This window comes from Daucus carota, chromosome 9, assembly GCF_001625215.2.
Source record: "Daucus carota subsp. sativus chromosome 9, DH1 v3.0, whole genome shotgun sequence".
In the NCBI taxonomy this organism is placed as follows: Eukaryota; Viridiplantae; Streptophyta; class Magnoliopsida; order Apiales; family Apiaceae; genus Daucus; species Daucus carota.
This window is the reverse complement of record NC_030389.2, coordinates 3,478,101-3,620,233: the sequence shown is the minus strand read 5'-3', so window position 1 is coordinate 3,620,233 and position 142,133 is coordinate 3,478,101. Positions and strand designations below refer to the sequence as shown.

Genomic DNA, 142,133 nt, shown 5'->3' with positions numbered 1-142,133 from the left:
ATGCCTTATCTTTAGGTAACCTCTCTCCTCTCCTAAATCTTATTTTATAATAAATTTTGAATACAAACATGTTCTCTCTCTTCATCTATTGCAATAATGGTAACTTTTAATAATAAAATAGTATATAAGGAATGAATATAAGGAATATTGTTGGAGATGAGAATAGCTATTATTATCTTAAATCACTAGGATCCAATATTTTATATTATATTTAAGGAATGGGATAAGATGCTGCTGGAGATGCTCTTAGCAATGAGATACTATCACCCCCAATCTCTGTTTTACACTGAATAAGTGTTTATATTTTGACTTAAACTCCCAAGTCCATTCTGATAAATATGGTTATCAACAAGCCAACTTTAACATCACCACCGCAAATTACAAAGATTTGGAAGTATGATTCTACAATCAAACAAATAAACGAACATCACAACTCCTAATTGTAGATAATATATATTACAGAGCAATGACAGAAAAAACGAATTATACGGACTCTTTGAACGTTAATTTGGATATGGACACCCGATTTCTATGTGATCCCAAGACTTTGTATTGTCTAACATATTTCCCCCATGCAACAGAAACCCCCTCTAATGTACATGTAATGCATATACATGAAACATGACATGTTTCAACCCTTGAACCGAACGACAATGCAAGATATGTCATCTTTACTTTCTCTATACAATGCTTCAAGTGATAGCTGTTTTGCTGCTTTCTGTGGGTTCTTAATCTTTATAGCAATGTCAACAGCCTCTTGATTAGACATTACCTAGAATAAAAGTATAAGACTAGATGGTTCGATTTGCAATAAGAGGAATCTGGTAAATGTACAAAGAGATCATTTATATTCCTTTCCAAATAAAAGCTCAGTATAACTAGGGTAGAGGTACCTTCCACACACCGTCACTTGCGAGGACCAGAAGATCTGTATCCCCGTCAATATTAGCATTGGTTACATCAGGATCAGACCGCAGATGGTTTTTTAAGTTCTTGTCTCCAAAAGCACGGGAAACAGCCAACTGACCATTCACTCTTGCAACATCCCCTGATCAGTTGCCAAATGACAGTTTGTTATAAACAAAATAAACAACCTAATTACCAGTAGTCATTATCACAACCCATGTATAGTTGATATAATATGCCACATTAAGCTAATGTGAACAGTTGAACTCGAGCAACCAGCAAACTTTAAGAGCTAAATTTAGTGACTCAGTAACAATGCACATGCATAGTATATTGAATATTGCAAGGACGTAAAATTTTCTTCCTCAAAATAATCCATCCTCTGATCCATCACATCTAATCTAGCTGAGTCTAAAAGATATGGCCCTGTCCCTTAGACTATAATATAATTAAAAAGAAACAAGTAATCACAACATATCCCCGAATCTGAGTCCAAAAGCTAATATCACGTCCGCTATCCATCATCAGGTTTTCTTCCAAGAACAGGCTATTTTCAGCAATCGCTAAAAAAGAATCAAATGACACTGCTAGCAATATTCTATATTGTAAGGGTGTGTAATTGACAGTTCTAAGAAACTAAAGGATTAATTCAGATGTAAATCCAGTACAAATCTTTGGTGTCTATCACAATTTTTTATAACCCAGAACTTCTATAATTACAAGCATTTTTTTCATAGTTCAATACTTGGACTTGCACTTGTATAATTTATTTAATCAGTCAGAATTATAAGTTTAAGTCAACTTCTAATGAGAGAAACTGAAAATTGGTCAACCAGAACCAAAAGTATACATCTGGGTAATATGCTGGTATAGAATCACCCACATTTAAAGAACTCTATATGCTTACTACAATTATTTATTAATCATAAGATAAGACCAGTGCAAAAGCTAGAATTTACAGTTGCATTGTAATTATATCTATTATTCAACTCTCCAAGCATTAGTAACAGGGAAAGGATCAAAACAGTTTTTCTTGAAGCACCTGGCATGTTTGAGACAAAGCCACCTTTGTTTTCAATGCTTCCACGCTCTGTATTAGGCTCATGATCGACACTCATCTGTATTGCTTGCCCTCTCCTGGAAAGAACTGCTCGTGAATCTCCAACATTGGCTACCCAGAGAATTTGACCATTTATAAGAATTGCAGTCACCGCAGTTGACCCACCTCTTCCCAAGTCTGGATTGTGGGATAGAATAGCCTGATCTGTTCTTTCATAAGCCTTCGAAATTGACCTGCCTGGATCAGTCCAAAACTCTTCCTGAAGTAATCAGTGATATATGGGTCAGAGAAATATTTCTGGCTAGATCATACCGAGGTGTATAACATTTTGTAAAGTTTATATTAATTATTATTACTTAACAGAAAACAAGAATAACAGCTTTCACATAGTTTCTGGAAAGTGAAAACATTCATTATTTTTAAAGTTGCGAAAAGGAACCCTCAAAAGACAAAAAAAAAATATTCTAAAAGTTAACAAGTCATAAGAATTTTAATATATCTGAATTTGATTTGATAATTATAGTAAAACTATGGTATAGGAGTGGCACACCAACCATGTATTATAATGTCACATCACAGATTCCGTTGACACCACTCCTATGGTATAGGAGTGGCACACCAACCATGTATTATCTATATGGACTGTGTAACAAGACCACATACTTGTACCAAAACTTCTTAAGTAGCACCGCCTTATCCCATGGGGACGCGTAAAAGGGTAGTGCAAGATCCATAGATGAAGTGTACATATTTCAATGGAGTTGTGGACAACTCACCTCCTTTATTATATTATGAAACAAGTGCTTTTGCAGATATGCAGGAACACTATCTCCGAGATGCCCATCATAAATCGCAAAAAGTCCGAGCTCATGTCCCTGGTGCTGAACAAATTTAGCTACATGATAATCCTCCATGGGATGACTTGCTTTCCCTTTTACCAGGTTATACCCAAACTTAATAGGTCCCTGACTGCCTTTTCCCTTGCCAGCTCCATGCGTAGAATTGCCTCCTGAAGCCTTAGGTGATAGAAGATAACTCATCATTAAGTGTAATTTATGTAATCATTGACATAAATTTACCAATAGGGCAATACCTAACCAAATAAAACACATCCAATATATCCCTATACAGGAGTAAGGTTTGCCGGGGTGAGATGTACTTAAACCTCATCCCTACTTCTAGTAGGGAGACAATGAATTCAATGTGGAAATAGAACCCTATGCATTGTATTAATACTGTTCCATTTGTATGGAAGTACCAACCAAATGCTTATCGCAACTCACGAAATAAACAAATTAAAATACCAAAAAAATATATTAGGGATATTAAAAATCCATAGGATACAACAAACGAAGGTAATTTTAATTACTTAAAAACCCACCTACTACAACCCAAATATGTGAATATTATGTATAACGTAAAATAATTAGTTCTGAACTCTGTTAACTAAGCGCGAAAAGGTCAAAATAATATTTTTTATGAGGAACCTGTACAGGTAAACTCTTGGGACGTGAACCAACCAAATAATCACGTCTGTCAGACCATTCATAGCTTGAAAACACAATCCCCAAACCCATCCAATCATGGATTCATGTCCGCCATACATAATTGGGACCCAAAGGAAACTTGCACATTTATTACTTGGATCGTATTTGCAGTTTAGTTACATAGAACCAATACAAATTTACAAGTTGAAAATTCCGCAATTGTGGCGTCTATGGGCTTTCTTATAATTTGGATACTTGACAACACATTCACTGAATCAAACCAAAAGCACTAAATTTTACATGGGAAATAGAGTCAAAAAGGGCAATCACCGAATCTGCCAAAAACACAATCTCTTCCACTCCAAAAGACAATTTTGTCGCAATTAGACATCACGCCAACAAGAGTGGTTCAATTCCCACATATCTGATAGGTTCTGAGAAACAAATATTTTTATCGAAGCAAACTAGCAACTAACACCAGATCATCAGCTAATTCACCAACAAACAAAAATAAACTCCATAGAAATACCTAAATTCAGCACAAAGAAATCTCAAAAAAACATCATAGTTAATATTCTCACCTGAGAACCAAAGCAACACAATTTATCCATCAAATTCAGCTTCAGCTCAGCACCTTACACTATACCCCAACATCTACTTCCACCAAAAATTTAAATCATACACAACCTGTTCATCAACACAACAAAAAATCATAATCTTGAAAATTTCAAATATACCCTAAACCAAAAAAAAAAAAAAAAAAACACTTTTTTACACAAGAATCAATTTTGATCAAGAAAATAATCATATCAACAGATGGGTATTTCAAAATATTTACATACCGATCTACAAGAATTTACAATTTACATACAAGTACAGAAATAGTAGCCTTAAATAAAGATGACATACATACAAACAGTGAGATATACATACAAAAAAGAAAGAATGGAGAGTTTGCAAGCGTGTAAACTGTAGATTAACAAGAGGGTGTGAGAAATGGGTGCAAAAAGGCTGAGTCTTTGGGCTTCACTTGTTGACTTTGTTGTCTTTATTGCAGCTGCTTTCTTTATTAGCAATGCCGTATGAGGAGTAGTTGAATGCATTTCGTATTGGACGTATTGTGGCGGGTCCGCTCTCATAAGTTAACGATTTTTTTCTTTTTAAGCTTATAAGTATACTAGCCTTTAACCCCGGCGAGTATAGAATTCGTAATTTATTAATTATAATTTAAAATTTTAACATCATCTTATTAGTATTTTTGTATTAATGAATTGGATTTTAACCGGATTATATTTATCAACTTATTATATTTTTTAGACAACTACAAATTATACCAATATCGTTTATTATAATATAGTCTATGAACAGTATATAAATTATATTTAAAAGAATAATGGTGGAGTTTATATCTTGTACTACATCATAAGTGTTTGTAATTTGAACCATATAAAACTCTTTAATATTGTAAGAGTAAGAGAAGTTTACATGTGACAAACTTGTAGTTAAAAAGGAGATGACCAAACCAAAATTTTGTACGACTACAAATTATACCCATGTTTGCTTTTTATAGTACTACTCCCTCTGTCCCTCTCATTTCTTTACAGTTACTATTCTGGGATGTCCCTCTCATTTCTTTACATTACCATAAATAGTAAGTTTTTTCCATCATTACACCCACTATCTTCCCCCACTATCTCATATTTAACAATAAAAACTACTATTACACCCACTACTTTCCTCCACTATCTCAAATCTATTATTAAAAATTGATGGGTCCCATCACTTTACCCACTTTTCATCTAACTAACTCATTTTTCATACATTGTCTTGGTCTCCGTGTCCCCCTCCAATGTAAACAATTGAGGGGGACGGAGGGAGTAGCTTATAGCCCGTGCAAGGCACGGGAGCTTTTTAATTATTTATAAATTTTTAAAATATATTTTAAATGGTGTGAAAAATTAAATTTATAAATAATAAATTAAAATTATATATATCATGTCAAAGTATTAAATTCTTTCTATCAAATTTTAAAATTTTTTAAGTAGAATATGTGACGCCAACTCCTATTAGATTATATTTATAAATATATTTTATATTAGAATTATTATACTGTGATTCAAATATTTTTCTAAAAATTTTTATGGTTCGAGATTAAAATTGATAAACACAATTTATTTTGAACTAAGAAGATGAATCATAAACATGCAATAAGATAGTAGAATTTGTTTTGGATTAAGAAAACGTTTTAGTATTCGTTCCTCACATAAATCGGGCATATTAATTTTAAAATATATTAGATAAAAATAATTTTGTGACGGTGCGATTTATACGATTCTTCAATTAAAATTGGGAGGAAACATTTATTTTGGATTAAAAAAAACCAAAAAGACATGAAAGACAGAATTTGTTTTGGATTTAGAAAAAGAATCATGAACATGCAAGTAGATATCAGTTTCCTTGTAGAACGGAAGTAAATTTTGTTCTAATCTAACGGTGCTTATTTGTTCAATATACGATCCAACGGATGATAAGCTTTTGAATCATAGGACCATGCGACCAAATTATCTCCCTTACGCTTATTATATATATATATATATATATATATAAGTATATAATAGTATAGATGTTTTGGGAAAATTAATTGTAAAGTCCCTGAATTATAGGCACTTTTTTTTCTAGATCCCTAAACTATAAATGTCAATTCATAAATAATTCAACTCTTGATTTTTTCCTACCTGGTCCTTCCGTTAGATCTGATTTGACGCCGTTAGTTTTTCCGGCGAACTTGGTCGGAAAAGCTCAAATCCGGTGAGCTCGAATTTTCCGACGAGGCTAATTTGAACACTAAAAATCACGAAAATTATATGAACATGCTCATAATCACACGATCTATCAATCTACATCATTATAATTCGAAAAAAAGCTATTAAAATGAAAACTAATATTCAACTCAAAATTCGAAAATTACCAAACTAAATTTTGATGGTATAGATGGATAGGGGATTGAAAAACGAGCAATTTGATTACTCAAGCTTCAAATTTGGATACCGGAATCACCTTCAAAGTTATCTTTGATTCTCATGAACTTAAGAAGAACTAATGGCGTCAAACCAAATCTAACGGAAGGACCCAGATAGAAAAAAATCAAAAGTTGAATTACTTATGAATTGACATTTATAGTTCAGGGACCTAGAAAAAAAAGTGCATGTAGTTCAGGGACTTTAGAATTAATTTTCCCTATATGTTTTGATATTTCTTGAAGTCGAACTCGATATCCCGAGAAAACAGAAGATAATCTCATTTGTGGGCTATTTCATAAGTTAACGATTTAATAATTTCTCCATTCATTTTCATACAATTTTTCTTACTTGCTGGCATATATTTTTACTCTCTTTATACCTCTCATAACTTTACAGTTTTTTTTACACTGCTCGACATGCGTTTTAAGACACATATAAAACATAGTATTATAAATTATTTTAAAAAGTTTCTTTTTTATAAAAAATTAAACATCAAAATTTTATTCAGGTGAAAAAAATGTTCAAAATAATTTATCAAACTTTAGAATGCGTGTCGAGCACCCGTCCCCCAATGTAAACAAATGAGGGGACGGAGGGAGTAATAGTTTTATAAAATATATTTTTATAACTTATTTCTAAAATATTATATTTTTCAATATAAATTTGAATATTATAGTTTTATTTTTAACAAGTTATTAAACTATAACTTAACTATCAATTATAAACCTACTCGCAATAAATTTGAAAGTAAAAAATAATTTTCATATTTCTATGTTGTCATCTATGTCATTTGAAAACTTTCTTCAAATAAATATATTTCACTATTATTTTTCTTACTATTTAAAAATTTTCGTTTAACTAAGTTCGTAAAAAAGTGTAGTTTTGATTTCCTATATTATCTTTCTAATTCATTATAAACTTCCTTCCAATATATTCGTAATAAAAAAAGATAATTTTATTTTTCATATTTAAAATTCAAATATTCAAGAAAATTAGAAAATTAGATTAGAGTTATTTGAGAGTCCCTGCACCAACACCTCTAGCGCATATATATATATATATATATATATATATGTGTGTGTGTGTGTGTGTGTGTGTGTGTGTGTGTGTGTGTGTGTGTATGTGTTGTGTGTGTGTGTATATATATATATATATATATATATTTGATTTATCATCGGACTTCTCATGTTAAAAAATATTAATCTAAACCAATTTATGTGAACATAAATTTATACTAATAATTATAAATTCTATTATTTATTTAAAAGTTTTATTTCTTAATCTAAACCCCGTTATTGATATAAGCAAAAGAGGAATCCAAATCCCGTTATTAATATAAGAGTATCTCCCGCAAATAGTTATATGATGTCCTAAACTATAATTTTGTAGATGCCCTGCTTATTCCCTGGATACTAAGGATTCACTTTTCATTTCTCATGAATTGGAAATGCCTAACTCATTCCTCATATAATTTTTAATTATTAAATATTCAACTTTATTTTTTACACATTTTTTAATTATTATTTTATTAAAAAAGTTGAATTTATACTATAATAATATGAAACACAAATATGAATTATTATTGAAGGTCAACCAATATAGAGTCCTACTTTTTACAAATTGAATTATTTATCATTCGTGTTTAGGACACTATTAGAGATGCTCAAATTAAAACCCCTATTGTTTATAGAGTAAAGTGCATTTTGTGTGCATGCATTTTAAGTGAGACATCACTTGTAATAATGCATTTCTAAAACCATCACATGCAATATCATAGTTCATAACCTGATACAGTTTATGTAGTCTCATCTATAATTCTTAACGTCGTTAACAGACAAAGAGTTATTTGTGTAATTTCACTTCTGTAACAGCTTTTTTGTGCTATTTAATGAAGCTGCCACCCTGCCAAATCATTCTATAGCCTCACGCAACCCTAATTTTCCGACCTTTGTCTCATATGCTAGCTGAAAAACCAGGGTTGCGTGAGCCAGTAAAATAATTTGGGGTTGCATCTTCGTTAAATAGCAAAAAGAAGTACAAAAAAGCCATTACAAATGTGAAATTACACAAATACCCCTTTGTCTATTAGCAGTGTTAGGAATTATAGACAGAACTGCATAAATTAATAGACAGAACTGCATAAATTATTTCGGGTTCTAATGCATGATATTGCATATGATGATTTTAGAAGTGTAGTGTTGTAAAAAAATATTTCGCTTAAAATGCATGTACACATAATGCATTTTCCTCTTGTTTATATTTTGATTTGTTGTTTGCATGCCGTCAAGAGTCCGTTTGATTATTTCTGATAAAGTATTACATTCTTCATGGTCAGCTCTTTGCCTTTTTTTCAACAAAGAGCTCATGCGATGACTGAAGAACTATTTAGATGCTTTTTACTTTAAACTTTTACAAAATTTTAGAATTTTAAATCATGAGTACTCGTTGATTCGTAAATTTTGTATTCGATTATATATGTTGTCATTGTATTTTATTTAATATTGTCAGCATATTTAATATAATTATAAAGCTGATTATATTGCACCGACTTAGGTATAACTTTAGTTCTTAAAGCTTGACACGCTCTATACATAAATTCTTAGATGAAAACGGAGTAGTTTAGGGTTCATTTGGCAAGTCTGAATTGAATGATTAATATATTTGAATGATTTGAACAAATGAATTATCTGAATTCTGAAAGAATAATATTATTTGATGAAAAATATTTAAATTATCTGAATAATATATCAGAAATATGATATATTTGTTTGAATAAAACAAATTTATACATGTTTGAATAAATTATATATCACTTGAATCTTGATAAGATGAAAACTTATTTAAACATATATAAAAAGAATACTACATATGTTATTATTCAAAATAATTATAAAGTTAAAATTTATATTGATTTACTAGTATTATTTTCATATTTTTTTTTGAAAAATCATAGTATTTTCAGTTAATTACAAGCAAAATTTAAAATAAAATCCATATATATATATAAAATGTAGCAAACAAATAGAATGTCACTAGATTCTCTCACAACCCCACTTTTTCCTCCAACCCAGCCTTCTTCCATCTTCACTTCCAGCAACTTCATGCCGCCACCCATCCATGTCTGCCACCGCTCCATGTCCGCCTCCACCGTATCTACAACCAACGAATTCAACCCACCTCCACCTTCTCCTTCTTCATCTTCTCCTCCTCCACCACTTCCAGCTGCGTCACCTCCACCTCTGTCGTCCTTACCTTCATCTCCACTGCCTCCTCCACCATCTCCACCACCGCCACCGCCACCAGAATCAAATACAGGAACATATCTGCAAATTTCCCCAATTTCTGAAGCGCATTTCACTAATTTGTACAGCAGAAATCATCAATTTTTGTAAATATATCAACGATCAAAACTTTAACAACATTATAATATATGACAGAGTCTAGTCGTTCACGAGATTAAGGGAGAAAGATCGTCGAAAAATTATTAGGAGAGGGGAAGGGAAAGGACGGAGGTGGTGGTGATGGAGAGAAGACGGAGTTGGTGATGGTGGAGAGAGAGAGAGAGAGAGCGAGGATAATGATGACGGGGAGAGGGAGAGACAGAATTGGTACTTCAGATGATGGCAGTGAGGTGGGGGTTGTGTTGTTGGCTGGGATGATTTGATCGGGGCAGATCTGGGTGGCCAGGTGTGTAGATTTGTTTTGGCTGAGTGCATTTAGTAATTACAAGAGTGTAAATAGTGGTTTTTAGTTTTTATTTTAAGAGTGGATCCTATTTGATCATGAGCCTATATATATATATATATATATATATATATATATATATATATATATATATATATATAGGGATAGGATCAAATAAAAACTTTTTTAAGTTACAAACTTACAAACTTTTTTTTATTCTCCCATCGTGTTAATCCTTAGTTATAGAAAATATCTATGTTGAAATTTTTTGAAAAAACATCACAATTTTTAAAAATAACGCATAAATAAATCGTGCTTTCAACACATTCGTAACTGGGGTTCAACATCAGGTGTAGAACACAAATTATCATTGTGTTGAATATATCTATAAAGATACTTAAACTATACCTCTGGGGTTGGGGTAGGGTCTAGAAACATAAATATTAGTTATATAATACGTTTAACTTAGTTCTTACATTGAAAAATTAGTTTATGTACTTTTGCAACACAATTTTAATCGATATTCAACAAAAAAATATTAAAAAAAGGTTGAACTCAAATTATATACGTGTTGAACCTATAAAATTTGTAAGTTTGTAAGTTTGTACCAGAACCCACCCCTATATATATATATATATATATATATATATATATATATATATATATATATATATATATATAGGGTCAAGTTCCGTGGAGACGCAGCTTATCAAGAGACAAGAGAGACATAACATCAACCGTTGATTCCATCAGTATTCTTGCAACAACTACAGGGGCACGCTGGGAAAAAAAATAATTTATACGCTGATGTAAATTGGAAACATACGATCTGTATACGTTCTTTATAAGGTAACGTGAATATACTATTGATTTGGAGCTTCAATCATGGATTTTATATTTTTGGAAGCTTTCTAAGTCTTAATATATAAGACATATATAACTCAGAATCAAGAATGTAAGCGCTGGAAAGATTTGCAGAGGTTTGTAATAGCAATGTCAATGGAAGCTAACATGGGCGAACCAAGGTTTTGTTCTTGCTTTTGATCTCATTGATTCACAGTATTTTTACGAATTTCTTATAGAACACTCTATGGAACCCTAACTCTTGATTCTTTATTTGGTTCAGGCGTCAAAACGGTAGCGAACAGTTGTAGAACACCATAAGGTCGAATTCAATTCATCCTAAAGTTCATCTCTCAAGGTTATTTGTTTAAAGAACAGTATAAAGAACAAATTGTTTGCATGGGCGAGAAGGCAATCCATCAAGGTTAAAGTGTTCTTGGCTGCTCTTGTTTCCTCACTGCTGGCTCTCAAATCACTCGTTAAGATTCATGGATTTGTGGCTACCCAGTGCATCTTTTCAATGATATTTGAATTGGACATCTTAATTTTTTCTATTTTTGGTGTTCTGAGTGTTCTTAAAATATACTATTGAGGGAGAGATTGTGAATACGGAAGGGAGGAGGATGGGCCCTGTTGAGACAATTGATTTAACTAGGGAAGATGGTGATACGGGGAACATAACTGCTGATAAAGGTAAACAGAAGGTTGGGATTAAGCAAGAAGTTGGCACCAGTGGATTTGTTGGGGGTGCACGAGGCAGACAGGGAAGACATGGAAGGGTTTGACAGGTGCTTGATGTTCTGAAGAATTCAATGGCGTGTTCTCCCTCTTTAGTGCCTCATTAGTGTTGGCTTATTTTGCTTGTAGAGTTATTTATATTACTATGGCTTATCTAAAAAAAAGATATAGAATTATTGTTGTCCAGTGTTCTTGAAATTCATACGTGATTGCAAATTCTTCATTATTTTGAATTCTTTATTGTGTTCCATTCCGTTTTTGGATGTGCAAAGATATTTAAGATCAATATTTAATTATGAGTCATAATTTATTAACAATTAATGCATATTATTATATAGTAATGGAAATCGTAACGTACATATATCTATCCATATTTAACAAAATCTTTATGTTTTGACAATACATGTTGATTTAAAGATCTCTAATTACAAAAGAATCTTTATATTTTTGCTAATAAATTTATTGCAATCTATATATTTTTGGTAATGTGTTCATGCCCGGTAAACTACGTTTCAAATCCTTAAATATTTTGTAACTCATATACTTAGTTGTATTTAACGAGCTAATACTAAAATTCATGGGAGAAAAAACTAAACAACAAGATTCATAAGTTCCATTCTACTAAAATATATAATGTATGTAGATCACTTAAAAAACTCAAAATAATTATAATAAATTTTGCTGGATGTTAGGCCGAATAAACTCACTATATATGTTATAATATAGTGAACACAATCCAAGACAAACACAAGTATAAGAGAATAAATCAATAATCTCTTATTCACAAATCACAGTAGCTTACAAATAATCTCTTAGTGATTTATATCTTATCACTAAGAGCTGCTAGGTTACACGAATGATACTCAATCGATAACTCATCTAGAGTAAACCCTAAGCTGTGTTTATATACACAGTTACATGATATCTACTGATTGATTTATAATTATCTGCTTCCTAAAATAATCTAATCAGTAGCTATCCTTCTGCTGTCCTGATTTGCACAATCTCTCTTGATATTTATCTTCCTTATTTAGTCAGATATGCTCCTGAAAATCAGCCGCCTGCAAACTCTGATCATCGCTTAAACTCTGATCCAGCTGGCAGTCGTTAAACTCTGATTTCCAGCTAAACTCTGATATTTGCTTCTGCACACTAAACAAGTTAGATACCTGTGACATCATCAAATATGTAACAATCTCCCCCAACTTGTACATTAGACAGAATGAACAAGTTCTATATATTTACTGATGATGTCAAAAACAATCAAGGACAAATGCAAGAAATAATTAATCTGCATAAATGAATTATAACTTACAGATTGAGCAGAACTAATTACAACTTACAGTACATATCAGAACTTAGTCAGCCAATCAGTCTATACCCATAGCTCTCCTTAACAAACTTGGTAATCAGATCTTCTTCAATTTGCTTCAGAGTCTGTATCATTTGAGCTTTGACAGTCTTGAGTTCTTCATCTTCATCTCCTGTCTGGTATATGGCTGATCTCAAAGCATTTGCTTTGCTTCTTTTCATTTCTTCTCCAAGCTGAATAACTCTTGGCCTGTCTGCTTCATTGTTATAACCCAAGATTCTGGTGTTTGCAATAGTCTCCATCACAGAGCTATTCTTTTCCATGCTAATTTCAGAACCATCATCTTGAGCTATTTGTGGAATGTATTCATCATCAGACTTTACTCCATAGAATCTTCTCTTTTCACTGATTGTTCTCTTCATAAGATCTGACCACCTCTGAGTAGCTTCATTCTTGATCTCCAACAAGTAGTGAAAATGTTCCAGCTCCCTCAGAGATTTCAGTAACAAATCAGCTTCTGAGATTCTATACACTCTGCCAGATTCCAAAAATATAGCAATCTTTTCTTTATCTTCTGGTCCATCATGAGTGTCCATTAAAATCTGTACTGACTCAACTTTGTCAAGATCTTTCTGTGTAACAGCTTCTCCTACTTTTTCAGTCAGAGGATAAGGATCTCTGAAAGTAGTTGCTGAACCCGTTTGAATCTTTTCTTTTCTGTGACCAAGGCCAGTCCAGTCATAAGCTTCTTTTCCTCTGGTTCCATGAGATCTGATTCTGGTGAGCAGTTGGCTTTCTTTGTACAGATTTGTACCAAGACTTCCATATAAACTCTTTTTCTTCTTCTGATCTTGAGTCTTCTCAGAATTTAACTTTAACCAAGAGACTCTAGTGTCTTCAACTTTCTCTTCTTCAGCTGAAACTTTAACTTGAGCATTGTCAGAGGTTAAAGCTGTATCAGATATTGGCTTGCTTTCACTTCTTCTTCTTCTGATTAACCCAGCTTCTCTTTCTACAGCTTGATCAGATACATCAGTGATTATATTTGCATTTCTGCTCAGCTCTAACATCCTCTTAGAAGGATTCTCTGATGCTATCTTGATCATTGACTTCTTTATCACAGGAGGAGCTGAAGGAACTCCATCAACAGGTTTCTTACCTTTATCTGCTATATCAGATTCAGATTGAGTCTGAGATCTAGTTCTTGGTCTGTTGATATCAGTGTAGTTTACTTCACTGATTACTATTCCCTTTTGTTTTGGAATTTTCTGTTTCTGAGAGGAATCAGTAATCTGTCTTGGCTCATCAGACTTTGTTTTGCTGACCTTCTTCTTCTCAGCAGCCAATCTTTCTTCTTCAAGTCTGATGGCCTCAATGTCAACTCCTGGATTCTCTTTTTCAAAAATTTTCCTTGCCATGGCTTCATCAATTGCTTGCAAGGAAGGAGATTTATAGAAGAGAGTGGTTTCTTTGCCTCTGAATTTCAGAGTTTGACAAAATTTCTGAGACTCAGGGTCTCCAGCTTCAATCAGCTTTTCAGCTTCAGCAACCAAGTTTTCTTTCTTCTTTTCCACCTCAGAGTTCACAAAATCAATTTCTTTGGATAATGCATCTGAATCTCTGACTGCTTTGGTTATGTTCTGAGCTTGAGTTACAACAGTCAGTTCCATTGATCTGTGTTTTTGAGATTCTCTGGGTGGTCTCTCAGAGCTTGCTGCTTCTCTACTGTTCTTCTTTGTTTCTTTACTTTGCAGCAGCTTCAGCTTTTGCTGTTTGTTTATTTCCCCTTTTTCTGCCTCATCATCATCTGGCTTTTTCCTTTTTAATTGCTGATCAGGTTTGCATTTGTCTTTGGATGTTTTCTCCCCCTTTTTGACATCAGCAGAGGTGAGAACCTGTACCAGCTGTGCCACAGAAGCACTCAAATCTGCCAGAGTATAATTCATTGAAGCCTGAGTGGCTTCAATAGAGGTAAGCCTATCTTCCACAGAAGGTGATGTGGTTCTGCACATCCTGTGATTATATGACAAGTGGCAAATTTTCCTTCTAGCAGGCTCAGAAAATGGAATTGGAGAGCTTGGAACTGCAGGTGCTGTAAATGGAGTGGATTCCCTAACTGGTGACAGTATCTTAACTGGGGAATCAACCCTTTCTGGTGAATTTTCTCTGACTGGCTCAGAGATTATAGGGGTTGATGTGACTTCTGTTCCTTCATCATCATCAATGTCTGCAAGACAAATACTCAGAGTATGTGACTCTAGAGCTTCAGTAGCTGCATCAGAGTTTGCAGCTTCAGTAATCTCCTGAGCAGGAGCTGCAACAAGAACTTCAGGTTGAAGCAGAGAATCCTGAATCATTTGCAAGACCAACTCTATCTGTGCATCTTCTGATTGATTGGGGACATCAGGAACTGTTTCTGACACAAGAATATCAGCTGCTAATTTTTCTTCAACAGACTTTGTCCCTTCAGATTGATCATTGTGATCAGAGGTTGACTCTGACATTTGTTGGTCAGCTGCAGCAATATCAAGTGGCACTGCAGAGATAGGTTCTATCAACAGTGGCTCTGCAGATTGATCAGAGAAAGGAATCAAAGGTTGTTTAGGTTCCTCTGATTGTGGTGGGTCCACAGTCAGATCAGTAATAGAGGTTGCCTTTATTTTCTTTCTCAGTTTCTTTGCTGGTGGAGGAGAAGGAATGTCTTCTTCTGATTCAGAATCTGAAATCTTCTGAAGGAATCTTCTTTTCCTGGGAAGAGGAGATGGCTGTTTGGATGGGGATCTAGAAGACCTCAGTACCCTTTTTGGTGAAGATATTACAACTGGTCCTTGTTGGGAAGAACCAGAGGTTGGTTTGGGATCAGCAGTTGGTATTGGGTTTTGAACTTGAGATGGAGGCTGTGGGATATTATCATCAGAGAATAGGGCTCCATACTTGTCTGGTAGAGCTAACTTCAGCTTATCCTGTACAGTCACAGGAATAGCAAATATAGGTGCAGCATTCTTTTTACTATCCTTTTTAATCAGATCAGTAAAAGCTCTTTTGGTGATTTTAAAAGGGAGTTCATTTCCTTCTTCAGGAAGGGGCACATCAGGGAAGCAGTAAGAAAATATAAGCTGACAAAATCTTGAGTAGTAGACAATATTCATATTTTCTTTTCTCCTATCACCAATGAATCTCAAGATAGATGTAGCAATATCAAATTTGAGATTGTGGATTAGAAAATACCCAATCTGCTGGCTGAAGATGGGGATGGCATCAAAGTTGCTACATTTGTTGCCGAAAGCCCTGGTGATGCAATCATAAAAGAAGCTCCACTCCTTGCAAAGATGTGGACGCTTAAGTTCTCCCATCTTGTCAGTACTTGCTGTGTACCCAAGAAAAATCATCATGTCCCTCAGAGTTTGAGTAGGAACTGATGAATCAAACTTCTTTTCTTCAGGAAGATGAAGAGCCTTCCTGATAGTTGCAGGTGAGATAGCATACTCTTGGCCTTCATAATTGCATGTAAGAGATGGAGAACCCTTTTCACCGCCATCATCGTAGTTTGCTGATCTCCAGAGGGTTAGGACTTGAGAAGGGGAGATTTGCTCTGGCTGAGTTAGAGCATACATAAGCTCACTGTGAGCCAGGAAATCTTGAATAAGATGAAACTCCTTGGGTGCTTCATCATTAGCCAGAATAGCTGAGTAGTTGTTGGTGACAAATTTTGCTCCATTGTACTCGAAGGCAGTAGTCGACATGATTTCTGAAAAAAATGAGAGTTTGAGGTTATGCAGGTGTGGTGTTTGACAAAATGCTTGAGAGAAATCGTGAAGAGGGTTTGAGAGAGAGAGAGAGAGTAAAGATCGTGTGTGAGAAATGAAAAATTTCAATTTCTGACAACATATATATGTATACGCATGCTGGTGAGAGATAAAAGCTGTAGTGGGGCACGTGGCAAGCGCTTAACGGTAAGAAAAATGGTAGTGGAGCAGTAATAATGACTTGCGTGTGAATCTGAACAATTGTGCACCATTTACCAATAAAACACAAATAATTACCGTGTTTTTCTCCACTCAGGAATACCAATGGATTTTCTACCGTTTGATAATTAAAACTAATATTATCTGACCAATATAATTATTTTAACTCGGACTTTGATCAGAGACTGACCATTGACCAGAGTTTAAATAATTGACTTATAAAATGACAAATCAAGGAGTGATCATTGAATCTTGTAATGATGAAAGATAAATATTCAAGATCTAAAACGACACTTGCTCCTCAGAATTTGCAAATATTTATTGAACTCTAGTCAAAAATTACTCGAAGCCAAGAAAAATCGTTAATCACAGAAGTGGAGTGGGGTGTGTGATAACATGAATATTCTAATGTCACAGAGATTGTCAAATTTCTTAACTAATATTAGAAAGACTCAGATTATTAGAAAATTGTTTAACCATCTCATAAGCCGAGTTTCTCAAGTTGTGGATCAGAGTAACTTATTTCTTCTCTTTGAAATCACAAATGTCTTTTGAAAGGGAACTCCTCATGGTAAGTGAGTCATAACCTTTATTTGACTTTTTGTTTTCTCAGAGTATTTCTCCAGTAATCAGAGAATGTGAAAAGTCACCAAAAAATTGTTTCAATTTTTGATGCATTTGCTTGATACCAGCAGTGCACTTGGTTCTTTCCTTTCACAAGTTTTCTAAGATCTCAAAGGAGTACCTGAGATTATTTCTTTTGCTTTTCTTTTCTTTTGATTTTCTTTACTGAGAAGAAATTTCTTGAGGACCCATAACTGAGTTGTCTTAACTCTTAGCTTAGAAGAGGAATAAATCAGATTCTTTTCTGAGTACATGTCTAATATTTAAGAAGTAAGACAATCTAGGTGACAAAATTAACTCATGTGTTATGTGTTAAAGATTTCCACAGCTGTAATGTCACAAAATTCAGACTTTAGAGAGGCTTAAGACTAAATTCAGTTAAGTGCAACATATTCTTCACAGGAATCTCTTTCATCATGAAAAATTCAAGTCATCAGAGTTTGTCGGGTCAGAGTTTAAATATCAGAGTTTATCAAATCAGAGTATGATCATCAGAGTCTGAATGGAGAAGAACAGATGCAGTTGCAGATAAGATTTATAACAACAAATACTAACAGATAAAGTGTTTGTGCAATGTGTCAGAGTTTAGAGAGGACCAGAGATCATCCCTAATTCGTTTACAAGCTTTGTAAATGTTGCTTCAGCCAATGGTTTGGTGAATATATCTGCCAACTGCTGATCTGTTGGAACAAAGTGAAGCTCTACTGTTCCTTCCATCACATGTTCTCTGATAAAATGATACCTTATGCTGATATGCTTGGTCATAGAATGCTGTACTGGATTTCCTGTCATGGCAATAGCACTTTGGTTATCACAATAAATAGGAATTTGAGTCAGAGTTAACCCATAGTCCAGTAGCTGATTCTTCATCCATAAAATCTGAGCACAGCAGCTTCCTGCAGCAATGTACTCTGCTTCTGCAGTGGATGTGGAAATAGATTTTTGTTTCTTACTAAACCAAGAAACTAATCTTCCTCCTAGAAATTGACAGCTCCCACTTGTACTTTTCCTGTCTATTTTGCATCCTGCAAAATCTGCATCAGAGTAACCAATCAGTGTAAAGTCTGATTCTCTGGGATACCAGAGTCCCATCTCAATTGTTCCTTTGAGATATTTGAAAATCCTTTTGACTGCTACAAGATGTGGTTCTCTTGGATCTGCTTGAAATCTTGCACAGAGACAGGTTGCAAACATGATATCAGGTCTACTAGCAGTCAGATATAGAAGTGAGCCTATCATACCTCTGTAGTTAGTAATTTCTACTGGTGAACCAGTATCTTTATCTAACTTAGTAGCAGTTGCCATTGGAGTGGTGGCAGCTGAGCTATCCTGCATGCCAAATTTCTTTAGCAAGTTCCTGGTATATTTAGACTGATTAATGAAAATACCCTCATCAGTCTGTTTGACTTGAAGTCCCAAAAAGTAGCTCATCTCTCCCATCATGCTCATTTGATATCTGGACTGCATAAGCTTAGAGAATCTCTCACAGAGTTTAGGATTAGTAGACCCAAAAATAATATCATCTACATAGACTTGAACTAGCAGCAGATCATTACCATGGTTGAGATAAAATAGAGTTTTATCAATTGTACCTCTGTTGAAACCACTGTCCAAAAGAAATTGAGCCAGAGTTTCATACCATGCTCTTGGTGCTTGTTTTAGTCCATACAGTGCTTTATCCAATCTGTAGACATGATCTGGAAATTTTGTGTCCACAAACCCTGGAGGTTGTTCAACATATACTTCTTCCTCCAGCTCCCCATTGAGAAAAGCACTTTTTACATCCATCTGAAACACTTTGAATTTCTTGTGTGCTGCATAAGCCAAGAAAATTCTGATTGCTTCCAATCTGGCAACTGGGGCAAAAGTCTCATCATAGTCAATTCCTTCTTGTTGAGAGTATCCCTTAGCTACCAGTCTTGCTTTATTTCTGGTAATTACACCATTACTGTCTGTTTTGTTCCTGAAAACCCATTTAGTACCAACTATTGATCTGTTCTTTGGTCTAGGTACAAGTGTCCAGACTTTATTTCTCTCAAATTCATTTAACTCCTCCTGCATTGCTGTTACCCAGTCTGCATCCTTTAAGGCTTCTTCCACTTTCTTTGGCTCTGTTTGAGATAAAAATGAATGAAATAAACACTCATTTGCTGTTGCAGTTCTGGTTTGTACTCCAGCATCTGGATCCCCAATGATCAGATCTGGTGTATGAGACTTTGTCCATTTTCTTTCATGTGGCAGTTGATTTCTGGAACTAGATCCTCCCCCATGATCCATGCCAGTATCATTTTGATTCTCTGATGCCTCTCCCCCATTATACGTGCTATCTCCATGAGCATTCTGAGTTTCTGATGCTCCCCCTGAAGATGTGTTCTCCTGATTCTCTGATGCAGAATGATCAGAGTTTGAGGAGTCAGAATCAGAGTTTGTGTTTTCTGCCGAGTCTTCAACATTTTCATCCAGATTTTCATCTTGAAGGTGCTCCCCCTCAACATGTGCTTGAGGTTGGTGAGTTGAAGTGACATGCTCTGATATTATTTCAGAATCAGAGTTTATCCCTAAATCAGAGAATGCATCTTCATCTTCAAATCTCAGTTGCTCATGATCTTCAAAATCTTCCATCCCAGTAATTTTCTTATCATCAAAGGACACATGAATGGATTCCATGACTACCCTTGTTCTCAGATTGTAAACTCTGAAGGCTTTTGTTGATAAAGGATACCCAACAAAGATTCCTTCATCAGCTTTTAAATCAAACTTGGTTAACTGTTCAGGATGATTCTTCAGAACAAAACATTTACACCCAAATATGTGGAAGTACTTGAAATTTGGTTTTCTGCCTTTGACCATCTCAAATGGAGTTTTCCCATGCTTGTTTATTAATGATGCATTCTGTGTGAAACAAGCAGTTTGCACAGCTTCAGCCCAGAAGTAGGTTGGTAGCTTTGCTTCCTCCAACATGGTTCTAGCAGCTTCAATCAGAGTTCTGTTTTTCCTTTCTACAACACCATTTTGTTGAGGTGTTCCAGGTGCTGAAAATTCCTGTTTAATGCCATTAGCTTTACAGAACTCCTCCATTTTAAAATTCTTGAACTCAGTGCCATTATCACTTCTGATGATCTTTACTGCATCTTTAGAGATTTTGTCCAGCTGTCTGACATGATCAGTCAATAAAGATGGTGTTTCATCCTTGCTGTGTAAAAAGTATACCCATGTATATCTGGTAAATTCATCAACAATGACCAGAGTATATCTTTTCTTCGCAATGGACATTATATTTACTGGTCCAAAAAGATCAACATGCAGCAGATGATATGGCTCAAGAATTGAGGACTCAGTTTTACTTTTGAAGGAAGACTTCCTCTGTTTTGCCTTCTGACAGGAGTCACAGAGTCCATCTGGAGTAAAAACTGATTTTGGAAGTCCTTTCACAAGATCTTTCTTCACAAGCTCATTTATATTATTGAAGTTCAGGTGAGATAATTTCTTGTGCCAGTTCCAGCTTTCTTCAATACTGGCTCTGCCAAGTAGACAGATTGCAGAGCTTTCAGAGTTTAAAGATAGCTTAGCTTCATAGATGTTGCCATGTCTGTATCCTTTCAGAACAACTTTTCCAGTTCTTTTGCTAATGACTTCACAGTGTTCTTCTAGGAAATTGACATGATAACCTCTGTCACAGATTTGACTTATGCTCAGCAGATTGTGCTTAAGTCCTGAGACAAGAGCTACAGATTGAATGATGACATTTCCAAGATTGATATTGCCATATCCCAAAGTTTTCCCTATGTTGCCATCTCCATAAGAAACATTTGGGCCAGCCTTCTCCACAAAGTCTGATAGCAGGGCTTTATTTCCTGTCATATGTCCTGAGCATCCACTGTCCAGAACTAGGATGTTTTTCCTGTTGCCCTGCAATCACATACACAATTAATGATTAGTTTTAAGGACCCAGACTTGCTTGGATCCTTTGTTCTTGTTAAGTTTGTTAACACTAGCAGCGGAAGATTTATCAGAGTTTATATCAGAGTTTGTGCTAACAGACTTTTTAACAGATGCTGAACTAGGAGAATCAATCTTTTTCCTCAAAGAAGGTTTTAATTCATAATAATCATAATATAAACTATGGTATTCCTTACAAGTGTAAATGGAATGCCATAAACTACCACAATGAAAACAAGGATTCTCTGGTCTAAATCTAGTATTCCTAGTCTTAACTTCTGATTTTGGAGACATAGCATTTATGTCCTTATTTTTCCTGCAAAAAGAAGCAAGATGGTTAGGATTACCACAATTATGACAAGTTTTCCTAGGAGCATTTGGAACAGGCATGTAATTGTTGCTTTTGTTTATTCCAACCTTTCCATTCCTGTTTTTCCTAGGTTCCTTAATCCTGTTTTCTTTCTTAACCTCCTTGAGTTTATGCTTAAGCTGTTTCTGAGTCATTAAACCAATATTAACCTGTTTAGGAGTATCAGTCTTTGATTTGTCCTTAGTCTTTGATTCTGAAACAAATCTTACTGGAACTACCTTAGGTTTTTCAATTTTAATGGTTTCTTGTTTATATGACTCAGCTTCATTTTTATCAGAGTAACCTAACCCTTTCTTCCAGTTCCCACTTTCTAAGATATTCTGAGTAGTCTTCCCTGAGTTAGTCCAAGTTCTGATTATCTCTCTTTCCTTAGCAAGTTCTGATTCAAGAGAAGCATTTTTCTTTAAAAGTTCATTTTTAACAAAGATAGCATCATCCCTTTCCTTCTGAACTTCTAGCATCAGAACTAATTCCTTTTCAAGATAATCATTCCTTTTCTTGACATTTAAGTTCTCAGATTTTAGTCTTTCATTTTCTAAAGTCTGATCTCTATAACTAACATGCAGAGTTTTAAGAAACAATCTTAACTCAGTTATATCTTCAGTATCAAAAGCAAGAGTGGAATGAGGTACCTTAGTTTCAACAGTCTCAGTGCTGTTGTCCATGTTTGCCATCAAGGCATAGTTGACTTCATCTTCTGATTCTGATGTGTCTGCCCAGCTTTCTTTCTTTGTGATAAAGGCCTGTTCCTTTTCTTTCTTAGCTTTCTTGCACTCAGTTGCAAAGTGGCCTTTTTCTCCACAATTGAAGCAGGTGTACTTAGACTTATCAGATTTTCCAGATTTTTCTTCTTTTCTTTCATTCTTTTTGAAGACCTTTTTGTCAGAGTTTCTGTCTTTGGTTGAGAACTTCTTCCCTTTGTTGAAGTTCTTGTAAGCCATCTTCTTGAAGCTTTTTACCATTAGTGCTGCCAGCTGCATCATCTCAGTATCACTGTCATCAGAGTCTGAAGGCATATCAGAGTCTGAGTCAACATCAGAGTTTGATGACTCAGTATCAGACTTTTTGACATGAGCTTTTCCCTTGCTTTTCACAGTTGATTCTTCTTGAACTTTTAGGGCAACTGGTTTGGGTTTTCCACCATGTCTTTTGCTCCTTTGTTCCATTTCAAGTTCATGAGTTTTCAACCTTCCAAAAATTTCATCCAGGGACATCTCTTCAAGATCATGATTGTCTCTTATAGTGGTTACTTTCAAATCCCACTTTTCAGGAAGAGCAAGCAGAAATTTGAGATTTGAATCTTCCAAATCATATTCTTTGTCCACAAGAGACAAGTCATTCAGCAGCTTGACAAACCTATCATAAAGATCAGTCAGTGATTCACCAGACTTTGAATCAAAGTGTTCATACTCTTGAGTGAGTATGGTTCTTCTGTTCTTTTTGATGGCTTTGGTACCTTGACATCTGACTTCCAAAGCATCCCATATCTCCTTTGCAGTTTTGCACCCAATTACTCTATTTGACATTGCATTGTCCAGAGCACTATGCAACAGATGCTTCACCTTTGCATCTTTACTGATAGATGAGATGTCTTCTGGAGTATAGTCCTTCTTCTCTTTAGGAATCATCTTCTGGGGTTCATCTCCCACTGCAACAGAGAGCTTTGTTGGCATGTGTGGACCATCATAAATTCTATCCAGATATTCTGGATCTGTGGATTCCAGAAACATGATCATTCTTACTTTCCAGACAGAATATTCAGATGCCCTGAGGACCGGAACCCTAAGAGACTCATATCTACTGTTTTGTGATTTCTCAGACATGATTGTGTGATTAAGATCTCACTGTAGGTATATCAACAAACCTCGCTCTGATACCACTTGTTAGGCCGAATAAACTCACTATATATGTTATAATATAGTGAACACAATCCAAGACAAACACAAGTATAAGAGAATAAATCAATAATCTCTTATTCACAAATCACAGTAGCTTACAAATAATCTCTTAGTGATTTATATCTTATCACTAAGAGCTGCTAGGTTACACGAATGATACTCAATCGATAACTCATCTAGAGTAAACCCTAAGCTGTGTTTATATACACAGTTACATGATATCTACTGATTGATTTATAATTATCTGCTTCCTAAAATAATCTAATCAGTAGCTATCCTTCTGCTGTCCTGATTTGCACAATCTCTCTTGATATTTATCTTCCTTATTTAGTCAGATATGCTCCTGAAAATCAGCCGCCTGCAAACTCTGATCATCGCTTAAACTCTGATCCAGCTGGCAGTCGTTAAACTCTGATTTCCAGCTAAACTCTGATATTTGCTTCTGCACACTAAACAAGTTAGATACCTGTGACATCATCAAATATGTAACACTGGAAAATAATAAAAAAATTATATTAAATTTTTAGAATACTTATTCGATTAAAAATTTAATAATAAAATTTAGTTGTCACTTTTTAGAAATAAAAAGATATTATAAAATATTTTCAATTAAAAAAATATTTACTCGATTTTAAATCTTATACGGTAATTTGATCAAATAGTAGAACACAATATTTAAATACAGATCATATGTTAAAATTCACTATAAATTTTAAATATTAATAATAACTCCTTAAAAACTATAATATAACTTTCAAAAAATAATTTTATATTCGATATTCAATTTAAAGTGATATATTGAAATATTTGAATAAACACTTTTTTTTGTGATATACTTGAATAAACACTTAATAGATTCTTAAATAGTAAATGCTTACTTAGGCAAGCAATTGATATCTTGATAAGTAATAAAATAATATTCCTAAAGGTGTTCTTATACAACTAAAAAATTTTAAGAATGAAATGTTTAATTTAAATACAAAATTTCAAAAAATATATTATTTTAAATTCAGACTTTGAATCTATCATACTAACTCAACATATGTGACAGTTTTAGAAATTTAATCTCTAAAATATTCATTACAGTATTCCTCCAAATAACTTTTCATTTATTTTATTAAGTAGAATTTAATAATATATCCTTCCTTAAGACACGTTAATAAAACTGAAGAATCCACGATCACTTATGAGATTAAAGAATTAAAAACACTTTAAATAATCATAATTTATATAAAAAATTTATTTGACATGAATAATAAATTAATAATTAAAAGATATCTAAGAGAATCACAAATAAAGTAATATAAAAAACATTTCGAGAATTTATCGAAACCATATAGGAAATTATTCTCCAAATTACATCACTATGTTTTAATTTTTCTGATTTCATAATGTATTTTATTTTTTAAATGAGATTCTTTAAAATGTTTTATTAGCATTATATATCTCTTTCATAACAACATTATCTTGGAAAAAGTAGTAGAAATATGAAATTTTCCAAAAATTGTAAAAATTTCTTAAACATAATTTTCAGTAAAATTTCATTTAATACAGTATATAGTAAAACACTTAAAAGAATCTCAATAAATATTTTTATTATAGAGTAATTAATTAATATTATTAAAACATAATTAGATAATTTGGAGCATATGTTTACAATATTTAGTAAGAGATTTTTCATATATCTTTATTACATATTCGAGATTATCAATTATATTAATAAAATATTAATAGAGAATCTAATAACAAATTTTGGAAAATAATAAATCAATAATTTATTATTTAAACATCAGATATGATTGGGAGATTCCTTAAGATGTTCATGGGAGATTCTTTAAGGTGTTCATGAAGAGATTGTTAAAATAATATTTGAAATAATCTTTATTATAGTGAGTTCTTAGAATTCCTTATTAAAAATTCTTTAAGAGATTCTCAATAGTGTTCTTTAATGTGAACTAATAACTTGAAATTTAAAACAGATAAAAATTCTTTATAATGAAATTCATAAAAGATAAAACAATCACTATTCTTAGAATTTGTTTTATTTAGTAACAACCATTCCATTGATGAAGAATCATTTTTCCACTGTATATTCATGCAACAAATAATAATTTAATATTTTTTGTCCAATGTTCTTTTTGTTAATAAATCAAATCGATGTTGGATTTTCAATCGATTAGTGATATAGTTTAAATTGATTACATAATGTTTCATAGAATTTTTGATTTTTGTTTCGAAAAAAATACTTCGATGATATAAAGATAGTAGAACTCTAAGAGAATCACTATAATTTATGGTAATATATTAATTGTAGAATTTTTAATTTATGTTAATAGTGCACCCAATCTTCATACAATCTATTTAAAAATGGTTAGAAATGATGTAAAATATGTAACATTGACATATCATTATATGTATCATTAATGGTAATATTTCTAATATCTCAACATACATGGAAACAATTTGAATAGTATATTATATGGAATTGTAACAATGAATTTGATGGCAATAAAGATTCAATCTTTTTAATTATTGAAATACAATTAACAAAATCGTATCACTGATATGTATATAACGATAATTACAATATGTTAATTAGATCAGTGATATCATCATATTGGAATCAATTAAGGGGAGTAAATTATATTCATTATCTCCCTAATAAAGGAAAGTTATGTAATAATTCTGCACTCGATACACTTAAGGATACGTACAAAATATTTAATAGTGCAAAACTTTCCATGTACTGCCCTTGTACATAAATTGATTGTATTTATACAGTATGTAGTATATTTAATTTGATCACAAGATCAAGACTAATCCAACGGATGGAAATCGCGTCTCTCATGTCTCTCGCTAAGACTCCGTCTCTTTTGAACCTCCCCCTATATATATATATATATATATTTACTCGGCATACTACCTTCAGTAACTTCATTTATAATTTTTATATATTTTTAAAATTTCTTATTATATAATTTTTAATTAATAATTCATTATATATATCCCGACATGAATTAAGTGGAGGCCGGTTATGTGCCCTCGGTGGGTGATGTCGTATAAGGGTTTGTGATTTTTAGGGGGTGTATGATGTCAGGTGGTTTTGCTTAATTTGTATTTTAGTTTTGATTGTACATGTAGGCAATTGCTCAAATAAAACTTATTAAATTAAAATAAAATACATATAAAGAGATACCGTCTGTAAATGACATCACCCATCTCATATATGATATGACTCATCTCGGGCTCACCCTCGCCCCAGTCAATGCACCACTGACTAATTAGAACCTCATCAAGACTCTGAACATGGTTTGGACAAACCACTGGCTCATTAAAACCTCACCAAGACTCTGAACATGAACATGCCCCAGACAAATTCTAGACAATTTAATAGTCCAAACTTAGTCCCGATTTCACCACGCCCACCCCGATACCACTACGCTATATCTAGACCTAACTCAAGGTCCATCCAGACTCCACAACACTTCCCATTTTCCAATGCAAAATAATAAAAATTAAATATAAATCAATGCAATTACGAACAATTTGAAAGGTTATGAGGTCCGAGGATGGATCTTAAGATAGGTTTAGACGGATCATAGGTCGGGTCTAGTATAGGATCTAATAAGACCGAGGTGGAACTAAATTTGAGATATGGGTCATAATGGCTCAAGTGAGATCGAGGTGGACTAAACGCGCAATGATGAGTGATATTAGGGGTGCCCGCGGGTTACAAGCAATTTAGAGCATCTCCAACAGCATCTTAGCCCATTCCTTAAATATAATATAAAATATTGGATCCTAGTGACTTAAGATAATAATAGCTATTCTCACCTCCAACAATATTCCTTATATTCATTCCTTATATACTATTTTATTATTAAAAGTTACCATTATTGCAATAGGTGAAGAAAGAGAACATATTTGTATTCAAAATTTATTATAAAATAAGATTTAGGAGAGGAGAGAGGTTACCTAAAGATAAGGCATGGCTAGTGGATCTTAGTGATTTAGGGAATCACTAAGATACTGTTGGAGTGGATTATTTTCCCATATTCCTCATATTTTGATTTAAGACTCCAAATAGGGAAGCTGCTGGAGTTGCTCTTAGTAACCTAACTCAATTAGGTTGGTGTTATAAAATTTAAACACGTCGTAAATCTTACTAAAGTCGCATTGGATTGGTTCGGCTAGATTGGGTTGATCGAGTTAAATATAAAATAGAATTTAGTGCAACACATATTTGTATTTGTTAGTTAATGACAAAATAATTCAGGAGTCCGGATATCAAAATCACGTACAACTTAATCTAGTATTATACAACGCATACGCAAACTACAATACACTATAATCTAAATTACGTTACACATAAGTATAAAATCCTTATATTAAATAAAATTCATAATTTCAGTGTGTAACATATAATATATATAAAAAAAAATTTAAATTAAAGTCAAGTAATAAACTAGATAACTCAAATAATATATGTCGCGTTGGATTGGGTTAAATTATCGTTGTGTAATATATAATAATATATCAAAAAATTTTAACTATGAGTCAAGTAAAAACCAGTAATATGGCTCATCATTGCATACTATATGTTGCGTTAGATTGAGTTAAAATTAACAAAACCCTAACCCCTATCCATTTAATTCGTTTTTTCAATATTTAATCTATTCAAAATTCGAGTTAAGTGATATCGGGTTTGGTCGACTCAAAATATTAGCGGATTATCGGTTTAATTGATTTGGTCGGATCATGGGCACCTCTAAGTGATTATATATAATAGATGAGTGATGTCATAGGATTGATGTGATTTAATTTATTTTTATTTATATTTTAGTAATTTGTATCTTTGTCGCTGTGTATATGTGTATATTATTTCAAAATAAAAAATTATGATTAAAAGTAAAAGTTTCAAAATTTGAATAGAACGGCACTGAGAAAACGTGGTATGTCGTATGTAACAAATTTATGATGTATATGCAGATTTTTTCTTCCCTCAATATTGATTATAGGCTACACAAACTCCTCAATTTATTGGTAAACTACACATGAAATGTCATGCTTGTCTATTTGAGTGGCTATATGCCTATATATATCAAACAATTGTCTACACCTAACATTAGACTTGTCCCATTGTGCCCACAATACTACGGTGATGGTTTTGGTCGTCTATGGACTTCTGCTTCTCTGCCGTGCTATTTGGAGGGAAATTGTCTCAATTTTAATCTATTTGAAGTAGAATAATAATTATGGAACACATGTAATGCATGTTTCGCCACCAAGTTCTTCGATAATAATTGGGTTTCTACTTTTTATGTCTCATTTATATTAAAAATCAGAAGCATTTGTAAGAAACTAACAATGTTAACTTTTGTTTTCAGAGCTTTTATCATTTTTTTCAAACTGTTCAATTATTTGTAAGTCCTAATTTACTTCTCACTTCTAGTTTTTTTTTTGAAACAAAGCACTTGCTTATATTATATTGCTTCAGAAATAAGATTACAACGAATGATTTCAGGAGCTGCACCGAACCGCTTCCTTGGACCTGACATAGAAAACGCATCCCGTGCTAACAAGTGAGCTACCAAAAGTACAGGAAGTATATTTTTTAAGTTTACCCAAACGGTTCCATAATATAATGTTCTATATATTTTCAAATTATGAAATTATATTTAGAAAATAATACATCTCGTGGAATAATTGAATATACCGCCAATATATTAAGAATCTGTGTCGTATTCGTTATTTTCAGAAAATTATATATTTTTATTTTATTTTCTAAAAATAAAGGTCACGTCAGACACCAATAATTTCTTATTGAATATTTTTATGAAAATTTAAATTTATTATGACTTCATTTTTCCTAGGTTGATTTATTATAAATTTCTTACATGAGAGGAATGAGCCAGCAATCACCATTTTTGCTGCGAAAATAACGAATCAACAAGTTATACAGTTCATTTTTCACTCCACGTGTGACACCCCATCTTCTTGCCACGTGTCCCCTCACCATCATCTTTTTTGATTTTATTGGCATTGATCTGATCGATACCTTATTTTTTTACAGGGGCTCAGTAAATTATTTAGAGATTTTTGTTGGGTTTCTTCCATTGATTTTGATCAATGGAGTTGATGAAGAAAATTGAACATATTGTTTTTACTAGCTATGATGAAGGATTTAGTGGCAGTGATAGCTTCTTGCAATGGTGGAGCCAGATCAAGTCCTCCAAACATTGGCAATTTGCCATTTTTTATGCTCTTTGTGCAGCTTATGCACTCATTTCTACAATTGCACTGGTATGAATTTACACACATGCACATGCATATCCGAACACGGAGGTCAGCCTATACTATAGTCCCGACCGATATTAAAATATGAGTAGAAAATTTAATGGTGTGTTGTTTTAGCCTCGACTATTTCGAAATCCTGGTTTCTTTGTTGGAATAGTTTTTGTTAGGACTGGTGGTAGAGGCATTTGTATGAAATTGTTGTTGATTGGTTAGCTGCATTTGTATTTTAATATGCCACATTGAAGGCTAGGTTTTTTCTTATGATTATGTTGTCCAAAACCATTTGACTTTGATATCATGATTGATTTAAGAGAGTGAGTGCTTACTCTTGGGTAATGTCTAACATTATAGTTTTAGGAAATTAGTGTAGTGAGGTTGGCTCTGGCTTGCGTATGCGCAATCCTTGCGCCTTTTTTCTGTTTAATAAACTGGTAGAGCTCTTATTCGTCTCAACCCGCTTGTCTTTCAGAAAATCATAGTTCTTAGCTACTTTGGTTTTATTAAGCAATTAATAGTTTGGCTAGGGTATGTAGAGTTAGACATAGTGTCAGTGATGTGTGAAGATTTCGTAATAATAAGGCTTGACACGTGATGGAGAAAAGCTAATGCAATTAGGTTGTATCCTGCAAAAATTTAATTTGGGTAAGAAAGACTTGACGAGTTATAAAACTTAACTATAAAGAGGAACAAAGAAGCATAAGAGAGTTTTGTCCTAGGAACCGTATAGCGGGTACCTTCTTCACTAAGTAAAATAGGTTGATGATTCGAGTTGGTGTAGGTGTATGGGTGTAAATAAACTTTTGCAACTGACAGTAATAATTATTTAAAAAAAGAACTTCTAAAAAGGTATGTGATGCAGTCATGATTTGTATGTGAATTTTGCTTAATTACAAATATTTCTGCCAAGTTTATGCGAGGTTATTCAGGTATATTCACAATTTAAAAAAGAAAAATGTATTTGGAAGGAGGAGGGATAAAAACAAGATTAACTAGTGATGGGAAGAAATTAAGTTCCTGCCAAGCAACTTAATGGGCTAAGACCTATTAAAGTTCAATTTAAGTTCTGTGCTATTTTGATCTAGATCGGTTACTGGCATAAGTTCACAGACTCCGACTGGAAAAAAAAATGAAGTAGATTGGTTCACCTGAATCTAACTGTTTGTTTCCATATCCAGGTGCAATTAGTTCGCATTCAACTGAGAGTACCAGAATATGGTTGGACAACACAAAAAGTTTTCCACATGATGAATTTTGCTGTTAATGGAAGTAAGGTTGCATATTTTATATCTACAATTATACTTAATTAGGGTGTAGGTAAATTATTTAACCTTTACTAAATAGAAATTTCTTGTGCGTCAGTAAGGGCTGTCCAATTTGGACTCTACAAGATTGTGTTCCACATTAAACCAAAAGTAAGTTATATTTAGCTTAATACTGCTCATGCAATTTACTGCAACATGTTTCAGCAAATTTTCCATTGTTTCTTACAGCTTGTCACATAGATCACACAATTCAGTATGTATCGTATATCATCCATTAATCTTTGGCTCCTTTTGGTTGGGAGGGTGATATATGAACAGAACGAAAATCTTTAGACAAATTTATAGGGGAGAAGGTTGCAAGAGGAATGAATTAAATAAAAATGAAACAGTGAACTTTTTCTGCGAAGATCATAGAATGTAACTGGATAGTCTACTTATTGATTATTATATGTTTGATGTTCAAGTTGATTTTCAATTCTAAGACTCGAGCTATCCTCTTTATCGAATGGAGAGTGTAACTTTTTATATGTACACAGGCATTTGATATAATAATTTTGGATCTTCCCGGTCTTCTCTTTTTCTCGACATACACGTTACTTGTCTTGTTTTGGGCAGAGATATACCATCAGGTATTAGTTTCCCCAGGCTGGACGTTCTTTTAATCTTACATTTCACATCAGGTAGAAAAAAGAGCGTATATTTATAATTTCGTCCTATTTATATTTCAGGCAAGAAGTCTTCCAATTGATAAACTCAGACCTGCGTACTTCATCATCAATGCATTTATATATTTTATACAGGTCAGAATTTCAAATGATCTTAGTTTATGTGGCATTTAATAATATATAAAGTAATTGAAAAAACATTCACCTCGAGCCATCCATTTCAATTGTTTATGTAAGAGAAAATTTTGGACTTTTAGGTTTGTATCTGGACTTATATGAGAATTAGTCGAAGTGCTGCTGCAGTTGAATTGGCCAGACTCTTCTTTGCAGGTCTGATTATTAATAATTATTCAATATTTACGTGTTACGTAGCTCTTTTTTTATAACTGTTACTGACATAGGACATTTGTCTTAATATAAAACAAAACATAGAAAGGCTAATGTTCTAAATTCCTTTTTTAGAACTTGATGGCTTTAAAAATCCAATTTCACTCTTGCAGTTATGTCACTTTGTGCTGCTCTTGGATTCATGGTATATGGTGGGAGGTACAAATCACTCCCTACTTGCAAGTTTCATTACATTCTCAAAAGGTTGCAATCATATTACTTTTCAATGTCCATGCAGGTTATTTATCATGCTACGGAGGTTCCCAATTGAATCAAGAGGCCGCCAGAAAAAGCTCCACGAGGTATGTCACTTACGCAAATGAGTGGAGCAATAATTGGAGTGCCCGTGGCCCCAAAAGTTTCTTGTGATATCTAGTTTACTCGTTTTTCTAAACTTAGATCATCTACGTACTAGTTAAAATGTGAAACAATCAGAACTGGATGTGTCAATGTTTGTGTCCGGTGAACGTACAGAATGAGTGAATTGATAGATCCAAAAAAAAAATTGCTATCAGCACAATTTATCTCATCAAAATAAGTATTACATTAAAAGCAAACTTCAAGCATTAAAAATCTCATGGACTTGAGTATGGTGATTTATTGCATTAGATTAGATGATGTTTTAGAGCATGTTGCTACTTTCTGTAACAGAATTTTGCGGCTAGTCTAAACCTTCTCTACGTTTGGCAGGTTGGCTTTGTCACTGGAATTTGTTGCACTTGTTTCTTGATAAGATGTTTAATGGTGAGTGTCCAGTAATCCTGATGTCTAAATGCATGTCATCTATATCTAATATCCTCATACCTACGATATACAACATAGTTTTGTTTTGTATTCAGGCTACTGTTTCTGCATTTGACGAGGATGCCGATTATGATGTGTTGAACCATCCCATTGTAGACCTTATATATTACACAGTAAGTAATCTTCTGAACTGTAAATTTAGCATTTTACTCCCAGCTGTCGTCTTGTAAACCGTGATAACATATATGCGTTTTGCCTCTCATTGCAAATCACAGTATTAAGAAACCAGAAAATCAACTAAGTGTCGTGCACAACAAAAAGTTTTTCCATTGGAAACAAGATAATAGTTTAGTCTGTAGCAGGGGTGATGCTATTTAATTATAGGGTTAATTATCTGATTGGGTACTCACTTCACACCAATATATCATCTGGGACACTCTCGACTTTTCGGTCTCATTTGGAACACTATTTTCAGGAATTGTATCAATCTTAAAAGTAAAAAAGTTAAATTCCAAAACAAATCGACAATTTGAGAAATGTTACTCATGGGGATTTAACACAGTAGGCTATAGGGATTATGTAGGTACGATTAATTGAATTTCTGTGTCCAAAAAATTGCTATATATGGATTATTAAGGTTCTTCCTAACCATCCTCTTCCACCATCAATTTTACCCCTTTTTTGGACACGGAAATTCAATTAATTGTACCCACATAATCTCTATAGCCTATTGTGTTAAAACCCTATGAGTAACACTTCTTATACTGTCGATTTGTTTTCGAATTTAACATTTTATTTTTAAGACTGATACAATTTCTGAAAACGGAGTTTCAAATGAGACTGAAAGTTCGAGAGTGCCCCGGATGATATATTGGTGTGAAGTGAGTGCCCAATTAGATAATTAACCCTTTAATTATACTATATAATTTGCAAACACTTGTATTTCAGATGGTGGAGATCTTGCCATCTGCGCTAGTCCTATTTATCCTACGAAAACTGCCCCCAAAACGCGTGTCAGAGCAATATCACCCTATAAGGTAATGAGTTGCTACCTGCAGCAATTTGGAGAGATTCACTTGGAGGATCTGCCACCTTGGCATCCGTATTGCTTCTAAACGTTGAGAACCTCGCTGTTAGCTGAAATGGATATTCTGTTTTCCTTATATATGTTCATGGCATCAATCTCCGTGATTTACTGTGACCTGGAATAGTGATGCTATATCAGAAATAGTGTTGAGCCTTGCCCCTCCTCTTTCTCCCACACGCTATGTACTCGAGCTTTCTTGTATTTAAGTTTTGTAGACCCGCATTTGGCTACTATGTCCATATAATTCTACAACTTCGCATTTGTTAATTGATTCATAATTCCAATGAAAACCTTTGAACGAAACATGTACATATAATTTGATGTTTTTATGTAGAAGTACAGTGTTTGATCATACCCTATGCTTAATACTGTACATTTCACATTTACAGTAAAATTATAGCGTGAAATATGTATAGATATAATGCTTAATGATCTTCTGGAATGCGGCAATGGGTTTCGTGAGCGTAACTTGAGTTGAACTAATAACTTCTAGATGATAATGGATACAATATTTCGTGCTGGTAGTTAACTTGTGTTGAACCACCGACTCTTAGATGATAATGGATACATTATTTCGTGCTGGTAATTAACTTGGAAATTTGACTAATCTCAGTAGTGAAGTTTATTTTGAGGCCTTGCATGAACAATAAATGATGAGGAAGGCCCTTGTATTTATCAGAAATATGGTTTTGCTGAAGGTGTAACTTTTGATAAGCAAGAAGATGAAACTTAGGACAAGATTTTGTCTTGTGATGATGCATATTGATTTAGCCTGTGTAGTTGTCTGAGTAACACTAAGCAAGAAAGCTTTCATTTATCTAACTTGAATTTACCTATTGTTTTTGGTGAATCATACAAGGATTGGACATGAAGAGTAAATGCATTCATCTACTGTACCATGATTCCCTCAGAAAGTTCATTATACATGTAGAATGAGAAGATCAAGTACATCATTCTTGTAGTGTTCTTGAGCTCTGCTGCGATTTTCTGGACACATAAGACAGCAGCAATTTCTTCTGCCTCAGCCTGTCGTTTTTATGTGCTTGTGCTGCTGTATTCATAACTAAATTTCTTCAGTGGTAGCCAAGCGGAGCTGGTGCATCCCTCAGTTCCTTTCCTTCGAAGTGGATATCCTGTTCGTAGAAAGCAAGAGAACAATCATACTTGACAGAAGTATAGGTTAACAGAATCGACATGAAAGGTAAGATCAAGACTTACAGATGCAAAATGGTTTACATCTCGATGATGAGCCTCATCTGCGCGAATAACTAGTATAACATCTCTCAGTTTAGCATCCTGAGGCAGTCTCCAGTAATCAATGGATATAGCTGGAGCCGGAACATTTTCTATCAGACCTCTATCGATGTCTTTCAAGTACTCTGTATACGAATGTATGGCCTCTTCTTCCAAGTATCCGACAATTCTATGTGCCAGCTTTGGTGACAGTATGTATAAGACGAAGAAAGCATTGAAGAAAACTCCCTGCACGGCTAAAACCAGGAGCCTCTCGTGCCATTTGGGCTGCACGAGCTCCACCATTGTCATCAAATGCATTCTTTCGTTTTCTGCTTCTTCAAGCAATGCTTTGATCCAACCTCCACTGTGCTGAAACTTTCTCAGAGATTTCAGGTGTAAAAGCATCCCTCCAACCATGCCAGGGACCGCTGCCACGGTTTCTAACATCATAGCGCGACATCCATATCGTCTCTGGTACATTATTTCATACAATTTCATCAAATGATCTCTGTGGCTTCTATTAAGATAAATCTTTCAATGTGATTCAGACATATGCTAGTACCTTGAACAGTATATCCGTCGGAAGTCTCAGAATTTTCACAGTCTTGTAAGCCACTTTATCAAGAAAACCCTTAGGTTTATGGTGTTTCTTCAGATCAATGGACACGTCTGCTTGATAAGTCTCCCATGGCTGCCAGAAAGGAACAGGGAATAGGTATTAATATGAACATGCATTAACTGAGAAGAACCAGAATACCAAAAGATACACACTACTTATGAACTCGAAACTGAAGTAATACACTTGCAATGTTAATGATGTATTGCAGATTGCAGTATTTCCCAGACTGTTTAAATTAATGAGTTGAGGAGCTCGTTTGTATGAAAATGTTTGCTCGATTCTGAAGTCATATTACTAGCTAACGGGCCTCGAATCATCAATAAGCTATATTACTCTGAATTGGATATGACGTGTTGGACATGACACAATTCAAGTAAGATACTCAAAAAATGTAAAGCGAATCATCAGTAAGCTAGTAAGCTATATTACTCTGAATGATATGACGTGTAAGATACTCATAAAATTTAAAGATCGGGGACATGACACTCATAATAGATTAATAAACAAGTATTATAGGTAGATGATTTAACAAAATGTAACAATCAAAGTTATGATGAAAATGAAACACAATTTGGTAAGAAATTCTACACATTAGGATCTTATCTACTTAATATTTTTTGTTTTCTTTGTTTGCACTGAGTGTTTACACTTCGACACACAATAAATGTCGTGTCACATCATTCAAGTGTCAGATACAACTACTCAGATGGAAGAGTCGGAGTAACATAGGAGGTATCAAGAGACATCATTTCCTCTCGATAACAAGAGATTGATCATCTGAGCCTCGTTACTCGCGAGGTGAAGAAGTGTAAGAGCAAGTATTGAAAGGAGATTGGGGCCGTTTGGCTGAACTTAAAATAAGTGCTTTTTGCTTAAAGTAAATAAGTGAAATAGAAGTTAGAAGCAAGTTGAGACTTATAAGTGATTAAAATGTTTGGGAAATAAGCAGAAGTCATGAAACAAAAGCTAGCATTCTCAGCTTTTTATAAGTGCTTCTTGACTTATTACACAAACAGTACGAAATAAGTGCTTCTAACTTATAAGCCTAGAAGTCTTAAAAGCGGTGGCCAAACACCACCATTGTTTCTTACCATAAAACAGTTCCAAGGCCAGTCACTTCCATCCTCCCTCTTAACTTTAGGCCGCGCAACTCCCCAATAACTCGTAACACTGACCTTATTCTCCTTCGCCGCCTCATCCCCCCCTTCTGCGCTCATCATCCTTGTCCCCAAAACACGAGCTCCGCCACCAATAATCCCCAGCCTCTGCCTATTCGTTATCGCGATATCATCATGACTCCGAAATGTACTAATAGGTGACTTCTGGCTGTTGATCAGCCGTCGAATAACAGACCTAGCTACCACTTGATTCATTTTCTCTTTTGTGAAGTTAAAGATTGTGAATGAAATTATGTAATAATGCAAGTTTATCAGAGTGAAAAATAAGGGAGGACACATGCATGCAGATTGAAATAGATCTGAAGCGTGTGATTTGTGGAGTAATGTTGATGTGAAGCCATTCGTTAGTTTCGGAACTTATGCACTAAGCCAAGTCTGATGGCTGTCAGTTTTCTCCGCATAATAATACCCTGTGCAAAAATAACGTAAATATAGGTTGCTTGACTTTTTGGCACACATTTTTAAGTCTTTTGACCGTGTAGTTAAAATTATTATTCTTAAGATATTTTTTTACGAATTATAATATTAGTCATATATTTTTATTCACAAAAAAAAGTTCTAAAAATATTGATTTAAACTTTGCGGTCAAAGGATTTAGAAATGTGTGCCAAAAAGTCAAACGACTTATATTTCAAAACAGAGGGAATATCATTTATAAAATTAATGATCATGGTATAGAGCATGTTTGGTGGGGCTTTGTTTATGTTAGAATTAACTTCTGATTCCTACTTATTATTTCTTAATTGAAAATCTTAATATTTTTTAATGACGCATTTTTACTGTTAAAATTTAATTTTATTATGAAAAATGTCTTTAAAAACTAATTTATAATATTTTGATAAATTGTACATATTAAAATATTTATCCAAACACATAAATTAAAATTTACATTTTACTAATAAATGTCAGGCTAGTGATTGGTGCCTCAATTGGCACTTCTAGGACTTTCAGATCCAACACCGACATGGCATGAGATGCTTTGAGTTGAGTTTGTTGTAATATTATAAATTTTGTAATGCATATATGTGTCAGGATTAATGTTTAATTACGATGAGTTCAGTTTATCCGTCAAAATGTTAATACAAATTCAACATAATTAGCTTTATCAATATGTCACTATTGATATATATGTTGTGTAGAATGTTTTTTTAGTTAGTTTTGTGGAACAAATAGTTGTAAGAATATATATATATAGGCCAACATTCCATAGAGGGACTCCTTATATGGAGTTACATAGTGCGCCACTATAAATCATCAATTTTATTATAAATTTTGTTATAGAATACATATAAAACGTGATTCTAATATAGAATACGATAAAATAAATCTATTTTAAGTACTTTAACACTTAAAATTTGATTCAAAAAAGTATATTTTCGAAACTAATTCTACAACAGAATAATTCTGGATGATTATTATTCTGTTATAGAATCATGTTGAGATATTGCATAATTTTAGATGATCTTTGGAATAAAAAAATTGTATAACTTCATTTTCGGTTTAATAATCAAAATTTGCAATTATATTTCATAAAAAATATAATAGAATATATATTATGTATATATTTATAATGGTGTGCTATGTAACTCCATATAAGAGGGTATGCTATGGAGTGCTACCCTATATATATATATATATATATATATATATATATATATATATATATATATATATATATATATATATATTATTTATAATTTCAAGTTGTAGTAGTCATAGTAAAAATTCTGGTTAGCGGTATGAATATTTAAAAGTAGTATTTTTAATTATTTTTTTTGATATCAGATTATTTTATGAGAATTAAGAAAGTTGACGAGCTCATCAAACAAAATTATGATAGCGAGGAAACAATTAATTTCTTAATTTATTCTATAAATACGGATACGTTTTTCATTTGTATAACCATAATTAAAATAGACAATTGTAAGATATATATTTTTCTTTGGCAAGAGTTACAAAACTTTTTATAAATTAATTTGCGCTATTCAAAGTAAGAACGGTAAAAATTGTCTTCGTGATTAAGAAAATTGTAATAATGAGTATAATATTAATATGTGAATAATTTCACAAATACATATATCATTCTCAGTAGATTTTAATGAAAAAAACCAAGTGAGTCTTTTGTTAATTATTAAAAAAATAGTGAAAGCTCGCGTGATGCGGATATAATTTCCTAATAAAGTACGTAGTAAAAATTTAAAAGAGTAATTTTGGTAAGAATGAAATATGATTTATCGGTTATTGTATACAAAAGACAAAGAGCCTGTGTTCCTGGGTTTAAAGCCCAGATTTTAAGTCATTTCCGGCTTTAAACTGAAAAATGTCTGTTTGTGTAATAAGTCAGAAGTCGGCTTAAAATCAGAATAAGACGGAAGCAAGTCAGAAGTTAGTTTGAGGTACTTTTTTCAATGACTAATTTTTTTTCAAACTATTTTTTGATAGAAATTACTACTAAGTCATAAATTACTCATAAATTATTTTAATTTATATTATCGTATTTTTAATAACTCATAAATCATTAATAAGTCAAAATTATTTAAATAGACATTTTAAACTCACAACTTATCAAAAAAATCACATTAAATCATAAATCATAAGCTAAGCTAAACGCGCCTCGTCAAGCACAGATTCATTTGAATTGGAATCACAATTTTTAAATGCATTACCAACGATACAAAATGCAAAAGAAACGTTACTTTACAAGCAGCACTCACCTTTAAAGAAACAGCACAGGAGCAGAGTTTCTAACAAGGGCAAGCGCAAGACGATGATAATGAGGAGGGCTTTCACTACTTGCTTCACTTCAAACACTCTCCTTCCATTCCCAAGACTAGGTATTACTACTATTACTTCTACTACTACTATTGCGTTGCTTCGATTGCATTCACTTTCTCAGCCATCCACTTACCCTAACCCTAATCACATACCCAATCATCTTACGAAATTTGAACAATTACTTTTGGAGAAATCTAGAGTTGGTTTTGATAAGCTCGACGATGCTCTTCGAGTGTTTGATAAAATGCTCCGTATGAAGCCTCTTCCTACTGTCATGCAATTTAATCAGCTCTTGGCCGCCCTTGTCAAGATGAAACATTACTCCGTGGCTGTCTCCGTCTTTTCAGATATGTGCTCTTTTAGCATTCCTGTTGACATAATTACCTATAACACCACCATCAACTGTTGTTCCCATTTGAAACGAGTTGATTATGGCTTTGCGCTCTTGGCTGCCATCTTTAAGCGAGGTTTTGTCCCGGATGTTGTTACCTACACAACTCTTCTCAGGGGACTCATTTCCCAGGACAAGTTTCTTGAGGCTGAGCTTCTCTTTAAGAACCTTCTCAAGCACAATCAAGTTGAGCCCAATGCAGTTATCTTTAACACCATTATTAATGGCCAATGCAAAACAGGCAACACTTCCCAGGCTATGATGTTGCTTAGATACATGGAGAAGAAAGGTTGTATGCCGGATGTAGTAAATTACAACACTGTTATTGATAGTTTGTCCAAAGACAGATTAGTTGATGACGCTTTGGGTCTTCTTGCCGAAATGAGTGACAAAAGCATTCCACCAAGTGTTGTATCCTATAACTCATTAATTCATGGTATGTGCAACCTCAATCGATGGGAAGATATAACACTATTGTTAAAAGATATGGACAGACACAAAATTTCTCCAAATAACCGTACCTATAATATATTGGTTGATGCACATGCCAGAGATGGAAAGGTCAAAGATGCTGAATATTTGATAGAGTTAATGATTCAAAGAGGCCAACATCCGGACGTAGTCACATATAGTACGCTAATGGATGGGTACAGCTTGCGGGGAGAATTGGATAAAGCGTTAGGTGTGCTTGAAATAATGAGAAATGAGGGGATTTTGCCAGGAGCTCATACCTATAATATATTAATCAATGGTTATTGTAAGAAAATGAAAGTAGACACAGCGATACATCTCTTAGAAGAAATGCCAAGGGCAGGTTTAACACCTACAGTTGAAACGTACAATACTATTTTGGATGGGTTATTTCGTACGCGTAGGCTTGATGAAGCACATAAGTTTTATAAGAAGATGCTAAAACAAGGTGTCAAACTAAATATAGTGACAAGCCGGATCTTGTTGTATGGACTTTGCTGGAATGGACTTCTTGTTGAAGCAATGTTCATGTTTCACAAGATGGAGTCATGTGGCTTAGTTCCTGACATATGCATTTATAATATTCTGATTAATGGGTTATTCAGGGACAACAAGGTTGACAAGGCAAGAAACCTTTATCATAATCTTCTTTTGAAGGGTTTACAGCCTACTGTCATAACCTACAACATTATGATACAAGGATTCTGTCATGAAGGGTTGCTGGAAGAAGCATATAAAACACTTTTGGAAATGGAAGAAAACAATTGCTTGCCTAATGGAGTTACATACAATACTCTTATTCGCGGCTGCTTTAAGAATAAGATGTATAATGGAGGTTGTGAGCTTATAGATGAGATGGTTGCTCATGGTTTCAAAGCAGATGCCTCTACCGCCTCCATGCTATTCGATTTGCTGCAATTAAAAGAGCAGGACCCTGCGCTCCTTGCTTTGCAGAAGAAGTTCATGCCTTGACTACATCAATGAGCGAGTTTATTAAGGTACAAAATACTTTTAAATTTCCAGAACTTTGTAATATTTTGCTATGATATATAATGTCAATAGCAATTTTGATATTGGAGTTAATTATATGTAATTATGTTGAATATCAATTTTCAAGATGGTGGTCATGTTGTATCTGCATCTTTTTACAAAATTAGAATCATGAAAAAGCATGTGTTTTCTTTGACAAAATGCAGGAAGCTGGTTTCTTGGGAGATCCATACCACCTGTATATTACAGGACCTTCCTGGAACAAATAAATAGGAAACTTCTATTCTTGCTCCGTGTAACAGTTTTATACCTGAATTTGTTGATCCAGTGTGGAACATTATTATTTACTTGCACTCTCTTCTAAGTTTCTTATCTATTCTCGTAGTTAGCTTGGATCTTTCTTTACTTTAGGGTTAGTTTATAGTTGCATAAAGTAGTGATCTGTGCAGCAAACATAAAGTACAGGAACCATTACAATTTTTTCTTGATATATTAGTTCTTAATATATGTATTTTTTTCGTCGTCTCTATGTAGTTTTTAATTTTTCTTCTAAAAGAAAGGGAATCAATCAGAACTACTGTTCATATATTATTAAACTTGTTTTCTCTGCATAAAAGTTGTTTTGTCATGCATACTTAAAGATGTTGATTCAGTCTGCAACATTATTGTTTATTTGCACTCTCTTGTCAGTTTATTATCTCTTGTCATAGTCCACTAGCACTTCTCTTTACTGTAAGGTTCGTTTATAATTGCATAAAGGAGCCTCAAGTGCTGCAGATTCGAAGTACAATCAGATTAAGGGCAATTGCTTGCGGATGATTCTACCACCTTTATGCTATTGGACTTGCTCAAAACAAATGGTCTGGAGTCTGGACCCGTGAAGAGTAATTGGTGTTGGCCCTGCTAGGCAGCTAGCCTAACTCCACAACAGTAACAGTATGATATTGTACATGCACACTAATTTATATTTTTGAGTACTGGAAGCTTTATTCATTGTTTATCCTCAAGTTCTTATGTTTCATCAAGTCCTTGGTGGTACAGAGTGACTACAATCTTCTTGTAATTCTATTAGCTCTAGAGAGTGATAGAAATTGGCTAAGTCATTAAAGAATACCTGGTGGGACTCAATTTGTTTAACATGGTTGCTTATCCAATATAAATATTTGTTATAATTTTACACTAATTCACCCAAGGGGCTGGTTTTGAAAATGTCAGTTGTCATTTCTTTGTAGTAATCTAACCACTTTTGCTTGCATTGTATAAAATGTTGATTCATTTTCTTTGTCGTGATTCGACTACTTCTTCTTCCATTTTATAAATGTTAATTCGTTGTGTGGCTAAATGATATTTCCCATCTCAACTTCCAAATGATTATACTGTAGCTGCTAATAGCTTACTACATTCAAACCTGTTTTCTTTCGATCAAGAATTGATGTTGACTTGGTTCATCAGATTGTGGTCAGACATAGTGAGATTAGATTTAGAGAAACCAAGAAAGTTCTTTTAATTAAGTGTGGTAGTCTTGGTGTAGTAGACATGTTTTGAATGAATCACGTTCTCCTGTCAACTATCCTTACAAATCTGACACAAATTATGTTACTGAAATCAATTTCCGCACAGGGTTTCCACTAATAGTACTGTGTAAGCCATGGTTGTCATGTCGGTCGACTAGTCGACGACTAGTCGACTAAGCGGTGAATGGATGTCGACTCAACATGTCGACTAGGTGAATGTCAATATTTCGGTCGCTTGGTCGACTAAGCGGTCGACTAGTCAACGACTAGTCGACTAGTCGAGTTTGGGCCACCGACTAGTCGACTGCTTTTCTGCAATTTGCATTCTACATAATTAATTCTGCATAAATTTTGTATAGTGGGTATAGTGGTGGGACCCATTTATATTTAATAATGGATTTGAGATATTGGAGGAAAGTAGTGGGTGTAATAGTGTTTATATTATTATAAAATGGAAATAGTGGAAGAAAGTAGTTGGTGTAATGATGTTTTATATTATAAAACTTTACTACTTTTGGAATGTATACAACTGGTCGGACGTCCCAAAAAGGAAACTGTATACAGTTCATTGGGACGAAGGGAGTATTTGTTTACTGTACTGCCACATCACATCACATCAGTATCACATAATTGATATTTATCGATTGTTAGCTTGATACATATTTTACATGATCGTGTGTACTTTGCTTTGTTGCTAACTATTTTCGCTTTTCCATCATTCTCTTTAAGTGTCCGATTCTTAATTCCTTAGAATCTGCATAAAATTTTATGGAAGGTACATAATACAAATATATGTATGTGTTTATATGTATATAATATATCTTTAATTTATAATAAATATATATATATTTTTTAGGGACCAGTCTACGACTAGTCCACGACTAGTCGACTAGTCAACTAGCAGGAGGTCTATCGACGCACCTCGACTCATCGACGTGACAACCATGGTGTAAGCCTGTAATTTTCTTCATGCCAATTAATCGTGACAACTGCAAGTTGCTGGTGGTTCTCCAGGCTCTGGCACAGGTTGGTGGTGTGGTCATGTTGCAACCAAAAGTTGGAGGCTCTCGTCAAATTTCTTCTTTGCTGGAACTGACAAAGTGAGGTTCCGAAGCCGGTAGTTACAGCAGACACCTGGGTTATGAAGATGACACTCTGGCATAGCAATGATGGAGTTGAATTCTTGATGGCTATGGGTTAGCGAACAACTTTTTTTGATATTACTTGAATGCTCAAAATTTACTAGCAAACCTTGTGTCTGTTTTGCAGTTCTAGTTTATATCAGAATTCATTGTTGTGGTATTCAGTATTAGGACAGAATCACTAAGACAATATAACTCCACTGGTTTAATACCCGGATGTTTTATAGATGTGCAAGAAAACCAGTGTTTGCAAATACACATCTATAACTCAAAATTTTCTTGTCCGGGTTTCTATATTCCTTGTTAATTCCCAGAAACTAGTTTCCGGACATCAGAATATGTACTGTTTAATTGTTATTGAGGGGGTTTAGTCTATTTGACAGAAGAAAGATGCTGGTGACATCTATAATTCTTCAGTAAGCTTTGCAAATATTACATTGCTCTGCCAGTGATTTACTGAGGGATGCAAAATAGAAATCAACACCATAAGAATCTGAATTTAATTGTAGTCCGAATCAAAGCTTGAGGACTATTGTATTCAGCTTTGTAGGTTTCTCTAAATCAACATAATTTTTACATATTGTTTCAGTTACAAGACCGCTTACAAACCAAGAGCACCAAGGGGTGTCTTTCCTTGACCTGCCTCAAAGTAGAAAATTAACATAGCCAACATAGCAAGTCTGGAATGCTTGATCTCTGCGAGCTTCAATCTTTCAAGTTTGTCAGTGTCAGGAATGTAAACTCCATTTTGAATTGTTCCTGCAAATCCCAAAGGGTCAAAGAATTTGCCACCAGGGTATCCTTGTTCACCTGTGGCATTCGCAAAGTTCTCAGCCGTCTTGGACCATGGAGTCGCCCATTCGACAGACTGGGATTCAGGGTTGAAGAAATCCACCCATCTTTTGCTCTCAACCCATCCCATGAGAATGAGTTGGGTTCCGAGGAGTGTACCGAAAGAGAAAGGTGCAATGGCACCAGGGTCTGCACCAGCTTCAAACCATGGGATGCCACTGTATGCCTGGCCAACAAAGATTCCAAGAACTGCTGCCATCGCCCATCGCCCGTGGATTAGCTCAGCTTCTCGGTACCACTTCAAGAATGCTGGATCCTTGCCAAGTCCTAGTGGGTCAAAACCAAAGTCACCAGGGAGCCTGCAGTTCATAACAGGCACAAATTCAATTAGTTAAGCTTCTACCATACTCAGCATCATCTTATAAACAACAGAAGTTTGGATTTCTTCCGGAAAAGAAAGAGAAATGGTAGAGAGAGCTTACGAGCCATCGAGCCACTCAGGGTCAACCAAGTTGCCACCACCTTTAACAGCAGGGATCCAGGACTTCTTAGCAGCAGCAGCAACTACAGTCAGCCTTTTAGGAGCCACAGAACCACCAGTCCTAGCACTAGTGGTTGCAGCCAACAAAGATTGGCTCCTCTTGCCACCACTCAAAAAAGATGAACCCAGACCATTGAGCAAAGCAGCAGCAGCAGCAGATGTAGCAGCCATTCTTAGTCTTATGATATGTTGGAGAAGTTAGAAAACACACCAGGGAGTTTATATCTGAGAAGATAAGAGATGGAATCAAAAGGATAGATTTTAGAGGAGGCAGGTGGGGCAAGAGAAATCTAGAAAAGAGATAAAAACCACTCTCCTGGATAGATTCTGGACCAATCAAATGATCCCATGCATCTTTCACCATACCACCTGTATTAGCTTCTCACCTCAAGTTTCACTCTATCCCCTAAAACTTGAATATGTTTTCTTCAAAACATCGGGGCTGTCTGGAACCGGAAGCAATTTCTGCCTTTGCCTTCTTTTTTTCTTGACCCGTTTGTGTAAAAAAGTAGAAATATTTTTAAAAAGCTGAGAATGCTAACTTCTCTCTCACAACTTCTGCTTTTTTTCCAAACACTTTATTTACTTATTTACATCTCACTTGTACTCCACTTTTTTACTGCATGGAATCACTTTTTTAAGCATGGCCAAACGGCCCCATCATATGCATGGTATGAAGCCTACCAAAATTTATTAGCCATTACCAGCATTCTTCGATGGACAGTTTATCTTAAATTTTAAAATATCACGAAGTCTATCAAAAATCTTAACATGACATTTCACCATGATTTTTTATCCTTGAACATTTGCGAGACGTTATTCTAGGAATATATCTGGAATTTATGCACACCGAAGATTATTAGATTTATCTGTTTATTAAAATTTAACTCAAGTTTAGATTTCTGTCTCTTAATATCATTAAATTTCACCAATTAATCTGATTTTTAATTACATTTAATAAATTAAAAAATTGTAAATTTCTTATTTAACTTATAAAATAATTATCAAAATATATAGATGTCGAAATTTACATATTCTTTTGAATTAGAGAATCATAAATTTTAAATGCATTACCAGCAATTCAAAATGCAGAGGATATGTTGCTTTAGAAGCAGCACTCCCCTTTAAAGAAACAACACTGGAGCAGAGTTTCTAAAAAAAAAGGGCAAGCACAAGACGATGAAGATGATAATGAGGAGGGCTTTCACTAGTTGCTTCACTTCAAACACTCTCCTTCCATCCCCAAGACTAGGTATTACTACTGTTACTGCTACTACTCCTTGCTCTCGTTTTATTGCATTGCTTCCATTTCTCAGACACGGTATTACCACTAGTCCTTTCTGTCGTGTTATTACTTGCCCTAACCCTAATCACATACCCAATCGTCTTACAAAACTTCAACAATTACTGTTGGAGAAATCTAAGGTTGGTTTTGATAAGATCGAAGATGCTCTTGTTGTGTTTGATAAAATGCTCCGTATGAAGCCTCTTCCTAGTGTTATCGACTTTACTCAACTCTTGGCCGCCCTTGTCAAAATGAAACATTACTCTGTGGCTGTCTCCGTCTTTTCAAAGATGTGCTCTTGTAGCATTCCTGTTAATATAATTACTTATAACACCGCCATCAACTGTTGTTGCCACTTCAAACGAGTTGATTGTGGCTTTGCGCTGTTGGCTGCCATCTTTAAGCGAGGTTTTGTCCCGGATGTTGTTACCTACACAACTCTTCTCAGGGGACTCATTTCCCAGGACAAGTTTCTCGAGGCTGAGCTTATGTTCAAGAACCTTCTCAAGTGCAATCAGATTCAGCCTAATGCAGTTATCTTTAACACCATTATTAATGGCCAGTGCAAAACAGGCAACACTTCCCAGGCTATGATGTTGCTTAGATACATGGAGAAGAAAGGTTGTATGCCGAACGTAGTAAATTACAACACTGTTATTGATAGTTTGTCCAAAGACAGATTAGTCGATGATGCTCTGGGTCTTCTTGCCGAAATGAGTGACAGAGGCATTCAACCAGATGTTGTAACCTACAGCTCGTTAATTCAAGGTCTGTGCAACCTTAACCGATGGGATGATATAACACAATTGTTAAAAGATATGGGCAGACACAAAATTTCTCCAAATAAGCATACCTACAGTATATTGGTTGATGCACATGCCAGAGATGGAAAGGTCAAAGATGCTGAATATTTGATAGAGTTAATGATTCAAAGGGGCCAACCTCCAGATGTAGTCACGTATAGTGCACTCATGGATGGATACTGCTTGCGTGGAGAATTGGATAAAGCGTTAGCAGTGCTCAGAACCATGACAAGTGAGGGGATTTTGCCCGACAGTCAGACCTATAATATATTGATTAATGGTTATTGCAAGAAGATGAAAGTAGACACGGCAATACACCTCTTAGAAGAAATGCCCCTGAAAGGTTTAACACCTACAATCGAAACGTACAGTACTATTTTGGATGGGTTACTTCGTACACGTAGGCTTGATGAAGCACATAAGTTTTATAAGAAGATGTTAAACCAAGGTGTTAAACTGAATGTTGTGACATGCAGGATATTGTTGCATGGACTTTGCTGGAATGGACTTGTTGGTGAAGCAATGTCCATGTTTCACAATATGGAGTCTTGTGGCTTAGTTCCTGACATACACATTTATAGTATTCTGATTCATGGATTGTTCAAGGACAGCAAGGTTGACAAGGCAAGGAACCTTTTTCATAATCTTCTTTTGAAGGGTTTACAGCCTAGTGTCAAAACCTACACCATTATGATCCATGGATTCTGCCAAGAAGGGTTGCTGGAAGAAGCATATAAAATACTTTTGGAAATGGAAGAGCACAATTGCTTGCCTACTGAAGCTACCTACAACATTCTTATCCGCGGCTGCTTTAAGAATAAGATGTATGATGGAGGTTGTCTGCTTATAGATGACATGGTTGCTCATGGTTTCAAAGCAGATGCCTCTACCGCCTCCATTGTATTCGATTTGCTGCAATTGAAAGACCAGGACCCTGCGCTCCTTGCTTTGCAGAAGAAGTTCATGCCTTGACTACATCAATGAGCGAGTTTATTAAGGTACAAAATACCTTTAAATTTCCAGAACTTTGTCATAATTTGCTACGATATATAATGCCAATAGCAATTGTGATATTGGAGTGAATAATATGTAATTTTGTTGAATATCAAATTTCGAGATGGTGGTCATGTTGTATCGGCATGAAGGCATCTTTTTACAAAATGAGAATCATGAAAAAGCATGTGTTTTCTTTGACAAAATGCAGGAAGCTGGTTTCTCAGGAGATGCATACCACCTGTATATTGCAGGACCTGCTATTTTTGCTCTGTGAAAGTTTTTGTCATACACACTGGAATGAGTCAGTGTGGAAACTTATTATTTACTTGCACTCTTGTAAGTTTTTTTTATCTATTCTCGTAATTAACTTGGATTGTTCTTTACTGGAGGCTTAGTTTAGAGTTGCATAAAGCAGTGTTCAGCGCACTGCGCAGCAAAAGTTAAGTACAAGAACCATTACAATTATTTTTTGATATATTAGTTCTTAATATATGTATTTTTTTGTCGTCTCTATGTAGTTTTGAACTTTCTTCTAAAGAAAGTGAATCCATCAGAACTACTATTCATATATTATTAAACTTGTATTCTCTGCATAATAATTGTTTTGTCTTGCATACTTAAATATGATGATTCAGTCTGCAACATTATTATTTACTTGCACTCTCTTGTCAGTTTGTTATCTTTTGTCGCAGTCCACTAGGACTTCTATTTACTGCAAGGTTAGTTTAAATTAGTATAAAGTAGAGTTTAAGTGCATCAGAGTTGAAGTTCAACCGTTAAGGTGCTTGTTTCCTGAAGTTATATACAACACTCTTATCCGCGGCTTCTTTAAGAATAAGATGTACTTATACATGAGGTGTGTGCTCATGGTTTCAAAACAGATGCCTCTACCGCCTCCATGCTATTCGATTTGCTGCAATTGAAAGAGCAGTACCCCGTGCTCCTTGCTTTGCAGAAGTTCATGCCTTGAGTACATCAAGGAGAGAGTTTATTAAAGTACAAAATACTTTTAAATTGCCAAAACTTCGTAATAGTGTGCTAAATTTCTTTAAATCAATAGCAATTATGATATTGGAGATAATAGAATGTAATTGTTGAATATCAAATTTCGAACTGGTGGCCGTGTTGTTGTATTTGCATCTTTTCACAAAACGAGAAGTGTGGTAGAGCATCTATTTTTCTTTAACAAAGAGTTGGTTTCTTAGGAGATGCATACCACCTGTATATTACCGGACCTTCTATTTTTGCTTTGCATGGTACATACTGGAATCTGTTGATCCGGTGTAAAAATTGTTATATACTCGGACCTTCGTGGAACTACCTTTGATATATTATTAAACTTGTTTTCAGACTGTAGTCACAAATTTGTTTTTAAAAAATGCCTCCAGTCAAGTTTGTTTATTCAGAAATATCCTATGCAACTACGTATATACATATCTGCAACTATTATTGTAAAACTCTAAGAACATTGTGGAGATGGTAGATTATGGTTGAAGAAAGTAGAAGACAATGAGCAAGGCTATCACTACTTCCATAAGATTAATCCACTCTCTCTTTTCTCCACTTAATCAGACCCTGATCCCGAAACCCCCTAAACTTCTTCATGGATACCTCATCCGCAACTTCAACAGTTACTTCATAAGAAAAATGGTCGGTTATATGAGTTCCGTGGTGCTATTCTTGTGTTGAACAAAATGCTCCAAGTGAGACCTCGTACTATTGTTATCGACTTCAATTAACTGTTATCCACCATCATTACAATGAAACAATACTATGTTGCTGACTCTTTTTACTGATACTTATGCTTTTACCATTCCAGTTATTGTAGATGCCAGTCATCAAAAGGTTAGCAGCTGCTATTAATCATCCATCTTCTGACAAATTCCCCTACTTTTGCAATAGTAATTTAGCTTTAATTTCTACATCAATTTTTTAGCGGCTTATTTATACTCTGATCATTCAGATTTGTACTGAAATACACACGTACCTCTAATGATGGAGGTTGTTTACTTATTGATGAGATGTGTGCCCATGGTTTCAAAGCAGATGCATCTACCACCTCCATGCTATTCAATTTGCTGCAATCAAAAGAGCAGGACCCCGCTCCTTGCTTTGCTAGAGAAGTTCATGCCTTGACTACATCAATGAGCGAGTTTATTAAGGTACAAAATATTTTTAAATTTCCAAAAATTTGTATAATTCGCTATGATGTTTAATCTCAATAGCAATTGTGTTATCAGAGTTAATATATGTAATTTTATTGTATATCAAATTCGAAATGGTGGTCGCGTTATATTCTTGTGACAGACAATATTCTCCAAATGAGACCTGGTACTACGGTTATTAACTTCAATCGAATGTAATCTGCCATTGTTAAAATGAAACAATACTATTTTGCATGCTTATTGAGTCGACGACTAGTCGTCGACTAGTCGCCGAGTCGGTTCAGCAGGTTAAGTCGAGCACTGTCTTTAAAAGTCGTCCACGGGTAAAACCCGACCCGACCCGGTACCAACCCGGCCCAATTGGATTTTACCCGACCCAATTAGGGTTTTTAAAAGCAATACAACACTTACCGTTACCTGGATGTGAATGTTTTGTTGTTTGTTTTACACTACGGAGCGGCGGAGCGGCGGATCAAAAAGCAGCGGATCACCCGTAAGTTCTCTTCTCTCTCTCTCTCTCCTCTTCCTGGGCTTTTTGTTTTTATTTCGCGACTGTGTATATACACACAGTCTTGTGTGTATATATACTCAGCACGTGAACGAACACCGATGTGTGTACTACCTTTATTTATAGACATGGGCGTGTTCTTCAAGCAATGAGGGAGCACACTAATGGGATGGATTTAGTGAGAACGGGAGCTACAAGGTTTGCCACTGCTTTTCTTACATTACAACGCTTGCATAAGCTTAGGCCGGCGTTGCGAAAATTGTTTGGGTCAGAATATTGGATTGTGTCAAAGCTATCAAAAACAGAAAATGAGAGGATAGTTTATGAGATTGTATTCTCAATAGCCTTTTGGGAAGGTTTAGAGGATTGCTTGAATGCATCACAACCACTTCTTCAAGTTTTGCGAATTGCAGATGGTGATGAAAGGCCTGCTCTCGCAGAGGTTGCAGCTGCTATGGATTATGTAAGAGTCCAATTTTCAAAGGCATTTGTTGGTCCAAAAACGCAACTTCGAAACAAAGTATTGAAAATTATTGATGACCGTTGGAATACACAAATGGGGAAACCTTTGTATGGGGCGGCCTTGTTTCTTAATCCCGGGAAGTACTTTGACATAGTTGAAAGGAATCCTTCATGTGCCTCCCGGATAAGAGAAGACTTTAATGATGTACTTGAGAAGATGGTTAAGGATCGGACTACAAGGATCCTTATAAGTAACTCCGCGGATGACTACAAAAATACAAGAGGAGGATTCGCTAGAGAGATGGCAATTGAGCACCGAAAGGAAAAAAGTCCTAGTAAGCTCACTTGTGTTAGTCTTACTTCCGTATTAGCTATTTTTATATTCTTATTACTTATTAGTATTATTTTTATTTTTATATTAGTTGATTGGTGGGATGCTTATGGAGGTCATGCAATTGAGCTTCAATCATTTGCAAAGCGTATCGTTGGTTTATGTTGTTCATCTTCCGGTTGTGAACGGAATTGGAGTACATTTGAATTCGTATGTGCCTACACTTTTATTATTATTATTATTATTATTATTATTATTATTATTATTATTATTATTATTATTATTATTATTATTATTATTGTTATTGTTATCAATTCACAACTACTAAAGTACTAATACTTGCTATGTTAATTAATTTTTATATTTGATTAATTTAGATACATACAAAGAAGAGGAATAGGTTGGAACATCAACGTTTAAATGATTTGGTGTATGTTCAATACAACCGGAAGATTGATTCCCGATTCAAAAAGATGCGTGAACTTGGAGAAAAATATAATCCACCAATATTTGAAGACTTGGAGTGGACTAATGATTGGATGAATGATATTGATGATAGGTTTTGGAGTGTGGTGGATATAGCTTCGGGTGCCTCACAAGGACTTGAGGGACGCACTTTACCAAGAAAAGCTAAAGGTGGTTCAACTAGTGATTTGCTTACCTACAATCGACGTGGCACTAGTTCGACACTACATGATGATGATGATGATGATGGATGGGGGGAAGATGAAGACCATACTCCTATTGATGATATGGAAGTGGAAGATGACTATGGTGTTCCTCCCGATCCATCCTTGAAGAATACTCAAGAGGGAGATGAAGATTTCATGCTTGATCAGTTTATATCACTCGTATATTATGTTTTTATTTGCTTAGGGATGCTTAACTTTTGGTATTTGAACTTACTGTCTCTTTCCTATTTAAAATATTGAATGATGTGTTTTTATCTATATTATATAATCTTTACTATATATATATATATATATATATATATATATATATATATATATATATTTATTTATGTATATCACAACTTGTCGACTTATTTCGACTAGTCGGGCGACTTGTCGACTAGTCGATTCCAAGGTGTCCGGGCGCCGAGGCTCGACTTGTCGACTTAATAAGCATGCTATTTTGCTGTCTTTCTTTACTGAAACTTGTGCTTTTACCATTCATTTTGATTAACGAAAGTAGCAGACAATGCGAAAGGCATTTGTTTTGTTCCGTAAAATGCTAAAAATAAGACCTATAGTACAGCTCCAATCCATTAAAAGACTTCTACTACTACTATTGCGTTGCATCGATTGCATTCACTTTCTCAATATCCCACTTGCCCTAACCCTAATCACATACCCAATCATCTTACGGAATTTCAACAATTACTGTTGGAAAAATCTAAGGTTGGTTTTGATAAGCCTGATGATGCTCTTCAAGTGTTCGATAAAATGCTCCGTATGAAACCTCTGCCTAGGGTTATCGACTTTAATCAACTCTTGGCCGCCCTTGTCAAGATGAAACATTACTCCGTGGCTGTCTCCGTCTTTTCAAAGATGTGCTCTTTTACCATTCCTGTTAATGTAGTCACTTATAGTACTGTCATCAACTGTTGTTCCCATTTGAAACGCGTTGATTATGGCTTTGCGCTGTTGGCTGCCATCTTTAAGCGTGGTTTTGTCCCGGATGTTGTTACCTACACAACTCTTCTCAGGGGACTCATTTCCCAGGACAAGTTTCTTGAGGCTGAGCTTCTCTTTAAGAACCTTCTCAAGCACAATCAAGTTGAGCCCAATGCAGTTATCTTTAACACCATTATTAATGGCCAATGCAAAACAGGCAACACTTCCCAGGCTATGATGTTGCTTAGATACATGGAGAAGAAAGGTTGTATGCCGAACGTTGTAAATTATAGCACTATTATTGATAGTTTGTCCAAAGACAGATTAGTCGATGATGCTCTGGGTCTTCTTGCCGAAATGAGAGACAAAGGCATTCAACCAGATGTTGTAACCTACAGCTCGTTAATTCAAGGTCTGTGCAACCTTAACCGATGGGATGATATAACACAATTGTTAAAAGATATGGGCAGACACAAAATTTCTCCAAATAACCATACCTATAGTATATTGGTTGATGCACATACGAGAGATGGAAAGGTCAAAGATGCTGAATATCTGATAGAGTTAATGATTCAAAGAGGCCAAAATCCTGACGTAGTCACGTATAATATGCTAATGGATGGATACTTCTTGCGGGGAGAATTGGATAAAGCATCAGCGGTGCTCAGAACCATGACAAGTAAGGGGATTTTCCCCAACACTCGTACCTATAATATATTCATCAATGGTTTTTGTAAGAAGTCGAAACTAGACAAAGCGATCCATCTCTTAGAAGAAATGAACCTGAAAGGCTTAACACCTACAGTTGAAACATACAATACTATTTTGGATGGGTTATTTCGTACGCTTAGGCTTGATGAAGCACATAAGTTTTATAAGAAGATGTTAAACCAAGGTGTTAAACTGGATGTTGTGACATCCAGGATATTATTGCATGGACTTTGCTGGAATGGACTTGTTGGTGAAGCAATGTCCATGTTTCACAAGATGGAGTCATGTGGCTTAGTTCCTGACATACACATTTATAATATTCTGATTCATGGATTTTTCAAGGACGGCAAAGTTGATGAAGCAAGAAACCTTTTTCATAATCTTCTTTTAAAGGGTTTACAGCCTGATGTCAAAACCTACACCATTATGATCCATGGATTCTGTCAAGAAGGGTTGCTGGAAGAAGCATATAAAATACTTTTGGAAATGGAAGAACACAATTGCTTGCCTGATGAAGTTACCTACAACACTCTTATCCGCGGCTGCTTTAAGAATAAGATGTATGATGGAGGTTGTGTGCTTATAGATGAGATGGTTGCTCATGGTTTCAAAGCAGACGCCTCTACTGCCTCCATGCTATTCGATTTGCTGCAATTAAAAGAGCAGGACCCCGCGCTCCTTGCTTTGCAGAAGAAGTTCATGCCTTGACTACATCATTGAGCGAGTTTATTAAGGTACAAAATACTTTTAAATTTCCAGAACTTTGTAATAAGTTGCTATGATATATAATGTCAATAGAAATTGTGATATTGGAGTTAATAATATGTAATTTTATTGAATATCAACTTTCAATATGGCGGTCATGTTGTATCTGCATCTTTTTACAAAATGAGAATCATGAAAAAGCATGTGTTTTCTTTGACAAAATGCAGGATGCTGGTTTCTCAGGAGATGCATACCACCTGTATATTACAGGACCTGCTATAAATAGGACACTGCTATGCTTGCTCTGTAAAAGTTTTTGTCATACATACTGGAATGATCCAGTGTGGAAACTTATTATTTACTTGCACTCTTGTAAGTTTCTTATCTATTCTCATAATTAACTTGGATTGTTCTTTACTGTAGGCTTAGTTTAGAGTTGCATAAAGCAGTGTTCAGCGCAGCAAAAGCAAAGAACAAGAACCATTACAATTATTTCTTGATATATTAGTTCTTATATATGTATTTTTTCGTCGTCTCTATGTAGTTTTGAACTTTCTTCTAAAGAAAGGGAATCCATTAGAACTACTATTCATATATTATTAAACTTGTTTTCTCTGCATAAAAGTTGTTTTGTCATGCATACTTATTTTCGTTGTCTCTATGTAGTTTTGAACTTTCTTCTAAAGAAAGGGAATCCATCAGAACTACTATTCATATATTATTAAACTTGTTTTCTCTGCATAAAAGTTATTTTGTCATGCATACTTAAATATGATGATTCAGTCTGCAACATTATTATTTACCTACAGTCTCTTGTCAGTTTGTTATCTTTTGTCGTAGTCCACTAGGACTTCTCTTTACTGTAAGGTTAGTTTAAATTTGCATAAAGTAGTGTTAAGTGCAGCAGACTTGAAGTACAATCGTTACAGTCATGACTTGATATTTTAGCTATTAATATTATGTATTCTACTCATTGACATTATGTGTTTTTAACCTTTTCTGAAAAAAGATAAATTATCCCAACAACTATTCATTTATTATCAAACTTGTTTTCTATTTCATTCGCGCTCTTTTCTCCACTGAATTTCAACCCTGATCCCAAACCCCCCTATATTCCTCCTTCATTGACACCTCATCCGCTACCTGAACAGTTACTTCATAGGAAATAAGGTTAGTTATAATAAGCTCCATGTTGCTATTCTTGTGTTAGACAATGTTTATTAACCTCAATTAACTGTAATCCACTATTGTTAAAATGAAACAGTACTAGCTGTCTTTCTTTACTGTTACGTGTGCTTTTACTGTTCCAGTTGAAGTATATGCCATTAAAACTGTCATCAATTCTTCTTGTCACTTGAATAGAGTTTATTGTGCTTTTTCATTGCTTTGTGGGATCATGAAACGTTGTTTTTTTTGCCAATGTTGTTACCTACATCTCTCACTGTTTAGCTCCGAAAACAAACCCCTTGAGGTTGAGCACTTATTTGGGAAGCTCATCATAAATTGAACATGGTGCTTTACATTGAGCAAATATATGGACAGGAAAGGTTGTAAACCCAATATAGTAACGTTTGGAGTTACAAGTTACTATATGCTGACTTGTGACTCAATCTCTTAAGCAGAAGCACTTTTGGGGTTAGGCAAGGCTTTTTAGAGCTAAAAGTTAATGAGGTGAGAAATCTTATAAATGATCTTTTAATGGCGTCTAGAGTCATATATTATTATACAACGTTATGATCTTTTTGTTGTATTTGCATGGTGTGGTCTCTAAAATATAACTTCCTACAATTGCTCAATCGGTTCAGGGTGTTTATATAGTGGCCGAACTTTTTTATCAATCAAATTAGACCTCTGTTTCTTGCCTCAACTTTGATCAAATATTTGCCGCCCTGGTCAGAACCAAAAAGTGTTTCAATATAATAGTCACATACAATTCACCCGTGGATGGATATTGCTTGTGTGAAGAAGTTGATAAAGCTTTAGCAGTGGTAGAAACCATAAAGAGTAAAAAATCACTATACTTAAACACATTTATTCGTGGCTGCTTTGAGAATATAATGAAGAATGTGTGCTTATAGACAAGATGGCTACTGCACTTGCTTGAATTACAAGGGCAGGGTTGGCTCTCCTTGCTTTACACAAGAAGTTTTCTGCTTCATTATATCAAGGAGAGAGTTTGTCAGGGTACTAAATACTTTTTAATTGCCAGCACTCTGTAAGGGTGACATGTTACATGTTAATGAATACTGCATATCATTAACTTAGTTGGCATGGTTTTATAATACTACTTGTTGTGTTGTTACATTGTTTCAATTTCACTGTCTCTCTCACTTGTCCACTTACTCTAACCCTAATTACAAACCTTAAACATTAATCCAAAACTTCAACAATTACTGTCAAAGAAATCTATGATTAGTTTTGATAAGCCTGATGATGCTCTTACATTGTTTGATAAAATGCTCAATATGTGAGACCTCTGCCTAATGTTATCGACTTTTCTCAATTGTTGGCCGCCCTTGTTATGAGCAGGACTACTTTGTAGCGCACTCTATTTAGACGTATGTGTGTTTTAAGCTTCCCTTTTGATGTATCAACTTTCAGTACTGTAATTAACTGTTGTTGTCACTTAAAAGTTAAAACGAGGAGTTGGATATGGGTTTGCCTTGTTGGCTGGCATATTTAAGCGTGTTTTTGTCCCAGATGTTGTTACCTACAACTCTCCTAAGGGGACTCATTTTCCAGGAAAAGTTTATGGAGGCTGAGTTTTTGTTCAAGAACCTTCTCAAGTACAATCAGATTAAGCGCAATTGCTTGCCAAACAATACCATCTACCTGTGACACACTTCTCCTTTGCTGCACACTTATCCGTGGCCAGTGGCGGAACTAGAAAGGAGGGGCGTCATGTAAATACTTCCTTTATACCGACACGTTTTTTACGTTATTTTTTGGAACACATTTTGAGGCTCTTATAAAGTTAGTTCTATAATATTTTATTTTAAAACTTTTTCCTGAATAAAAGTTTGATGTTTAAAATTTTATTCAAAAAAGATAAATAAATTAGAAAAATGTTATGAAACTATACTTTATAGGAGGCTCAAAATACGTGCAAATAGTGAATGTAAACTATCTGGTGGGACGGATGAAACATAATATTATAATGGTCAAACTTTCATTACATGAAAATTTATACTACTAATTAATCGACCTCTTTATATTTTAGTATATTGTTCATTTTTCACTGAGTGTATTACTTTTTCTATTCTATATATTACTTTTTGTTTCATGAGAACAAGGTAGAGGGTTTGGGTCAGTTTTATTTTTTAAAGCAGGGGCAGGAAACAACATTAATCCACAAGATTATACCTATAAAAAAAAATTTATATTTGAATTAAGCGGGGCAGCGGATCCCCAGCCACAAGGCTCCTTCCGCCACTGACCGTGGCTGCTTTGATAATAAGAAATATGATCAAGCATGTGTGCTTATAGACGAGATGGTAAATGTCAAAAGCAAATTTCTATTAAGTACGGATTAGATATACTTACAACATGTGGGAATATAAAATAGATGTATACGACTTCTCATGAAGGACACATTTTTTGTATATATAATATACGAAAATTCTGATATATAGAGACAAACACATTAAAAATAATATAAAATTATAGTTATTCTAATTTCACAAAATAATAATGCCCATCACATGAAACACACACTAATACCATGCACTCACCCAAGCCACCGACCAATCATTATCAATTTAACATGATATTCAAGTTTTACAACTTAAGCAATCACAATCCACATAGCCCGTTTCACGCTAGCCATTTCAACTCAAATTATTTATAAATTTCACTAAAAATATGTCTCGCATCTAAACATGAAAATTTAAGTTTTCCTAATAAGAACCAAGACAAACCAAGGAAGGTCTTTTAATTGTGGCAGTTTTGGTGTAGTGGACATGTTTTGTATGAATCACTTTCTCATGTCAACCATACTTACAAATCTGACACAAATTATGTTACGTAAATTTCCGCACAGGGTTTCCACTATAGTACTGTGTAAGCATTTGATATAGTCCCCTTCATTCCAATTAATCGTGATAATGTTGTCGAGTATTTTTAAGAGTATCGTTCGCAGGGAAGGACTGATATCAATATCAATTTGAAGTCTTTTATCTCTTGTAATTCAGAAGTGTTGGAGAAGAATTTTGTGGATTTTTCTATCAACTAATTAATATAATAAATAAATAAATATAATAAATATGAGAGAAAACAACCCAAGAATTAGAGTTCTTCAATGACTACCATGAATGTCTAATTTGTGTCTCTTGATTGATAAAAACAATCCTTCTGATATTTATAAAATCCTCTCCCAAAGTAGATTAATGCCTACAATTATCTATTAACAGCCACTCCCATGGTCAATCAAGCAACACTTCTAAACTATTAAGAACCAAGGATTTTAAGTCTCACAATTCTCATATCAATCTCCCGATCTAATACTCAAATGTGTCCATCATATCATGTACTAGAATTATAACTCCTCTCCCAAATTAGATTTTAATTCCTAGAGATTCAATTACAAGTTAGCTACTCCTGTAATTGTATAAAGAGCTCAATGACAGATTAACAAATTAAGAAAAAACACAATCCAACTAAACAAACATAATAAGCCAAAGAATACTACCTAACTCTTGGATTAAAGGATTAGCTCCTCATGATAAGATGAAACAAATATATATATATTTATACCACAAACCATGAGAATAAGAATTTAAGTACGAAGAATACAACTTGATGAAAGTGCTTGACGTCCGGATGAATCCCTTCACTCCTTCTTCCAATCTCTCTCACAAGTGTCTCTCTCCCTTTTCTCTCTAAAAAGGCTATCTCTATATTATTCTATATGATACAAGTTCTGTTCAGGCCTGATTCTGGGCTGATCCAGTTGGATGTAGATATCTGGACCACTTCAGACTTGTAGAAAATTCCAATATCTACGCGTGGGCTGTTGAATCGCCCAATTCTGATGTCCAGAACTCAAGTTATGGCCCAAACAAGATTTGCTGCATAGGTAGGCCATAAAGTCCGAATTTCCATCTAATTAAGCCCAAATAAACTTGATTTAATCCAACTTTAAGAATATTTATTATCCTGCCACTAAACACTTAAAATCAATTAGTAAACCCCGATTATTTACAAAATACTAAAATTATGGGAATAAAATCATATAAAAACATATATAAATATATGCTCAATCAAATATCCCCACACTTAGTATTTTGCACGTTCTCGGACAAATAAAATAAATAAAACTAACACCTAATAAATATATACCACTTCCGTAGGTGATCACAGTTGCATTTGGCATATGCAACAAGCCTTTTAAACCCCTAAGCAGTTTTAGTGGACGAGTAAGGTCTCGTGAGGGCCTATAGCAAATGTACCCACAAAATCTATTTTTTTTTCCGCCTAATCTCATGAATGCAAACTAAATGAATATGCATAGATTCCAATCATAAATATCAACCTTGTCAACACATACTCCTAAAAAATTGCAACAATCAAGGAAACACATATGTATGTATGCGGGGTTTCATATTATTATTAATGAAGTTATCATTCATGTACTAACAACTCAATCTTTAACGGAATTTTTGGGGTGGGTTATCCAACAATTCTCATTAATACATAAATAATTATATATATTAATAAAACATGTCAACATTAATTACAAGTCTAATTATGAATTAATTATTATTTTATATAAATTAATCACAAATTGTTAATTATATTTATTAATTTAGTAAAAAGTAATTTTCCAAAGACTTTTTTTATGAAGATTTAAAATAAGTAAAATATGATAAAAATATTATGAAATTAAATAATCTTTCTTCTCCCTAGAAAACACCACACTCACATTAAGCATTTAATATTTAATACTCCCTCCATCCATTTTTAGTTGTCACATTTGGTTTCGTACCGATCAAATTGACCAAAGTTTGACTGAAATTTATTAATATTTTATTAATTGAAAAAAAAATATGTCATCGAAAATAACTTTTAATCTACTTTGACATGTAATTTTTAATATTATCAAATAATAAAAGAGAGACTTATAATCTTTAGTCAAAACTTAATTAATTTGAGTAACAAATATAAAAATTTGACAACCCAAATAGGCGGAGGAGGGAGTATATATTAATCGTAGTAAAAGGTTATGGTGGTAGTTTCATTGAAAAGAAACAAGTAAACAACACTCGAGCAGAGCAGACAAAATGCAGGAAGCTGGTTTCTTGGGAGATCCATACCACCTGTATATTACAGGACCTTCCTGGAACAAATAAATAGGAAACTTCTATTCTTGCTCCGTGTAAAAGTTTTATACCTGAATTTGTTGATCCAGTGTGGAACATTATTATTTACTTGCACTCTCTTCTAAGTTTCTTATCTATTCTCGCAGTTAGCTTGGATCTTTCTTTACTTTAGGGTTAGTTTATAGTTGCATAAAGTAGTGATCTGTGCAACAAACATAAAGTACAGGAACCATTACAATTTTTTCTTGATATATTAGTTCTTAATATATGTATTTTTTCGTCGTCTCTATGTAGTTTTTAATTTTTCTTCTAAAAGAAAGGGAATCAATCAGAACTACTATTCATATATTATTAAACTTGTTTTCTCTACATAAAAGTTGTTTTGTCATGCATACTTAAAGATGTTCATTCAGTCTGCAACATTATTGTTTATTTGCACTCTCTTGTCAGTTTATTATCTTTTGTCATAGTCCACTAGCACTTCTCTTTACTGTAAGGTTCGTTTATAATTGCATAAAGGAGCCTCAAGTGCTGCAGATTCGAAGTACAATCAGATTAAGGGCAATTGCTTGCGGATGATTCTACCACCTTCATGCTATTGGACTTGCTCAAAACAAATGGCCTGGAGTCTGGACCCGTGAAGAGTAATTGATGTTGGCCCTGCTAGGCAGCTAGCCTAACTCCACAACAGTAACAGTATGATATTGTACATGCACACTAATTTATATTTTTGAGTACTGGAAGCTTTATTTATTGTTTATCCTCAAGTTCTTATGTTTCATCAAGTCCTTGGTGGTACAGAGTGACTACAATCTTCTTGTAATTCTATTAGCTCTAGAGAGTGATAGAAATTGGCTAAGTCATTAAAGAATACCTGGTGGGACTCAATTTGTTTAACATGGTTGCATATCCAATATAAATATTTGTTATAATTTTACACTAATTCACCCAAGGGGCTGGTTTTGAAAATGTCAGTTGTCTTTTCTTTGTAGTAATCTGACCACTTTTGCTTGCATTGTATAAAATGTTGATTCATTTTCTTTGTCGTGATTCGACTACTTCTTCTTCCATTTTATAAATGTTAATTCATTATGTGGCTAAATGATATTTCCCATCTCAACTTCCAAATAATTATAGCTGCTAATAGCTTACTACATTCAAACCTGTTTTCTTTCGATCAAGAATTGATGTTGACTTGGTTCATCAGATTGTGGTCAGACATAGTGAGATTAGATTTAGAGAAACCAAGAAAGTTCTTTTAATTAAGCGTGGTAGTCTTGGTGTAGTAGACATGTTTTGAATGAATCACGTTCTCATGTCAACTATCCTTACAAATCTGACACAAATTATGTTACTGAAATCAATTTCCGCACAGGGTTTCCACTAATAGTACTGTGTAAGCCTGTTATTTTCTTCATGCCAATTAATCGTGACAGCTGCAAGTTGCTGGTGGTTCTCCAGGCTCTGGCACAGGTTGGTGGTGTGGTCATGTTGCAACCAAAAGTTGGAGGCTCTCGTCAAATTTCTTCTTTGCTGGAACTGACAAAGTGAGGTTCCGAAGCCGGTAGTTACAGCAGACACCTGGGTTATGAAGATGACACTCTGGCATAGCAAAGATGGAGTTGAATTCTTGATGGCTATGGGTTAGCGAACAACTTTTTTTGACATTACTTGAATGCTCAAAATTTACTAGCAAACCTTGTGTCTGTTTTGCAGTTCTAGTTTATATCAGAATTCATTGTTGTGGTATTCAGTATTAGGACAGAATCACTAAGACAATATAACTCCACTGGTTTAATACCCGGATGTTTTATAGATGTGCAAGAAAACCAGTGTTTGCAAATACACATCTATAACTCAAAATTTTCTTGTCCGGGTTTCTATATTCCGTGTTAATTCCCAGAAACTAGTTTCCGGACATCAGAATATGTACTGTTTAATTGTTATTGAGGGGTTTTGTCTATTTGACAGAAGAAAGATGCTGGTGACATCTATAGTTCTTCAGTAAGCTTTGCAAATATGACATTGCTCTGGCAGTGATGTCCGGAGGGATGCAAAATAGAAATTAACACCATAAGAATTTGAATTGAATTGTAGGCCGAATCAAAGCTTGAGGACTATTGTATTCAGCTTTGTAGGTTTCTCTAAATCAGCATAATTTTTACATATTGTTTCAGTTACAAGACCGCTTACAAACCAAGAGCACCAAGGGGTGTCTTTCCTTGACCTGCCTCAAAGTAGAAAATTAACATAGCCAACATAGCAAGTCTGGAATGCTTGATCTCTGCGAGCTTCAATCTTTCAAGTTTGTCAGTGTCAGGAATGTAAACTCCATTTTGAATTGTTCCTGCAAATCCCAAAGGGTCAAAGAATTTGCCACCAGGGTATCCTTGTTCACCTGTGGCATTCGCAAAGTTCTCAGCCGTCTTGGACCATGGAGTCGCCCATTCGACAGACTGGGATTCAGGGTTGAAGAAATCCACCCATCTTTTGCTCTCAACCCATCCCATGAGAATGAGTTGGGTTCCGAGGAGTGTACCGAAAGAGAAAGGTGCAATGGCACCAGGGTCTGCACCAGCTTCAAACCATGGGATGCCACTGTATGCCTGGCCAACAAAGATTCCAAGAACTGCTGCCATCGCCCATCGCCCGTGGATTAGCTCAGCTTCTCGGTACCACTTCAAGAATGCTGGATCCTTGCCAAGTCCTAGTGGGTCAAAACCAAAGTCACCAGGGAGCCTGCAGTTCATAACAGGCACAAATTCAATTAGTTAAGCTTCTACCATACTCAGCATCATCTTATAAACAACAGAAGTTTGGATTTCTTCCGGAAAAGAAAGAGAAATGGTAGAGAGAGCTTACGAGCCATCGAGCCACTCAGGGTCAACCAAGTTGCCACCACCTTTAACAGCAGGGATCCAGGACTTCTTAGCAGCAGCAGCAACTACAGTCAGCCTTTTAGGAGCCACAGAACCACCAGTCCTAGCACTAGTGGTTGCAGCCAACAAAGATTGGCTCCTCTTGCCACCACTCAAAAAAGATGAACCCAGACCATTGAGCAAAGCAGCAGCAGCAGCAGATGTAGCAGCCATTCTTAGTCTTATGATATGTTGGAGAAGTTAGAAAACACACCAGGGAGTTTATATCTGAGAAGATAAGAGATGGAATCAAAAGGATAGATTTTAGAGGAGGCAGGTGGGGCAAGAGAAATCTAGAAAAGAGATAAAAACCACTCTCCTGGATAGATTCTGGACCAATCAAATGATCCCATGCATCTTTCACCATACCACCTGTATTAGCTTCTCACCTCAAGTTTCACTCTATCCCCTAAAACTTGAATATGTTTTCTTCAAAACATCGGGGCTGTCTGGAACCGGAAGCAATTTCTGCCTTTGCCTTCTTTTTTTCTTGACCCGTTTGTGTAAAAAAGTAGAAATATTTTTAAAAAGCTGAGAATGCTAACTTCTCTCTCACAACTTCTGCTTTTTTTCCAAACACTTTATTTACTTATTTACATCTCACTTGTACTCCACTTTTTTACTGCATGGAATCACTTTTTTAAGCATGGCCAAACGGCCCCATCATATGCATGGTATGAAGCCTACCAAAATTTATTAGCCATTACCAGCATTCTTCGATGGACAGTTTATCTTAAATTTTAAAATATCACGAAGTCTATCAAAAATCTTAACATGACATTTCACCATGATTTTTTATCCTTGAACATTTGCGAGACGTTATTCTAGGAATATATCTGGAATTTATGCACACCGAAGATTATTAGATTTATCTGTTTATTAAAATTTAACTCAAGTTTAGATTTCTGTCTCTTAATATCATTAAATTTCACCAATTAATCTGATTTTTAATTACATTTAATAAATTAAAAAATTGTAAATTTCTTATTTAACTTATAAAATAATTATCAAAATATATAGATGTCGAAATTTACATATTCTTTTGAATTAGAGAATCATAAATTTTAAATGCATTACCAGCAATTCAAAATGCAGAGGATATGTTGCTTTAGAAGCAGCACTCCCCTTTAAAGAAACAACACTGGAGCAGAGTTTCTAAAAAAAAAGGGCAAGCACAAGACGATGAAGATGATAATGAGGAGGGCTTTCACTAGTTGCTTCACTTCAAACACTCTCCTTCCATCCCCAAGACTAGGTATTACTACTGTTACTGCTACTACTCCTTGCTCTCGTTTTATTGCATTGCTTCCATTTCTCAGACACGGTATTACCACTAGTCCTTTCTGTCGTGTTATTACTTGCCCTAACCCTAATCACATACCCAATCGTCTTACAAAACTTCAACAATTACTGTTGGAGAAATCTAAGGTTGGTTTTGATAAGATCGAAGATGCTCTTGTTGTGTTTGATAAAATGCTCCGTATGAAGCCTCTTCCTAGTGTTATCGACTTTACTCAACTCTTGGCCGCCCTTGTCAAAATGAAACATTACTCTGTGGCTGTCTCCGTCTTTTCAAAGATGTGCTCTTGTAGCATTCCTGTTAATATAATTACTTATAACACCGCCATCAACTGTTGTTGCCACTTCAAACGAGTTGATTGTGGCTTTGCGCTGTTGGCTGCCATCTTTAAGCGAGGTTTTGTCCCGGATGTTGTTACCTACACAACTCTTCTCAGGGGACTCATTTCCCAGGACAAGTTTCTCGAGGCTGAGCTTATGTTCAAGAACCTTCTCAAGTGCAATCAGATTCAGCCTAATGCAGTTATCTTTAACACCATTATTAATGGCCAGTGCAAAACAGGCAACACTTCCCAGGCTATGATGTTGCTTAGATACATGGAGAAGAAAGGTTGTATGCCGAACGTAGTAAATTACAACACTGTTATTGATAGTTTGTCCAAAGACAGATTAGTCGATGATGCTCTGGGTCTTCTTGCCGAAATGAGTGACAGAGGCATTCAACCAGATGTTGTAACCTACAGCTCGTTAATTCAAGGTCTGTGCAACCTTAACCGATGGGATGATATAACACAATTGTTAAAAGATATGGGCAGACACAAAATTTCTCCAAATAAGCATACCTACAGTATATTGGTTGATGCACATGCCAGAGATGGAAAGGTCAAAGATGCTGAATATTTGATAGAGTTAATGATTCAAAGGGGCCAACCTCCAGATGTAGTCACGTATAGTGCACTCATGGATGGATACTGCTTGCGTGGAGAATTGGATAAAGCGTTAGCAGTGCTCAGAACCATGACAAGTGAGGGGATTTTGCCCGACAGTCAGACCTATAATATATTGATTAATGGTTATTGCAAGAAGATGAAAGTAGACACGGCAATACACCTCTTAGAAGAAATGCCCCTGAAAGGTTTAACACCTACAATCGAAACGTACAGTACTATTTTGGATGGGTTACTTCGTACACGTAGGCTTGATGAAGCACATAAGTTTTATAAGAAGATGTTAAACCAAGGTGTTAAACTGAATGTTGTGACATGCAGGATATTGTTGCATGGACTTTGCTGGAATGGACTTGTTGGTGAAGCAATGTCCATGTTTCACAATATGGAGTCTTGTGGCTTAGTTCCTGACATACACATTTATAGTATTCTGATTCATGGATTGTTCAAGGACAGCAAGGTTGACAAGGCAAGGAACCTTTTTCATAATCTTCTTTTGAAGGGTTTACAGCCTAGTGTCAAAACCTACACCATTATGATCCATGGATTCTGCCAAGAAGGGTTGCTGGAAGAAGCATATAAAATACTTTTGGAAATGGAAGAGCACAATTGCTTGCCTACTGAAGCTACCTACAACATTCTTATCCGCGGCTGCTTTAAGAATAAGATGTATGATGGAGGTTGTCTGCTTATAGATGACATGGTTGCTCATGGTTTCAAAGCAGATGCCTCTACCGCCTCCATTGTATTCGATTTGCTGCAATTGAAAGACCAGGACCCTGCGCTCCTTGCTTTGCAGAAGAAGTTCATGCCTTGACTACATCAATGAGCGAGTTTATTAAGGTACAAAATACCTTTAAATTTCCAGAACTTTGTCATAATTTGCTACGATATATAATGCCAATAGCAATTGTGATATTGGAGTGAATAATATGTAATTTTGTTGAATATCAAATTTCGAGATGGTGGTCATGTTGTATCGGCATGAAGGCATCTTTTTACAAAATGAGAATCATGAAAAAGCATGTGTTTTCTTTGACAAAATGCAGGAAGCTGGTTTCTCAGGAGATGCATACCACCTGTATATTGCAGGACCTGCTATTTTTGCTCTGTGAAAGTTTTTGTCATACACACTGGAATGAGTCAGTGTGGAAACTTATTATTTACTTGCACTCTTGTAAGTTTTTTTTATCTATTCTCGTAATTAACTTGGATTGTTCTTTACTGGAGGCTTAGTTTAGAGTTGCATAAAGCAGTGTTCAGCGCACTGCGCAGCAAAAGTTAAGTACAAGAACCATTACAATTATTTTTTGATATATTAGTTCTTAATATATGTATTTTTTTGTCGTCTCTATGTAGTTTTGAACTTTCTTCTAAAGAAAGTGAATCCATCAGAACTACTATTCATATATTATTAAACTTGTTTTCTCTGCATAATAATTGTTTTGTCTTGCATACTTAAATATGATGATTCAGTCTGCAACATTATTATTTACTTGCACTCTCTTGTCAGTTTGTTATCTTTTGTCGCAGTCCACTAGGACTTCTATTTACTGCAAGGTTAGTTTAAATTAGTATAAAGTAGAGTTTAAGTGCATCAGAGTTGAAGTTCAACCGTTAAGGTGCTTGTTTCCTGAAGTTATATACAACACTCTTATCCGCGGCTTCTTTAAGAATAAGATGTACTTATACATGAGGTGTGTGCTCATGGTTTCAAAACAGATGCCTCTACCGCCTCCATGCTATTCGATTTGCTGCAATTGAAAGAGCAGTACCCCGTGCTCCTTGCTTTGCAGAAGTTCATGCCTTGAGTACATCAAGGAGAGAGTTTATTAAAGTACAAAATACTTTTAAATTGCCAAAACTTCGTAATAGTGTGCTAAATTTCTTTAAATCAATAGCAATTATGATATTGGAGATAATAGAATGTAATTGTTGAATATCAAATTTCGAACTGGTGGCCGTGTTGTTGTATTTGCATCTTTTCACAAAACGAGAAGTGTGGTAGAGCATCTATTTTTCTTTAACAAAGAGTTGGTTTCTTAGGAGATGCATACCACCTGTATATTACCGGACCTTCTATTTTTGCTTTGCATGGTACATACTGGAATCTGTTGATCCGGTGTAAAAATTGTTATATACTCGGACCTTCGTGGAACTACCTTTGATATATTATTAAACTTGTTTTCAGACTGTAGTCACAAATTTGTTTTTAAAAAATGCCTCCAGTCAAGTTTGTTTATTCAGAAATATCCTATGCAACTACGTATATACATATCTGCAACTATTATTGTAAAACTCTAAGAACATTGTGGAGATGGTAGATTATGGTTGAAGAAAGTAGAAGACAATGAGCAAGGCTATCACTACTTCCATAAGATTAATCCACTCTCTCTTTTCTCCACTTAATCAGACCCTGATCCCGAAACCCCCTAAACTTCTTCATGGATACCTCATCCGCAACTTCAACAGTTACTTCATAAGAAAAATGGTCGGTTATATGAGTTCCGTGGTGCTATTCTTGTGTTGAACAAAATGCTCCAAGTGAGACCTCGTACTATTGTTATCGACTTCAATTAACTGTTATCCACCATCATTACAATGAAACAATACTATGTTGCTGACTCTTTTTACTGATACTTATGCTTTTACCATTCCAGTTATTGTAGATGCCAGTCATCAAAAGGTTAGCAGCTGCTATTAATCATCCATCTTCTGACAAATTCCCCTACTTTTGCAATAGTAATTTAGCTTTAATTTCTACATCAATTTTTTAGCGGCTTATTTATACTCTGATCATTCAGATTTGTACTGAAATACACACGTACCTCTAATGATGGAGGTTGTTTACTTATTGATGAGATGTGTGCCCATGGTTTCAAAGCAGATGCATCTACCACCTCCATGCTATTCAATTTGCTGCAATCAAAAGAGCAGGACCCCGCTCCTTGCTTTGCTAGAGAAGTTCATGCCTTGACTACATCAATGAGCGAGTTTATTAAGGTACAAAATATTTTTAAATTTCCAAAAATTTGTATAATTCGCTATGATGTTTAATCTCAATAGCAATTGTGTTATCAGAGTTAATATATGTAATTTTATTGTATATCAAATTCGAAATGGTGGTCGCGTTATATTCTTGTGACAGACAATATTCTCCAAATGAGACCTGGTACTACGGTTATTAACTTCAATCGAATGTAATCTGCCATTGTTAAAATGAAACAATACTATTTTGCATGCTTATTGAGTCGACGACTAGTCGTCGACTAGTCGCCGAGTCGGTTCAGCAGGTTAAGTCGAGCACTGTCTTTAAAAGTCGTCCACGGGTAAAACCCGACCCGACCCGGTACCAACCCGGCCCAATTGGATTTTACCCGACCCAATTAGGGTTTTTAAAAGCAATACAACACTTACCGTTACCTGGATGTGAATGTTTTGTTGTTTGTTTTACACTACGGAGCGGCGGAGCGGCGGATCAAAAAGCAGCGGATCACCCGTAAGTTCTCTTCTCTCTCTCTCTCTCCTCTTCCTGGGCTTTTTGTTTTTATTTCGCGACTGTGTATATACACACAGTCTTGTGTGTATATATACTCAGCACGTGAACGAACACCGATGTGTGTACTACCTTTATTTATAGACATGGGCGTGTTCTTCAAGCAATGAGGGAGCACACTAATGGGATGGATTTAGTGAGAACGGGAGCTACAAGGTTTGCCACTGCTTTTCTTACATTACAACGCTTGCATAAGCTTAGGCCGGCGTTGCGAAAATTGTTTGGGTCAGAATATTGGATTGTGTCAAAGCTATCAAAAACAGAAAATGAGAGGATAGTTTATGAGATTGTATTCTCAATAGCCTTTTGGGAAGGTTTAGAGGATTGCTTGAATGCATCACAACCACTTCTTCAAGTTTTGCGAATTGCAGATGGTGATGAAAGGCCTGCTCTCGCAGAGGTTGCAGCTGCTATGGATTATGTAAGAGTCCAATTTTCAAAGGCATTTGTTGGTCCAAAAACGCAACTTCGAAACAAAGTATTGAAAATTATTGATGACCGTTGGAATACACAAATGGGGAAACCTTTGTATGGGGCGGCCTTGTTTCTTAATCCCGGGAAGTACTTTGACATAGTTGAAAGGAATCCTTCATGTGCCTCCCGGATAAGAGAAGACTTTAATGATGTACTTGAGAAGATGGTTAAGGATCGGACCCCGCTCCTTGCTTTGCTAGAGAAGTTCATGCCTTGACTACATCAATGAGCGAGTTTATTAAGGTACAAAATATTTTTAAATTTCCAAAAATTTGTATAATTCGCTATGATGTTTAATCTCAATAGCAATTGTGTTATCAGAGTTAATATATGTAATTTTATTGTAAGATGCGTGAACTTGGAGAAAAATATAATCCATCCTTGAAGAATACTCAAGAGGGAGATGAAGATTTCATGCTTGATCAGTTTATATCACTCGTATATTATGCTTGAACAATTACTGTTGGAAAAATCTAAGGTTGGTTTTGATAAGCCTGATGATGCTCTTCAAGTGTTCGATAAAATGCTCCGTATGAAACCTCTGCCTAGGGTTATCGACTTTAATCAACTCTTGGCCGCCCTTGTCAAGATGAAACATTACTCCGTGGCTGTCTCCGTCTTTTCAAAGATGTGCTCTTTTACCATTCCTGTTAATGTAGTCACTTATAGTACTGTCATCAACTGTTGTTCCCATTTGAAACGCGTTGATTATGGCTTTGCGCTGTTGGCTGCCATCTTTAAGCGTGGTTTTGTCCCGGATGTTGTTACCTACACAACTCTTCTCAGGGGACTCATTTCCCAGGACAAGTTTCTTGAGGCTGAGCTTCTCTTTAAGAACCTTCTCAAGCACAATCAAGTTGAGCCCAATGCAGTTATCTTTAACACCATTATTAATGGCCAATGCAAAACAGGCAACACTTCCCAGGCTATGATGTTGCTTAGATACATGGAGAAGAAAGGTTGTATGCCGAACGTTGTAAATTATAGCACTATTATTGATAGTTTGTCCAAAGACAGATTAGTCGATGATGCTCTGGGTCTTCTTGCCGAAATGAGAGACAAAGGCATTCAACCAGATGTTGTAACCTACAGCTCGTTAATTCAAGGTCTGTGCAACCTTAACCGATGGGATGATATAACACAATTGTTAAAAGATATGGGCAGACACAAAATTTCTCCAAATAACCATACCTATAGTATATTGGTTGATGCACATACGAGAGATGGAAAGGTCAAAGATGCTGAATATCTGATAGAGTTAATGATTCAAAGAGGCCAAAATCCTGACGTAGTCACGTATAATATGCTAATGGATGGATACTTCTTGCGGGGAGAATTGGATAAAGCATCAGCGGTGCTCAGAACCATGACAAGTAAGGGGATTTTCCCCAACACTCGTACCTATAATATATTCATCAATGGTTTTTGTAAGAAGTCGAAACTAGACAAAGCGATCCATCTCTTAGAAGAAATGAACCTGAAAGGCTTAACACCTACAGTTGAAACATACAATACTATTTTGGATGGGTTATTTCGTACGCTTAGGCTTGATGAAGCACATAAGTTTTATAAGAAGATGTTAAACCAAGGTGTTAAACTGGATGTTGTGACATCCAGGATATTATTGCATGGACTTTGCTGGAATGGACTTGTTGGTGAAGCAATGTCCATGTTTCACAAGATGGAGTCATGTGGCTTAGTTCCTGACATACACATTTATAATATTCTGATTCATGGATTTTTCAAGGACGGCAAAGTTGATGAAGCAAGAAACCTTTTTCATAATCTTCTTTTAAAGGGTTTACAGCCTGATGTCAAAACCTACACCATTATGATCCATGGATTCTGTCAAGAAGGGTTGCTGGAAGAAGCATATAAAATACTTTTGGAAATGGAAGAAAACAATTGCTTGCCTGATGGAGTTACATACAACACTCTTATTCGCGGCTGCTTTAAGAATAAGATGTATAATGGAGGTTGTGAGCTTATAGATGAGATGGTTGCTCATGGTTTCAAAGCAGATGCCTCTACCGCCTCCATGCTATTCGATTTGCTGCAATTAAAAGAGCAGGACCCCGCGCTCCTTGCTTTGCAGAAGAAGTTCATGCCTTGACTACATCAATGAGCGAGTTTATTAAGGTACAAAATACTTTTAAATTTCCAGAACTTTGCAATATTTTGCTATGATATATAATGTCAATAGCAATTTTGATATTGGAGTTAATTATATGTAATTTTATTGAATATCAACTTTCAATATGGCGGTCATGTTGTATCTGCATCTTTTTACAAAATGAGAATCATGAAAAAGCATGTGTTTTCTTTGACAAAATGCAGGAAGCTGGTTTCTTGGGAGATCCATACCACCTGTATATTACAGGACCTTCCTGGAACAAATAAATAGGAAACTTCTATTCTTGCTCCGTGTAAAAGTTTTATACCTGAATTTGTTGATCCAGTGTGGAACATTATTATTTACTTGCACTCTCTTCTAACTTTCTTATCTATTCTCGCAGTTAGCTTGGATCTTTCTTTACTTTAGGGTTAGTTTATAGTTGCATAAAGTAGTGATCTGTGCAACAAACATAAAGTACAGGAACCATTACAATTTTTTCTTGATATATTAGTTCTTAATATATGTATTTTTTCGTCGTCTCTATGTAGTTTTTAATTTTTCTTCTAAAAGAAAGGGAATCAATCAGAACTACTATTCATATATTATTAAACTTGTTTTCTCTACATAAAAGTTGTTTTGTCATGCATACTTAAAGATGTTGATTCAGTCTGCAACATTATTGTTTATTTGCACTCTCTTGTCAGTTTATTATCTTTTGTCATAGTCCACTAGCACTTCTCTTTACTGTAAGGTTCGTTTATAATTGCATAAAGGAGCGTCAAGTGCTGCAGATTCGAAGTACAATCAGATTAAGGGCAATTGCTTGCGGATGATTCTACCACCTTCATGCTATTGGACTTGCTCAAAACAAATGGCCTGGAGTCAGGACCCGTGAAGAGTAATTGATGTTGGCCCTGCTAGGCAGCCAGCTTAACTCCACAACAGTAACAGTATGATATTGTGCATGCACACTGATTTATATTTTAGAGTACTGGAAGCTTTATTCATTGTTTATCCTCAAGTCCTTGGTGGAACAGAGTGACTACAATCTTCTTGTAATTCTATTAGCTCTAGAGAGTGATAGAAATTGGCCAAGACACTAAAGAACGACCAAGTCAATCGATAATTACTATCCCCTCCGTCCCGGTCATTTCTATACAGTTTTCTTTTTGGGATGTCCCATCATTTTTATACATTCCTAAAATAGCAACTTTTAATAATGTAAAACACTGTTACTGCCAACTACTTTATTCCACTATCTTCATTTTGTAATAATATAAACACTATTACACCCACTACTTTCCTCCACTATCACAAATCTATAATTAAATACAAATGGTTCCCGTCAGTTTACTCACTTTTCATCTAACTTTACTCATTTTTACGCTTTTTCTTGGTCTCCATATCTACACCAAATGTATACAACCTATTGGGTTGGAGGGAGTAAAAAAGACTGCTTTTTAGTTTATTTTTTTATTGTATGAAGTATAGCTACCGAATTCTGAAATAAAATTATGAAGTCCAAGAACAGATCATATAATTATAATTTTATAACCAAGTCTCCTACTCTAATAATTGGAATAATGGTAGTTTTGATTGAATCGCTTCCGAATGTTTTTAGTTGTTTGGAAAAATTCATCAATACACGATCACTGCATGAAAATAAGTAAATATATAAATTCTCATGACTAATCTCGAATTAATCATATTAATGAATAAAATATAATAAATTTATAACACCGACAATATATGAAATTATTATAGTGATGAAATCAGTATCCTCTGATTTATGTATACAATGTAAATTAAAATAGTGAGTGTAATAGTGTTTTTATAATTATGGAATGGAGATAGTGGGAGAATGTATTGGACGTAATAGTGTTTTATATTATAAGAAGTTGTTATTTTAGGATGTATAAAAATGATGTGACATCTCAAAAAAAAAAACTGTATAGAAATGAGTGAAACGGAAAGAGTAGTTATTAGTTAGCAACCTAATGACAAAGACTCCGACTTATGTATACAATGTAATATTGACATAGTTATTAGTTAGCAAACTAATGACGATAACTTATATAAAGTATATGTGCAAAAATCGTAGACGATGTATATGCGCAAAAATCATATCCGATTCGGCAAAAATCTAATTTTTTTTTATGTCAAATTTTAAATCATTTTAGGTGAGTGATAATTTAATTACATAATAATATTTAAAATAGTATATATTTTTTATTTATATTTTAATAAATATCATAATAGTGAGGATACGTGTACATATAGACATCATAATATGACTTAAATAACAAATAAATATCAAATTTAATTAATTTTTATAGTAAAATTATGAATGGTGCCATTGTGTAATTGGCTTCTCTAAATGGTACTATTTCGTGTTTTTGACTTACAAGTGGTACCACTCAGTTTATGATCCGTTAACGATACTACAATTCCGTCCATCAAAACGTTAAAAACGTTAGTTGACCGTGTTTATTTCATATTTTCCTTTAAAAAACATATAAAATACAACTGATATCCGTATTTTTTCTTTGGGTTCTTATGTTCTTGAAAATTAAACAACTTTTGATCATGTTGCCGGGTCTTTTTTAAAAGCATGAGTAATTAAATCGAAGTTTGAGACGAGCTCTGTCTGCCAAAGCATCCATTATCAAAAATACTCTACTGTTACATATTTGTTACCAGTTGATGATTTTCTATCCCTATAATTATAAACAACATGCCCTCCCAGTATACTAATGGGTCTTCAAGATCCACCCCCCAAACTCCAACACTCTTCACCGGTTTCTTAATCCAGACTCCATTTCTACTTTCTAGACATCAAACACAGATTGCAAACCAACATTTAGATGCTTTTGGAGCTGATCCAAGAGGCCATGCATATCATCACCCTGTTAGGCCATTGCCTAGTATACATACTCTTGGAGAAAGAATGTCCAGATCAATAAACCTTCTTCAAGTTCCTACACCAGCCAATGAATCTGACATAAATCATAGCAGAGACCTGCCAAATCATCCTGATCAAACACCGAATGACACCGGCGAATAGAGCTCGTCTCAAATTTCGATTTGATTACTCATACTCATAAAACAGACTCCGGCAACATGATCAAAAAGTTGTTTAATCTTCAAGAACTCAAGAACACAAAGAAAAAATACGGATATCATATCAGCTATATTTTATGTGTTTTTTAAAGGAAAATACGAAATAAACACGTTCAACTAACGTTTTGATGGACGGTCCGGTAGTATCGTTAACGGATCATAAACTGAGTGGTACCACCTGTAAGTCAAAAACATGAAATTGTACCATTTAGAGAAGTTAATTACAAAATGGTACCATTTAAAATTTCTCCGTTTTATAATATAAATAATCTTAATTTAAAAAAGATGAACAAAAAAATATAAATATTTTAAAATATTAATTTAAAGCAACCCGTGCAAAGCACGGGTTAAAGAGCTAGTTTTTATAAAAACAAAAAAAAATTAATATTTTTGTAAATGACATGTTTTTGACTGATTTTACCGACTTTGTCCGATTTTACCGACTTTCACAAGAATTTTTCATAAGACGGTGTTTTTATCCGATAAATGATTAATCGAGATTTTTCGTCCGAACAACAGTTAATCTCCGGATTAATCACCGACTTTTAAAACATTGTATTGTATTTGCTAGCTATGTGTTATTCTAGAAACATATGTGAAATTTATGCAGATCGAAGTTTAGACTCATCTTGTCTGTTAAAAATATTAAATTTTACCGATTTATCTGATCTTTGATTAAGTAATCGAAACTGAATCACAATAAACAGGGCGAAAACTTAGAACTACTACTTTAAGAAACAGCAAAGCAAGAGGAAATACAAGACGAAGACGATGATGATGAGGAGGGCTTTCACTACTTACTTCACTTCAAACACTCTTCTTCCATTCCCAAGACTAGGTACGAATAATATTACTGCCACTCCTTGTTGTCATTCATTGCTTCGATTGCATTCACTTTCTCAATCCCCCACTTGCCCTAACCCTAATCACATACCCAATCATCTTACAAAACTTCAACAATTACTGTTGGAGAAATCTAGAGTTGGTTTTGATAAGCCTGATGATGCTCTTCGAGTGTTCGATAAAATGCTGCGTGTGAAACCACTGCCTAGTGTTATCGACTTTAATCAACTCTTGGCCGCCCTTGTCAAGATGAAAAATTACTCCGTGGCTGTCTCCGTCTTTTCAAAGATGTGCTCTTTTAGCATTCCTGTTAATGTAATCACTTATAGTATTGTAATCAACTGTTGTTGCCATTTGAAACGCGTTGAATATGGCTTTGCGCTGTTGGCTGCCATCTTTAAGCGAGGTTTTGTCCCGGATGTTGTTACCTACACAACTCTTCTCAGGGGACTCATTTCCCAGGACAAGTTTCTCGAGGCTGAGCTTATGTTCAAGAACCTTCTCAAGTACAATCAGATTCAGCCTGATGCAGCTATCTTTAACACCATTATTAATGGCCAGTGCAAAACAGGCAACACTTCCCAGGCTATGATGTTGCTTAGATACATGGAGAACAAAGGTTGTATGCCGGATGTCGTAACTTACAACACTGTTATTGATAGTTTGTCCAAAGACAGATTAGTTGATGAAGCTCTGGGTCTTCTTGCCGAAATGAGTGACAAAAGCATTCAACCAAGTGTTGTATCCTATAACTCATTAATTCATGGTATGTGCAACCTTAACCGATGGGAAGATATAACACTATTGTTGAAAGATATGGACAGACACAAAATTTCTCCAAATAAGCGTACTTATAATATATTGGTTGATGCACATGCCAGAGATGGAAAGGTCAAAGATGCTGAACATCTGATAGATTTGATGATTCAAAGAGGCCAACCTCCAGATGTAGTCACATATAATACGCTAATGGATGGATACTGCTTGCGGGGAGAATTGGATAAAGCATTAGCAGTGCTTGAAACAATAAGAATTGAGGGGATTTTGCCCGACACTCGTACCTATACTATATTGATCAATGGTTATTGTAAGAAAGAGAAAGTAGACGCAGCAATACATCTCTTAGAAGCAATGCCCCTGAAAGGTTTAACACCTACAGTCGAAACGTACAGTACTATTCTGGATGGGTTATTTCGTATGCATAGGCTTGATGAAGCACATAAGTTTTATAAGAAAATGTTAGACCAGGGTGTCAAACTAGATACAGTGACATGCGGGATCTTATTGTATGGACTTTGCTGGAATGGACTTGTTGGTCAAGCAATGTCCATGTTTCACAAGATGGAGTCATGTGGCTTAGTTCCTGACATACGCATTTATAATATTCTGATTCATGGATTATTCAGGGACAACAAGGTTGACAAGGCAAGAAACCTTTATCATAATCTTCTTTTGAAGGGTTTACAGCCTCCTATCATAACCTACAACATTATGATACAAGGATTCTGTCATGAAGGGTTGCTGGAAGAAGCATATAAAACACTTTTGGAAATGGAAGAAAACAATTGCTTGCCTGATGGAGTTACATACAACACTCTTATTCGCGGCTGCTTTAAGAATAAGATGTATAATGGAGGTTGTGAGTTTATAGATGAGATGGTTGCTCATGGTTTCAAAGCAGATGCCTCTACCGCCTCCATGCTATTCGATTTGCTGCAATTAAAAGAGCAGGACCCTGCGCTCCTTGCTTTGCAGAAGAAGTTCATGCCTTGACTACATCAATGAGCGAGTTTATTAAGGTACAAAATACTTTTAAATTTCCAGAACTTTGTAATAATTTGCTATGATATATAATGTCAATAGCAATTTTGATATTGGTGTTAATAATATGTAATTATGTTGAATATCAATTTTCGAGATGGTGGTCATGTTGTATCTGCATCTTTTTACAAAATGAGAATCATGAAAAAGCATGTGTTTTCTTTGACAAAATGCAGGAAGCTGGTTTCTTGGGAGATCCATACCACCTGTATATTACAGGACCTTCCTGGAACAAATAAATAGGAAGCTTCTATTCTTGCTCCGTGTAAAAGTTTTATACCTGAATTTGTTGATCCAGTGTGGAACATTATTATTTACTTGCACTCTCTTCTAACTTTCTTATCTATTCTCGCAGTTAGCTTGGATCTTTCTTTACTTTAGGGTTAGTTTATAGTTGCATAAAGTAGTGATCTGTGCAGCAAACATAAAGTACAGGAACCATTACAATTTTTTCTTGATATATTAGTTCTTAATATATGTATTTTTTTTCGTCGTCTCTATGTAGTTTTTAATTTTTCTTCTAAAAGAAAGGGAATCAATCAGAACTACTATTCATATATTATTAAACTTGTTTTCTCTGCATAAAAGTTGTTTTGTCATGCATACTTAAAGATGTTGATTCAGTCTGCCACATTATTGTTTACTTGCACTCTCTTGTCAGTTTATTATCTTTTGTCATAGTCCACTAGCACTTCTCTTTACTGTAAGGTTCGTTTATAATTGCATAAAGGAGCCTCAAGTGCTGCAGATTCGAAGTACAATCAGATTAAGGGCAATTGCTTGCGGATGATTCTACCACCTTTATGCTATTGGACTTGCTCAAACCAAATGGCCTGGAGTCTGGACCCGTGAAGAGTAATTGATGTTGGCCCTGCTAGGCAGCTAGCCTAACTCCACAACAGTAACAGTATGATATTGTACATGCACACTAATTTATATTTTTGAGTACTGGAAGCTTTATTCATTGTTTATCCTCAAGTTCTTATGTTTCATCAAGTCCTTGGTGGTACAGAGTGACTACAATCTTCTTGTAATTCTATTAGCTCTAGAGAGTGATAGAAATTGGCTAAGTCATTAAAGAATACCTGGTGGGACACAATTTGTTTAACATGGTTGCTTATCCAATATAAATATTTGTTATAATTTTACACTAATTCACCCAAGGGGCTGGTTTTGAAAATGTCAGTTGTCTTTTCTTTGTAGTAATCTGACCACTTTTGCTTGCATTGTATAAAATGTTGATTCATTTTCTTTGTCGTGATTCGACTACTTCTTCTTCCATTTTATAAATGTTAATTCATTGTGTGGCTAAATGATATTTCCCATCTCAACTTCCAAATAATTATAGCTGCTAATAGCTTACTACATTCAAACCTGTTTTCTTTCGATCAAGAATTGATGTTGACTTGGTTCATCAGATTGTGGTCAGACATAGTGAGATTAGATTTAGAGAAACCAAGAAAGTTCTTTTAATTAAGTGTGGTAGTCTTGGTGTAGTAGACATGTTTTGAATGAATCACGTTCTCATGTCAACTATCCTTACAAATCTGACACAAATTATGTTACTGAAATCAATTTCCGCACAGGGTTTCCACTAATAGTACTGTGTAAGCCTGTTATTTTCTTCATGCCAATTAATCGTGACAGCTGCAAGTTGCTGGTGGTTCTCCAGGCTCTGGCACAGGTTGGTGGTGTGGTCATGTTGCAACCAAAAGTTGGAGGCTCTCGTCAAATTTCTTCTTTGCTGGAACTGACAAAGTGAGGTTCCGAAGCTGGTAGTTACAGCAGACACCTGGGTTATGAAGATGACACTCTGGCATAGCAAAGATGGAGTTGAATTCTTAATGGCTATGGGTTAGCGAACAACTTTTTTTGACATTACTTGAATGCTCAAAATTTACTAGCAAACCTTGTGTCTGTGTTGCAGTTCTAGTTTATATCAGAATACATTGTTGTGGTATTCAGTATAAGGACTAGGACAGAATCACTAAGACAATATAACTCCGCTGGTTTAATACCCGGATGTTTTATAGATGTCCAGGTTTCTATATTCCTTGTTAATTCCCAGAAACTAGTTTCCGGACATCAGAATATGTACTGTTTAATTGTTATTGAGGGGTTTTAGTCTATTTGACAAAAGAAAGATGCTGGTGACATCTATAGTTCTTCAGTAAGCTTCGCAACTATTACATTGCTCTGCCAGTGATTTACCGAGGGATGCAAAATAGAAATCAACACCATAAGAATCTGAATTTAATTGTAGGCCGAATCAAAGCTTGAGGACTATTGTATTCAGCTTTGTAGGTTTCTCTAAATCAGCATAATTTTTACATATTGTTTCAGTTACAAGACCGCTTACAAACCAAGAGCACCAAGGGGTGTCTTTCCTTGACCTGCCTCAAAATAGAAAATTAACATAGCCAACATAGCAAGTCTGGAATGCTTGATCTCTGCAAGCTTCAATCTTTCAAGTTTGTCAGTGTCAGGAATGTAAACTCCATTTTGAATTGTTCCTGCAAATCCCAAAGGGTCAAAGAATTTGCCACCAGGGTATCCTTGTTCACCTGTGGCATTCGCGAAGTTCTCAGCCGTCTTGGACCATGGAGTCGCCCATTCGACAGACTGGGATTCAGGGTTGAAGAAATCCACCCATCTTTTGCTCTCAACCCATCCCATGAGAATCAGTTGGGTTCCGAGGAGTGTACCAAAAGAGAAAGGTGCAATGGCACCAGGGTCTGCACCAGCTTCAAACCATGGGATGCCACTGTATGCCTGGCCAACAAAGATTCCAAGAACTGCTGCCATCGCCCATCGCCCGTGGATTAGCTCAGCTTCTCGGTACCACTTCAAGAATGCTGGATCCTTGCCAAGTCCTAGTGGGTCAAAACCAAAGTCACCAGGGAGCCTGCAGTTCATAACAGGCACAAATTCAATTAGTTAAGCTTCTACCATACTCAGCATCATCTTATAAACAACAGAAGTTTGGATTTCTTCCGGAAAAGAAAGAGAAATGGTAGAGAGAGCTTACGAGCCATCGAGCCACTCAGGGTCAACCAAGTTGCCACCACCTTTAACAGCAGGGATCCAAGACTTCTTAGCAGCAGCAGCAACTACAGTCAGCCTTTTAGGAGCCACAGAACCACCAGTCCTAGCACTAGTGGTTGCAGCCAACAAAGATTGGCTCCTCTTGCCACCACTCACAAAAGATGAACCCAGACCATTGAGCAAAGCAGCAGCAGCAGCAGATGTAGCAGCCATTCTTAGTCTTATGATATGTTGGAGAAGTTAGAAAACACACCAGGGAGTTTATATCTGAGAAGATAAGAGATGGAATCAAAAGGATAGATTTTAGAGGAGGCAGGTGGGGCAAGAGAAATCTAGAAAAGAGATAAAAACCACTCTCCTGGATAGATTCTGGACCAATCAAATGATCCCATTCATCTTTCACCATACCACCTGTATTAGCTTCTCACCTCAAGTTTCACTCTATCCCCTAAAACTTGAATATGTTTTCTTCAAAACATCGGGGCTGTCTGGAAACGGAAGCAATTTCTGCTTATGGCTTCTACTTTTCTTGACCTGTTTGTGTAAACAAGTAGAAACACTTTTAAGAAGCTGAGAATACTAGCTTCTCTCTCACAGCTTCTGTTTTTTTTTCCAAACACTTTATTAATTTATTTAATTCTCATTTTTACTCCACTTCTTTCTTTACTTTAAGCATGTAATCATTTTTTTAAGTCTGGCCAAACGCCTCAATCATATGCATGGTATATGCATGGTATGCAGCCTACCAAAATTTATTAGCCATTACCAGTATTCTTCGAAGGACAGTTTATCTTAAATTTCAAAATATCACGAAATCTATCAAAAATCTTAACATGACAGTTCAACATGATTTTTTACCCTTGAACATTTGCGAACTAGACGTTATTCTAGGAATATATCTGGAATTTATGCAAACCGAAGATTAGACTTATCTTGTTTATTTTTTTTTTAATAAAAAGGAATCAATTTATTAATCAAAAGCCATACGGCATCTACAAAATATAATCAAAATTGGACAGACGTGAATTATATCGCTGTTGAATCCTTATTAGAGAGGCAATTAAGCGATTTGAACATATGTATTTGTTTTCATCCGATTGGGTTTCGCCTGACTGTTCTGGACAATTGATCATAGATGCGATTCTATAATAACTTTCAAACCTGAATCAAACCCATGAAAATCATGCCGATCTATAACTTCGGTCATGGAGAACGTCAAAACACACCAAATGAAAAACAACTCACACAAGAAGGAGAGACTAACAAAACCCAAATAAATTGGGAACTTATTGAAAGGAATACAAGATTTCAAACAAAGAAACGAAAAAAAAAAATCGGGGCTTTCCACTAGTGAAAACCGATGGAAGCCCTCTCAAAAATCTTTAATAGAGGCTAGGGTTTGAGAGGGAGAGAGAGGAAGAAAAAAACTCTTTTTTAGACTTATCTTGTTTGTTAAAATTTAACTCTTGTCAAATTTTTATTTACATTTAATAAATTTAAAAATTGTAAATTTCTCACTTAACTTATAAAATAATTATCAAAATGTATAGATGTCGAAATTTACATATTCTTTTGAATTAGAGAATCATAAATTTTAAATGCATTACCAGCAATTCAAAGTGCAGAGGATATGTTGCTTTAGAAGCAGCACTCCCCTTTAAAGAAACAACACTGGAGCAGAGTTTCTAAAAAAAAAGGGCAAGCGCAAAACGATGAAGACGATGATGAGGAGGGCTTTCACCACCTGCTTCAATTCAAACACTCTTCTTCCATTCTCAAGACTAGGTATTACTACTACTACTACGACTCCTTGTTGTCGTGTTATTGCATTGCTTCGATTGCATTCACTTTCTCAATATCCCACTTGCCCTAACCCTAATCACATACCCAATCATCTTTCGGAATTTCAACAATTATTGTTGGAGAAATCTAGAGTTGGTTTTGATAAGCCTGATGATGCTCTTGTTGTGTTCAATAAAATGCTCCGTATGAAACCTCTGCCTAGTGTTATCGACTTTACTCAACTCTTGGCCGCCCTGGTCAAGATGAAACATTACTCCGTGGCTGTCTCTGTCTTTTCAAAGATGTGCTCTTTTAGCCTTCCTGTTAATATAATTACTTATAGTATTGTCATCAACTGTTGTTGTCATTTGAAACGAGTTGATTATGGCTTTACGCTGTTGGCTGCCATCTTTAAGCGAGGTTTTGTCCCGGATGTTGTTACCTACACAACTCTTCTCAGGGGACTCATTTCCCAGGACAAGTTTCTTGAGGCTGAGCTTCTCTTCAAGAACCTTCTCAAGCAAAATCAAGTTGAGCCCAATGCAGTTATCTTTAACACCATTATTAATGGCCAGTGCAAAACAGGCAACACTTCCCAGGCTATGATGTTGCTTAGATACATGGAGAAGAAAGGTTGTATGCCGAACGTAGTAAATTATAGCACTGTTATTGATAGTTTGTCCAAAGACAGATTAGTTGATGATGCTTTGAGCCTTCTTGCCGAAATGAGTGACAAAGGAATTCAACCAGATGTTGTAACCTACAGCTCATTAATTCATGGTATGTGCAACCTTAACCGATGGGATGATATAACACAATTGTTAAAAGATATGGACAGACACAAAATTTCCCCAGATAAGCATACCTACAATATATTGGTTGATGCACATGCAAGAGATGGAAAGGTCAGAGATGCTGAGTATCTGATAGAGTTGATGATTCGAAGAGGCCAAAATCCTGACGTAGTCACGTATAGTGCACTCATGGATGGATACTGCTTGCGGGGAGAATTGGATAAAGCGTTAGCGTTGCTTAAAACCATGAGAAATAATGGGATTTCCCCGGATGCTCATACCTATACCATATTAATCAATGGTTACTGTAAGAAGATGAAAGTAGACACAGCCATACATCTCCTAGAAGAAATGACCCTGAAAGGTTTAACACCTACAGTTGAAACGTACAGTACTATTCTGGATGGGTTATTTCGTACGCGTAGGCTTGATGAAGCACATAGGTTTTATAAGAAGATGTTAAACCAAGGTGTCAAACTGAATATAGTGACATGCAGGATCTTGTTGCGTGGACTTTGCTGGAATGGACTTGTTGGTGAAGCAATGACCATGTTTCACAATATGGAGTCATGTGGCCTAGTTCCTGACATATGCGTTTATAACATTCTGATTCATGGATTGTTCAAGGACGGCAAAGTTGATGAAGCAAGAAACCTTTTTCAAGATATTCTTTTAAAGGGTTTACGGCCTAGTGTCATATCCTACAACAGTATGATACAAGGATTTTGTCAAGAAGGGTTGCTGGATGAAGCATATAAAATACTTTTGGAAATGGAAGAGCACAATTGCTTGCCTGATGAAGTTACCTACAACACTCTTATCCGCGGCTGCTTTAAGAATAAGATGTATGATGGAGGTTGTGTGCTTATAGATGAGATGGTTGCTCATGGTTTCAAAGCAGATGCCTCTACCACCTCCATGCTCTTCGATTTGCTGCAATCGAAAGAGCAGGACCCCGCGCTCCTTGCTTTGCAGAAGAAGTTCATGCCTTGAGTACATCAATGAGAGAGTTCATAATACTTTTAAATCAAATCCTGGATTTTCCAAACAAGAGATTTGAACAAATTCTGGATTTGAAATCAAAACCATGTTACCAAACAGGGCATTAAGGTGCAAAATACTTTTAAATTGCCAGTACTTCATAATAGTGTGCTACAAAATTTTAAATCAATAGCAATTGTGATATTAGAGATAATAGAATGTATTTTTGTTGAATATCAAATTTCGAACTGGTGGCCGTGTTGTATTTGCATCTTTTCATAAAACGAGAAGTGTGGTAGAGCATCTGTTTTTCTTTAACAAAGAGCTGGTTTCTTGGGAGATGCATACCACCTATATATTACTGGACCTTCTATTCTTGCTCTGCATGGTACACACTGGAATCTGTTCATCCGGTGTAAAAATTATTATTTACTTGCACTTTCTTGTAAGTTTCTTATCTATAATCATAATCTACTTGGATTTTTGTTTACTGTAGGGTTAGTTTATAGTTGCAGAAAGTAGTGTTTAGTGTTTAGTGCAGCAAGAACAGTTACAATAAATACTTGATATTATGTATTTTGTTCATCATCTCTATGTGGTTTTAAAATATTCTACTATAAGAAAGGGAAATTATAGAAACTACTGTTTATATAATATTAAACTTGTTTTCAGTTTTACTGTATTCACAATTTTATTTTTATTTTTTTGCTAAATACTGTAGTCACAAATTTGTTTTTAGAAAATGCCTCCAGTCAAGTTTGTTTATTCAGAAATATTTAATGCAACTACATATACACCTGTCTGCAACTATTATTGTAAAGCTGTAAGAACATTGTGGAGATGGTAGATTATGGTTGAAGAAAGTAGAAGACAATGACCAAGGCCATCATTACCTCCATAAGATTAATCCACTCTCTCTTTTCTCCACTTGATCTGACCCTGATCCCAAAACCCCCTAAACTCCTTCATGGATACCTCATCCGCAACTTAAACAGTTACTTCATAAGTAAAATGGTCGGTTGTATGAGTTCCGTGGTGCTATTCTTGTGTTAGACAAAATGCTCCAAGTGAGACCTCGTACTAGTGTTATCGACTTTAATTAACTGTTATCCACCATCATTACAATGAAACAATACTATGTTGCTAACTCTTGTTACTGATACTTATGCTTTTGCCTTCCAGTTTCATCATTCTAGTTTTTCTGATCATTCAGATTTGTACTAAAATACACACTCACCACTAATGTTTTTCATCCAATTTCATCATTCTAGTTTGACGATCGACGACTATGCACTCCAGCTATAAATCTGGTAAAAATAATTACTTGTGTTACACTTACCGGCACAATAGTGTATATGAGCATGGTTATGAACACCATAATTATTTTTGTGTAATATATATCAATGTCAGGCCTCACAATCACCGACGTCAAAAACCTCATCGGGATTCCTAGCAGCCCCAGATCATCACCGAGATGATTAATGGATCCCATAAGTTTCTATCTGGAAAGGGAAGAATAAGCAGAGTCATTTTGTTTGATCATTGGTGAGCTTTCTGTATAGACTTAAGTATAGCGGCATGCTTTGTTTGCTGTTCATATTTTTATCATAATTCTTGCACTTTCACTATTAATCGCCTAATGTTGTACCAAATTTACTCCAGAAAATTGATGGAAATTAAATATCATTCTTTTCACATGGATGATTGATTTTTTTCCTTCAAATAGAGGGTAGAATTTTAATGGAAATAGGGAAGAAAAAGATTAATTTTCTGTGCCATCAATTATGCTGTAGTCTGCACTTATATAACTTTTTTTCTTCAATGACTGGCTTACATGTGGAAGATGCTTTAAAATATAGTAGCCTTGTTTATTAGTATATGTTTTCAACTAAAATTTCTGTTTCTAGTATTAATAATCTGGTAAGAGGAGGAAACCTAGCTACTGCAGCAATAGCAGCATGTTTTTCTTTCTACAGTTGGCTCACGGCATCAAAACGCTGCTTTATGTCTCCGTGTCTTAGCAGTACTACATAACATGTGCGGTTAGAGTAAGAAATCTAAGTTTAATGTTGATAAACCTGATGATGCTCTTTTGCGGTTCCATGGCGGAGCCTGCCTACATGCCTGGCGGGGGCTGGGATCAAGCCTATGTTATGCAGTTCTGTCCGAGATAGAGTGGGATTCGATAAGATGCTCTGTATGAGTCCTCTGCCTAGTATTTTCAACTTAACTTAACTCTTGGCGACCCTTGTTAAGACCGAGGACTACTCTGTAGCACTCTCTTTGTATTTTGGTGTATGTATGTTTTAAGCATTCCTGCTAATTTAATTACTAAAAATTTAAAGTATATTGATTGATGCACATGCCAGAGATGGCAAGGTCAAAGGTGCTCAAGATCTGATAGATTTGATGATTTGAAGAGGCCAACATCCTGATGCAGTCACGTATAGTGAAGTCATGGATGGATAATGCTTGCGAGGAGAATTGGATAAAGCATTAGCAGTGCTCAAAACCATGAGAAGGGGATTCTGCCAGACACCTCGTACCTTTAACTTATTGATCAGTGGTTATTGTCAGAAATTGAAAGTAGACATAGCATTACATCTTTCAGAAGAAATGCCCCTGAAAGGTTTAACACCTACAATTGAAACATACAATACTATTTTAGGGGATGGGTTATTTCATACAGGTAGGCTGGATGAAGCACAAGTTTTATAAGAAGATGTTAAACCAAGGTGTTAAACTGAATATAGTGATTGCGGGATCCTGTTGCGTGGACTTTGCTGGAATGGACTTCTTGAAGCAATGTCCATGGTTCGGAAGATGGAGTCGTGTGGCTTAGTTCCTGATATACACATTTATAATATTCTGATTCATGGCTTGTTCAAGGACAGCAAAGTTGACGAGGCAAAAAACCTTTTTCATATTCTTCTTTTCAAGGGTTTACGGCCTACTGTCATATCCTACAACAGTATGATCCAAGGATTCTTTCAAGAAGTGTTGCTGGAAGCACACAAAATGCTTTTGGAAATGGAAGAAAACAATTGCTTGCCTGATGATGTTACATACAACACCCTTATCTGCAGCTGCTTTAAGAATAGATGTATGATGGAGGTTGTGTGCTTATAGCTGAGATGTGTGCACTTGGTTTCTCAGCAAATGCCTATACCACCTCCTTGCTATTTGATCTGATACAATCAAAAGAGCCGGACCCTGCACTCCTTGTGTTTTAGAAGAAGTTCATGCCTTGAGTACAGTAAGGAGAGAGTGTTGTGATACTTGAGTTGATAAAATATGTAATTTTGTTGAATATCAACTTTCGAAATGGTGGCCGTGTTGTATTTGCATCATTTTACAAAATGAAAAGTATGATTAAACATGTGCTTTTTCCTCGACAAAATGCAGGAAGCTGGGTTCTCAGAAGATGCATACCACCTGTATATTTCAGGACCTACTCCGAACAAATTAAAAGGACCCTTCTACTCTTGCTTTGTGTAAAAAGTTTTTGTCATGGGCACTGCCATCTGATGATGCAAACCCTCTGCAGAATTATTATGTACTTGCATTACATTGTAAGTTTGTCTTCTATTTGTGGCAGTCTATTAAGACTTATTTTAAGTATTATAGGGCTAACATGTAGTTGCATAAAGGTGTCTTGAGTGCAGCAAATGAAGTAAACCAAGATTTCCATTTGTTTCTTGATATATTAGTTGTCAGTATTTTATATCCTATTCGCAGTCTCTGTGTAATTTTTAATTCTCTATTGAAATACAGGTTTGTTTTGATAAGTTATTCTTGTGTGACTGACTTCAATAAACTTTATCCGCCGTCGTTAAAACAAAACAGTACACTGTTGCTGTTTTTTTTCCCTACTGATACTTGTACTTTCCATGGGATAATACACTTGAATAGAGTTTATTATGCTTTTCCATGAAGCCTCTTCTTTTGCCAAATGTTGTTACCTACACCACTCTCTATGGGGCCTTATCTCCAAAGACAAACCTCCGGAGGTTGAGCACCGGTTTGAGAAGCTCATCATAATCAATATAATTAAACCTGGTGTTGTTCCATTGTTAAAATATATGAAATGGAAGGTTGTATACAGAATATATTAACTTTCGGAAATATAAGTTACCAAATTCCTGTAGACTTTTTAACTGCTTGTAGGCTTGTAGCTGTAGTAGTATTAAGATCCTGTTGACTGTCTCTGCCACTTCTAAAGATTTATGAAATCTATAAAGTGTGAAGAAATATAATGCATGTTGATCATGATCTTGCAGAAGAAGAAGAAAACTCTGTAAGCTTATTCACAAGCACACCATTGCTTTATTGCCTCATCCCTCTGTTGCGTGGTATGTGTTTTCTCCATTCCCATTGATTTGTTTACATTTAGTATTGTAGTACTGTCATAATGAATTGATGATTATGGCTTTTGTTGTTGGCAGGAATTTTAGCTAATGCACATCTCTAAGTTACTGGATCTAGGAAGAACAAATGCAGATGACTCTTCTATTATGACTTTGCAATTAATATCCAGTTCTAATATCATATTAAAAGAATCAGGTGCAAGAGGGAGAGTTAACCATAATCATCTATTACTCAGCTACCACCGAAATGAGACCTTAAAAGGTACTTCCAAAATCGCCAAACCTCAAATTCGAATTAAACCACAGTTTCGAGTTTCCAGGGTTATTCTGCTTCACTGCAGGGTTAATTTGTTGTTGCATAAAGGATTATACGGTACAGCAAACGTGGAGTACAACAAAAGCTGCAATGATTTCTTGATATGTTAGTACTTGGTGTTATCAGTTCCTTCCCTCCCTCTCCCTCTCCCTCTCCCTCTCGCCCCCCATCTCCCGCCCCCCCCCCCCCCCACCCCCACCCCGCCCTCCCTCCCGCCCTCTCGCCCTCTCTCCCTCTCACCCTCTCTCTCTCTCATTAGAATATGGGTTCACGTTGTTGGCTGGCATCTTCAGGCATGGTTTTGTCCCGGATCTTGTTACCTACACAACTCTCGTCAGGGAACTTCTTGTCCAATTAAAGCTTGCGGCGTAATTATATATCCTGCACTATTATGATCCAAGGATTTTGCGGGAAAGGGCTACTGGAAGAAGCATGTAAACTATTTATGGAAATGGAAGCTAATCATTACTTGCCTAGTGATGTTACATGCAACACTCTTATTAGTGGCTGCTTTGAGAATCAAAAATATGATGAAGGATGTGTGCTTATAGAAGACACGGTTGATGGTTTCTCAGCAGATGCCTCAACCGCCTCTATCCTATTAGAGTTGCGCGACTCGAAAGGGCAGGACCTGGCTCTCCTGGCTTTTGCAAAAGAAGTTTTTGCCTCATGTACATCAAGGAGAGGCTTTTCCAAAGGTACATAATTCTTTTAGGGATCCGGATCCCTGACATACATATGTTAGTGGCATATGTTGAGCGGAGAAAAAGCGCTGAATAGTTAACCCAAAATTTTTTATGTATATACAGGGGTGCTAGAATATCATTTGGCAGAAAATTGCCTCATCCTAAGATTTTTCAGAGTTTTTTTCCCATTGGATGTATGCTAGTGTTATTCGTATGTTCAGGATAGTCTGTCTTCTTTTAAAATTTCAATAATTTGTAAGAGTTCTGAAGCGGTGATATAAAATGTGCTGTTGACAGTTTGATAATTCTCATGTCTGTCATTGCCTTATTTCTTGTTAGGTACTGAGATTATACATTAATTTGGAAATTAAATAGGAATATGCTGATTTTGAAAATCTGAAATACTGGTCCTGTGTTGTTATTTGCCGCCGTTTCGAAAATAGAACGGGTTTTCAGTTTAGCTTGCAAAATGAAGGAAAATTGTTTCTCAGGAGATGGCATGCAACATATACCACCCCTCTTATGTAGTTTTTGTCCTAGCTTTCTTATTCTTGACGTGTTTCAAATCCACCAAATTTCTTAATAAAGAGAGATATAGTAGCTTATTATTTATGAAAAATGAGATTTAGATTATTTTATCTTATAAAAAAGTTGTATTCTTCGATTTTACTATAAAATTAGAATACTTTTAATAGGACCGCAAATGAATAGAATCATTTGCGAACAAATTTGAGTTCTACTCATTTAATTGAGTTTGGCTATGTTTGTTCTTTGAAAGAACCGATCTTGAACACGAAAATCTCCTCAGTCAGAAAACGAACCCGAGTCGAGAAAAGTTTTTCGACTATTCGGTATAAACTCTGCCCGTTTAATTTAGAATTGACTCGAGTTCGGCTCGAACTCGTCTAAGTCAACTCAGCTTAAATGAAATTGAGATACACACGTATATATTAAAATAATTGTATCATACATAATTTTATAATTTTCTTAAATTGATTATGGTCTTATTTTAGAAAATGAAATATCAATTTTTATTTAATTTGTTAAAATTAAAAAACTGATTATACCATACGCTTCTGCTCACGACACAAATGTGAAAATTAGAATTAATATCAAGAATTGAAAAAAAAAATAGCTTATGATTTTTAAAACCATATACATTTTAATGATTTAAGTTGAATTTGATAGGTTAACTTCAAAAATGAAAAATGATTTACAAATTGTAAACTGGCTTGAAATGTGGAAGTTCAACAATAATTCGAGTATAATTTAATGAGTACATGATTAAAACATAGTTAAGTATTATGCGAGTACATAATCACAAAGAAGAAAGTTATATATTACAATATACCAGATTTAATTTGTAAAAATATTTTAATATTGTTCAAATAAGAGATATATATAATTTATTTATGGAGAACTCGATTTTGTTTAAACTCGACTGAGTGTCATTAAATTTGAATTATTCATGAACAAACTGATGTTCAACTTGTTTATTATCTTGAAGACCGCTTTTATTTGATTAGAAAACTCGAATGAATTTGGCTTATTTAAGATAAATCTTAAAATTGACTTGCTTGAGCAAAACTCGATTTTGCTAATTTGTGAACAATGTAAGCAAATTATTGAAAACTTCAGATTTTTAGTTTGATAATTTATAGAAGGAAAATAACATATATAAATGAGAGGTCAACACAACTGTGCATAGAAGTATTCTATAACCAAATTCCTGAACTCCAATTTAAATTACTTTTTAGTTTCATCATCCTAATTTTTTGTTTGATATTTTTTATTCGACTACTTTAAAATCTTACTTCATTCCTCAGAAAAAAGTTCATCTATATAATACTAAAATATAAGAAAATTAGACAAATAGTGTAATATCCGGGATTTCGACATGTATTTATTTATACCAGTATGTAAATATTTTATGAATATTATGTGAATTAATTGCGAATTATATGTTAAGTGACTTGCTGTATGATCGTCTATGTGTGTTATGACTTGTGAGTTGATAATTTTTATATGATCAGATCAAAATATGGAGAATTTAGGCACTCATTTGGTAAATTATGGATTACTATTTGATTTGATATTTGATTTAAGGATTTAATTAAGTATATCATAAAATATTATTATTAAATTGATTTTAAACCCGTTTACTCGATAATTAAACCCCGGGGGGCTTCCGGGAAAATTTCGCTGGTTTGTTATTTGAGATATTCTGAACCACTTTCGTGTTTTAACTTTTCCCATCTGGTGTACGGATTTACGTGAAAGATTTTCGGAACGATTTTATGAATATTTTATTATCATTTTATCGTATCGATAAACGTGTACGCCGGATATTTTTAACCCCCAAATTATTTTGACTAAAGCATTATATTTCTCGTACTCCGTGCCAGACAAAGCTCGGAGCCCCATACGTTTCTCGTAATGTGTGTATTTGATAATTATCTTTAAAGTCGGTCCCGAACGGATCAGTTTTGTTAATACTTAATGATTAAGAAGTGTATTTTATGTCCGGTATGATCCAAATGGGGGCCAGTTATTCGTAATTATAAATAGGATAATTACTATTTTATTTTTCATAATTATCATTTCAATACACGAGAATCGAGAGAAACTAGTTATTCGTTCTTCGCGTTCTTGAAGTTCAATCGAAGGTTTGAAGGCGTTATCGATCTCAGAATCAAGCATACAAGTAGTCCAATCGAAGGTATCGACGCGTAGAATCCATATCAAGTCTCAAAAACAGGTAGAGATTCACCGTTGGGGAGTAATTTGAGTTTGAAATTTCGTATGAATTAGGGTTTAATTAGGGCTTTTTGATTTGGATGTGGTTTATGTGATTTTATGCTTCCATGATGTAGATAATCTTCTCCTGATCATTTTGGTATATCATATGCACGATTTGGAGTTCAATAACATGTTCAAAATTGAGTTTTATGTTCGAAATTGAAGATTAGGGTTTATATGCGTTTGAATATTTTCAATTGGAATTGGGACTTTTTGATTTACTGATTCTGGGTATAAATTGAAGCCACGAGCATGTTTATCTTGTTGCAAGCAATCGTTTCGTGTTAATTAATTGTGTGTTGGAGGTCGGAATCGACCTCACCGGAGTTGGTAGTGCACGGCGGCGACGATGATTTCGTTTGGCTTTTCCGGCCAAACGGCCGCTTGTCTGCCGCATCTACTGCCAGGGATGGATTCCCAGTGGTCCGTAGGTGCGATCTGCACCGTATGGACGGATTCTGGGCGTGGCAACGCCGTTTCCGGCGGTTCCGAGGTGGCCGGCGGCATAACTGCTGCTTGGTCACCAAGGTTTTGGAGATGGTGAAGTGCAAACCTTGCACTTTCGAATCTTGCAGTTTAGCCCCTCCCTTAAGTTTTGTTTTCTTACACTTCAAACCCTGAAGTTTCCAAACTTTTAAAACAGTTTTATTAAATTATTTAAATTTCGAAAATCATTTAATTATTTTTGAAAATAGTTTTTAATTATTTCTTTATTCAAAAACAAATCTGATTTAATTTATTAATTAATTTTAATTAGTAATTAATTATTATAATTAGTCAGTTAATTTAAATATTAATTGATTAATTGTTTTAATTATTTATTAATTGATTTTAATTGATTTATTAATTAGATTTAATTGTTTTAATTATTTTAAAAATCCAGAAAAATAGTTTCAAGCTTTAGAAAATTATTCTAAAATATGTTGAAGGTTCGTTAATTGATTTCAAGTGATTTCGAACCTTATTCCGAGTATTCGGACTTGTTTATTCAGTTATAAATTGATTCTTTTACCCGTTTTTATTCCGAAAAATGTTTGAAAATTCATAAGAAATGCCAGAAAAATCATTTTAACCTCAAACCTTTTCTGAAAAGCTATTTTATTGATTAACTTATGTGTTATGTGCTATGTGTTACCTGATTGATATGTGAAATGCTTATGTGGACACTGTATGATTGTTTTATTAGTATCTTTTAAACCGTATATCGGATTTAAGTGAAACGAAGGGTAGCTAGAAGCTTGTTTCGATTATGAAACAAATAGAATAATATGAGATTGAGTATTGATAGATGAACATTGTGATTATCAGAGAAGGAAAGGCTTAGAAAGGGAAAGCAAGTAGTATTGGAGTGATTCTGACTAGTAAAAGCTATAGAGAGAAATAAAGCTTCAGAATAAGGCAAGTGCTCTATTCTCAACTTGTACTTCTGTAAACTCCTTGAGTTACTGTTCTGCATGTAATGTTGTTGTTCTGGAAAGATTTGAAAATACATCTGTTGATATATTGTGCTATTGATCCTGATTATTGATAAACCTTATCCAACCCTCTTGACACCTGAATTACAAGCTAAACCTTGACTTTGATTTCAATTGAACTTGTACCTATTTCTTTGAGACCTGGAGACACAAATCATTTACTTGGTATTCTTTCATCCATGAATGACCAAACAGTACAAACCTATATGCTACAATACTTCACCAAATTATACAATATCTTACCAAATACCTATATTACTCTTTCGAAGAATGTTCACACATATACACCCTAACACTTGGATTTCCTTCAAGATAAACATAATTGGAACCTTAAGTCAATCTCAATTACATTATTTCTTCTACAAACACCAGATTGTTTTCACCATATACTTAATCTGTCTTTCGACTTCAAGCCATTCTTCGAACATATTGTGATGATACCTGAACCTAATTCTGAATTGTCTTTTAATCTTGATAAATATTGCAACCCTCGTTATAATGATTCTGATTTGACGATTATGATTCTGTTTTGGTAATATTGCTTCTGTTCAAATGGTATTGATTCTGATTTATTGAAATATTGTTAATTTCATTATATTGTTAAAGAATTGGATTGTTTTATAAATGTGGACCAGATTCGTGGTCAGACCAGATTCGTGGTCATTAGGCCAATGTGTGCCTTGGATCCAGTGATAGAGCTTGGTATGTACCTGGCTCGGGGTTAGTGCGTGACTGATCAGCAGCCTAACCTTGGTTTTAAATAAAAATATGAATATCCAATTCTAATCACTGCTTTAAAAGAGATTTGATATCCTGATTCATTCTTATTGATAATTGTTGAACTTCAGTTTATGGTTTATATTGCTTGCTGAGCTTTAAGCTCACTCTTGCGATTCCTTATGTTCTTTTCCAGTGAAGAAAGAGACTACAGTTAGCGAGGACCCACAGGCTAGCCATCAAGCTAAGGTATCAGGATGAGTGTTGGGAAGCCTTGCTAGGAGTTGCTGATAGTATAAACTTTTGGGTATCGTTGTGTGTAAGCACTACGTTTTATGTTTGTAAGTTGTAAGATGATAATTGGGATTCGAGGTATTGTAATATAACTTAAGTTGTGGCTTGTTTCATACTATAACCTGGAGCGATCCGTGGATGTTTAGGGTCAATGCATATATTATTATTGTTTACAGGTTTATATTGTTGTGTGACCCCCAAGTCTATGACCCGGATTTGGAGGGCGTCACAGGTTGGTATCAGAGCTACAGGTTATGAGTCAATAAAACAAGCCTAGATTGTCGGGTTTGGGTAGAGGGATTAAGATGAGAAATGAGTGATAGGTAGATAGAACGTTGAGAGGTGAGTATCAATGGAAAATAGGCCCTTGTGCTATCAGAGATTCTTATGTACGTATTATCTCATGACTTTCAGATATTCACGATGTCAGACCCTATCATTCCTCCCAGAGATATACCCTCGACTTCTCATGCCAGGCCTCTCATACGTGGACCCCCACCCAGTACATCTAGTTCCACCCGAGGTTCTTCTATCCATACTTCTTTTCGTGATGCACCTCACCCTGTTCCATATCATGAGTTTGAGGCGATGAGGATGGATTGTCGGTACTTACTCGGGCAGATCAGAGAGTTAGAGCGTGTTATACAGATGATGGACCCTAGTAGAGCTGAGCGGGAGCTGAGGCAGAAGATTGTTGATATTAGGATGATGGCGATGGCGAAGATTACTGCAGTGAGTGAGGGTCAGGGCGACCTAGCAGACTGGGCTATATGGATCATGGGAGAGTTGGACAAGCTCGGAGGTCCTACTTTTCCTTGGAGTTAGACGGTGGTAGCTACAGAGTGGAGGTACCATGTATATTAGTGTGTAGTGTGTAGTGTGTGGTGGTAGTGTAGTGTCAGCCGATTTTGACCTTATATAGACTAAGATGTGCTGACCAGTGAGTAGGTTGCTGTTGTGTTTTACTTTTGGTGAAGCGCTTGCGCTGATGTACCCCCAGCTCTTTATATATATCAGAACTTTTCCTTTCCATACTGTCTTTTACTTTATTGCACCCGTCTTACTTACTTTACATATCACACTTGTTTTACATACTGCACTTCATATAAACCCTGTGATATCATTATACCTTGTTTCTTTCACTATTGCTCTGTTCTGTGAAGAAGCATGCGATTTATTTAATTCAATGATCAAAAATGTTTTCAAAAAGAAATATTCTGTTTTCTAAAAATAATTGTTAAAAGCTTTGAAGGTTAAATAAACTGCTTGTTTCTTTACAGAGCTATGCCTCCCAGAAGACAAAACCGTGCAAACAACCGTGATAACAACAATGATAATAACAATCCAGAACCTACAATGGCCCAGATTCTTCAGATCTTGGCCCAACAGACTGCCAACCTGACTCAGCAGCAGGAAAGGCAGGCTAATCCCCAGGTTACTTTCAAAAACTTTCAGTCTGTTAATCCCCCAGAGTTTAAGGGTTCAGCGGACCCTATCGAGGCTAGGATATGGTTGAAGGAAATTGAAAAGGCATTTGTGTTAGTTAAAGTAAGAGATGAGCAGAAGACTGAGTTTGCTAGTTATTATCTGAAGGAGGAGGCCACCTATTGGTGGGAGTCTGTGAGAGCAATGGAAGGGACAGAGGATGTTACTTGGGATAGGTTTAAGGAGTTGTTTTTGGAGAAATACTTTCCTCAATTTCTCCAGGATCGAATGGAGTTACAGTTTTTAGAATTGAAGCAAGGGGACATGTCAGTGGCTGAGTATGAGAAAAAGTTTGCTGAGTTGGCTAGGTTTGTTCCAACCTATGTAGACACTGATAGGAAGAGAGCCAAGAGATTCCAACAAGGGTTGAAAGCATGGATCAGGGGAAAGCTAGCCATATTGGAATTAGATACTTATGCGGCTGTAGTTCAGAAGGCAATGATAGCGGAAACGGAAAGCGAAATGTCTCAGAAAGAGAAAGAGGGAAAGAAGCGTAAGCCAGAGCATCATGAGGGACAGTTTCAGCAGGGAAGGTTTCAGAACTTTAACCCGAAGAAAGGGAAATTTCAGCAGGGGAGAAATCCCACTTTTAAGAAGCCAGATGTAGGTGGTAGTGGACAAGGAAACCGTCCAGCTATTGGAAATCAACCAAGGCCTCCACTGCCAGAGTGCCAGATATGTGGAAAGAGACACGGGGGAATCTGTAATAGATTGAATGTAGTGTGTTATAAGTGTAATCAGAAAGGACACTATTCTAGGGAATGTCAGAACCCACCAGCACGGACCCCAATGATTCGAGATCAACCAGCAAGGAACCAACCCAATAGGACTCCAGCAGCTGGGATAACATGTTTTAGGTGTGGAAAACCAGGACACATGGTGAAGGAGTGCAAGGTACCAGCTCCAAGTAACCCTACACTTAGAATTATGGGATCCACTCCAATAGTCCCAGAAGTTCCCAAAGCCAGAACCTACAACATGACTATGAGGGATGCAGTTCAAGATGCCGATGTGGTGGCAGGTACGCTTACTGTGAATTCTTTATGTGCTAAGGTTTTGATTGATTCTGGAGCTACTAGATCGTTTATTTCTGAGGATTTTGTGCCTAAGTTGAATTGTCCTATAGAATTGCTTAATGAGGTTATGAACATAGAGTTGGCTAATCAGGAACGTGTCCCTGTTAGCCAAGTTTATAGGAATTGTGAAGTTGAGATCTTAGGAAATAAGTTTTGCATTGACTTGATACCTTTCAAGTTGGGAGAGTTTGATGTTATTTTAGGGATGAATTGGTTATCGAAGCATAATGCTCAAATAGATTGTCGTAATAAGAAGGTGATGTTAAGGGCACCGAATGAGAAGACGATAGTATTTCGAGGGCAGAAACAGGTAAAGAAGTTTTTGACTATGATTCAAACGAAGAGATTGTTGCGTCAAGGTTGTGAAGCTTATATAGCATATGTAACTGATCAGAGTCGAGAACTTGTGAAGCTTGAAGATATTCCTGTAGTAAACGAGTTCCCAGATGTATTTCCAGATGAGTTACCCGGATTACCTCCAGATAGAGAAATTGAATTCGCAATAGATTTAGCACCTGGAACCGAACCAGTATCTAAGGCCCCATATAGAATGGCACCAGTAGAAATGAAAGAATTGGCAATTCAGTTACAAGATTTGTTAGAAAAGGGAGTGATTAGACCCAGTGTATCCCCGTGGGGAGCACCAGTGTTGTTTGTGAAGAAGAAGGATGGTAGTATGAGGTTATGTATTGATTACCGGGAACTTAATAAGTTAACCATTAAGAATAGATACCCATTACCTCGTATAGATGATTTATTCGATCAATTGAAGGGAGCGAGATGTTTTTCGAAGATTGATTTAAGGTCGGGATACCATCAGCTAAAGATTAAACAAGGAGATATACCTAAAACAGCTTTTAGAACCCGATATGGTCACTATGAGTTCTTAGTAATGGCTTTTGGATTAACCAACGCCCCCGCAGCTTTTATGGATTTAATGAACAGAGTCTTTAAACCATATTTGGATAAATTTGTGATTGTATTCATAGATGATATTCTGATTTATTCCAAAACCACCGAGGATTATACAACCCACTTAAGAATGGCTTTAGAGACATTGAGAAGAGAGAAACTGTATGCTAAGTTTTCAAAGTGTGAATTCTGGTTACAAGAGGTTCAATTTCTAGGTCATATAGTCAGTAAAGAAGGAATTAAAGTAGACCCCTCCAAGATTGAGGCAATTATGAATTGGGAAAGGCCAAGGACACCAACAGAAGTTAGAAGTTTCTTGGGTTTAGCAGGTTATTATAGAAGATTTGTTCAAGATTTCTCAAGGATTGTTGTACCAATGACGAGGCTTACCCGGAAAGAAGAAAAGTTCGTGTGGACTGAAAAGTGTGAAGAAAGCTTCCAAGAATTAAAGAAAAGGTTAGTATCAGCCCCAGTGTTATCACTTCCAGATGAGCAAGGGAATTTTGTAATTTATAGTGATGCTTCTCATAAGGGATTGGGTTGTGTGTTGATGCAACATGACAAAGTCATTGCTTATGCATCCAGACAACTCAAACCCCATGAGCAGAAGTATCCTACACATGATTTAGAACTAGCAGCCATAGTGTTTGCATTGAAGATTTGGAGGCATTATTTATATGGAGAAAAGTGTGAAATCTACACTGATCATAAGAGTCTGAAGTATATCTTTACACGGAAGGAGCTTAATATGAGGCAGAGAAGGTGGTTAGAATTGATAAAGGATTATGATTGCACCATCAATTATCACCCTGGAAAGGCGAATGTAGTGGCAGATGCTTTGAGCAGGAAAGAAAGACTGAATGTGTTGACGTTACCTAAGGAAATATATAGAGAATTCGAAAAGCTGGAAATAGAAGTTAGAGTGAGTGAACCCTCAAAAGTTGGATTATATGCAATGATTTTTCAACCAGAGTTACTAGAAAAGATAAGGAAATGTCAAGAGACCGTAATGGAACAGGATGTTAATAATTTGGTTGGGGAAGAACTTTGTACCCAGAAAGATGAGCAAGGTATTCTAAGATTTTCTTCTAGAATATGGATTCCACCAGTACAGGAGCTGAAAGATGAAGTTTTAAGTGAAGCACATAGTTCCGCTTATTCAATTCACCCCGGGAGCACTAAAATGTATAGGGATTTGAAAGAGAATTATTGGTGGCCAGATATGAAGAGAGAGATTGCAGAGTGGGTAAATAAATGTTATACGTGTCAAAGAGTGAAGGCAGAACACCAGCGACCGAGTGGATTGTTACAACCCCTAGAAATTCCAGAATGGAAATGGGAGCATATTGCGATGGATTTTATAGTTGGATTACCTAGAACGAGGGCAGATCACGATGCCATATGGGTTATTGTAGATAGACTAACCAAGTCAGCTCATTTCCTTCCCATTAACGAAAGATTCTCATTAGACAAGTTAGTCCATATGTATCTGAAGGAGATCGTCGTTCGCCACGGAGTTCCAGTCTCCATTGTATCCGATCGAGATCCACGATTCAACTCAAGATTCTGGAAGAGCTTTCAGGAATGCTTGGGCACCAGATTGAATATGAGCACTGCTTATCATCCACAAACGGATGGCCAGAGTGAAAGGACTATTCAAACAATCGAGGATATGCTACGCGTCTGTGCTATTGATTTCAAAGGCAATTGGGACGAACATCTACCGTTAGTGGAATTCTCATACAACAACAGTTATCATGCAAGCATCGGAATGCCTCCTTATGAAGCTCTATATGGACGTAAATGTCGATCACCCGTATGTTGGGATGAAGTAGGAGAACGCAAATTACTTGGGCCAGAATTAGTTCAGCAGACGAAAGAAGTGATTGAAACCATTCAAAGAAGACTGATTGCAGCACAGAATCGTCAGAGAAAGTACGCGGATCAAGCCAGGAAGGATATGGAATTTGAAGAAGGAGAACCTGTATTATTGAAGATTTCGCCATGGAAAGGACTATCCCGATTTGGCAAGAAAGGAAAGCTAAGTCCCAGATACGTCGGACCATTCGAGATCTTGAGGCGCGTTGGTAAAGTGGCTTATGAGTTAGCATTACCCCCACATATGGAGCATATTCATAATGTCTTTCATGTGTCAATGCTTAAGAAGTATCATCCAGATTCTAGGCATGTGATAGAATACGAGCCAGTAGAACTTCAGGCAGATTTGTCTTATGTTGAGAGTCCAATAGAGATTCTAGATAGAAAAGAGAAAGTATTGAGAAACAAAGTGGTGAAAATAGTGAGAGTATTGTGGAGAAACCCAAAAGTTGAAGAGTCAACTTGGGAGTTAGAAAGTGATATGTGTGAGAAATATCCTCACTTGTTTTCTTAGCAGATTCTGAGGACAGAATCCTTTTAAGGGGGGAAGGATGTAATATCCGGGATTTCGACATGTATTTATTTATACCAGTATGTAAATATTTTGTGAATATTATGTGAATTAATTGCGAATTATATGTTAAGTGACTTGCTGTATGATCGTCTATGTGTGTTATGACTTGTGAGTTGATAATTTTTATATGATCAGATCAAAATATGGAGAATTTAGGCACTCATTTGGTAAATTATGGATTACTATTTGATTTGATATTTGATTTAAGGATTTAATTAAGTATATCATAAAATATTATTATTAAATTGATTTTAAACCCGTTTACTCGATAATTAAACCCCGGGGGGCTTCCGGGAAAATTTCGCTGGTTTGTTATTTGAGATATTCTGAACCACTTTCGTGTTTTAACTTTTCCCATCTGGTGTACGGATTTACGTGAAAGATTTTCGGAACGATTTTATGAATATTTTATTATCATTTTATCGTATCGATAAACGTGTACGCCGGATATTTTTAACCCCCAAATTATTTTGACTAAAGCATTATATTTCTCGTACTCCGTGCCAGACAAAGCTCGGAGCCCCATACGTTTCTCGTAATGTGTGTATTTGATAATTATCTTTAAAGTCGGTCCCGAACGGATCAGTTTTGTTAATACTTAATGATTAAGAAGTGTATTTTATGTCCGGTATGATCCAAATGGGGGCCAGTTATTCGTAATTATAAATAGGATAATTACTATTTTATTTTTCATAATTATCATTTCAATACACGAGAATCGAGAGAAACTAGTTATTCGTTCTTCGCGTTCTTGAAGTTCAATCGAAGGTTTGAAGGCGTTATCGATCTCAGAATCAAGCATACAAGTAGTCCAATCGAAGGTATCGACGCGTAGAATCCATATCAAGTCTCAAAAACAGGTAGAGATTCACCGTTGGGGAGTAATTTGAGTTTGAAATTTCGTATGAATTAGGGTTTAATTAGGGCTTTTTGATTTGGATGTGGTTTATGTGATTTTATGCTTCCATGATGTAGATAATCTTCTCCTGATCATTTTGGTATATCATATGCACGATTTGGAGTTCAATAACATGTTCAAAATTGAGTTTTATGTTCGAAATTGAAGATTAGGGTTTATATGCGTTTGAATATTTTCAATTGGAATTGGGACTTTTTGATTTACTGATTCTGGGTATAAATTGAAGCCACGAGCATGTTTATCTTGTTGCAAGCAATCGTTTCGTGTTAATTAATTGTGTGTTGGAGGTCGGAATCGACCTCACCGGAGTTGGTAGTGCACGGCGGCGACGATGATTTCGTTTGGCTTTTCCGGCCAAACGGCCGCTTGTCTGCCGCATCTACTGCCAGGGATGGATTCCCAGTGGTCCGTAGGTGCGATCTGCACCGTATGGACGGATTCTGGGCGTGGCAACGCCGTTTCCGGCGGTTCCGAGGTGGCCGGCGGCATAACTGCTGCTTGGTCACCAAGGTTTTGGAGATGGTGAAGTGCAAACCTTGCACTTTCGAATCTTGCAGTTTAGCCCCTCCCTTAAGTTTTGTTTTCTTACACTTCAAACCCTGAAGTTTCCAAACTTTTAAAACAGTTTTATTAAATTATTTAAATTTCGAAAATCATTTAATTATTTTTGAAAATAGTTTTTAATTATTTCTTTATTCAAAAACAAATCTGATTTAATTTATTAATTAATTTTAATTAGTAATTAATTATTATAATTAGTCAGTTAATTTAAATATTAATTGATTAATTGTTTTAATTATTTATTAATTGATTTTAATTGATTTATTAATTAGATTTAATTGTTTTAATTATTTTAAAAATCCAGAAAAATAGTTTCAAGCTTTAGAAAATTATTCTAAAATATGTTGAAGGTTCGTTAATTGATTTCAAGTGATTTCGAACCTTATTCCGAGTATTCGGACTTGTTTATTCAGTTATAAATTGATTCTTTTACCCGTTTTTATTCCGAAAAATGTTTGAAAATTCATAAGAAATGCCAGAAAAATCATTTTAACCTCAAACCTTTTCTGAAAAGCTATTTTATTGATTAACTTATGTGTTATGTGCTATGTGTTACCTGATTGATATGTGAAATGCTTATGTGGACACTGTATGATTGTTTTATTAGTATCTTTTAAACCGTATATCGGATTTAAGTGAAACGAAGGGTAGCTAGAAGCTTGTTTCGATTATGAAACAAATAGAATAATATGAGATTGAGTATTGATAGATGAACATTGTGATTATCAGAGAAGGAAAGGCTTAGAAAGGGAAAGCAAGTAGTATTGGAGTGATTCTGACTAGTAAAAGCTATAGAGAGAAATAAAGCTTCAGAATAAGGCAAGTGCTCTATTCTCAACTTGTACTTCTGTAAACTCCTTGAGTTACTGTTCTGCATGTAATGTTGTTGTTCTGGAAAGATTTGAAAATACATCTGTTGATATATTGTGCTATTGATCCTGATTATTGATAAACCTTATCCAACCCTCTTGACACCTGAATTACAAGCTAAACCTTGACTTTGATTTCAATTGAACTTGTACCTATTTCTTTGAGACCTGGAGACACAAATCATTTACTTGGTATTCTTTCATCCATGAATGACCAAACAGTACAAACCTATATGCTACAATACTTCACCAAATTATACAATATCTTACCAAATACCTATATTACTCTTTCGAAGAATGTTCACACATATACACCCTAACACTTGGATTTCCTTCAAGATAAACATAATTGGAACCTTAAGTCAATCTCAATTACATTATTTCTTCTACAAACACCAGATTGTTTTCACCATATACTTAATCTGTCTTTCGACTTCAAGCCATTCTTCGAACATATTGTGATGATACCTGAACCTAATTCTGAATTGTCTTTTAATCTTGATAAATATTGCAACCCTCGTTATAATGATTCTGATTTGACGATTATGATTCTGTTTTGGTAATATTGCTTCTGTTCAAATGGTATTGATTCTGATTTATTGAAATATTGTTAATTTCATTATATTGTTAAAGAATTGGATTGTTTTATAAATGTGGACCAGATTCGTGGTCAGACCAGATTCGTGGTCATTAGGCCAATGTGTGCCTTGGATCCAGTGATAGAGCTTGGTATGTACCTGGCTCGGGGTTAGTGCGTGACTGATCAGCAGCCTAACCTTGGTTTTAAATAAAAATATGAATATCCAATTCTAATCACTGCTTTAAAAGAGATTTGATATCCTGATTCATTCTTATTGATAATTGTTGAACTTCAGTTTATGGTTTATATTGCTTGCTGAGCTTTAAGCTCACTCTTGCGATTCCTTATGTTCTTTTCCAGTGAAGAAAGAGACTACAGTTAGCGAGGACCCACAGGCTAGCCATCAAGCTAAGGTATCAGGATGAGTGTTGGGAAGCCTTGCTAGGAGTTGCTGATAGTATAAACTTTTGGGTATCGTTGTGTGTAAGCACTACGTTTTATGTTTGTAAGTTGTAAGATGATAATTGGGATTCGAGGTATTGTAATATAACTTAAGTTGTGGCTTGTTTCATACTATAACCTGGAGCGATCCGTGGATGTTTAGGGTCAATGCATATATTATTATTGTTTACAGGTTTATATTGTTGTGTGACCCCCAAGTCTATGACCCGGATTTGGAGGGCGTCACAAATAGGGATAAGATGACTTAATTTTTATTTATTATATAAAAATATTACTAATTGTGCAAAAAAGTGGCCGATGCACTAATATTTATTTATTATATAAAAATATTACCAATTATTTATTATATAAAAATATGGTCATAACTCAATAGAAAATAACTGAATTTTGGAAAATATTTACGATCGTAATTTGGGAAGTGTAGCACTATACATTCTTTAGCTCTCCTTGCTATACTGAATCTAACTTGTATACACACCGCTTCCCACTCCAACTCGGTGAGTTGACTCAGTGAGACCATGGCGACCTACAGTCCCAAGCGCGCCGCCGCCGAGTTCCGGCACTCGAGCTCCGGCGGCGCCCGGTCGACTCCTTCTCCTATGAAGCGAGACGACGCCACGTCACCACTAGCCCCCGAAAATATCGCCGACAGCCGCGATCGAAGAGTGCGTGTGCGATCGTTCTTCTCGTTCTTCAATTTACAGTCTCTAGATGAGAGCAGAGTGTATGCACACGTGTGTAACTCGAAGATCGCGGTGTTCGCGATCGGCGTGCTGATTCTGGTTGGATTGGTCTCGGTTTCTTCGGTGTTTAATCGATTTGTGAGTCTATGATGATTAGTTAGCTGGAATGTGATGTGTGTGTTAACGATTGCGTGCTCGAGAATTTATCGTTATAGTTTACATGTCGGTTTTAATTGTGTTTGTTTGCTCAATTGTTTAAAAGGATGTGATTTAGCTGAAATTGTTATGTTTAGTTGTGTTTAGGATAATGTATGTTTAAAATGTGTTTGATTGACTTTTCTCTATAAGTCAATTGTGCTTAATTTTATCTTATTGGTTAGTGGTTAAGTTAGCTGCTAATAATATATTTTTTGTTGTTAAATGTGAAAATATATTACAATGTGAGTTAGTTGTGGTAGAGAATGGGCTATAGGATAGATAGGAACCTTATGCTATGATTCGTTTTGTAGAGCTACAATAGTGTATGTAATATGTATGTCGTCTTTGTTTATGTATTATTATGCAAGTATTGTTAGTTGATTTTTGTGATTTGGATATTAGCCTAGCTGCTATCAGGAAATCGTGGGGTGTAATTGGAATTATTGTTTGTGTGGCCATAGTATGTGTAATTTAGTCATTGTTGATGCGGGGTATATGAATGTGAAAGCTTATGGCGGACATGTGGTTAGTACTTAGTAGGGAGGTAAATCTGTTGAGCTGGGACTTGATTTGCTATAGTGCTAACTGAGCCTATGGGGATAGTAATGTCCTGAGACTTGGTTTGTGTAATCTTGAGATTCTCAAGAGATTATGCATGCTTAACATGTATCCTAAGTCCTTACAGTAATGCATGCACTAATTGTTCTTTTGAATATTTGTAGAGTGCTCCGTACTTGTGCAAAAAAGATGGCATCGTTCTTCGCTGTCCGCGAGTAAGATTTATCTTTCACTATGTTTCGACCTATTTTTTCTGAAATATAGATGTAATAAACTATCATCTACTGCTTTAATAAGGTTAAGGAGCCTACTTCACTGTGGGAGAATCCTTATTCAGCCACGACATCATGGAAGCCATGTTCTGAGAGACGCAATAACGCAATAGCAGGTGAGACCTGTTATTATGCTTAATCAGACTTCTCATTTTCCTTCTAATTTGCTAAGGCATTGATGAAATTGCTTTCACCAAGATAGGTACGCTGAATAAGTAAATTAAAGTGAATTGGGTGATATTAAATCAGAACTGATTGTGCCTAGTTTGGTAGACATTCTGTAGAAGAATATTGATTAGTAAAGTAACAATGTTTAGCATGATGGCTGAATGAGTAAATGATCTTAATTAAACTGCAGTCCTTATATTCTCAGTGCTATGTGAAACTGGAAATGAGCCTAATTCTTGGTTTCTCTCTTCTCTTAATTACTTCTCAAAAACTTAGCAACTTCCTCTCTGCAGATCTTCCATCTGAGAATGATACTGTTGGCTATATATTCATACACGCAGAAGGTGGGCTAAACCAGCAAAGAATTGCTGTATGTTTCTGTTCTTTAACTCCTAACTGATGGATCTTTAACTATTTTCTCAAATAATCAATGCATGCAGAATTGTAGCTTGTTCATTTTTTTAATATAATGAGGTCTGTATGCTAAATTCTTACGGTTGCAGTGTGCATAGTGTATATATAGCAATGCGTTTAGCTTCTTCTGTACAGCGTAAATATTTGTTAATATGAGTTATGTGTCTGCAGCTGAAAATTGACCAAGAATACTTCTCGACTTGTATTCAAACAAAGTTTGTTATTTCCACTTCTATTTCAGAAAGGAACTACTTTTGTTACATAGTAGATGGTCCTCTAATTACTCTATTACTTTATCAATCTATGTAATTGCATCAAAACTGAATTGTCTACAAAGGAAGGCGAGAGCGAAAGATTGCAATGGAATGGCATTTAAATGTTTACTCATTGTGTACTTTGCACTGATGAGATGGAAATAATAGATAGTGGAGATGGCTGATTCCTTACACTGTGAGATATACAGGGCCTGTTTGTTGTAATTCAAAATTAACTTTTAAGTATAATCATCTCACTGCGGCTGTTTGTCCAGTAAGTAAAAATGACATGAACTGACATAATAGTTGAATTCTAGAAAGTACGAAATCCACACGTGTTTTAGTTTTGCTTCTTTATTTTTCTATTTAAAGATAATAATGCAATTTAATTCAAAATAAGTTACTACCCTTTTAAATTGTAAGTTCCAGTATTATTTTTTTGTACCTTTTACATAATATGCTATTAATAATATTTACCGAAGAGATGATGTGGGTTATTAGTTTACTGCTTATACCTGTTGCACATGTAATTGTTTTTCCAAAGGTACTTGTTTCATCTTATATTCTTATCACTAGTAAAAACAAAAAACCATATAAGGCCAATAACTTAGCAGGAGAAAAATCACTTTTGCTTATAAGCCATAAAATAAATTTAAGTTACAAGTAATATATTTTGAATCTAATTCAAATTGAAGGACCTTTGATATGCCTTTTACACCTTATCTCACCTTTACCGACATTTTCTTCACTGCAAGATAAAAAATCAGGCACAAGCTATTGTTGACGAATTGGAGTTGTGCCTTGTATGCAGATATGTAATGCAGTTGCTGTGGCCAAAATTCTGAATGCGACCCTTATATTACCAGTGTTGAAGCAGGATCAAATCTGGAAAGACCAAACGTTAGTTTTCTTCTACAATATTAATGATAGCCGAATAGTCATCTTGCAGAAACACATTAAATAATAGTATGAGATGTGATTGTGTTTTTTACTTCACAACAGTTTGATTTAATATGGATATTTACTTGTTAAACTTTTATCAGTTGTAGTCATGTATATACCTGTATGTGTGTGCACCTCTCTGTGTGTATCGTACCGGGATCTGTTTCATACTTTATGTTCTATAACATCTGGATATGTGCTCTTTTTCATCCTAAAGTTTTCTGGGATATCTACCATAGTTTACTATGTATACAGGCATGTTAACTCCAAAGCTTGTTAAAGTGTCAAATTCTTCTATATATAGTGTTGCGCAATCGATAAATCCAGTCAGCGGATAATATAAGTTTGCATGCCTATTCAGTCTCTTATTGTAAGAAAACTGCTAACGATCAATACATAGTACTGCTGATTTCTTTTTTGTTCAACTTGCTGTAATAAGGAATAAATTTCTACTAATTTGTTTTAGGATCATGAAAAGTTCTTGTGTGATGTGTAGGGAATATCAGGTGGTGTTTGGTATATATGTCCTACAGAACTATTATCCTCTTTTTCACATACTACAACATTTTGTCAGCCCCAAATAATTTATGCTGGGAACTCAGATTATGTGAATACTTCCAAGTTAGTTTAAGATGGATGTTAACAAAACCTTACGTGTGTGTCTGCAGAAAATTTGAAGATATATTTGATGTTGATCACTTCATAGAGTACTTGAAGAATGATGTGAGGATTGTACGTGACATCCCAGAGTGGTTTACTGACAAGGCAGAGCTATTTACTAATATAAGGTTTTAAGTTTACACTTTATCTTCAGTAATGATTTCACTCTATTTCTAATATTTTTTCCATATCAGATTTACTTGCAGAAGATTGAATTAGTTAATTGTCGGTATATATGGTTTTCATTTAATAGCAAGACACTGGTTAGGTGTTTCAACAATTAACCACAGCATGATTCAACCACTTCTTTTCTATTTCTGGAAACCCAACCAGTTATGTCCATAGTAGTTCAATTGTAAATTCACTGCTGAGCCTTTGCATAAGTGTAAAATGGTCCCTTGATTGTGCAAATTATATTAAATGTCATTTAAGAAATCAACAAATTCAAACACACGCAGAAGGAACTGTGAAGATATCAGTATCAGGAACCTGTAAGTACGGTTATGCAATTGAAGTAGTTGGCTTTCTCCGTGAAATTTTGGTTCTTGGTTGAATCTGTACTTGCATTTAATATGATGTCTCTGGCAATAAGTTTTTCGTTTTTCAGTATGATAATGTGTTTTTCATTGATATATAATTTGATTTTTATTTAAAGCTTGCTGGCAGTATATCTTTATTAAAGAATCTTGATTAATGCATTGTAGACGAACTGTAAAGAACATTCCCAAGTATGCTCCTGCACAATTTTACATAGACAATGTGCTGCCTCGGATCAAGGAGAAGAAGATAATGTCACTAAAACCTTTTGTTGATCGACTGGGGTATGCAATCAAGAATCATTTAATTTGGCCAGATATATGAGGAAGAGTAATTGTATTTTATACTCATTTTCTTCTTGTTAGGTATGATAATGTTCCTCCCGAGATCAATAAGCTGAGGTGCAGGGTTAACTATCATGCTCTACAATTTCTTCCTGAAATTGAGCATATGGCTGATCAACTTGTTTCAAGAATGAGAAATCGCACAAACAGTACAAATCCTTTCATGTAAGTTGAGCCGGGTATTTATTCTGAAATTGTTTGATAAATGTGTTCTTTTACAAATAAATTGATTGTTGAATGATATATTGTTTTGCTATTTTCGTTATATGTTCTATATGTATAGGGCTCTTCATCTTAGATTTGAGAAAGGGATGGTAGGCTTATCATTCTGTGACTTTGTTGCAACAAGATTGGAGAAAGTTCTGATGGCAATGTATAGAATGAAAGAATGGCCCCGCCGATTCAAGGTTACTCTTGTGGAATTTTTCCTGGCAGTGGAGATAAAAGTAAATAAGTATACTATTTGTTTTGACTCCAAAGTGATTTGCAGGATGGTTCACATCTATGGTCGTTGGCTCTTCAGAAGCGGAAGGAGGGACGATGCCCTCTTGAACCTGGTGAAGTTGCAGTGATGCTTCGGGCAATGGGCTACACCAAAGAAACTCACATATATGTTGCTTCTGGGCAGGTCTATGGTGGACAGAACCGCATGGCACCACTCAGGAATATGTTCCCTAATCTTGTAAGTTCATTACTGACCTTCGGATTGTTTTGAGTTCCTATTTGAATGCTGGCTTCTATGTGTCTGAATCGTGATTAATTAAGCGATTGAGTCTATCTTTAGTTTGGCCATCACCGGAATATATCTTGAGAACATTACTGCTGCTCTTAGTAGTTCTCTCATCTCTGCCCCTTATACTTGATCAATGCATCTTAAGATAATTTAGTATATTTATTATTTCAGTTCTGTTATCTGAATTATCACTTGCACACATGTGCATAGTCATAATGCATACTATATATATACAGCCACACACAATATTCCCGCACATCTTCAGGATGTGCCAATGAATATTTGAACAATATTATAACTTTGTCGAGGTGCTTTTGTGTTGAAGCCTTAATGTTGCATCTATGTCATTAGACCTGTTGAGTGGCCTTTTAGGTTCCTGTATTCTATACACTGCCACCCAGGTGGTTTGTCTTTGTTATGCCGAGCGTCATAATTGGTTATCTGGGGTTTGGAACAGGTCACCAAAGAGGAATTAGCAGGAAAAGAGGAGTTGGATGGCTTCAGAAAGCATGTGACCAGCTTGGCAGCACTTGACTTCTTAGTCTGCTTGAAGTCTGATGTTTTTGTAATGACCCATGGAGGCAACTTTGCCAAACTGATTATTGGAGCCCGCAGGTACATGGGTCATCGCCAAAAATCAATAAAACCAGATAAGGGATTACTATCCAAATCTTTGGGGGACCCCTACATGGGCTGGGCAACCTTTGTAGAAGACGTGATTGTTACTCACCAAACAAGAACCGGATTGCCAGAGGAAACCTTCCCTAATTATGATATTTGGGAGAATCCATTGACACCCTGCATGTGCAGAACGTGACCTGCATCGTTACTTTTGATATGATTAGAAGCAATCCCTGCTCTAACAGGCATTCATATACGTCAACTCAAATCTCAGGATGGCATCCGCTGATCTGCATGAAACAGCTAATACAATCTCAAACGACAAGTACATTTAAAGCAAATGCATCACAGGTACAGTTTAGTAAGATTCCAGAGGCCTCCATCACAGTGCAGTTTTATATACCCAGCGGTGCTAATTATTCTCCCTGTTCATTACCTCCAATGTTACTTACATTTAACACATAGGTATGTATTCTTCAAGTTTGGTCTGTAAAACATTTCGTTGTATCATCAAAGTATAGGTACGAGTTATTTGGAGCTACAAGGACAATCGTCAGTTTCGAATTTGTAATTATCTAACCTTTACACAGTAAAAAAGCTTTTATCCGTCCAGGTTCTACAATCTTTTATGACTAGGTGAACCCTAGCTGTATGAGTTTATCATAAATGGAAAATGTAGATATACGTCTCAGGTTTTAATACCTAAATCGCAAGAAAATGTGAAAGGGCTATATAATAGGGAAAGTATATTAAAAAGTAAGGTTAAATGTAATTACTGCAGTATCAAATTTAGGCAGATGAATAACGAGAAGATGAGGATTAGAGGTATCAACATTTAATATATAAATCAAGATAAGTCACATTTTAAACAAAAATGACACTTGTAAAGAAAAACTGCTTCAGAAAAAAAAAAGGTTCCGACCTGCCGGATTCGAACCAGCGACCTAAGGATATCTGACGGTTTAACCCAACTACAGTCCTCCGCTCTACCAACTGAGCTAAGGTCGGATATGTGTTTCTAGACGAGATTTCCTGGACTACTATATTAAGCACATTTTCCATGGCTTTGGTAAAATGCAGATAGATTCTCTGTGATGTTTTGATCAATAAATCTCAGATCAATATTTTTGATCACATTTTGTATTGTCTGACACTTTCCAAGAGATTTCATATTAAGCAGCCTCGGAGTCTTCAATATGAAGCAGTCTCTCTACTCTTGCTATGGTACATAAATTTACTAATTTCTCATAAACAAAGGTACTAGTTTACAATGTGGAATGTTGTTAACATGGTTGTGGTACATTACAACAGTTGCAAATGACAGAATCCTAAACTGCTAAATTTGCGAGGTAGCAAACTAGAACACATAAATTAAACCGATACATACTTTCCACCTCAACTAATTGCCCGACTGAGATGAACCGTCGTCCTGATACAGGATATGAGTCTGTAATGTATTAGGATCGTTGATAAGTTCACTTTCACCTCTCTTCCAGACTCCAAGGATGACAAGGTCTTTGTGGTTACGCACATGCACTGGGTGGTGCATTAGAGTCCCATACTTAATATAAAAAGGCCCATTACTAATTGTCACGCCGGAGGTGCTTTCCGGTCACCAACCCCGGTTGAGCATTGTTTTGCAGGAACCCCACCACCCAGTGCATGTGCGTAACCACAAAGACCTTGTCATCCTTGGAGTCTGGAAGAGAGGTGAAAGTGAACTTATCAATCGTCTTTGCAGGCTTCTTTACTGCGTCATCAGTTTAGGCTGGATCTGCCTAGTTTAATGCAGGTGATGAGAGATTCAGCTGTGCTGCATAAAGTTTTTCTCCCGACAAGTTTCACCCCAAAATCTCTCAACATTCTCATCGTGTCAAAATCTCCGTCTACATTACTCAGTTCCATAACTTGCCTCCTCTTGATTAAACCATAAAGATGCAGAACTCCTGAATATGATTTTTCGCCTTCGAACGCAACTCGTAACAAAATAGTTGATTCAGGATCGCTTGAACTAGGATCAAATAAACAATTAAAACTTCCGAATCTAAGGTCTGGGGTCTCAAATAATCTATCTAAATCACTATGTTCGTCAGTAACAGTATTCTGCTTTTCAGCTTGAACCGCTGACCTCCTCGTAGCAACTCTCAGCATATTAGCAGCCTCTCTCATCCCACTAAGAAAAGCTCCATGCATTGTGGCGGGATATTGTTTGTTAGTAGCTTCTCCTGCAAAGAAAAGTCTTCCATCTACACTTTCTGCCAGGACATCATAATCATCTCCTGAGGAGCCAATTGCAACGTAAGAATAAGATCCATATGTAAAATGATCTTGTCCCCAACGAGTACAAACAGCCTGCAGCGGCTCAGGAACAGCAATCCCTTTCGGATTAAATATACCCTTCAAGACCTCCAAAACCTTATTCACAGCTTCTATAGGAGACATCTGTTCGAATTTGATTGCAGCTTCCCCAGCCACAAGAGCGATAAGAAGTGGGCCTCCAGATACAGAAGAGTAACTGTAGAACAAAAAGAATTCACCCCTGGTGCTTGACTCCTCTGTCAAATGCCCAAAAGTATCTATCTCCCCACCCCAAAAATCATAGGGAAAAAGGATCGCAACCTTGTTCAACAACCCAAATCCTAATCTACTAATAGCATCCCGCTTTCTCTGTGGAAGCTCAGGGACAAACTCAATTGTTCCCTTCTTTAACACACCCAACGGCACTGTGCACAAAACCATATCTGCCTGATACTGTTTCCCTCCAGCGTACACCAAAACACCATCACTTCCATAATGTATGCTCTCAACCATCTGGTCATAGAAAATGGGAATGCCCTCCATTAGTGCCCTGATAAACGTCTCATTTCCACCAGGAATGAAACAATGATCACCACCCATTTCATACGGATCATCCTGATCCCAAAATGCCATTGACAAATTTGACATCAAAGTTGCATTGGCATATTCAAGGTTTGCCAAATGCCAGTCCAACAGCATTCGCTCCTGGGGATCATCAGCAACTCCATACACTCTTCTAAAGGCCTCTAACACAGTCCCTAACGAAACATCAGCTGATTTAACCTCATCCATCATTGTCTGCCTAAGCTTACAGACCCTATCTAACAACTTATTAAATGAAATTTCAACACGAGTATCCATTTTAGAATTTACAGTCTTACCGTCAGGCAAATAAAGAGGACAAATATCTCTCACCTTGTGTAGTGGCAGTCCCAACTGTCTAGCCAAAACTCCTAATGGATTCCCATTAATTCCAGTCAACACACTCCCACCAAGATCAGCAGCTGCAACAATATCTGATTTCACGCCTTCTCCTGTCATCTTTTTGCTCCTAACCCTCCCACCAGGTCGAGCCCTACCTTCCAAGACTGCAACTTTAAACCCCAAATAGATCAATTGTCTAGCTGCCACTAAACCCGATAATCCAGCACCAATCACAATAACATCACCCCTATATCTCCCTTCCACCGGTCTACATTTCACTTCTTTGATAGCAGGAGAAAGTCCAAAATTTATATAACCATGGTTTAACAAAAACGCGTAAGCCGAATTGACAAGACTCCTATGCTCAGCTCGAATCGACTCAAGAGCATGATCTTTAGTAAGCCAAACATCAACATTCGATCTCCACCGTGCCAGAATATGATTCCTAACAACAATATAATTAGCTTGCTCAATCCCTCCAATTTGAGATACTACATTGGCTTCAATCTCTTCCTCCGTGAGCGAATCAACAGTAAACCCAACAGAAATTGCAATCATCGCCTCCACATCAACCTCTTTGGCCAAATCAGAAATCCTCCTACGACGAGACTTCGACAAAGAATGATCAGCAAGCTCTTCAAATTCATCATCAGCAGTAGTAGTAGTTGGGGTTGATTTCGGGCGCATTACTCGAAAACCCGAGACAGCAGCTGCCGAAGATATCATCTCCGGGAACTGCTTCTTCCTGCGCCGGCGCTTCTTCAATTGGGGTTCGCCGGAACCCGCCGGATTATCCTCCGGCAAAGCAACAATCTCAGTTCTATCCTCCCCAGATGTCAAATTGTTCATATTTTCATCTGGGTAATCAGAAACTGATATTTCCGGAGGTGGGTTGTTGCCACAAACTGAGATTTCGGCCGGTGGGTCGCCGGAAATTGGGAATTCTTGAAGCGGGTCGCTACCGTAAACTAAGATTTCGGCCGGTTGATCGCCGGAATTTGGGATTTCTTGAGGTGGCTCATTGCCGGAAAGTGAAAGATCATGTGGGTTATTGCCTAAAAGTTGAAATTGATAAGAAGGGGTTGTAATTGAAGGGTCCATATTTAAAATTGAGGGATAAAGTTTGAAACTTTAGGGTTAGAGTTAGTGATCTTGAGGGTTTTGATAGTGTGGTTGAAGCTAGGGTTTACTTGTGCTTCGCAGTATTAAAGGAAGTGACATTGAGATATTAATGGTGACCGAGATTTATTCGAGAACTCGAGGAGTATGTTTGAATTTAGTTTGTTCAAGTATATCGTTTCCCTTTTCTGACCAAAGATAAAATAAATATAATTTAAAATAATTATATTTAACGATTTGGGGACGGATTTAAAAGATTTCATTCCTATCAACAAGATCTTGTTTGTACCTCTAAATTAACTACCCGTAAATAAAGTCGCAATTGGTGGCGGTGTTATGAATTTTTTATAAATTCAGATTCGAATTAACATTAATACTGTTTAGAATTATTTTGAATTATCTTTCCGTTAAACATACCACTAATAAAAATATAAAAATATATTATAATTGATGTAAAAATTTATTTAAGTAGCCCTCTGTCAAACACAATACTAATAAAAAATTAGTTTGAACCGTCCTCCCGTCAAAGACAATATTAACCGATAATTATTATAATTATGATAAAATTAAATATTACTCCTTCCGTCTCAATTTATTTTTATTGTTTAATTTTTTTTATTGTCAAATTGATCAAATTTTGACTGAAATTTGTATATATATATATATATAATAATTAGAAAATATTATGAAAAATATATTAGTATATTCTACATCTATTCTACTTTAAAATGTATTTTTTTGATTTTCAAGATCATGTACAAATAATTATTAATTACCGGTCAAAATTTGGTCAATTTGACTACAAAAAATCAAACAAAACAGATAAATTAAGACGAATGGAGTATAATTTAGATAAAAATTAGTTTGAGCCTTCAAACACAATACTAATAATAAAATATTATAATTTAAATATTAGTTTGAGTCGCTCTATCGTCAAATACATAAAATATATTTTTCGATTTCTTGACATTGTCCTTCTGATATTCTAAAACATGACATAAAATACATTGGCATGGCTTGTATTACTGCTTTCAAGAGAATTTTTTTCCCATCTTGTGAAAATAGAGTTGGTTCCCATGATTGTAACCGTGTCCATATTCTATGCTTTATTGATTTAAACAAAACTTTTTTATATTCGTCTGCCATCATTGGTAATTTTAAGTATGTTTCAATACCCTCAGTTGTTTGTATACTTAGGGAGACGATAAATACCTCTCGTATATCTTCAATAGTGTTAGGGGAGAAGTATAGAATCTATTTATTAAAATCGATGTTAAACTCTTTTTTTCCTGTCTATATAAGAATGATTGCATTTAATATTAATCAAATTAGGTGTATTTATTTAAAACACATCTTACTTGTCTTGAGAATTCCGAATATAGTAGAAATATATTCCTGATAGACTCTAATGATCTTGTTGAAACTCTTAGAAAAAGCAAGCTATCATCAACGAAGAATATATGGTTTATAGAAGACGTATTTCTTGCTACTTTTAGACCAAGAATATCTTTTCGGATGTCTAAGAGTAGAAAAACTTTCCACACAAATAAGAAATAGGTATGGAAATAGTGGATCTCCTTGTCACAATCCTCTTGATGGAACCACTCCACCATGAGTTCGGCCATTTATTTCAAAAGAATAACGCACTAAAACGACACATTTCATTATCTTTTTCACCCATCATTCTGAATAACCAATTTTCAATAACATTTTTTCCACGAAAACACCATTCTACTTTATCAATAACTTTACTCATATCCAGCTTCATTGCTACATAACATCTTTTCCCTTCTTTCGTTAATCTCAGATGGTGTAAACATTCATATGCTATCAAAGCATTGTCAGTTATGAGTCTACTAGGAAAAAAAAACACTCTATGTATCACTTAATAAGTCACTTCGAGAAACTTCAACATCTTAGTTCATTTCTCAAATTTAATATAAAATATTGGATCCTAGTAACGTAAAACATCAATAACTGTTCTCATCTTCAACAACATTCTTTATATTCATTTCTTATATAATATTTTATCACTAAAAGATATCATTATTATAAATAGTGAAGACATGAAAAATGTTTGTTTCTAGTATATATTTTAAAGTAAGAGTTAGGATAGGAGACATGTTAAATAAAGATAAATAATAATAAGAAGAATCGTCCATTATTTTCTTCAACTATATTTAGCGGTTAGTTGCAGAATAATCTATTGTACTTGTCATCATCGTCTTGCATTTTATTGTATGCATATGTACTATATGCAAATGGAGGTACAAAACAATTCATTATAATTGTCATCATCGTCTTGCATATTCATTGTATGCAGATGTACGATACGCAATGGAGGTGCTGAACAATTCATTACAATTGCCATCATCTTTTTCAACTATGTTTAAGAACAAAAATTAACCAGACCGATGGAGATGCAGCACGATGGAGGTTGTTGACTTCTAGATGAAGAAGGAGAACGATATTCGATGATAAACGAAGTGGGCAAACAATTACATAGATGTGTAGAACTATAACATAATACAGAGAGATACATAAAATATAAAACCATAACTGATGCGCTTAATTATAGCTGCTATTCTGTATTTTATACTGCATATTTAACATTCATCCCTTAAACATAATTTAAAAAGTAATAAAATCAATGAAGGATAATAAGAACCGTTAGATTAAGAATAATGAATGTCTAAGATGTTGGTCTATAATACTACAATAAAAATGTGGTCTACAAGGAACTTTACTCTAAATTTATATGTTGTACATCTTATCACCCTGTCTTGCATATTTTCACTTTTTAGTATATATTTTTTTTGTAAAATTCTGCAGAACATGATCTTGTAACAATTATGTGAATTTATCTTCAATTTATTGAACAATTCTTTGATTGAAAGGGTATAGCCTCTTCAAATACTATTCCCAAATTTCAAGTTTTATTTCCAAACTTTTTGTAGATGTTCAGGGACTATCTCTAGATTCTTTGTAGTGTCGGTTAGATAAAATATAAAAAAAATTCAAATTGATTAACCTGCAATTTGTTAAATATTAAGTCGGATATTAGGATTGGCGGGTGCGCAAAGTATTGTATTGCTCTCCATATATGCATATTTTATAACAATATCATTGATTAATTGAAAACAAAATTTTTATTTCTATGAAATTGTCCTCGCTTGATTAGTTTTGAAATGAATGGTTGTAGATGTGGTCTCTGAGGACTCCAATAAATTTGAATTTTATTGAACCCAACTCATTTAGAGTAACTCATAAAAGTATAGTGATTTATGGTGTATAAACAGATAATTTTTTAGTGATAAAAAATTGGTTAGGCCAATAAATTTGGTGTGTGTGTGTATATATATACATATAAATATATATATATATATATATATATATATATATATATATATATATTATAAATATAATCATTTACATATTGTTTTATAAGATTTTTAGTAAATTATATATTCCCTATAGTGATCATTATAGTTATTTTTTGAAATCTTACATTAAAATGAATTAAATAATGAAAAGTAAAATAGATATTAAATTTGAATAGGAATTCATTTAAAATTATTTATTTATTATATATATATTAAATATTTTTAAAATTGAAATATTTTATGTATGCACGATAATTTATTATAAGCAACATAATGTTTGAAAACAAAATTATAAACACATCTTGTATACACCGTTAACATTTGTATCATACAATTTTTAGTATTGTACATCTGAAAATGAATCAAAAAATTAAAAATAAAAAAATACATCACATTTCGTCAAAAAAAAAAAAAAAAAAAATACATCACATGAGAATAAACAAAATTGCAATATTATCAAAAGATACATGTAAAAGTGAAAAACTGCCAACAAGGTGTTGGTGTGGTGGTAGAGCTCTTGTACCGGGAGATCGGGAGTTCGACTCCCCACGTGTGCGTGTGTAAATCAACTAGCAAAAAAAAAAAATTTGAAAAACTAAGAAATAAAAAGCTGAAATACAAACAATAAAAACTAAAAACAACAGCGTATAGTGACAAACCCTTTGGTCTAAACTAGTGGTCTCTCCCTCCAACTTGAGAGCCTCATCTTTGAGTTAAACCCACAAAGACCAAACCTGACTCAACTACACGGTCCCTGAGCTTCCACCCACTTCTTCTAACTCACTTTTAAGGGTTTGTTATCCACCTTCAACCTTTTTTTTTACTTAATCTTGGCTGCCCATTTGATAAAGTTCGCATTTTTATGTGTATGTATTTATGTATCTATGCATTTCCTCATTTAGCAAGCTTAGAACCCTAATTTTGGATGGGTGTTTTATTTTTTTGATTAAAGGGTTGTTAATTATTGCAATTTGTTGGTTGTATCTGATGTTTGTGGTCTATTTGTTAAAGTTCTTGGTTTTATGTTTGTTGGCATGTGTATTATATGTATCTATTTAATTCCTCAATTAGAATGCTTAGAACCCTAATTTTGGATGATTAATTTGTTCATTTTCAGTTTGATGTTTGTGTATCCATTGCAAAATTTTGTGTGTCTATTCATTTATGCTGTCCAGTATTTTAAAGTTCTCATATTTATGTGGATGTGACTATGTGTTTATGTATCTATGTCTTTCCTTATTCACTAGGCTTGGAACTGTAATTTGGATGGTTGTTTCGCTCTTTTTTATTTACGGGTTGTTAATTATTGTAATTTGTTGTTTGTACTTGACTTTGTGTTCAAAATTTTGGAGTTCTTATCTTTTTGTATGTTAGTATGTATATACATGTATCCATATGCTTCCGACCCTGATTTTATTGTATCTCTGCAATTTTGAAAGGTTAATTTGTACTTTTAATTTAATTAGTTCTTGAAATTCCTGAATGTTATGTTATTTCTTTTTGATGGGATTTATCTGATGTAATTGTTTGCTGTCATAAGAAATTTGTGGCTGAGCAACGTGGAAAAGGACAGAGGATAGTTCTTTCTTAAGAGATTTGGTAGTTGACTATGTGTTCAAGTTATGTTTTGTGCTAGCATAAATTTATCTGAAAAATTACCAATTTAATATTCTACTTCAGTTTAGATTTTGTAAATCTCTGCAGACATTAGGAATCTCTACAGAGAAATTGCCTAAGCAAACGGAAATGTTATTTCTTGTAGTGCCCTGCTGATTTTGCCTTCAAAATTCAATGTGAAATGTATTTAATATCAACCACAGACTTTCATTCGGTTTTATTATATTGATTTTCAGACACAAGCTTAACAATTGAGTACTTGACCATTCACATCTTAACAATTGGGATTTGGGACAGCTGTGCTGCTAATCTGACATTAGGATTTACTATAGGGAATTTGGCTAGGCAAATGAAAATGTAATATCTTGTGGTGCCCTGCTGCCAGATTTGAAATACTGTTAGAGGGCGTTCGAAAACATGCATTTCATTTCAAATAATGTATTTCAAATGACAGGATTTGAGTTGTCATTTCAAATTCTCAGGTTTATACTAATATTTGAATGTTCTGGATTCCAAATGAAATCCAAATCCATATTCCCAAACAAGTTACGTTTTCAAATTTAGAATTTCAAATGAAATCATGGCTCCCATACGGACCATTATGGTTTTTGAAATTCCATGTGAGATATATTGAATATAAGCGTGGACTTGCATTCAGTTGTCCATACCAATATGTTAGCAGCCAGACATGGTAGAGGTTTCAACTTCATAGTGGTATTTTCATATGTTTAATCCACTACTTTACTTCAGCATCTCTTGAGCACTGAGCGGTAGGACAACTGCAGACCGACTGATAAGCTTTTGAACTATTTTTGTTGTCTTCTTAGTCATCCAATTTAAGGATTTAAACACTACTAGGCCATTTTTACTGCTTAGTTCAGCTAAAAACTGTTTTGTACACTGCTGATTATAGGAAGTGTCCTTACAGTTAAACTTTGTTATGTTCTGGTGAGGTTTGTCTTCTTAATGGGAAAATAGTGCAAATATTTGATCTGTTTGTTTCCTTTATAATGCAGAATATTGGATGGCAATTATTCCTTGTGGAAGCACATGGGTTGCCCGTTGTGGAGTTCAACCTCAAATAGTAATAAGAGGTTCAGCCACAAACAAGTTATCAACACATTCTCTTCGGTGAGCTTGTTAACTGTTGATTACATTTTAATTATTTTAGCCAATGCGAACTAGTTTAGCTTATAGGACCTATACCTTAGCTTGTAATGGTGTTTAAACTACTTACTGGAAGATTATATTTGTTTAACTCCATGAACGTCTTTGACTAGAGGGAGGACTGGCACAAAATAACTCTACGGCCTCTGTTAAACTGTATTATTTGATGAATTTTGTGTATATAAAGGATTCCACTACCTTTTAACATTTTCTTAGAAGTTTATACTCTAGTTGCATGATCTAGGGTCAAGTTTGTAGGGTCACAAATGACAATGGTTTCTTATTGGTGTTCATTAATTTATATCTGAGGATATACAAGCCTGTTGGTTTGTATTAGAATCATGGGCTTGAAGTCATTTCTGACTTAGGTTGAAAATTGTATGTTTGTGTAATAAGTCAGAAAGTGACTTGAAGTTAATAAAAAGATTAATGTCAAAAGTTGGTATGTAATATTTCTTTGAACAACTTATTTTATTTTAGTGATTTTATATGATCAAATTTAATATCGCCATTGGAATGGGCAGTCTATTAAATTTATTTTTATATCACATTTTTAATAACTCATATTGCAAATTAACCAAACTGATACCAACTTAAAATATGTAATTTTGGCTTATCACTTTGAGCAATTTTAAGTCATATGTAATTATTTTAAGGTCATAGTTCTGTATAGTGATATGTGCTTGTTACACTAATCATGCAAACCTAAAGTTGTGTACTTGTGTTTAATAAAAACTCCTGTTTCATGCTGTGCAGCTTCTCCAGGATACGAGCATTGGCACCAACTAGTTCAGCCATGTTTTCTCAAGATTCCTTAAGTACACTATTTAACAGTGGATCGCAAAAGAGTCCATGTCATCGTAAGGGAACTCGTCTCATTGTTAGAGCAAGTGCTGTAAGTCATTAATGCGATTTCCTTCTTTTGCAGTCTGTCTGCGATCTAGAAACATCCAATGTATAGTCATTATCGTTCTGTACTAAGTTATCATATAGATCTTTAGCCCTTTTAATCTGCATGTACAGGATTTCTATGATGTTCTCGGTGTGTCGAAGAATTCTAGCAAATCAGAAATCAAGAGTGGTGAGTTACTATTCTATTGGTTTTCTATGTTGTTTCCTTCACCATAAGGGTTGCTTCCTATGGAGATTTAAACTTGATTTTTAAATGCTAATATGTATGTGTTACTTGTAGATATGATTACTATTGATAGGGATCTCCTGCCTTTTAAGCCATAACAATGGTCTTAAGTCTAAAATTTTCACGTTAAGTCTGTTATTAGACCAAGCTTTCTTTAATTTCCATTAAGTAATATGTTACTTTAGAATGCCAAAAACTTGGCAGTATAGTGCAATTTTGAAGTACTTATGAACTTGGATGTTATAGTCGACACAACAGAGAATCAAGGATTATTTTTTCTTTTTATTTATGCAATTGGACATTATCCTTATGCCAAAGAGTACATTTTTTGTGGTGGTATGATCCAACCTTGCCAATTGATGGATAGATAGATGAATCGCTAGCCAGGGACCAAGGTACAGCTAGGACAGCCTACATAAAACATTCTTTAATGTATAACTAAATATTTCATGAAACTGTTTTAGTATTCTATGGTAGCAGATACTTGATTTGATAGGTTGTTTGACTTCAATATGATCATGATAATTTATCTATAGAAAAGAAAGCATGAGATTGTAGTGTGATGGTTATCATGTAAGTCGAGTTGAGTTGACGGGCCTCCGACTAAGCGATAATTAATATTAATAAATTCTATAAATATATTATATGTATTATATTAATAAGACACAAATACTAAAATAGTTTATAGATATAAATTAGAATACATACCATGTTTAATATAGAAGTAGATATCACTAATATGTTAGAAGATGTTTTGAGTGATTGAACAGCTGGTAACAATAAACCTGTGAAGAAGAATGAATGTGCCCATATTATAATTATGTAGTCCAGGTATAAATATATTCAATCAAACAGCTTATAGAAACGCTTCACCCCTCTTTCCTACTCTAGTTCTCTATACGTAAATAGAGCGTCTGTATAATTACATTTAGGTCACTATATATATGTATGTATATATGCGATTGCTCAATTACAAACCAAAAGAAACCACCCCTATATGACATCATCCACTCTTTATATGACATCACCCACCCCTTATATGACATCACCCAACTAGATCCCACTCCGAGCAGGCCCTGGACATGCTCCAAACAATCCAAGAGCCCGAACTAGGCTCCACCCAAGCCCCATCTAGGCCCACCTCGGGGTTCATCCTCGGGCTCCGCAACCCTTAAATTTCTCCTTAATTGCATTGGTTTGTATTTGGTTTTTATTTTAGTGGTTTTGGAGTAGGACCATATGTGTGTGTGTATATATGTCAGTTAGGAAAGAAAGAAGGTTTAGTAGAAAGGAGAAGTATGAAGATCTTACTAGCGAATGAGGCTATTGGCTGTTGATTAGGGGAGGGGTTAAAGTTAATTAAATTTTTTCATTTGATTCAATCAAACTGTGACTTCAACCAACTAGGCGACCCTAGTCGAGGACTACAGTCGACCTCCCTTTAGTGAAGACATGACAACAATGTGGAGTGTGAAACTTTTGACATGATAACGGTTACCCTCTATTCCTGAGATTTATAAGGGTGGAAAGCAGGGGAAGGAATGTCAGTAAGAGAGGAAGTAAATGAAGTGAAATGCAATAAGTCTCACTCATTTACTAACGAGTTTAAAACTAGAAGAGTGGAACTATTTTCATTGATGTGCTAGGAGTTGGAAGGAAAGTGATGGGAAACAAAAATAAAGATTTAATATATATGTTATTAATTAGTCTAAGCATATGTAGTGTAGAGATATATAATGTTTTTATCCATATTTTTTTATATTCTTTTATGCGTGGGGTTAGTAAAGGTGGTTTATTGGCCTTAGTCCATTAGGTTATGTTTTAGGGTTTCTATTATATATATAAGCGATGTAATACCCCATAAATTATTTAGACTTGATTATTGAGATATATGAAATGTTCAATTTGGTCTCTTTCATGGGTTGCGATCCATAGTTTTATCTCCCTTCTGTGGTTAATCCACACATTTTGGTTATTATTTTTATATATATCATAATTATAGTTTCTATGAGTTGTCCTGCATCAGAAAGCATGTCTGTCAACTTACAATCTTATCCTTATTTTAAAATTCGGAACTTAGTAAGGGTATATTGGTAATATTAAACTTCATTAGACTACATTTTGGAGTGTGTTTTGAGATAAAACTTTATAAAATTAAACTTCCGTCCACTTGCTTTCCTCCTTTAAAAAAGTCGGGAGCATGAATAGGAATGCAAATTATAATATGATTTCCTCTTCATCTTCTTTCCGCTTTTTTTTTTTTTTTTTTTTTAAATCCTGGGAGCAAGGTGGAAGTTTCTGTTGAACAATTAGCGTAATTTGATAGTACAACTGAAGTTCTGGAGCCTATATGAATATACATGTTGATTTAGAAGCATTGGTATTGCTAATGTTTGTTAATATCTTTATTCAGCTGACATTAGTTGATACTTAGCTTAGTTAATAATCCCATATATTAGCTAATCTTGTGGTGGAGGGATTTACTAACCCTGCTTTATTACTTAAATGTAACATTGGTAAAGGTGCAGTGCTTTTTATGTGTGGTGGATATAGTTTACTAGGTTGTGTTATTGTATAGGTACCTGCCACCACACCCGCTTCTGCATATGCAAACGCATGGATTCGACTTTGTAACGCTGCAGCTATTTAGCTATAGTGATATAGGAGTACACAATAGTGAAACTTCAACCGAAACTGTTACAAGTATACAACATTTTGAACATAAATTCAGTTATAGCAGCTAAACCAAATACCAAAAACAATTTATATATGATTTAATTCGTAAAAGACATGAAGCAAACTACGGTCAACCTAAGTGCATTTTTAATTATATATAACAACTATGTTGTTGGTGTCTTTTCTTTAGTATACCCCTCCAACGTAATTGTTCTTCATTTCTTGGTTTCCGTCATTCCTGATATCAGGTATAGGAAGGAGGCAGTCTAACGTAGTTGATGGTAGCTTTTACCAGGGCTGATAAATCTTTTGATAAATATACCCTTGTTGTATAGATGTCACACAGGCTTTCTAGGGAACTCTGACTTCTGAGAGCCCATGTACCACGTGCACTTAGCATTGATGTTTCAATTAAATTTTTGAACGTTGCTTGTTCTAAGTTTTGTTATGTTGCATTGCAGACATATTTCTTTTGTTGGTTGTAATTTAAGACTTTCCAGGATATCCGTTTACCAATGCATGTGTATGAATAGTGTTTGTACTTGCTAAAATATTGATACACACAAATGTACCAAACTTCGATCAACACAGTTAACAATTGCACATAATATTTGTCTGATTAAAGATCCTGTCAGCATCCTGTTGTGTGTATAGTTCGTCTTTCAGAATTTATATTTTAAGTTTAATAAATTGACTTGCCTACTGTCCTCATCTGTTTTCAATTCATTATCTGCCTTGTATGCATCGACTGAGGAATGTTTTGACTATTGCTAAGTTGACTGACTAGTTTGTTTTCTTCAGCATATCGGAAGCTTGCCAGGAGTTACCACCCTGACGTGAACAAGTACGTGAACTGCCTATTGCAGTTTCTGAGTTTTTATGTTTGACTGGTCCCTTGGATAGCATCCCAATTGATTCTGAAGTAGCATAGAGCCTAAAACTATTTGACCTGGTCTTGGAAGGCCATATAAAAGTTGTAAATTTCATTAAATATTAATCATTTTTTCTAAATTTATATATTATTCTGCAGGGAGGCTGGTGCAGAAGCAAAATTTAAGGAAATAAGCAATGCCTATGAGGTGAACTTTAGTTTTTTGTTTCAATGTTATAAAAAAATTTAGTGGCCGCTTTGTTTTTGTGAACAATGCTAGAACTGCACTTCAGAATTGATCTTGTGCTGCAGGTTCTATCAGATGATGAAAAGCGCTCCATATATGATAGGTATGGGGAGGCTGGACTTAAAGGTTCTGGAATGGGAACTGGGGTGAGTACTTGTAACCTTAACATAACCAACTTAAGTAGCTTCTAATATTTAGCGGTCTCAGTCAACGCTCTTGTGATTACTCAATACATAATTCGCCTTTCTTATGTGCAGGATTTCAGCAACCCCTTCGATCTTTTTGAGTCATTATTTGAAGGCATGGGTGGCATGGGTGGTGGGGGAGGAAGAGGCTCTCGAAGTAGGGCAACTGAAGGTGAAGACCAGATTTACAATCTTGTTTTAAATTTCAAGGAAGCTGTTTTCGGGATTGAAAAAGAGATTGAAATAACTCGACTTGAGAGCTGTGGCACATGTAATGGTTCCGGTGCCAAGCCAGGGAGTAGTCCAACCAGATGTAGCACTTGTGGCGGGCAAGGGCAAGTTGTCCAATCGGCTAGAACTCCACTCGGTGTCTTCCAGCAGGTGATGACCTGCTCCTCTTGTGGTGGAACTGGGGAAATTTCTAGCCCTTGCAATACCTGTAGCGGAGAGGGCCGGGTGAGGAAGTCAAAGAGGATTAGCCTGAAAGTCCCTGCTGGTGTAGATGGTGGCAGTCGTCTGAGAGTCCGGTCCGAAGGTAATGCAGGAAAGAGAGGGGGACCTCCCGGCGATCTATTTGTGCTCATTGATGTAATGCCAGATCCAGTACTAAAACGTGATGACACGAATATTCTTTACACTAGCAAGATTTCCTACATTGATGCTATATTAGGAACAACGATGAAGGTTCCCACAGTTGATGGGATGGTAGATCTGAAGGTTCCTGCGGGTACCCAACCAGGCACAACTTTAGTGATGGCAAAAAAAGGTGTACCTTTTCTAAACAAAAGCAACAGGAGGGGCGATCAATTGGTGAGAGTGCAAGTGGAGATACCCAAGCGCTTAAGCGGGGAAGAGAGGAAACTAATTGAAGAACTTTCTAACCTGAATGATGCCAAAGCTCTCAACAGCAGTAGCGCCAGTAGGAGGTAATGATGACGACGATTTATCTTTTTGGTCCTTATATTTGGTCCCTAGCAACATGACTTGTTTGCGGGAATACGTTGGATTAATATTATTACCTAGTCACACCACCCCTTGAATTGTGATGCATGTGCGCGGGGGGAGTTTTTGGGATAGATTGTAAGATAATACTTGACGTTCATCATCATATTGATGAGAAAGAATTAGAGAAGCAGACTTTTCACTATCTGTAACTGAAATTTTGTGTTTTCTCCATACACCATTGATTCTTTCATATTTGTAGTAATTCAAGTTATCAGCTTCTCACTTCTTTTACCTCAGCAGGGTAAATATGAACAAAACAGAAGTATCAGAAATTAAGCATGCAAAATGAATTGTCAGTTAATTACCTTTGAAGTAGTTTCTCCAAGTTGATTTTATTATGGATCCTTGTAATGAATTGCAATACATGTGGCTCTACTTATTGCTGTCAAAAGACAATGAGCTACTAGAATTATTTCCTTTTCACTATTATTGCACCCACGTGGTGTGGCTCACATTAGGGGTCCGGTCCCACCGACGATAGATTTTTCTGTACTTGTGCCCTAGACCAGTAGAAGCTTATCAGAAAATTGTTGTAATTAGATCCTCACATCACTTTCATGTATCATTGAGCTTGTCTCATGCTTAAAACTTGAACTCTTGTGGAGATGACCTTCCTTCACACATTATCAGACACGATCCACAATGTGGGACTTACCGAGTTAATAGATCCTTCACCATACGGCAAGGCTAGACATAAATGAGATAGTACAAGCAACTTCCAAATATGGGGCGGTTTTCCCCCAAGTCATTCCAAATTTAGGGCGGTTTTCCCGAAGTCAATCCGAGGATCAAGTGGATTAAAAAGTGATCCAAATTTAAATACCGGTCTTACTTTTTACTGATCCAATTTATTTATATTATTATATTGTTAAATTTTATAATTTGTTAGTTTTGTTAATTATATTAAATAATCAAATAATCAACACACTCAAAATGATAAAATGTTACACAATTCAACAGGTATTGGCATAGAGATATAAAATGTTTTTATTTACTTAATATGTTTACTTTGTTAATTACTTAAATATTACTAGTGACTTGATTTCATCTTTAAATTATATCAGCGTTATTTTTGTTACTTTCTTGTTTTTTTTAATCTTTTTAGTTAACTTTGATCCATGCTTTTGGCAAAAAAAAAACAAAAAAAAAAAAACAAAAAACTTTGATCCATGCTCTAGTTGATCAAAAACAATAGTACTTTAATTTATTATGTAGTATACATAATATATAAGAGGTAATTTAGGTACAATCAGTCTAATTGGATTTATTTAAATACACAAATATGATTATGGCATACAGAAGTGGTGAGACCTCTAATAGACAACTCTAGAGTGACACTAAAGTAAAATAACATGCTCAAATTGCTGCGCTATGTTATATGATTATGATTAGTATAGCGCAAACATAAACTGGGATGAGCTATCAAGTATTGATCAACGACGTTCCTATATGTAAATTAATATGCATAAGATTTACACATAAATATTAATACGGTCTAATGTGTGTCCAAGAGCACATAATAAGCACGTATTTTCATAAAAAAAGCTTGTTTTGATTGGTGATAATTTATCTAAGTGAGAATGTATACTAATAATACATCTAGTGTCCCAACACAAGCAGATCTATTAAACTAAATTATCGCTACATTTTGGACATAAAATATAAATCACAATGGATGGCTAAATTTTGTGTCGTTTGCTAGTTTACTCCTCATGTTCTATTCCACAAAAAAAAAAAGTAAAAACTATAATCATATTGGGGTGTTTTCTGTTAAAATTATCTCAAACTTTTACCAAAATGGAAGTCTCACTCAATGAAAATTAAACCAAAACTAGAATTAAATCTCCATAAAGATATATGAAAAGATAATTATTTTGTCAATAACAGAGCAATATATAAAAGATATTATACTTTTTTATTGTGTAATACTTGTTTGCATAAGAATATAAACACAGTTATGACACTGGAATTCTAGATCTTCAGTTACAACAACAATAGGGGTATAAACTTATTTATGAACATAATTTTGTTGTTGTACGTCTCTATGGTTTATGATTGTTGTAGAATAGATATAAGATATGTTTGATCTAATTATATTGCTGTTGAACAAAACAATCAATAATAGCAAATACTAAAATTAAATCAAATACTACAATCACTATACTTGTGGTATAAAAATATGAAGAAAGCATGCAAAAATATAAATTGCATCGTAGGTAAACAAAGTGGTTCATGGGGTTAAAAGATGTTTTGAAACAGTTTGTAGCGGAACATGACCCGTGTCGAGCTACTTTGCTATGAGCACCTCCTTAATCAACTTGTCTAAATTTAGTGATGCAGAACCAGCAGGGCTAGCAGCTGCTTCAGCTTTCTTTTTCCACTCCAATGCATTCTTCTTCAATTTCTTTCCCTTCTCACCATCCATTAGCTCTCTCACCAACTCTTTCACTTCGTCTCTCTTGACATCATTATCTATTTCCATTCCGATTCCCCAGTCCACACAACTGTACTTACAATTCGTCTGTTGCTCAGCGAAGAAAGGCCAGCAGATTACTGGCACACCACTAGCAATGCTCTCGAGAGTCGAATTCCAGCCACTATGTGTCAAGAACCCTCCAATGGCAGGGTGCATCAGGACTTGTTCTTGAGAGCACCAGCTTGCCAGCATGCCTCTTTCACTAGTCTCAGTCAAAAACTCCGGGGGCACCATCGCGTTGTCTCCAGCAATTATATCGGGCCTCACAATCCACAAGAAGTGTTTCTTGCTATTGGCTAAGCCCCATGCAAATTCAGTCAGCTGGTTTGCAGTCATGACAGTGATGCTACCAAAATTCACATACACAACTGAGTTTGGCTCCTTTTTGTCAAGCCATTCGACGCAGCTAATAACCTCTTCTTTCCATAAACTCGAGCTGATGGACATAAGTCTCTTGTCCTGAATTTGGTTCATCATTGAGTGCAGCGGCCCAATGCTGTAAGTATGAGGTTGAGTGGCGGAAATGGCGTCCAGAACGTCCTGTTCAAGAGCGTCGAATGTGTTTAAAATAAGCGCATCAGCTTTAGGAAGCAGAGCAGTCTCAGTTATAACGAAGTTGAGCATGAAATCATTTGGGTCAGTAGTTCTGATGAAACTTGGAAAGTCCTTCAATCTCATGTCTTTCATTCCTGGAGCCCAATCAATTTTCGTATCTAAGTAGCCATTTGTGACATCGCTTGCATCTGTAAAGTTAAAACAAAAACATATCGATGTTATTGTTGAGAACCAGTCCATCTAAAACCTTAAGGTGTCAGAGGAATGTCCCAAATGAATCTTATACTATATTTCAACACTCCCCCTCACTTGAAATCTCATTTTCGGGGGGTGACGGAGAGTTGATACCATATTGAGAACCAGTCCATCTAAAACCTCAAGGTATTAGAGGAATGCTCCAAATAGATCTTATGCTATATTTCAACGGTTATATTCTAAAACGGAGATCTGGATCAATAATAAATAGGTGTACCTTTTAGCGGCGTATAGCCTCTTTCAACAAGTTGGTGATACTGCATATACGCCAGGAGGCCGCAGGCGCTTGTTGTCCAAAACAGCACTACAGGAATACCAAACTGCTCAGCAGCTTTGAGAGTGAAGGCCATGATCCCATCAGAAACAATACAAGTCACTGGTGGTACTCCAGAGCCCGAAGAATCATTGAGTTCCTTAATAAGGTTGCTGAAAGGCGCACTGCAGTTGATTGGAGTGTACTTGCACAGGGAAGGAATGTCCTGAGTTGCATCAGGGTCCGAGGGTGGGAGGCCGTCAGGGATAGAGTAAAACCGGAAGTCTGGCAAGCCATCAAGGGCTCCCGGACCTCCAGCTTTGATCAGACGATTGCGGTTGAAGTCTGTGTTGACGAATGAGATATGAAAGCCTTTGTGATGAAGGAGTTTGGCTAGTTTTAGCATTGGATTTATGTGGCCTTGTGCAGGGTATGGAATGCACACGGCATGAGGCTTATTGCTTGCTTCTGACATTGAACCCATGCCAACTATTTGTTCTGTCATTTCTGTTTGTGATCCGTGTGCTTATATAGCATATAAGTCGCATTCTTCTTCTCTATACAGAGGACCACAATGAGAATACGTATTGAAACTTTCTTCAAAATTATACTCAGTATATTACGCAGTACGGAACCAGAATTTCGAAACAACAGGAGCCAAAAAATTTAAACTTTAAATTTCCTAGATTAGCCGGGGGGCTAAAAGTCAAGTTTCATATTTAGTCAAAAAAAAAAAAAAAAAAAGTCAAGTTTCATACTGATATTTAACTTAGAAGTCATATTCATAAAATAAAGTTTCTTTTCCTATATGTCTGGAAGATTGCGAGGAGCAGGAGCCCGTTTGGCTGAGTTTGTTACTTATGACTTGATCTATATGATTTAACGTGACTTATGTGATAGGTTGAGAGTTTAAAATATCTGTTTAGGTAATTTTGACTTATTAATGATTTATGAGTTATTAAAAATATAATAATAATAATAATAAATATGAAAATGATTTATAAGTAATTTTGATCTTATGAGTAATATTTATCAAAAAAGAAATTTAAAACAATTGCTTCACTTAAAAAATATCTCGAACTAACTTCTTCACTTAAAAAATATCTCGAACTAACTTCTGCTTTTAATTCAGTTTTTAGTTTATTTGTGACTTTAAGTTGGGACTTATTTCATTGTAAACAGTTTTAGTCCCAGTTTGAAGCCGGGACAAACAGGCTCCTAGCTAGTCTAGGCTGACTCCCGGTTCCGTCTTTGATTCTACATAGAAATCTGGTGCACTAAAAAGATGAAACACTAATATAAAACAAAGCGCACAGATCATCTGCAGTGACCACAATCATTTGTTTTACCAATAATATCTCCGATGGCCCTGGCCAATTCAAAGTCAAATCGGCCAATTTGTTTGTGCATGTCGGCCAAGTTTTTGGCAGAGCAAGGCAATGCAGGAAGTGAGATTGTTCCACGCATAGTTATGAATTATGCAGACTAAAATTAGTGCTGCAGAAAATTTGTGCATTACCTCCTCAATTATGGCATTGTCTTATTCGAACAACTCGGCGTGTATGAATGGACTTGAGCAACTGGATGGTTTGTAGCGATCTGCAACTTGTTTGCGGCAAAACGACCGTCGTCCAACCGTCCACTTTGCTGTCGATTTTATAATTAGATCGCATAGGTCGGATTCGGATTCGGATTCGGACAGGTTGATTTTCTTGAATTTTGATATATGTGTGAAGCCTAATGAAAACATGTTTAGAATATGTTCAATTGTGATAATCAAAATGATTGTCGTTAGTTAAAATGATTATGTAAATTTTGCGAAGAGATAGTATAGTGATTCCACCGACGTAGAAAACGGGTCAAAGTGAGCCGAAATGAAAATCAATGAGGTTAACAGTGATCAACTATACATATTTCGTCCGATCATCTTCACTGTCCAAACAGTTTCAAGAGTGTACTCCGTGAATTAATAATACTGACTCCATTTTACACTTTTCTTTTACGTCTCCTTTAGAAATATTAAAATACTCAAAACTACTCTTTCATCATTTTTAAGTTGTCATTTTGAATTTTTGGACTTATTTTAAAGTGATAAGAAAACATACTTCTACTTATTATTTTTTTTCCCGAATTAAAATTTATAGTTTATATTTTTGTATATAAGAAGAAAATTTTAAAAATAATGAGCGGAAGTATTTTTTTCCCAATCATTTTAAATTACGTGCAAAAAGTCAAAATGACAACTGGAAAAAACAAAAGGAGTATAATAAACTCATATGACTAGTACCGAGGCAGACTTAGGGGGCGTTTGGGTGAAATTAAAATAAGTGCTTCCTGCTTAAAATAAAAAAATGGGGTAGAAGTTGGAAGCAAATTAAGACTTATAAGTGATTAAAGTGTTTGGGAAATTAGTAGAAGTCCTGAAATAAAAATTAGCATTTCTAACTTTTTACAGGTGCTTCTTGACTTTTTACGCAAACAGTACGAATAATGCCTTTTAACTTATAAACCCAAAAGCTAGGCTTTTAAGCTGTACACGAACACCCACTTGATACTACTTGGAAAGATATGAAACAAATCAAACCTTTTCAAGAGTGAACATAGGCTTTTTGTTCAGACCTTGCTGTCTTTGTAGTCGGTTTTCGGATAAACCTAAAAAAAGGAAGAAAAAAGTAGCTAAAATGCAAATACTCAAACGTACACAAATTCACCACGCATCTCCGATATATAAAATACTACTATATTCTATGCCGGTTCTTGTCAATACTTCCGTTCCGGCATTTCCTTGTGTTCGTTCGCTGTGACGCTTAAACACATGGTCAACGAGAAATGACATTTCCCATTTTGTTGGACCTCATGCTCTACCGGTCCTAAAATAATGATTACTTTAATAAAAACATAAAGCTGTAAATAAAATATTGATTTTTCCACTTGCAAAGTAAAGCGGCTGCGTTAGAGTCTGGTTGCATAAATTATTGCCATGAATAAATTATCTACTACATGGACGGTGGACCCCAACAAGAGTCCAAATTAGTGTGCATCTCCCCGCCGCCTTTGGTCTATTCTGTTATTTTATTTTTTTTGATAACTGCATGATCGATTTATATAAAATCTCGGAGGTGTATTACGAAGGCATTTTAGAGCCCGGAACAGAGAAAACAGTGAAATCATACTTGCATCACCACTTTTTACTGCATAGCAAGAAAATTCGAGACCAGTGGCGGAACCCGGAATAAAAGTTAGGGGTTGAAAAATATTTCGTCATCCATACTTGCATAAATAACTTTCTCAATATATATCATCATACTATCATTCATTCATGCAGCTTGCATCCTATTACGCTGAGTCTTGATTGTTTTCATAGTAAAAAAAATTCTCTCAACAGCTGTAATGACAACGGGTAAAACCAGAATTAACTCAACCAGAAGATAAAATAAGAGATAAGCTGTGTGTCTGTGTGTTTTAACCATCATGACAGAAAGATTTCCTATATTTTGAAGTCCAGATTAATCTACGCTCTCACATCATAGATAAAATTGTGTAACTGATTCATGTATAAACAAAAGAAATAAAACCAACTAACTTAGGCAGTTAGGCTGAAGAAGGTTTAGTCGCAGTATAAGCTTTCTTAACATTAGGACTATGACCAGATTTGGTCATTATATTACACTAGCTTATAACCCGTGCAATGCACGGGATCTTTTTAATTATTTCATAAAATTACATTCTTAATGTATATTATAATTTCATTTTATATATATTGGGGTGAGAAGAGTTAGAGACGAAATCTTGAAAAGCTTTTTGATAGCGAGATTAAAGGTCGGTACAGATTTCTGGAAACATCTACAGGGAAAGGACCCAGCCACATTGTCGGAGTTATATGGAACAGCGGAGTCATTAAGAAATTAAAGCAGTCCCTCGCAGAAAACCAAACCAAAAGGAGGCCGCTAAGCTGAAAACATAAGAGAAAGGGTGCATGCATGTGATGGCTGACAGGAGAAACTGGAGTCCCCCAGACAGTCGGACGCGTATACCCCGTTGGCCGCATCAATCGAGCACATCTATGCAGTGAGCAAGGACAAGGTACCCTTTCGAAAGTCACAACCTATCCCTCTCAATGTTTTGAAGGATAAAAATAAGTATTGTGACTTCCACGAGTCAGCTGGGCACCACACCTTTGAATACCACACCTTTGAATGTCGACGTCTGAAGGAATAAATTGAGAGCCTGATCAAAGAAGGATACTTGACGGGGTGGGTAAAGAAGTACAGAATTGATCATCCTCCAGAGAGGCGCGCTCTTGGGAGGACGCAAGAGGATAAGGAAGGTGAGAAGCAGGACGACATCCGATTTGTAAGAGAAGGTAGCATCAGAAGTATTGGGAAGCGAAGGAACACCCCCAACCACTGTGAACCACCTCTCGGCTAGGCCCCCAAAAGTTTTCAAAGGAGAGACCATGGACATCACTTTTACAGAGGATGACGCCAAGTGGATACACCACCCACACAATGATGCCTTGATTGTCGCCATCCGTATTGCAACTCTGAACGTTCACCGTGTGTTTGTAGACATGGAAGCTCAATCAACATCCTCTATTATAATACTTACAAGAAGATGGGGTGACCTGACAAAGACATGACCGTGGAGAATCTCTACTTATATGGGTTTGGAGGAGAAGCTCTTAAAGCTAAAGGCACCATCCGCTTACTTGTCACTCTAGGAGAATTCCCCCGCGTAGCCACTCAGGTAGTAGAATTTGTAATCATCGATCAGGAGTCGGCGCATAATGCAACGATAGGATGCCCCCTCTTAAGGGAGATGAAGGTGGTTACCTTCATCTACCATCTTTCCATGAAGTTCCCTACTCCCGAAGGAGTTGGTTGTGTAAAAGGTTGTCGGTATGAGTCTCGGGATTGTTATAGTCGATCACTGAAGGGCTTTCAAAACAGGCAAGATATGAAGGGCACCTCACCTAACGTTGAGCAAACCGTCAATGCCCTATACCATGTGCAATGCCCAGAAGACGAGTCTAAGGGCGCGTCCTATGTGCCCATGTTGGAAGGGAGCGCCTCCCTTGATGAAGAACCAATATTGGTAGTATGCATGGAGCAGGCCGTTGAAGTAGAGGCCGAGCCCCCGAGGAAATTTAGAAAGGTGGATAAAGGAAAAGCGGTCATCAAGGAGATTTATCCCATTATTGAGCTGGAAGAGCCCTCACCTCTTGAAGAAATCTCAGAGGAAGCACCCTCTAATAATCAGGTATCTCCGCACCAGTTTGATTTTGATTCGGACCCTAAATAACCTATGCATGTGCAGAACACAGGACCAGCTGAGGACACGGTCGAAATAAAAGTAGTACCGGGGAGCGAGGACAAGTAACTGAAGATATGGTCTAGACTGAGCCCTGAAGTGAGATACAAGTTGGTAGACTTCTTAAAGGTTAACCTTGACGTGTTTGCCTAGAGCCACGAAGACATGACAGGAATCGACCCGGCCGTTATGTGCCATGACTTGAACATCGATCCTTCAAGTAAAAGTGCTGGGCAAAAGCGTAGGCCTATCAGCGGAGAAAGAGCCGAGGCCTCCTCTAGTCTTCGTCTTCTACCTCCCAAGGAGGACAACTCCTCATAATACAAGGCAGAGTCTCCTACAATCAACCATAGGTCCCATACATGCTTAAGGGAGTCCCCCCCTGAGCATAATATGTCGCACCCACATATTTGTAGAGTCCACTCTTGAGTTTGTCCCCTTCATGGGCCTGACCTACAAAGTTGGTCTTCATATTTTTGAGTATAATAATAGTCAATCGTAAATTTTGTCTTATTATAAAAAGATGATTTTGTCTTCCTGTGTCTATAATAGACAATTGTATTTATACGCTTTTGTGTTGTATGAGTTAAAATGACACAACTGTTATGGATATTATATCTTTTGTAAGAGAATCTATTGTGTAAAATAGGCTCAAACAACGTTTCACATTTGTAGTGTTCATTTGTAATAAAAAGATAATTTTCTAGTTCGGACGTGAGTATTAGTATGTGTTTAAGTTTATAATTTAGGAAGCACTGGATAGATTTTTTTTTTTTATGTATAATTTTGAAATTTTGGTTTCATGATGTTTTGCTCTTTAGTGATGTTTCATGATGGTTAAAATTTGCTCTTTAATGGTTTGGTAATGCTAGAGCTTCACTTTTTCTGCATATCTTTTTAAAAATATTACAGTGGTATAGACAAACGTTTTATGAGAAAAGACTTGTCTTAACAATGCAAAGACAACACATATTATTAAGCCAAACTGTTGTGTGAGTTTTAAATAACAGTGCTACCAAGAACGAGTGTTTGAAAAAGAATACAACAACAGGAATAATAAAACAGTTGTGCAATCTTTACAACGGTTCCGGAAAATATTGTGTAATATGTACAAATACAACAGTTTTGCCAACTGTTATTTATTACTTAACCGCAGTAACTAACCCCGTTGTATGACTTTGAAAATGATAATTGTTTTAGAAACCCGTTGTATAATATTTAATAACAGTTTTATATACTGTTGTATGAATTTCAGAATAACAATGGTTTTTATAAACTGTTGTGTTAAACACACTTTTTTGCATATTTTTAACAATGTTTTTGAAAACCGTAGTATGAGGCCCGGTTTAGACAATAGTTAGTCGAGGGCAAAAAAACAACCATTGTGTGTTTCTTTTTCGCAACGTTTTTTTCCGTAGTGTTGTCTGAAAAGTGTTGTTTGAGCCTATTTTTCTTGTACTGTATGACTATGCGATCAAAATATCATTTTCATGCTTATTAGTTATTATATATAAATATATAATAAAAAAGATTTTAGTTAGTTTTAAAAGAAATGAATAATTTTAGTTAATAATGTTTTATTTTTAAAAACATTTTTCCTTTTTTATGTATCCGGGTTTTATAACCTAAATCGAATCATTATAAGTCGAGTGGAGAAGTGAAAAATCAGCTAGTTAGTAATCAGCCTAGATGGAGCTAATATAACAAATGATCGGCGTAGGGCATCACAAAAGCTCAAGGAAAGAAAGAGAGTTCATGTTAGGCTAAAAATAACCTCTTCGTTCACTCGGAAAGTGAGGAAATCACGCCTAACAAAGAGGGGGCGCTGAAGACCTAAAATTTGATAGGCTTAAAGTCTCAGTGGAGTTTATTAGCTGAAGATGGAGGTTTAAATTTAGCTACATCGACTACATATTCATGCATGTGTGCTTATAGCCAAATGTAGGAGCTGCTACTGATGATTGATGAACTTTTGATAAAAATGAACAGAACTAAAACTGAAATTTTGGCAAAGTGGCTAGTGAAAATTGAACTGAAATAAATTCGATTTACCACAAGTCACTAGAAATTATAAGAAGTTACTGGAATAATAGAAAAACATTTTCATGTTTACCACAAATCACTGGCTAGCTACTTATCTATTTCACAATAATAAAAAAATTAAAACATTCAGAAATTCAAATTTGAGTTACGTTGGTGGACAAGTTTTGCATTTAGAAACAAAAATAAAAGTGGCCAAAAGACTAATATTAAACTTACTGGATTCCCGCTACTGCCATTCCATCATGAGTACTCAACGTAATTGGCTAAATGTTGCTACACGTTTAGCTTTTTAACTCTATTCCACAGAACTTATAATCCAGAATAACAGAAAATGACAAGAAACGTTGATGTCCTTACTAAGGGGACAATATAAAGTAACTCAATAGTCTTCTAGTCTAGTTTTGAGCTATTAAAATTTAGACTAATAAACCATCACCGTTATAGATAAACTTGAAAAGTATGTTATGTATCCCGATTACAATGGTGAAAGCATCAATTATGTCAAAAACTTGTAACAGCAACAACGTAAGATTATTTGCACTTTAAAAAGATGCAATGCTACACCAGGAAGCTATGCCGATGTAGCAAGACTAATACACTAGACTGAGGCATTACTGACAGTGAAATTCAAAAGGAAATCAGGCACCATTTTCGAATAAAACTCAAAATCCATGATACCATACTAATACCATGTTATACAAGTTAAACTGAAAACATGAGAAGCAGACAACATATATACCATCCCAGAGCTGTTTCTCTTTACTCAGAACAGAACGATATAAAATGGGCACATGCTTTTACGGATAAACACAGCACTCTAAAACTGTAAATATTAAACATGATTTAAACCTAAGTAACTAGAGTAAGAAAAATTGTTAAATCCTTATCAAATCAATACTTACTATGGTAGAGTGCGGCATTTTGAAATTTCCATTTTTCAGTGCAAAACTTCATTTACAATTATTTGACAAGAATACAATCATCTATGTAATATTTGAACTAAAAAACTCATAATAATCCAAACAAACAAACGATACTCAAGTCTGCTTATAAAAGACAACCAATTCGTGTTATTGCACTTAATTTTTATACAAATTACATTCCTAATCAAAGCAACATCAAATCAATGCCGAATTGTACAATACTACTCTAAAAGAGTTATTGGAACCTAGCAAGTTAAACTTTCTCTTGGTTATAATAATTATGTGTTTTATCTTTATATAGTAAGTTCATTAGTCATTTCATGCAGAGGTTACATGGATCCAAAATATACAATGTAAGGAACATTCTCAATTAAATCTGATGTATTTAATTCTAGAGTTTGGGTCCTAGAAGTTGTTAGTGGACGGAAATTTAATAGCCTCTATAAACTTGATTATCCATTCAATCTCACACGCTATGTAAGTGATTATCACAAGAATATGTATGGGTATACATTCACAAGTATAAATTCAACTTTAATTAATAAATACGTGCTCACTCAAACATAGGAGCTATGGAAAGGACTAAGGAGGACATGTTTCCGACTTAAAAGATCCAACACTGAACCAAGAGGCTCAGACGTTGGAAAAGAAGTGTCAAGGATCATTCATATTGGACTTTTAAGTGTACAAGAAAGTGCGAGTGATAGACCAAACATGTAGTATGTTATCTCAATGCTGGTAATGATACAATACCTTTAACTATTCTTGAACAACCTGCATTTCTCAGTGGAAGAAGTAATTTAGACCCAGGCTCGTTATAAACTAAATTGAAAAAAATTTTATTAAATAAAATGTCGATTACAGTGATGGAACCTTAGTAATTATATAGTTTGGCAATGATTTATTTATTTTTTGTTTTCGATTAACAAGTTATTGGCAACACTCGACAAGTAGCTTTTTTTAACTCCTTGACTTACAACGTGGCAAAGTTAGCAAACTATAGTCATCCATCAGTTTTGTACTTTCTGACACAGTCTTTTGCATTAGTGTCATTGTTCAGCCTGCTTCTATATTTTTGAGAAATTATTTTATTTATCGGTCAACTTTTTTGGTTTACCACATATTTGTTGTACCCATGTTTCTCTTTTGTAATACTTCCTACATTTGAAATAGCACCAAATACAATCGTCTTAACGAATTATACGAGCATCAACAAAATTCTTGAAGTGATATTCTATGCAGCAGAAACGTATCCAGACGACGGACTAACATTAGCGTTGCTACTATAATAATATAGAAAGGAAGAAAAAGGGCCTACAAACCACACATAAATTCGGACATAATGTTGAAACACGTTCTTGATCCAGAAGTTCTTGGAAGTCTCTTAATTGCAATATAACTTATATCATGCAGCTTTCCTTAAAAGATTAAGAAATGTGATTCTTCTACATTGGCATAACAACTTGATTGCACATGAGTCATTATTTACCTTAAACATGGGTTTTTCAATTTTTGCCTTGGAAAATGGAAAATTTTATGCTCTTCATTTAGAAGAAGAACATAACACTATAAAATGGGTACATGCTATTACGAATGAACACACCACTATAGAAATGGAAATACTGAACATGATTTAAACTAAAAAGTAACTGGAAGAAGAAAAAATGTTCGTTCTGAGACCCCTCCAAGTAGTTCAAATTAAATTATCCCAGCAAGAACAACCTTATCAAATGAATACTTACTATGGTAGAGTGTAGCCTCTTGTAATTGCCATTTTCCAGTGCAGAAATTCGTTTAATATT

General features: G+C 35.3%; 16 protein-coding genes and 1 non-coding gene across 23 annotated transcripts; 9 read left to right on the top strand and 8 right to left on the bottom strand.

The window, feature by feature from the left end:
- Positions 1 to 339: 339 nt before the first annotated feature.
- LOC108203071 (probable protein phosphatase 2C 10) lies at positions 340 to 4,540 on the bottom strand. 4 transcript variants are annotated; one of them, XM_064084236.1, is made up of 6 exons: positions 4,387 to 4,540; positions 4,035 to 4,140; positions 2,743 to 2,982; positions 1,949 to 2,225; positions 894 to 1,048; positions 340 to 402 (listed from the first exon to the last, which is right to left on the bottom strand). In XM_064084236.1, exons 2-6 carry the CDS (start codon positions 4,062 to 4,064, stop codon positions 379 to 381), a joined length of 726 nt encoding a protein of 241 aa, XP_063940306.1. In that variant the 5' UTR covers positions 4,065 to 4,140; positions 4,387 to 4,540; the 3' UTR covers positions 340 to 378. The 4 variants fall into 4 exon arrangements, with proteins under 4 accessions (XP_063940306.1, XP_017227275.1, XP_017227277.1 ...); XM_017371786.2 differs by having other exon boundaries at positions 340 to 772; positions 4,387 to 4,539; XM_017371788.2 differs by having other exon boundaries at positions 340 to 772; positions 4,363 to 4,509.
- A 25,435-nt stretch (positions 4,541 to 29,975) lies between these two features.
- LOC108201057 (tobamovirus multiplication protein 1) lies at positions 29,976 to 34,493 on the top strand. Its single transcript, XM_017369344.2, has 11 exons — positions 29,976 to 30,149; positions 31,319 to 31,409; positions 31,503 to 31,555; positions 31,942 to 32,034; positions 32,134 to 32,205; positions 32,328 to 32,400; positions 32,571 to 32,616; positions 32,696 to 32,759; positions 33,148 to 33,201; positions 33,297 to 33,374; positions 34,150 to 34,493. The coding sequence occupies exons 1-11, from the start codon at positions 29,976 to 29,978 to the stop codon at positions 34,240 to 34,242; spliced, it is 891 nt and encodes a 296-aa protein (XP_017224833.1). The 3' UTR covers positions 34,243 to 34,493.
- Positions 34,494 to 35,318: 825 nt separating this feature from the next.
- On the bottom strand, positions 35,319 to 37,532 carry LOC108202203 (ubiquinol oxidase, mitochondrial). The gene is made up of 4 exons (XM_017370593.2): positions 37,235 to 37,532; positions 36,087 to 36,215; positions 35,507 to 35,995; positions 35,319 to 35,421 (listed from the first exon to the last, which is right to left on the bottom strand). The coding sequence occupies exons 1-4, from the start codon at positions 37,514 to 37,516 to the stop codon at positions 35,362 to 35,364; spliced, it is 960 nt and encodes a 319-aa protein (XP_017226082.1). The 5' UTR covers positions 37,517 to 37,532; the 3' UTR covers positions 35,319 to 35,361.
- Positions 37,533 to 39,991: 2,459 nt separating this feature from the next.
- LOC108202456 (uncharacterized) lies at positions 39,992 to 64,550 on the top strand. The gene is made up of 6 exons (XM_017370844.2): positions 39,992 to 41,928; positions 45,379 to 45,771; positions 45,829 to 46,134; positions 47,064 to 49,023; positions 49,230 to 51,183; positions 61,804 to 64,550. The coding sequence occupies exons 1-4, from the start codon at positions 40,089 to 40,091 to the stop codon at positions 48,995 to 48,997; spliced, it is 4,473 nt and encodes a 1,490-aa protein (XP_017226333.2). The 5' UTR covers positions 39,992 to 40,088; the 3' UTR covers positions 48,998 to 49,023; positions 49,230 to 51,183; positions 61,804 to 64,550.
- On the bottom strand, positions 45,076 to 46,167 carry LOC108202761 (chlorophyll a-b binding protein CP24 10A, chloroplastic). Its single transcript, XM_017371293.2, has 2 exons — positions 45,879 to 46,167; positions 45,076 to 45,755 (listed from the first exon to the last, which is right to left on the bottom strand). The coding sequence occupies exons 1-2, from the start codon at positions 46,106 to 46,108 to the stop codon at positions 45,206 to 45,208; spliced, it is 780 nt and encodes a 259-aa protein (XP_017226782.1). The 5' UTR covers positions 46,109 to 46,167; the 3' UTR covers positions 45,076 to 45,205.
- On the top strand, positions 51,690 to 53,437 carry LOC108201055 (uncharacterized). The gene is made up of 2 exons (XM_064084937.1): positions 51,690 to 52,697; positions 52,865 to 53,437. Exons 1-2 carry the CDS (start codon positions 51,843 to 51,845, stop codon positions 53,417 to 53,419), a joined length of 1,410 nt encoding a protein of 469 aa, XP_063941007.1. The 5' UTR covers positions 51,690 to 51,842; the 3' UTR covers positions 53,420 to 53,437.
- LOC108201056 (pentatricopeptide repeat-containing protein At1g62930, chloroplastic-like) lies at positions 53,556 to 56,408 on the top strand. The gene is made up of 2 exons (XM_017369343.2): positions 53,556 to 55,548; positions 55,747 to 56,408. The coding sequence occupies exon 1, from the start codon at positions 53,933 to 53,935 to the stop codon at positions 55,520 to 55,522; it is 1,590 nt and encodes a 529-aa protein (XP_017224832.2). The 5' UTR covers positions 53,556 to 53,932; the 3' UTR covers positions 55,523 to 55,548; positions 55,747 to 56,408.
- Positions 63,898 to 64,928, bottom strand: LOC108201054 (chlorophyll a-b binding protein CP24 10A, chloroplastic). The gene is made up of 2 exons (XM_017369341.2): positions 64,699 to 64,928; positions 63,898 to 64,575 (listed from the first exon to the last, which is right to left on the bottom strand). Exons 1-2 carry the CDS (start codon positions 64,926 to 64,928, stop codon positions 64,026 to 64,028), a joined length of 780 nt encoding a protein of 259 aa, XP_017224830.2. The 3' UTR covers positions 63,898 to 64,025.
- Positions 64,929 to 65,773: 845 nt separating this feature from the next.
- On the top strand, positions 65,774 to 73,685 carry LOC108201053 (pentatricopeptide repeat-containing protein At4g31850, chloroplastic-like). The gene is made up of 5 exons (XM_064084498.1): positions 65,774 to 67,816; positions 68,534 to 68,560; positions 70,641 to 71,234; positions 71,418 to 73,169; positions 73,368 to 73,685. Exons 1-4 carry the CDS (start codon positions 65,937 to 65,939, stop codon positions 73,141 to 73,143), a joined length of 4,227 nt encoding a protein of 1,408 aa, XP_063940568.1. The 5' UTR covers positions 65,774 to 65,936; the 3' UTR covers positions 73,144 to 73,169; positions 73,368 to 73,685.
- A 3,168-nt stretch (positions 73,686 to 76,853) lies between these two features.
- LOC108202620 (pentatricopeptide repeat-containing protein At1g63330-like) lies at positions 76,854 to 80,193 on the top strand. Of its 2 annotated transcripts, none has more exons than XM_064084468.1 (2): positions 76,854 to 78,908; positions 79,028 to 80,193. In XM_064084468.1, the coding sequence occupies exon 1, from the start codon at positions 77,038 to 77,040 to the stop codon at positions 78,880 to 78,882; it is 1,845 nt and encodes a 614-aa protein (XP_063940538.1). In that variant the 5' UTR covers positions 76,854 to 77,037; the 3' UTR covers positions 78,883 to 78,908; positions 79,028 to 80,193. The 2 variants fall into 2 exon arrangements, with proteins under 2 accessions (XP_063940538.1, XP_017226592.2); XM_017371103.2 differs by having other exon boundaries at positions 76,855 to 78,908; positions 79,107 to 80,193.
- A 985-nt stretch (positions 80,194 to 81,178) lies between these two features.
- On the bottom strand, positions 81,179 to 82,249 carry LOC108202621 (chlorophyll a-b binding protein CP24 10A, chloroplastic). Its single transcript, XM_017371105.2, has 2 exons — positions 81,959 to 82,249; positions 81,179 to 81,835 (listed from the first exon to the last, which is right to left on the bottom strand). Exons 1-2 carry the CDS (start codon positions 82,186 to 82,188, stop codon positions 81,286 to 81,288), a joined length of 780 nt encoding a protein of 259 aa, XP_017226594.2. The 5' UTR covers positions 82,189 to 82,249; the 3' UTR covers positions 81,179 to 81,285.
- Positions 82,250 to 83,576: 1,327 nt separating this feature from the next.
- Positions 83,577 to 91,206, top strand: LOC108200193 (pentatricopeptide repeat-containing protein At1g63330-like). Of its 2 annotated transcripts, XM_017368249.2 has the most exons (7): positions 83,577 to 85,661; positions 86,804 to 86,842; positions 86,943 to 87,077; positions 88,938 to 89,104; positions 89,813 to 89,884; positions 89,978 to 90,320; positions 90,509 to 91,206. In XM_017368249.2, exon 1 carries the CDS (start codon positions 83,688 to 83,690, stop codon positions 85,542 to 85,544), a length of 1,857 nt encoding a protein of 618 aa, XP_017223738.1. In that variant the 5' UTR covers positions 83,577 to 83,687; the 3' UTR covers positions 85,545 to 85,661; positions 86,804 to 86,842; positions 86,943 to 87,077; positions 88,938 to 89,104; positions 89,813 to 89,884; positions 89,978 to 90,320; positions 90,509 to 91,206. The 2 variants fall into 2 exon arrangements, with proteins under 2 accessions (XP_017223738.1, XP_063941005.1); XM_064084935.1 differs by having other exon boundaries at positions 83,577 to 86,842.
- Positions 91,207 to 105,932: 14,726 nt separating this feature from the next.
- Positions 105,933 to 112,506, top strand: LOC108201048 (protein PECTIC ARABINOGALACTAN SYNTHESIS-RELATED). Its single transcript, XM_064084204.1, has 11 exons — positions 105,933 to 106,323; positions 107,106 to 107,156; positions 107,239 to 107,329; positions 107,675 to 107,751; positions 108,861 to 108,949; positions 109,660 to 109,779; positions 110,356 to 110,472; positions 110,554 to 110,697; positions 110,816 to 110,939; positions 111,023 to 111,214; positions 111,723 to 112,506. The coding sequence occupies exons 1-11, from the start codon at positions 106,021 to 106,023 to the stop codon at positions 112,080 to 112,082; spliced, it is 1,668 nt and encodes a 555-aa protein (XP_063940274.1). The 5' UTR covers positions 105,933 to 106,020; the 3' UTR covers positions 112,083 to 112,506.
- A 296-nt stretch (positions 112,507 to 112,802) lies between these two features.
- On the bottom strand, positions 112,803 to 112,894 carry TRNAY-GUA (transfer RNA tyrosine (anticodon GUA)). The gene is given in 2 exon segments: positions 112,803 to 112,838; positions 112,858 to 112,894. It is a non-coding gene; the product is annotated as a tRNA-Tyr (tRNA).
- Positions 112,895 to 113,593: 699 nt separating this feature from the next.
- LOC108200204 (lysine-specific histone demethylase 1 homolog 1) lies at positions 113,594 to 116,358 on the bottom strand. Its single transcript, XM_017368271.2, has one exon. It carries the CDS (start codon positions 116,207 to 116,209, stop codon positions 113,645 to 113,647), a length of 2,565 nt encoding a protein of 854 aa, XP_017223760.1. The 5' UTR covers positions 116,210 to 116,358; the 3' UTR covers positions 113,594 to 113,644.
- A 3,904-nt stretch (positions 116,359 to 120,262) lies between these two features.
- Positions 120,263 to 128,733, top strand: LOC108202853 (chaperone protein dnaJ A7A, chloroplastic). 2 transcript variants are annotated; one of them, XM_017371423.2, is made up of 8 exons: positions 120,263 to 120,402; positions 122,244 to 122,358; positions 123,151 to 123,289; positions 123,418 to 123,475; positions 127,010 to 127,052; positions 127,239 to 127,287; positions 127,392 to 127,472; positions 127,584 to 128,733. In XM_017371423.2, exons 2-8 carry the CDS (start codon positions 122,252 to 122,254, stop codon positions 128,439 to 128,441), a joined length of 1,335 nt encoding a protein of 444 aa, XP_017226912.1. In that variant the 5' UTR covers positions 120,263 to 120,402; positions 122,244 to 122,251; the 3' UTR covers positions 128,442 to 128,733. The 2 variants fall into 2 exon arrangements, with proteins under 2 accessions (XP_017226912.1, XP_017226913.1); XM_017371424.2 differs by having other exon boundaries at positions 120,327 to 120,476.
- Positions 128,734 to 130,666: 1,933 nt separating this feature from the next.
- Positions 130,667 to 132,576, bottom strand: LOC108200534 (7-deoxyloganetin glucosyltransferase). Its single transcript, XM_017368727.2, has 2 exons — positions 132,020 to 132,576; positions 130,667 to 131,735 (listed from the first exon to the last, which is right to left on the bottom strand). The coding sequence occupies exons 1-2, from the start codon at positions 132,558 to 132,560 to the stop codon at positions 130,804 to 130,806; spliced, it is 1,473 nt and encodes a 490-aa protein (XP_017224216.2). The 5' UTR covers positions 132,561 to 132,576; the 3' UTR covers positions 130,667 to 130,803.
- Between the last annotated feature and the right edge of the window lie 9,557 nt (positions 132,577 to 142,133).

Coding starts and splice junctions, on each gene's coding strand:
- LOC108202203 (XM_017370593.2), bottom strand. CDS start 37,516: ATGAATCAAGTGGTAGCTAGGTCTGTTATTCGACGGCTGATCAACAGC. Junction 36,216..37,234: donor GGCCTTGGAACTGTTTTATG/GTAAGAAACAAT, acceptor CCTTTCTGGCAG/CCATGGGAGACTTATCAAGC. Junction 35,422..35,506: donor ATGTAAACCATTTTGCATCT/GTAAGTCTTGAT, acceptor TTCTACGAACAG/GATATCCACTTCGAAGGAAA.
- LOC108201048 (XM_064084204.1), top strand. CDS start 106,021: ATGGCGACCTACAGTCCCAAGCGCGCCGCCGCCGAGTTCCGGCACTCG. Junction 108,950..109,659: donor CAAATCTGGAAAGACCAAAC/GTTAGTTTTCTT, acceptor GTGTGTCTGCAG/AAAATTTGAAGATATATTTG. Junction 110,473..110,553: donor CCTTTTGTTGATCGACTGGG/GTATGCAATCAA, acceptor TCTTCTTGTTAG/GTATGATAATGTTCCTCCCG.
- LOC108200204 (XM_017368271.2), bottom strand. CDS start 116,209: ATGGACCCTTCAATTACAACCCCTTCTTATCAATTTCAACTTTTAGGC.
- LOC108202620 (XM_064084468.1), top strand. CDS start 77,038: ATGATGATGAGGAGGGCTTTCACTACTTACTTCACTTCAAACACTCTT.
- LOC108201056 (XM_017369343.2), top strand. CDS start 53,933: ATGCTCCGTATGAAACCTCTGCCTAGGGTTATCGACTTTAATCAACTC.
- LOC108201055 (XM_064084937.1), top strand. CDS start 51,843: ATGAGGGAGCACACTAATGGGATGGATTTAGTGAGAACGGGAGCTACA. Junction 52,698..52,864: donor ATTGGAGTACATTTGAATTC/GTATGTGCCTAC, acceptor TGATTAATTTAG/ATACATACAAAGAAGAGGAA.
- LOC108202456 (XM_017370844.2), top strand. CDS start 40,089: ATGATAATGAGGAGGGCTTTCACTACTTGCTTCACTTCAAACACTCTC. Junction 45,772..45,828: donor GAGCCTGCAGTTCATAACAG/GCACAAATTCAA, acceptor TATAAACAACAG/AAGTTTGGATTTCTTCCGGA. Junction 46,135..47,063: donor TCTTATGATATGTTGGAGAA/GTTAGAAAACAC, acceptor GCACTCCCCTTT/AAAGAAACAACACTGGAGCA.
- LOC108201054 (XM_017369341.2), bottom strand. CDS start 64,928: ATGGCTGCTACATCTGCTGCTGCTGCTGCTTTGCTCAATGGTCTGGGT. Junction 64,576..64,698: donor CCTGAGTGGCTCGATGGCTC/GTAAGCTCTCTC, acceptor TATGAACTGCAG/GCTCCCTGGTGACTTTGGTT.
- LOC108201057 (XM_017369344.2), top strand. CDS start 29,976: ATGGAGTTGATGAAGAAAATTGAACATATTGTTTTTACTAGCTATGAT. Junction 30,150..31,318: donor TCATTTCTACAATTGCACTG/GTATGAATTTAC, acceptor TTCCATATCCAG/GTGCAATTAGTTCGCATTCA. Junction 32,401..32,570: donor GGCCAGACTCTTCTTTGCAG/GTCTGATTATTA, acceptor TCACTCTTGCAG/TTATGTCACTTTGTGCTGCT.
- LOC108201053 (XM_064084498.1), top strand. CDS start 65,937: ATGAAGATGATAATGAGGAGGGCTTTCACTAGTTGCTTCACTTCAAAC. Junction 68,561..70,640: donor GGACTTCTATTTACTGCAAG/GTTAGTTTAAAT, acceptor CTTTATTTATAG/ACATGGGCGTGTTCTTCAAG. Junction 71,235..71,417: donor CTCCTTGCTTTGCTAGAGAA/GTTCATGCCTTG, acceptor CCATCCTTGAAG/AATACTCAAGAGGGAGATGA.
- LOC108203071 (XM_017371786.2), bottom strand. CDS start 4,064: ATGGATAAATTGTGTTGCTTTGGTTCTCAG. Junction 2,983..4,034: donor TGTGTTGCTTTGGTTCTCAG/GTGAGAATATTA, acceptor CTATCACCTAAG/GCTTCAGGAGGCAATTCTAC. Junction 1,049..1,948: donor CTTTGTCTCAAACATGCCAG/GTGCTTCAAGAA, acceptor GCAACTGATCAG/GGGATGTTGCAAGAGTGAAT.
- LOC108202761 (XM_017371293.2), bottom strand. CDS start 46,108: ATGGCTGCTACATCTGCTGCTGCTGCTGCTTTGCTCAATGGTCTGGGT. Junction 45,756..45,878: donor CCTGAGTGGCTCGATGGCTC/GTAAGCTCTCTC, acceptor TATGAACTGCAG/GCTCCCTGGTGACTTTGGTT.
- LOC108202853 (XM_017371423.2), top strand. CDS start 122,252: ATGGCAATTATTCCTTGTGGAAGCACATGGGTTGCCCGTTGTGGAGTT. Junction 123,476..127,009: donor CAAATCAGAAATCAAGAGTG/GTGAGTTACTAT, acceptor TGTTTTCTTCAG/CATATCGGAAGCTTGCCAGG. Junction 127,053..127,238: donor TACCACCCTGACGTGAACAA/GTACGTGAACTG, acceptor ATTATTCTGCAG/GGAGGCTGGTGCAGAAGCAA.
- LOC108200534 (XM_017368727.2), bottom strand. CDS start 132,560: ATGACAGAACAAATAGTTGGCATGGGTTCAATGTCAGAAGCAAGCAAT. Junction 131,736..132,019: donor AGGCTATACGCCGCTAAAAG/GTACACCTATTT, acceptor TTAACTTTACAG/ATGCAAGCGATGTCACAAAT.
- LOC108202621 (XM_017371105.2), bottom strand. CDS start 82,188: ATGGCTGCTACATCTGCTGCTGCTGCTGCTTTGCTCAATGGTCTGGGT. Junction 81,836..81,958: donor CCTGAGTGGCTCGATGGCTC/GTAAGCTCTCTC, acceptor TATGAACTGCAG/GCTCCCTGGTGACTTTGGTT.
- LOC108200193 (XM_017368249.2), top strand. CDS start 83,688: ATGAAGACGATGATGAGGAGGGCTTTCACCACCTGCTTCAATTCAAAC.